The sequence below is a fragment of the Rutidosis leptorrhynchoides genome, chromosome 10 (assembly GCF_046630445.1).
Source record: "Rutidosis leptorrhynchoides isolate AG116_Rl617_1_P2 chromosome 10, CSIRO_AGI_Rlap_v1, whole genome shotgun sequence".
Taxonomy (NCBI): Eukaryota; Viridiplantae; Streptophyta; class Magnoliopsida; order Asterales; family Asteraceae; genus Rutidosis; species Rutidosis leptorrhynchoides.
Window position 1 is genome coordinate 307,510,412 of NC_092342.1, and position 144,179 is coordinate 307,654,590.

A 144,179-nucleotide genomic window follows, 5' to 3' on the forward strand; every position below is an offset into this window, starting at 1 on the left:
GCGAACTCATTCGAAACACCATTTTCACCCCCATTTCTCGAATATCGCGCCACGATTATATTCTATATAAAATTCTAGATCTTATTCATCCGCTCGTCTGAACTGACAATCATTCTGGAGTAATAACATAAGTCAACGAGCTTCGGGCCCGAGTTGTAGCTTTGGAAAATATGGTGCAAAATGTACCAGCTTCAGCACCGACACCAACATCAACAGTACCATTACCACCAACAAAAACATCCGCATCACAAGCCTCGACATCACAACATGTACCTCGAGCATAATCATCAATCTGCAAATCGTTTTACATCATTTATCTTCGTTCGACATGGCAATTATGTAATCTCTAATGTTTTAGAGATTATATATTCTTGTTCTAACCGAAAAATCAAATGAGTTTAATATCATATTGACTCATTAAATTCATAATTACCTCTGAAGAAAATATGTATGTATATATATTTTCATAAAGATTGTAATTGAAAATTCTTTCGTACAAACTGTTAATGATGATAAATATTTTAACGGGTAGGTAATACCCGAGAAATATTTAGATTTCACATTAATAAGTTGCACTGTACATTCTTCGAATCTAATTCAACAGTCATTTACTATCCTAGTTACATCCACAGATATACGTATCCGTTTACCGCAGAATAACCATTTTTATTCAATTTCATATTTGGATTTTGACCTATCAGAATTCAACAAGTGGCATAATGAAGAAATAATGGACACAATAAAAATTGATTAGAAACAGACTAATTAATAATATGAAATTTTATTAAGAATTCACGCTAACAAAATCCTAGCTAACTGTTCCTAGCTAACTGTTCCTAGCTAACTGTTAATTCCGTATTATATTTAATTATCGCAATGTATTTATCGCAGTTTATTTATCGCAATTTATATTCTCGCAATTTTATTTATCGTCATTTAATTTCTGTATTTATTTTACGCACTTTAAATATCGGGACACGTATACAAGGTTTTGACATATCATATCGACGCATATATATATATATATATATATATATATATATATATATATATATATATATATATATATATATATATATATATATATATATATATATATATATATATATATATATATATATTATTTAGAATAACCATAGACAGTCTATATGCAGTAATGATCGAGTTCTCTATACAGGGTTGAGGTTGATTCTACAATAATATATATACTTTGAGTTGTGATCGAGTCTGAGACATGTACACGGGTCACGATACATATTAATTCGAATATTATATATATATAATTATATATGAATTATTGTATTGCTAACTGTGGACTATCAACATTGGACAATTAAAATGAATTAAAATATTGATTATAACATATGAAACTAAACAATTCTTCAAGTTGCCACTTGAATTCGTCTTAAACATCATTTGTATCTTCACGATTACATTCTGCGTTCAAACCTTTCATGATTCTTGAAAACACCTCAATTGAGAGGATGAACCAACCGCACTTCATTTACGGGAGAAAAGATTGATGCATATAGTTATGCACCTGAAAACACTCGGAATCTGAGTAAACGTTTAACACGTAGCTGTGCTAATTCCTTTAGCGTTATTACTACCAAAAATAACTTTGCATCTGCTGTTCGAGATAGCCAGTTTTGTCACAGCTCCAGCAAGACAACTTCAACTTTTCGTACCAAACAACCTTATTATAATGTTGATATATACGCGTTCTCTTTTATCGTTACCAGGGAACCTTCCATATTCCACCATATTACCATCAGCGTTTAATCATCTAAAAACACAATTTTTCTGAAACCACCTCGGATTAATAACCGATGATTCAGATATCATAGCATTAAGTGCAGAGGAAACAGAAAAATAGTAGATGGTCTAAACGACCAAAAGTTTAATGATAAAGAAAGGAGTGTTAGGAACGCTCGATAGAAAATTGGGTATTGAAAAACAGATTGAGCTACCCATGAAGGAGACCAAGGACAAATACTAGGACCAAACCCTATATTCAAAGGATTCAGGTAATTCTGGATCCGTTGAAATCTTTAGAGAATATCTTGCTCCGAAGTCATGTTAAAATCTTGCGGAAAATCTTTCTCCATCAACCATCGAACTTAGAAATTCCAAAATATCATCATCAATATCTTCGATATTTCTGAGGATATTTTCATAAATATTCTCGTCCGAAATTATATACCTCCTCGTGCTTCCTGTGTATCATTATATTGGAAACATTCAATAGAAAATTTAGTACCGAAAAGCAGATTATGCGAAACTATGAAGAAAGTCGTGGATAAATCACAAAGAATAAGTTTGACTTCAAAGAATCCAAATGATTCAATGTCTACTAAAGTCTTTAGTGAATATCTTGCTCCTTACTCTAAACCCTTGCAGATAATAGTTTCTATCATCCTATGATCTTAAATATTCAAAGATATTATCGTATCTTTCATTATAAATATCCTCGATATTTTTGAATATATTTTCATAACTAATCTTATCTGAAATCATTTATCTCTTTGAGATATCAGTGTTACATTATATGAGAAACTATTAGTTTCTATATTCTGCGAATCTTCGAATTTAAAAATATGAATGTTTTTGAAATAGTGTTGGGAACTGATGCATGAGATAGTATAATATAATGACACTTGATCAACGTGATTATATTACAGTAAGTCATGCTGAGTTTCTAAATGGAACGTGATGATTCACAGATTATAACGTCATCATGTGCCATGTTACATAACTCTTTCATTCTGCTTAACTTCTGAACATATCAAGAAAATATATTCTTGATAGTTCTATTCTCAGTGATTCAGGTAATTTGACAAAACAAATCGTGCTACTACCTTTCCTTTCTACCTGGTATATTATGATAATTCGAAACTCCATACCTATGAATTCTGGACCGTTACTTGCGAAAGGTAAACCAAAGCATGAAGCTCCGGAATAGAAAGGGGGTATATATCGCAGCAAATAAGAGAGCGCATTAACTGTGGATGACAATAATTATAGGAGACAGAAGCAGGGACATTGAAATATAAGGGAAGATATAAAACCCAATAACAACACAGAAGTTATAAACCGTGGATATTAATACGATTAGCAATATAAAGACACTGTATAATTAAGAATAGTATCCCTTCAAGGTAATAGTAGAAGTAAACAGATTTTCTGGTAGAAGATTGAAAAGAAGGATGACAGATACATAGATAGGAAAATATCAAGAATCAGAACTGGATGGAGCATTTCTCCAATATTTTAGAAGTAGGAATAGAGGAAGAAAGTATAGGAATGGTGAAAGTAATGGAACGGAAGAAGTTCATTTATAGTGAAAAATACCAAATAAAGAAATCAAGGCAGATTTCCGCATTAATTATAGAGATCTTAATTTCCTTATTCGCCAAAGAATAAAATCTTTTAGATTTCGAAGATTTTCTTTAAATCCCTTGAATTCCAGAATTCAACCTTGACTCTGTTAAAAGTTAGGATGAATCTTTACTTTCCTATTTCACTCTTTGGTGATAGCTTCATTCGTACTCTTCGAATAACCGAATTATTTTTATCCATATTACTCAATAATGATAAAACTCAATTTATCAACTCATATTCGTCATGAAAACATTTTTATTGTTATCCATGACCACCTCACTCAAATTTCGGGACGAAATTTCTTTAACGGGTAGGTACTGTGATGACCCGGGAATTTCCGACCAAATTTAAACTTAATCTTTATATGTTTCCGACACGATAAGCAAAAATCTGTAATGTTGAGTCTCACAAGTTTTGAAATCTATATTCATGTAATCAATTACCCTTCGACTATGTCCAATGATTCACGAACGATTGTGTGTAAATAAATATATAAATATATATATAAATGTAAACATAAGAGTATATATATAATATTTGAGTACTCAAATACACATTAATCTATTAGAATTAAAAAGGTAAAATAAGAAATAAAATAGTTAAGTTATCATTAAAATAAATATATATAAATATATATATGATTTATATTAATAAGTATTTGTATATATATATAAAATATATAAATACTAAATAATCAATATATGTTGTTATATATATATTAGATGTTATTAAATATTACATACTTAATAATACGTAATATCAACATATTAAACTTACTTACAAGTTAAAATATATTATTAAAGTTTTATTAAAATAAATATTAATATCAATATCAGTATTAATAACATTATTATATATAATATATAGATATGAAATTGATACATTGAATTTGTCATAATATTATTATTACTAATATTATTGTTATTATTATTAATATCATTATTATTAATTAAATTTATTACAAATATAATATTATTAGTAGTATTAATAAATTTATAATTATCATTATCAAAGATTAAGAATTTGATATATACAGATATATAAGCGATATATAAATACAAATATATATATATATAAAAAAATATATAAACAAAACTATATACAGATATTGATATTTATATAAATACAGTGTTATACATATATATTTACATATACAGCTCAAATACGTATTCTGTTTTGAATCACAATCAAACTGTGACTTAATTTGTTTCCTGACTGCAAGTTGATTCCAAACAACTGATAGCAAACAAAATTCGTTAGGGAATCAAATCAAGAGCGTACGAATTATGTTCCATTCAGTATCTGCTTTCCACTATTTCCTCTTTTTCTTTATTTCCTGATTTATATTCCTGTCTGACTTCTTATTACACATCCATATAGCTCGTACGAATCTGCTAGCCATCCACATCGAAACTTTATTCAAATTTTGTTTTGGTCTCCAGTTTGTTAGAAGTCTCAATCAATTACTTGCCAGCTTTTCCTAATATTATGTGATTATTGGTCGACAAATGCAAGAGGTTAAAACCTGTTAAAAATAAGAATACTATGTTTGTTTGATATCAACCAATAATTACACTAATCTATTATACATATATACATATACGTATCCTTCATAAAGCCAAAAGAAAGGGGAGAGTTATAGAGTTACATTCACATCACCTTTTACTCCATTGCCATAACCAAGAAGAACCTGTTGCTATTAAGATTACTAATAATCACCTAAAACCATCATGTCCCTCTTTGTTGATCAAGCAAAAACGAAGAAACGAAACCTCATTAATCTCCCTATAATCCTTAGCTATCACCACCTCTAACCCACACCATGAAATACCATTGAACATCTCAAACTCTATCGCCATTCTTCTATTACATGAAATCAAAAACCATCACCCACGTCCACTTATCACCCTTCATCACCACGACCGTAAACTATAACCACCATTACCATCTTCAACTTCTAGATCACCACAACCAAACATCATCATCTTTTAATTAAGTCGCCATCTTCCACCTTCCCTCTCTCTCCAAAACCCTGGTATGATCAAACCCACGAATACCGTCACCACTTGATATTATGATGCTATTATGTTGCTGCTACTGCTTGATCTTAACTGCTACACAATGAAACCCAGTAACCATCACCATCATTTTTTTTTATTTTTCTAAATCTATATTACCCGCTATTGCTATTTTTTTTCTTTTCCCTTCCTGCTGTGAACGGCTGTTCGGACAGCATTACAGCTGCTGCACTTGTACAAATTAAAAGTCGCTGATGGATGTTAATGATCATTAAAGGTAACGTTGAATAATGAAGTGGATACATAAAATGATGAATTTTTTTATACAAGATGGCAATTAGAGAAGATGACTAAAGTTGATAAAGGAATGAAAAGTTGAGGTTATTTATTTCTAATGCGTATTTTCTTTCCCTTATGGCAGACAAACTTCTAAGCATATAGCCCACTAGATTTAATAAAGTGATTTGATGATGGTAATAACATGTTATTTATTGAGGATGCCGTTAATTAGGGTGTTATGATAATGATGCATTATGATAATGATATTGGGTAGAGATAATGCATGATGATTAGCTGTAAAGAAAAGAAGACTTATAGGATGTTTAATTATACAAAGGATTATAAATATTGCTGGTAACCGTCTATTATAATTAGGATTGGGGAAAAGGACATGGTGATGATGTCAATGAAAAGGGATAGAATAGATATTGATGAATCGGGATGATACGGGTTATATACGAATAGAATTTGATTTAAATCAGAAAAAGCAATCACAGATGGATGGTGCAGGGTGTTGGGTGTGACCAAGAGGTCGCAAGTTCAATCCCAGCTTGCTGTGAGATATTTTTTTTGTATTTAACTCAACAAGTTGGGCCTATGAATTAGACTTGGTTAAAACGTTGGGTTATTGTAGTTGGGCCGAAAGATTGGGCCAGGTTATAAGATGAAATGGGTTATAAATAATCAAGTTGGGTTTAAACTAAGAAATCAAGGATAGTCAAACGGTTAGGGTTGCTTGTGGATGAGCAAGAGGTCTCGGGTTCGATACCTGTCAGTGACAAGTATTTTTTTAAAGTACTTCATGAGGTAGCTCTATTTTTTTTTCTAAAGATTATTATTATTATTATTATTGTTATTATTATGATTGTTAAAATTATTATTATTGTCATTTATCAAGTATTATTATTATTACAAGTATAGCAACTAAAATTGGTATTAATATTGTTATAACTAATAACATTATCATTATAAAGTATTATTATTATTATTATTATTATTATTATTATTATTATTATTATATTATTATTATTATTATTATTATTATTATTATTATTATTATTATTATTATTATTATCATTATTATTATTATTATTATTATTATTATTATTATTATTATTATTATTATTATTATTATTATTATTATTATTATTATCATCGTTAGTATTATTATTATTACTATCATTATTATTATTATTTTTAACATTATTATTATTATTATTATTATTATTATTATTATTATTATTATCATTAATTATTATTACTAAAATTACTAATAGTGTTATTATTTTTATTACAACAAAAATTATTTATAATTATTACATATATCACAAGTATGTCAAATTTATTATCTTTAATATAAAAATAACATATATATAACGTTAGAAATAACAAATGTATTACTAAAATAAATAAGAAATATATAATACCTATATATAATTGTTCGATTACAATTAAGTATATTAATAAATATACAAATGATACAGGTTCGTGAATCTGAGGCCAACCCTGCGTTGTTCAATGACGTCATATGTATTTTTACTACAAAATACAGTATGAGTGAGTTTTCATTACTCCCTTTTTAAATGCTTTCGCAATATATATTTTTGGGACTGAGAATGCATGCGCTGCTTTTATACATGTTTTACGAAATGGACACAAGTGATCGAAACTACATTCTATGGTTGGATTATCTAATCGAATATGCCCTTTTTATATAGTCTGGTAATCTAAGAATTAGGGAACAGAAACCCTAATTGACACGAACTCTAAAGATAGATCTATCGGGCCCAACAAGCCCCATCCAAAGTACCGGATGCTTTAGTACTTCGAAATTTATATCATGTCCGAAGGAGGATCCCGGAATGATGGGGATATTCTTATATGCAAATTGTGAATGTCGGTTACCAGGTGTTCAATCCATATGAATGATATTTTTGTCTCTATGCATGGGACGTATGTTTATGAGAAATGGAAATATGAAATCTTGTGGTCTATTGAAATTATGAAATGATTATTTCTGTTAAACTAATGAAATCACCAACCTTTTGGTTGACACTTGAAAGCATGTTTATTCTCAGGTATGAAAGAAATCTTCCGCTGTGCATTTGCTCATTTTAGAGATATTACTTGGAGTCATTCATGACATATTTCAAAAGATGTTGCATTCGAGTCGTTGAGTTCATCAAGATTATTATTAAGTCATTCATAATTAGATATATTACAAAATGGTATGCATGTCATCAACTTTCGATGTAATGAAATATTGTCTTTTCAAAAACGAATGCAATGTTTGTAAAATGTATCATATAGAGGTCAAGTACCTCGTGATGTAATCAACTGTTGTGAATCGTTTATAATCGATATGGACTTCGTCCGGATGGATTAGGACGGGTCTTCACAATATATCCCTAGAAACTTGGCAAAACGAACCAAAACCGAAGAAGAAGAAACAAGCGAGTCGGAATAAGATAGTTGTATTCGTGTGGTGCAATATATGTAATATAGTGTGCTTATGCTTTATGATATATGTAAAAATTGCTTGTATTAATAAGTATTTTTTATTTTATGAATCTAACTCTTGTCTATTTTACAGTATAAAAACACAAAATGGATAGACAACCCAATATTTTAAGAGACCTACCCGGAGACATGATTGATGAAATCTTGTCTAGAGTCGGTCAGAATTCTTCGGCACAACTATTTAAGGCGAGATCAGTTTGTAAGACATTCGAAGAACGTTCCAAGAATGCCTTGGTTTATAAAAGGCTTTCGTTCGAAAGATGGGGGATATCACATTGGGAAATCCATAAGTTACGATGTGTTTACTTTGACGCATATATTACGGGGAACCCAAATGCTATTTTACGCAATGGGTTAAGAAATTATTTTGACTCAATATATCCAAATATTGGACTTCGTGATTTAGAAAAAGCGGCTAACATGCAACATAAAGAAGCATGTTATGCTTACGGATTAGTAATGTTCGCTTCTCACCAAAGTGAGAACAAGAACATCGGGCTACAACTATTAAACAAAACGTTCCCACAAGTGACGGAGTCAGTAATTGGGGTAAGAAATGAGGTTTTTAGATTGTTACGGGACTGTTGGACATTACGTAACCCTCGTCCCTTTGACGACGTTACAACACGCTGTCTTATCAACGGCCATAACGGTTATGTTCCACAAGACCAAGGATGGGAAGTAATCCTAGTAAAACCAGAATGCATGACTTGTTTCTGGACGTATGAATTACGTGTCTTTATTGCCTTTGCTAAACGACTTGTGTACTAGCTAGAATTATCTTCACAACCATCTTGTATCAAATTTATTGTGTGCTATATTTTATGCTATATGTAAAATAAGCGGTATTGTAAGTTTGTAAAATATTGTGTAAAAGTTTGAACGCGAAATATTATTATAATCAGTTTTTCATATAGAATTGTAGTAGTTGAATTGTATATTAGCTACTAAGTATGAACTTAACAGGTAGGTACTACCCGAATTTAAACTTATAAAACGCTAATATGAAGAAAAAGCTTTTATAAATGAGTTCATATTATGCTACGAAATACTATTAACTACTCTTAATATTCTGTATGATTAACTTGTTCCATTTGACTATTTTGAAGAAAATGGCACCGACTACTCGACACACCGTGAATATGAATGAAGAGGAATTCCGTACTTTTCTAGCTTCAAACATAGCCGCAGTACAGGCTGCGCTACATACCAACAATAACCTTAGATCTAGTAGTACAGGAAATCGTGTAGGATGCACCTACAAAGAATTCACTGCCTGCAAACCTTTGGAATTTGATGGAACCGAAGGACCGATCGGATTGAAACGGTGGACCGAGAAGGCCGAATCGGTGTTTGTCATAAGTAAGTGTACTGAAGAGGACAAAGTGAAGTACGCTACGCATACCTTCACAGGATCTGCGTTAACATGGTGGAATACCTATCTAGAGCAAGTGGGACAAGACGATGCGTACGCACTACCGTGGTCAGCATTCAAGCACTTGATGAACGAGAAGTACCGTCCCAGAATCGAGGTCAATAAGCTCAAGACAGAACTTAGAGGGTTACGAACCCAAGGATTTGATATTACCACGTACGAAAGACGATTTACAGAATTGTGCCTATTGTGTCCGGGAGCATTCGAAGATGAGGAAGAGAAGATCGACGCGTTTGTGAAAGGATTACCGGAAAGAATCCAAGAAGTTATGAGTTCATACGAGCCCGCCTCCATACAACAGGCATGTAGAATGGCTCACAAACTAGTGAACCAGATTGAAGAAAGAATTAAAGAACAGACTGCTGAAGAGGTCAATGTGAAGCAAGTCAAAAGAAAGTGGGAGGAAAACGGTGATAAGAATCACCAATACAACAACAACAGCAATTACAACAATAATCGCAACAATTATCCCAACAATCGTAACATCAATCGCAACTACAACAAACGGCCCAAAAACAACAACAACAACAACAACAACAACAACAACAACTACAACAATCATCCCAACAACAATAATAACCGCAACAACAACAACAATCAGAAGCAGCTATGCCAAAGGTGTGAAAAGTATCACTCGGGGTTCTACACCAAATTTTGCAACAAGTGTAAAAGAAATGGTCATAGAGCGGCGAATTGTGAGGTCTACGGACCAGGGGTTAATAGAACGAAAGGAACAAATGGTGTCGGAACGAGTAATGGCGGAGCAAGTAGTGTCGGAGCAAGTTATGCCAATGTAGTTTGTTATAAATGTGGAAAACCGGGCCACATTATTAGAAATTGCCCGAACCAGGAGAACACGAATGGACAAGGCTGCGGAAGAGTTTTCAATATTAATGCGGCAGAGGCACAGGAAGACCCAGAGCTTGTTACGGGTACGTTTCTTATTGACAATAAATCTGCTTACGTTTTATTTGATTCGGGTGCAGATAGAAGCTATATGATTAGAGATTTTTGTGCTAAATTAAGTTGTCCATTGACGCCTTTGGATAGTAAATTTTTTACTCGAATTAGCAAATGGTAAATTAATTTCAGCAGATAATATATGTCGGAATCGAGAAATTAAACTGGTTAGCGAAACATTTAAGATTGATTTGATACCAGTAGAGTTAGGGAGTTTTGATGTGATAATCGGTATGGACTGGTTGAAAGAAGTGAAAGCAGAGATCGTTTGTTACAAAAATGCAATTCGCATTATACGAGAAAAAGGAAAACCCTTAATGGTGTACGGAGAAAAGGGCAACACGAAGCTACATCTTATTAGTAATTTGAAGGCACAAAAACTAATAAGAAAAGGTTGGTATGCTGTTCTAGCACACGTTGAGAAAGTACAAACTGAAGAAAAGAGCATCAATGATGTTCCCATTGCAAAAGAATTTCCCGATGTATTTCCGAAAGAATTACCGGGATTACCCCCACATCGATCTGTTGAATTTCAAATAGATCTTGTACCAGGAGCTGCACCAATAGCTCGTGCTCCTTACAGACTCGCACCCAGCGAGATGAAAGAACTGCAAAGCCAATTACAAGAACTTTTAGAGCGTGGTTTCATTCGACCAAGCACATCACCGTGGGGAGCTCCTGTTTTGTTTGTCAAGAAGAAAGATGGTACATTCAGGTTGTGTATCGACTACCAAGAGTTGAACAAACTTACCATCAAGAACTGCTACCCACTAGCGAGAATCGACGACTTATTTGATCAACTACAAGGCTCGTCTGTTTATTCAAAGATTGACTTACGTTCCGGGTATCATCAAATGCGGGTGAAACAAGATGATATTCCAAAGACTGCTTTCAGAACACGTTACGGTCATTACGAGTTTATGGTCATGCCATTTGGTTTAACTAATGCACCAGCTGTGTTCATGGACCTTATGAACTGAGTGTGTGGACCATACCTTGACAAGTTTGTCATTGTTTTCATTGATGACATACTTATTTACTCAAAGAATGACCAAGAACACGGTGAACATTTGAGAAAGGTGTTAGAAGTATTGAGGAAGGAAGAATTGTACGCTAAGTTTTCAAAGTGTGCATTTTGGTTGGAAGAAGTTCAATTCCTCGGTCACATAGTGAACAAAGAAGGTATTAAGGTGGATCCGGCAAAGATAGAAACTGTTGAAAAGTGGGAAACCCCGAAAACTCCGAAACACATACACCAGTTTTTAGGACTAGCTGGTTACTATAGAAGGTTCATCCAAGACTTTTCCAGAATAGCAAAACCCTTGACTGCATTAACGTATAAAGGGAAAAAATTTGAATGGAATGATGAACAAGAGAAAGCGTTCCAGTTATTAAAGAAAAAGCTAACTACGGCACCTATATTGTCATTACCTGAAGGGAATGATGATTTTGTGATTTATTGTGACGCATCAAAGCAAGGTCTCGGTTGTGTATTAATGCAACGAACGAAGGTGATTGCTTATGCGTCTAGACAATTGAAGATTCACGAACAAAATTATACGACGCATGATTTGGAATTAGGTGCGGTTGTTTTTGCATTAAAGACTTGGAGGCACTACTTATATGGCGTCAAAAGTATTATATATACAGACCACAAAAGTCTTCAACACATATTTAATCAGAAACAACTGAATATGAGGCAGCGTAGGTGGATTGAATTATTGAATGATTACGACTTTGAGATTCGTTACCACCCGGGGAAGGCAAGTGTGGTAGCCGATGCCTTGAGCAGGAAGGACAGAGAACCCATTCGAGTAAAATCTATGAATATAATGATTCATAATAACCTTACTACTCAAATAAAGGAGGCGCAACAAGGAGTTTTAAAAGAGGGAAATTTAAAGGATGAAATACCCAAGGGATCGGAGAAGCATCTTAATATTCGGGAAGACAGAACCCGGTATAGGGCTGAAAGGATTTGGGTACCAAAATTTGGAGATATGAGAGAAATGGTACTTAGAGAAGCTCATAAAACCAGATACTCAATACATCCTGGAACGGGGAAGATGTACAAGGATCTTAAGAAACATTTTTGGTGGCCGGGTATGAAAGCCGATGTTGCTAAATATGTAGGAGAATGTTTGACGTGTTCTAAGGTCAAAGATGAGCATCAGAAACCATCAGGTCTACTTCAACAACCCGAAATCCCGGAATGGAAATGGGAAAACATTACCATGGATTTCATCACTAAATTGCCAAGGACTGCAAGTGGTTTTGATACTATTTGGGTAATAGTTGATCGTCTCACCAAATCAGCACACTTCCTGCCAATAAGAGAAGATGACAAGATGGAGAAGTTAGCACGACTGTATTTGAAGGAAGTCATCTCCAGACATGGAATACCAATCTCTATTATCTCTGATAGGGATGGCAGATTTATTTCAAGATTCTGGCAGACATTACAGCAAGCATTAGGAACTCGTCTAGACATGAGTACTGCCTATCATCCACAAACTGATGGGCAGAGCGAAAGGACGATACAAACGCTTGAAGACATGCTACGAGCATGTGTTATTGATTTCGGAAACAGTTGGGATCGACATCTACCGTTAGCAGAATTTTCCTACAACAACAGCTACCATTCAAGCATTGAGATGGCGCCGTTTGAAGCACTTTATGGTAGAAAGTGCAGGTCTCCGATTTGTTGGAGTGAAGTGGGGGTAGACAGATTACGGGTCCGGAGATTATACAAGAAACTACCGAGAAGATCATCCAAATTCAACAACGGTTGAAAACCGCCCAAAGTCGACAAAAGAGCTACGCTGACATTGAAAGAAAAGATATAGAATTTGAAATTGGAGAGATGGTCATGCTTAAAGTTGCACCTTGGAAAGGCGTTGTTCGATTTGGTAAACGAGGGAAATGAAATCCAAGGTATATTGGACCATTCAAGATTATTGATCGTGTCGGACCAGTAGCTTACCGACTTGAGTTACCTCAACAACTCGCGGCTGTACATAACACTTTCCACGTCTCAAATTTGAAGAAATGTTTTGCTAAAGAAGATCTCACTATTCCGCTAGATGAAATCCAAATCAACGAAAAACTCCAATTCATCGAAGAACCCGTCGAAATAATGGATCGTGAGGTTAAAAGACTTAAGCAAAACAAGATACCAATTGTTAAGGTTCGATGGAATGCTCGTAAAGGACCCGAGTTCACCTGAGAGCATGAAGATCAGATGAAGAAGAAATACCCGCATCTATTTCCAGAAGATTCGTCAACACCTTCAACAGCTTAAAATTTCGGGACGAAATTTATTTAACGGGTAGGTACTGTAGTGACCCGAACTTTTCCATGTTTATATATATTAATTGAGATTGATATTTACATGATTAAATGTTTTCAACATGTTAAGCAATCAAACTTGTTAAGGCTTGATTAATTGAAATATGTTTCATATAGACAATTGACCACCCAAGTTGACCGGCGATTCACGAACGTTAAAACTTGTAAAAACGACATGACGATATATATATGGATATATATATAGTTAACATGATACTATGATAAATAAACATATCATTAAGTATATTAACAATGAACTACATATGTAAAAACAAGACTACTAACTTAATGATTTTTAAACGAGACATATATGTAACGATTATCGTTGTAAAGACATTTAATGTATATATATCATATTAAGAGATATTCATACATGATAATATCATGATAATATAATAATTTAAAATCTCATTTGATATTATAAACATTGGATTAACAACATTTAACAAGATCGTTAACCTAAAGGTTTCAAAACAACACTTACATGTAACGACTAACGATGACTTAACGACTCAGTTAAAATGTATATACATGTAGTGTTTTAATATGTATTTATACACTTTTGAAAAACTTCAATACACTTATCAAAATACTTCTACTTAACAAAAATGCTTACAATTACATCCTCGTTCAGTTTCATCAACAATTCTACTCGTATGCACCCGTATTCGTACTCGTACAATACACTTTCATTCTTCAATTTTCTTCATCTAATTGATCTCTCTCAAGTTCTATCTTCAAGTTCTAAGTGTTCTTCATATATTCTACAAGTTCTAGTTACATAAAATCAAGAATACTTTCAAGTTTGCTAGCTCACTTCCAATCTTGTAAGGTGATCATCCAACCTCAAGAAATCTTTGTTTATTACAGTAGGTTATCATTCTAATACAAGGTAATAATCATATTCAAACTTTGGTTCAATTTCTATAACTATAACAATCTTATTTCAAGTGATAATCTTACTTGAACTTGTTTTCGTGTCATGATTCTGCTTCAAGAACTTCGAGCCATCCAAGGATCCGTTGAAGCTAGATCCATTTTTCTCTTTTCCAGTAGGTTTATCCAAGGAACTTAAGGTAGTAATGATGTTCATAACATCATTCGATTCATACATATAAAGCTATCTTATTCGAAGGTTTAAACTTGTAATCACTAGAACATAGTTTAGTTAATTCTAAACTTGTTCGCAAACAAAAGTTAATCCTTCTAACTTGACTTTTAAAATCAACTAAACACATGTTCTATATCTATATGATATGCTAACTTAATGATTTAAAACCTGGAAACACGAAAAACACCGTAAAACCGGATTTACGCCGTCGTAGTAACACCGCGGGCTGTTTTGGGTTAGTTAATTAAAAACTATGATAAACTTTGATTTAAAAGTTGTTATTCTGAGAAAATGATTGTTATTATGAATATGAAACTCTATCCAAAAATTATGGTTAAACTCAAAGTGGAAGTATGTTTTCTAAAATGGTCATCTAGACGTCGTTCTTTCGACTGAAATGACTACCTTTACAAAAATGACTTGTAACTTATTTTTCCGACTATAAACCTATACTTTTTCTGTTTAGATTCAGAAAATAGAGTTCAATATGAAACCATAGCAATTTGATTCACTCAAAACAGATTTAAAATGAAGAAGTTATGGGTAAAACAAGATTGGATAATTTTTCTCATTTTAACTACGTGAAAATTGGTAACAAATCTATTCCAACCATAACTTAATCAACTTGTATTGTATATTATGTAATCTTGAGATACCATAGACACGTATACAATGTTTTGACCTATCATGTCGACACATCTATATATATTTCGGAACAACCATAGACACTCTATATGTGAATGTTGGAGTTAGCTATACAGGGTTGAGGTTGATTCCAAAATATATATAGTTTGAGTTGTGATCAATACTGAGATACGTATACACTGGGTCGTGGATTGATTCAAGATAATATTTATCGATTTATTTCTGTACATCTAACTGTGGACAACTAGTTGTAGGTTACTAACGAGGACAGCTGACTTAATAAACTTAAAACATCAAAATATATTAAAAGTGTTGTAAATATATTTTGAACATACTTTGATATATATGTATATATTGTGATAGGTTCGTGAATCAACCAGTGGCCAAGTCTTACTTCCCGACGAAGTAAAAATCTGTGAAAGTGAGTTATAGTCCCACTTTTAAAATCTAATATTTTTGGGATGAGAATACATGCAGGTTTTAATAAATGATTTACAAAATAGACACAAGTACGTGAAACTAAATTCTATGGTTGAATTATCGAAATCGAATATGCCCCTTTTTATTAAGTCTGGTAATCTAAGAATTAGGGAACAGATACCCTAATTGACGCGAATCCTAAAGAGAGATCTATTGGGCCTAATAAACCCCATCCAAAGTACCGGATGCTTTAGTACTTCGAAATTTATATCATATCCGAAGGGTGTCCCAGAATGATGGGGATATTCTTATATATGCATCTTGTTAATGTCGGTTACCAGGTGTTCACCATATGAATGATTTTTATCTCTATGTATGGGATGTGTATTGAAATATGAATCCTGTGGTCTATTATTATGATTTGATATATATAGGTTAAACCTATAACTCACCAACATTTTTGTTGACGTTTTAAGCATGTTTATTCTCAGGAGATTATTAAGAGCTTCCGCTGTCGCATACTTAAATAAGGACGAGATTTGGAGTCCATGCTTGTATGATATTGTGTAAAAACTGCATTCAAGAAACTTATTTTGTTGTAACATATTTGTATTGTAAACCATTATGTAATGGTCGTGTGTAAACAGGATATTTTAGATTATCATTATTTGATAATCTAAGTAAAGCTTTTTAAACCTTTATTGATGAAATAAAGGTTATGGTTTGTTTTAAAATGAATGCAGTCTTTGAAAAACGTCTCATATAGAGGTCAAAACCTCGCAACGAAATCAATTAATATGGAACGTTTTTAATCAATAAGAACGGGACATTTCACCTGTGAGATAGTATTCTTAGTTATATGATCTATCCCATTCATAAGATAGTCGGTTTAATTGGTTTTCCATGGCTACATAGGCGTAACCTCGAGCATTCAGTGTTTTTTCTTCTAAACATATGAACGGTTCGTCTCTGCATAAAGTAACAAATTCGGTGTTTGAATAGGTTTGATTATTTGAACATTTACCTCCATGTGACCATTTTCCGCGTTTGTGACATCTTTCTAGGTGTCTTGCTCTTCTTTTCGCTGCGGATTTTGATTTTCCTTTACCAAATTGTAACTTATTATCTTCGCATCTGGATTCTTTTCTTACTCCGTCCAATCTTTCTCTGATTACTGATACTATTTCACTCGGAAGTGTGTCATTATTACGTTTAGTGATCAAAGCGTGTAGCATTAGACCATGGTTTAGTTCACAGGAAGTCTTCATTTCGTAAAAACCTAAAAAAAAATAAAAATTCAGAATGGGGGGAGAAGACTAGTTCTTTAGGGTCTGCTAGGGAAAGACCATTTGGGTTCCATTTTCGAGAACTACACGAAAACAGACAATCTAACTCTAACAGAAATACATATTATCCTTTAAAGACTTGATTCTCCCCACACTTAGTTAGCTGTGGTATCGAAATTGTGATTAACTTCATTGTCAACTTCCATTGGACTATCTATGTACTGATTAACTCTGTGACCATTAACCATAAATTCAATCCCATTTGAATTTATTAATTCTATCGTTCCGTATGGGAAAACTCTTTTGACTATGAATGGTCCAGACCATCTTGATTTCAATTTTCCAGGAAATAGCTTGAATCGTGAATTGAAAAGAAGAACTCTGTCTCCTTCTTTAAATTCTTTTAAACTTCTGATTCTTTTATCATGCCATTTCTTCGTTCTTTCCTTATAGAGTAACGAATTTTCGTATGTTTCATGTCTTAATTCTTCTAATTCGTTTAGTTGACTTAATCGTAGACGTCCGGCTTCATGTAAATCAAGATTACATGTCTTCAAAGCCCAAAATGCTTTGTGTTCAATTTCTACTGGAAGATGACATGCTTTTCCATAAATAAGTTTAAAAGGTGTGGTTCCAATTGGAGTTTTGTAGGCTGTTCTAAAAGCCCAGAGTGCATCCTCCAATTTAATGGACCATTCCTTCAGATTTGATCTTACGGTTTTTTCTAGAATACGTTTTAAAACTCGGTTGGTATTTTCAACTTGTCCACTTGTTTGTGGATGATATGCGGTGGAGATTTTATGAGTTACTCCATATCTTTTGAGAACTTTCTCAAGTTGATTATTACAGAAATGAGTACCCCGATCACTTATTAAAGCTTTTGGTGTTCCAAACCTTGCAAAAAGACGTTTTAAAAAGTTGACTATAACTCGTGCATCGTTAGTTGGGAGAGCTTGTGCTTCCGCCCATTTAGATACATAATCAATGGCTACGAGAATATAGAGATTATTATGAGATTTTAGAAATGGACCCATGAAGTCAATACCCCAAATGTCAAATACTTCACATACTTGAATGACATTTTGTGGCATTTCATCACGTTGACTTATTTTTCTGGTCCTTTGACAACAATCACAGGATTTGCAAAGAAGGTGAGCGTCTTTGTAAATTGTAGGCCAATAGAATCCAGCATCATAAACTTTTCTTGCTGTTAGTTGAGGCCCATAATGCCCTCCTGTTTGTCCTGTGTGACAATGGTTTAAAATTTTACTAGCTTCATCTCCGAATACACATCGGCGTATTATTCCATCGGGACAACTTTTAAACAGATGTGGATCTTTCCAGAAATAGTGTTTTATATCACTGAAGAATTTCTTTCGTTTTTGGTACGATAATCCTTTTTCAAGGAATCCACATACTAAGTAGTTTTCATAGTCTGCAAACCAAGGAATTTCATTATAATCTATCTTCAATAGATATTCATCAGGAAAGTTGTCTTGTATGGCCGATTCATTTAGAACTTCTAATTCGGGATTTTCAAGACGAGAAAGATGATCAGCGGCGAGATTTTTTGCTCCTCTTTTATCTCGGATTTCAATATCGAATTCTTGTAAGAGTAAGATCCAACGGATTAATCTTGGTTTGGCATCTTGTTTCGAAAATAGGTATCTAAGAGCAGAATGGTCGGTATAGACCACCGTTTTTGCTAGAACGAGATATGAACGAAATTTGTCAAAAGCAAAGACAATAGCAAGGAGTTCTTTTTCAGTAGTTGTATAATTTGTTTGTGCTCCTTGTAATATCTTACTAGCATAATATATAGGTTGAAATCGTTTTTCAATCCTTTGTCCTAAAACGGCTCCCATTGCAAAATCACTTGCATCGCACATTAGTTCAAACGGTAGATTCCAATTTGGTGTTATCATGATCGGCGCATTAGTGAGTTTCTCTTTAAGAATATTAAAAGATTTGATACATTCATCTGGAGCATCCTTTTCTAGGAGTTTATTCATAGGAGTGGCAATTTTAGAAAAATCTTTTATGAAACGTCGGTAAAAACCGGCATGCCCTAGAAAACTCCTAACTCCTCTAACATTGGTGGGATGTGGAAGTTTAGCAATTACATCTACTTTAGCTCTATCCACTTCAATTCCTTCTTTTAAAATTTTATGTCCAAGAACGATGCCTTCTTTAACCATGAAATGGCATTTCTCCCAATTAAGTACTAGATTTGATTGTTCGCATCTAATAAGCATTTGTTCCAGATTAACTAGACATGATTCAAATGTATCACCGAAGACTGAAAAGTCATCCATGAAAACTTCCATGCATTCTTCTATCATGTCGTGAAAAATCGCCATCATGCACCTTTGAAAGGTTGCAGGGGCGTTGCAAAGTCCAAATGACATGCGTTTGTAAGCAAAAGTACCATAAGGGCACGTGAATGTGGTTTTCTCTTGATCTCCGGGTGCTATTGGAATTTGAAAGTATCCGGAAAATCCATCAAGAAAACAATAATAACTATTTCCGGCTAATCTTTCCAACATTTGATCAATGAAAGGTAAGGGAAAGTGATCTTTTCTGGTGGCATCATTTAATTTTCTATAATCAATACAAACACGCCATCCTGTTACAGTCCTAGTAGGAATAAGCTCATTTTTTTCATTTGTAATGACAGTCATGCCACCCTTCTTAGGCACGCATTGAACTGGGCTTACCCATGGACTATCAGAGATTGGATAAATTAAACCTGCATCTAGCAGTTTAATAATTTCTTTTTTAACTACATCTTGCATATTCGGATTTAGTCTTCGTTGGCGTTGCACATACCTTTTATGACCTTCTTCCATAAGGATTTTATGTGTGTGCAATACGAAGGACTTATTCCTTTAATATCATGAATCTTCCATGCAATGGCTGGTTTATGAGCTTTCAACACAGAAATGAGTTGAGATTTCTCATTTTTAGTAAGAGAAGACGATATTATTACAGGTAATTCAGATTTACCATGTAAATAAGCGTATTCCAAATGGTTTGGAAGTGGCTTTAACTCTAATGTCGGTGGTTCTTCTATCGATGATTTATATCGATATCTGTCTTCTTCTTTTAGCATTTGAATTTCTTCTGTTGTTGGTTCATATCCATTAGCTATTAGTGTAGCTAATATTTCAGCTTCATCAATTGGTTCAGTACTTTCTCCTAAAGAACATTCTCCTGTTCCTTGTAATTCTGGAAATTCTTCTAATAATTCTGCATGTGAATCTATAGTTTGAATATAATAACATGTATCATCTGCAGATTGCAGTTGTTGCATTGCTCTATCAACTGAAAAGGTAACACTCTCGTCCTCTATACTTAGGGTCAATTTCTTACCGAACACGTCTATCATTGCTTTAGCAGTGTTTAAGAATGGTCTTCCTAATATGAGAGGAACTTGAGAATCTTCTTCCATGTCCAAAACAACAAAATCTACTGGAAATACTAAAGTACCAACTTTAACTAGCATGTTCTCCATTATCCCTCTAGGATATTTTATTGATCGATCGGCTAGTTGTATGCTTATTCTTGTTGGTTTCAATTCTCCAAGGTCTAGTTTAGCGTATAGTGAATACGGCATTAAATTTATACTAGCACCTAAGTCTGCCAATGCTTCTATTGAACTAAGACTACCCAGAAAACATGGAATTGTGAAACTTCCTGGATCAGATAATTTTTCTGGTATCTTATTCAACAGCACTGCTGAACAATTAGCGTTCATAGTAACACCGAGAGTTCTTCCATTTTCTTTCTATTCGTGATCAGATCTTTCAAGAATTTAGCATATCTAGGCATTCCTGAAATCACATCAATGAAAGGAAGATTTACATTTATCTGTTTAAACATATCCAAGAATTTGGATTGCTCGGCTTCAAGTCTTTCTTTTTTCATTTTACTCGGGTAAGGAATTGGTGGTTGGTATGGTTTAACATAAGGTTTAGCCTTAACTGTGTTATCTTCATTAACCTTTTCAACTACCGGTTCTTTTTCCTTATCTTGTTCAGATTGTGGTTCTTGTGGAGTAGGAATAGCTTCATCAGAAGTTACAGGTATTTCAGGTGGTTTAAGTGTTGTACCACTTCTTGTGGTAATGGCTTTAGCTGTTTCATTCCGGGGGTTAGCATTTGTATCACTAGGTAAACTTCCCGGTTTTCTTTCACCTATTAACCTTGCTAGGTTACTTACTTCTTGTTTCAAGTTTTGAATAGAAGCTTGTTGATTTCTAAATGCTTGAGCATTTTGTTCATTAGTTTGTTTTTGAGATGTGAAAAACTGCATTTGAGTTTCAACTAGCTTCGTCATCATATCTTCTAAATTCGGCTTTTTATCATCGGTTTGTGGTGGTTTGTTTTAAAAATTAGGTCTTTGCTGATTGTAAGTATTATTGGATACTTGTTGATCACTAGGACCTTGTTGGTTTTTGTATGGAATATTTCGGTTATAATTCTGATTTTGATTGTAAATTGGTCTTGGCGGTTGATAATTATTCTGATAATTATTTCCAGGCCTTTGGTTTATGTATGAAATATTCTCTCTTTGTTCCATTGTTAATTCAATACTAAGACAATCTTTTGTCAAATGTGGTCCTCCACACTGCTCATAACTAATTCGTATTGAGTGAATATCTTTAGTCATCTTTTCCATTCGTCTCTCGACAGCATCTATCTTTGCGGAAATGAAATCTAAGTCATGGCTAGAATCGGCTCTAGCTGCTTTAGATGATCTAACGATATCTTTTTCTTGGTGCCACTCATGTGAGTGGGAAGCAGTGTTATCAATAATTTTATAAGCATCAGTTTCGATTTTCTTCATAATAGAACCACCAGCTGCTATATCGATGTCTTTCCTTGTAGTGATGTCGCATCCTTGGTAGAATATTTGTACTATTTGACAGGTGTCTAAACCATGTTGCGGACATCCTCTTAATAATTTTCCAAATCTTGTCCACGCCTCATATAGAGTTTCATTCGGTTTCTGTGTGAACGTAACAATTTCTCCTTGAAGTCTTACGGCTTTAGATGCCGGAAAGAATTGTTTAAGAAAATTTTCAACTAAAACATCCCATGTATCGATCGCCCCTTCAGGTAACGATTCCAACCAATCTTTGGCTTCTCCCTTTAAAGTCCAGGGAAATAACATGAGATATCTGTTCATCTTCCACTTCTCGGATTTTAAATAGTGTGCAGATCCTATTTAAGGTACGAAGATGTTCATTTGGATCTTCCTTCGGTGCACCACTAAATTGGCATTGATTAGTCACCATATGTAGAATTTGTCCTTTGATTTCATAATCTGGCGCATTAATGTCTGGATGAGTAATTGCATGACCTTGGCCAGTGCGTTTAGCTCTCATTCGGTCTTCCATACTTAAAGGTTCCAGATTTTCCATGATTGAATTTGTTGAATCCGAATCACTAGAGGATTCTGATTTAATGGTTCGTTCCTCAACAATCTCTGTTTGAATGATTGGTGGTTCCGGAGGAAAATTTAATGGTTCAGGATCTATGAATTGTCCCTGAATATTCTCCGGATTCTCAATTGTGAGGTCGGGTTCAAAAAATGGATTATCGAAAATTTGAATTGGAGTACTTGGTCGACTGGATGATGATTCTAAAGGAAAATCAACGGCGATAATATTTGCTAGATGTCTTGATCTAGTTACAGGTGGTGAACGTACAAAAGGTGGTGAACGTCTTGCTCGGTGCATTCACTGAATATCCTATTAGTTTTTAAAAGGAAAGAAAAAATTATATAAGTTATCCAATTAATAGACTTTTCTGATTTTGCCCACGTTTCGAATAGCCAAAAGATGCAGCAGAGGGGCAGGATTCGTTTGGTCTCAATATAATTGAGGACTGTTTGGCTCTAATAACCCGGTCCACGTACAAATCCAACTATTACTACTAACCAGAAAATTTTGATGTCTATCAATTTAACCACTTAAAATAAATTTTCGTAATTTTAAGAAGTATAGATAAGAAGTAGAAAAAATTCTAAGTCCTAAAAACTAGAATGACGAGAAATAAGAAAGAAAAAGAGCGCGTCGAAAAAGATCGAAAAAGAAAAAAAAATTGAAAAAGGCGTCGAAAAATAAGAAAGTGACTTATAAAACTTAAAAATACCTGACTAACCCAACCTTATTACTATCACTAACTTAAAATTATAATCGCAAATTGAGATTACTAATTGGAATGATATTTGATACATAGGTAAAAGGTGTCTAAAAATATTAAAGCTTACAAGTAAAACTATATCCCAAATGGAAATGACTTAAAAAGGTACTAAAACTTAAAAAAGACGTCGCAAAATTCTAAAGCACCTAAATCTTAGTCTAAAGAAAAAGCACTTAAGGAATTTTACAGCAAAGCCTAAAAATCTAGAAGTAAAAATAACTATGGCAAAAACTATGTTTAAAACTAAATATGAACGGAAACTACAAAAGTTACGCTAAAAACAAATAAAAAGGGACAAAATATAAAAATATACTAAAAGTTGTAAAAATTACAATTTTTATAAAAATATTATTTTTATATTATTTATTTTATAAAACTATTAATTTTAAATTTTAATTAAACTAATTTAACTAAAAATACAAAATAATAAATAAACTAAACTAAATTAATTAAAATAATTAAACCTAATTAGGGTTAAATTTAAATAATAAAAATAAAAACCCGTAATTAATGCCTGATTAGGGTTCTGTGTACCCGTGTCAGGTTTCCTCGGCGAGTCGCGGTTCCACCTGGCAAAAATCTCCGCGAGTCGCGGGGTTAGAGATTCCAGATGGCAGGCTGTTTCAAATTCGACGCGTTTTTACGTAATTAAATTATTTTTTTTTAATTATATTTTTCTGTTTTTAATTTAATTAAAATATTTATATAAATTTAATAAAACTTATATTTTAAAAACTAGAATAGAAATAAAAATATGTTTCAATTTTATAAATAAAAATCTTAAAACTAGATTTATATATAATTTTTTTTTTCGGTTTTTGATTTTATGTTTTAAATAAAAACAAAATATTTAAATAAAACTTATATTTTTATAAAATAAAAATAAAGAAACTTTATAAAACTTAAATATTTAACAAACTCTTAAAAATATTTATATTTTTGTTTTCTTTTTATATTTTCGAATATTTAAAACGTATTTTTACAAAAGCGTATTTTTTTATAAAAGTAAACTAAAAAAAATCTTTTTTTTATATATTTATTAGCGTTGCGCTTCCGGCTTTTAAGCTAGATTGTCCCCGGCAGCGGCGCCAAAAATACTTGATGTCAAAGCTAAGGTGTATAAAATACTATTAAATTTTACAAGGAGATACTATTAAATAAGATACAATTTTACACAAGATATTTATTTATTTAGAGAATGGATATAGTTAAACCTTGCTACAACACTTATAGGCAGTGTACCTAATCGTACAGTAGTGTAGTTTTTAGTAAGTCCGGTTCGTTCCACAGGGAAAATCTTTAAACAAAGCTTAACGCTATATTAGTTTAAATTTATAAAAATACAAATATATATAAGTAATATTATTATTATAAAGGGGGGGTTTTTACCGTTTAATGACCGGTTTGTCGATTTTAAAACTTTAGTCGTAGTTAAAACCAAATGTAAAATATTAAATAAATAAAAGACTTAATTTAAAGCGTAAAGTAAATAACGATAATGAAATTGCGAATAAATAAAAGTGCGATAAAATAAACTTGCGATAATTAAAAAGTACGATAACTAAAATTGCAATTAAATACAATAACAATAAATAAAAGTGCGATAATTAGAAGTGCAATTAAATATAAAATAAAGGAAATTAAATATGAAATAAAAGAATTATGCTTATTTAAACTTCCGTAATCATGATGTTTGACGTGTTGATTTTAGTTTTATGCCCATGGGTTAATTGTCCTTTGTCCTGGATTATTTAATATGTCCGTCTGGTTTTTGTCCATAACAGTCCATCAGTCATAAATATAAAGTGCGAGTGTCCTCGTCAAATTATCCTTATACCCGAAGTCAAATATTCCAACTAATTGGGGACTTAAACTGTAACAAGATTTTAATACTTTGTTTAATAATTACACCAGGATGTCGACTGAGTGTAACCCAAGGTTTTAATACTTTGTTAACAATTATGCCAAGTGTCCTTGTACATAATTTCACCCCTGTTTTTAATAATTCTAGTGGCTATTAATCCATTCCCGTGTCCGGTTAAATGAACGATTATTCGTACATATAAATACCCCGCCCATCGTGTCCGATTGAGTGTATATGGTTATTTATAGGGACGTCCAATTGTAAATCTTTATATTAAAATTAACAAACTATCATTTAGTTAAACAAATATAAAGCCCATTAATAGCCCATAGTCTAATTTCCACAAGTGTCGTTCTTTTGTCCAAACCCCAATTATGGTACAAAGCCCAATTACCCAATTTTAATATTTTTAGCCCAACATCATGATTACTTCGGATTAAATAAGCATACTAATAACTTAGCTACGAGATATTAATGTAAAAAGGTTGAACATAACTTACAATGATTAAAAATAGCGTAGCGTTACACGGACAGAATTTCGACTTACACCCTTACAACATTCGCTAACACACCCTTATTATTAGAATTAAAATTAAAATTAAAATTAAAATATAAATATAAATATATACTACGTATATAGATAGAGAGATTGATTATATGATATTTTGATCGATCAAACTGCGTTTGCTTTTATAGGCAGTTTCATTTTTTGGGGCTCCGCGAGTCGCGGCCCTCTCATTCCTCAAACTCCGTGAGTCGCGGAGATATCAAATCCAGCTCACAAAGCCTTGGCTCCTAGCTTGCCGACGGATTTAAATATAAATATAATATATAAATAATTATAAGAATTATATAAATATTATATTATATTTATGTGCATAGTTGACTTGTAATTTTTAGTCCGTTGCATCGAGCGTTGAGAGTTGACTCATGTCCCGGTTCCAGATTTTCGAACGTCCTTGCGTACAATTTAATATCTTGTACTTTGCGATTTGAATCTTGTACTCTTGTAATTTCGAGACGTTTCTTATCAATAATTGGAACCACTTTGATTGTATTATGTACTTTTGAGCTTTTTGGTCGTTTGCGTCTTCAATTCGTCGAATCTGTCTTTTGTCTTCACCTTTTATTATTTAAACGAATATTACTTGTAAATAGAACAATTGCAACTAAAAGCTTGTCTTTCTTGAAGAATAATGCTATGAAATATATGTTCGTTTTTAGCATTATCAATGGTACCCACATATGTTAGGTGACTCACATGGGCTGCTAAGAGCTGATCATTGGAGTGTATATACCAATAGTACATACATCTAAAAGCTGTGTATTGTACGAGTACGAATACGGGTGCATACAAGTAGAATTGTTGATAAAACTGAACGAGGATGTAATTGTAAGCATTTTTGTTAAGTAGAAGTATTTTGATAAGTGTCTTGAAGTCTTTCAAAAGTGTATGAATACATATTAAAACACTACATGTATATACATTTTAACTGAGTCGTTAAGTCATCGTTAGTCGTTACATGTAAATGTTGATTTGAAACCTTTAAGTTAACGATCATGTTAAATGTTGTTAATCCAATGTTTATTATATCTAATGAGATGTTAAATTATTACATTATCATGATATTATGATATATTAATATATCTTAGTATGATATATATACAGTTAAATGTTGTTACAACGATAATCGTTACATATATATGTCTCGTTTCGAAATCATTAAGTTAGTAGTCTTGTTTTTACATATGTAGTTCATTGTTAATATACTTAATGACATGTTTACTTATCATTTATCATGATTAAACATAGTGTATCAATATCTTAATATGATTCATATGTATTTAGTAAGACGTTGTTATAACGATAATCGTTATATATATCGTTTCGAGTTTCTTAATTCAATAAACTCAATTTTATGTATATAACTCATTATTAAAATACCTAATGAGATACTTACTTATCATAATATCATGTTAACTATATATATAATCATATATATGACATCATATAGTTTTTACAAGTTTTAACGTTCGTGAATCACCGGTCAACTTGGGTGGTCAATTGTCTATATGAAACCTATTTCAATTAATCAAGTCTTAACAAGTTTGATTGCTTAACATGTTGGAAACACTTAATCATGTAAATAACAATTTCATTTAATATATATAAACATGAAAAAGTTCGGGTCACTACAGATAGTAGCCCCAACATGATTATCGATGTACCTAAATATAATATTAAATAAAAACAAGTATCATAGTGGTATTTAAACAGGCAAAACAATTCACATGTGAAGGTATTACTTATCCTAAGATCTAAAAGTGGAAAATTCACCTTTAAAAATAGTAAAATGTCATTTTCGGCATCAAAACTGCTTCGAACGGGGAAAAGCCTTAAGGAAGTCTTGCTTGTAGCGCCGTTTTCTACTTATCTTGGGAAAATAGGCCTAATCTGCAATAGAAAAGTTTTTGAAAAATTCTCCACAAAAATTTGCCCGATTTTGTGTGGAATGTAGTGACTTCTAATATGTATTTTGCGGCCATTAATAATCATCAAAACGAAACTACACTCTCTCATATATTCGCATTCAATATGAAATTTAGAAATAAAAACCAAAATAAGGTTATGAATCTATAGAAATAAAAAAGCGGCTAAAAATACTCGAACAATAAAACCAAGACGTTATAAAAGCAGTAAGGTTTTGTGGCTAGTGGTGAGATAGTAGCCCCAACATTATTCTCGATGTACCTAAATACAATATTGTATAAAAACAAGTATCATAGTGGTATTTATACAGGCACAACAATTAACATGTGAAGGTATTACTTATCGTAAGGTCTAAAAGTGAAACATTCACCTCTAAAAATAGTAAAAAATGTCATTTTTGGCATCTAAACTGTTTTGAAAGGGGAATGCCTTAAGTAAGTCTTGCTAGTAGCGCCGTTTTCTAGTTATCTTGCGAAAATAGGCCTAATCTACTATTGAAATTTTTTTGAAAAATTCTTCACAAAATTATGTCCGATATTGTGGGGAATGTAATGACTTCAAATATGTGTTTTGCGGCCATTAATTATCATAAAAATGAAACTACACTCTCATATATTCTCCTTCAATATGAAATTTAGAAACAAAAATAAAAATTAGTTAATCAATCTAGAGAAATAAAAAATCGGCTAAAAAAATACTCGAAAAATAAAATCAAGACGTTATAAAAACTACAAGTTTTTTTTGAAAAATTCTTCACAAAATTTTGCCCGATTTTGTGTGGAATGTAGTGACTTCAAATATATGTTTTGCGGCCATTAATTATCATTAAAACGAAACTACACTATCATATATTCGCATTCAATATGAAATTTAGAAACAAAAACAAAAATAAGGTTATGAATCTAGAAAAATAAAAAAGCGGCTAAAAATACTCAAACAATAAAATCAAGACGTTATAAAAGCTGGAAGGTTTTGTGGCTAGTGGTGAGATAGTAGCCCCAACATGATTCTCGATGTACCTATATACAATATCGTATAAAAACAAGTAACATAGTGGTATTTATACAAGCACAACAATTCACATGTGAAGGTATTACTTATCCTAAGGTCTAAAAGTGCAAAATTCACCTTTAATAATAGTAAAAAAATGTTATTTTTGGCATCTAAACTGCTTGGAAAGGGGGAAAGCCTTAAGGAAGTCTTGCTAGTAGCACCGTTTTCTAGTTATCTTGCGAAAATGGGCCTAATCTACAATTAAAAATTTTTCGGAAAATTCTCTACAAAATTTTGCCCGATATTGTGGGGAATGTAGTGACTTCAAATATGTGTTTTGCGGCCATTAATTATCATCAAAACGTAACTACATTATCATATATTCTCATTCAATAAGATATTTAGAAACAAACACAAAAATCTAGTTTATCAATCTAGAGAAATAAAAAAGCGGCTAAAAAAATACTCGAACAATAAAACCAAGACGTTATAAAAACAACATGGATTTTTTTGAAAAATTCACCACAAAATTTTTCCCGATTTTTTAACGTATGTAGTGACTTCAAATATGTGTTTTGCTGCCATTAATTATCATCAAAACGAACCTATACTCTCTAATATATTCGCATTCCATATGAAATTTAGAAACAAAAACAAAAATAAGGTTATGAATCTAGAGAAATAAAAAAGAGGCTAAAAATATACGAAAAATAAAACTAAAACGTTATAAAATCAGCAAGGTTTTGTGGTTAATGGTGAGATAGTAGCCCCAACATGATTCTCTATGTACCAAAATACAATATTAAATAAAAACAAGTATCATAGTGGTATTTAAAAAGACACAACAATGAACATGTGAAGGTATTACTTATCCTAACGTCCAAAAGTGCAAAATTCACCTTTAAAAATAGTAAAATGTCATTTTCGGCATGTAAACTGCTTCGAAAGGGGGAAAGCCTTAAGGAAGTCTTTCTCGTAGCGCCGTTTTCTAGTTATCTTGCGAAAATTGGCCTAATCTGCAATTGAAAATTTTTCAGAAAATCCTTCACAAAATTTTGCTCGATTTTGTGGAGAATGTAGTGAAATTAAATATGTGTTTTGCGGCCATTAATTATCATCAAAACCAAACTACACCCTCATTTATTCTCATTCAATATGAAATTTTGAAACAAAAACAAAAACAAGGTTATGAATCTAGAGAAATAAAAAAGCGGCAAAAAATACTCGAACAATAAAACCAAGACGTTATAAAAGCAGCAAGGTTTTGTGGCTAGTGGTTAGATAGTAGGCCCAACATGATTCTCGATGTACCTAAATACAATATTAAATAAAAACAAGTATTATAGTGGTATTTAAACATGCACAACAATTCACATGTGAAGGTATTACTTATCCTAAGATCTAAAAGTGCAAAATTCACCTTTAAAAATAGTAAAATTTCATTTTCGGCATCTAAACTGCTTTGAACGGGGGAAAGCCTTATGGAAGTCTTGCTCGTAGTGCTGTTTTCTAGTTATATTGCGAAAATGGGCCTAATCTGTAATAGAAAATTTTTCGGAAAATTCTCCACAAAATTTTGCTCGATTTTGTGTGGAATGTAGTGACTTAAAATATGCATTTTGCGGCCATTAAGTATCATTAAAACGAAACTACACTCTCATATATTAGCATTCAATATGAAATTTAGAAACAAAAACAAAAATAAGGTTATTAATCTAGAGAAATAAAAAAGCGGCTAAAAATACTCGAACAATAAACCAAGACGTTATAAAAGCATCAAGATTTTGTGGCTAGTGGTGAGATAGTAGCCCCAACATGATTATCTATGTACCTAAATACAAAATTAAATAATAACAAGTATCATAGTGGTATTAAACAGGCACAACAATTCACATGTGAATGTATTACTTATCCTAAGCTATAAAAGTGTAAAATTCACCTTCAAAAATAGTAAAATGTTATTTTCGGCATCTAAACTGCTTCGAACGGGGGGAAAGCCTTTAGGAAGACTTTCTTGTAGCGTCGTATCTAGTTATCTTGCGAAAATGGGCCTAATCTGCAATTAAAAATTTTTCGGAAATTCTCCACAAAATTTTGCTCGATTTTGTGGGGAATGTAGTGAATTCAAATATGTATTTTAAGGCCATTAATTATCATCAAAATGAAACTACACTCTCATTTATTCGCATTCAATATGAAATTTGGAAACAAAAACAAAAATAAGGTTATGAATCTTGAGAAATAAAAAAGCGGCTAAAAATACTCGAACAATAAACCAAGACGTTATAAAAGCAGTAAGGTTTTGTGGCTAGTGGTGTGATAGTAGCCCCAACATGATTATCGATGTACCTAAATATAAAATTAAATAATAACAAGTATCATAGTGGTATTTATACATGCACAACAATTCACATGTGAAGGTATTATTTATCATAAGGTCTAAAAGTTCAAAATTCACCTTTAAAAATAGTAAATATGTAATTTTTAGCATCGAAACTGCTTCGGAAGGGGGAAGCCTTAAGGAAGTCTTGGTAGTAGTGCCGTTTTCAAGATATATTGCGAAAATGGGCCTAATCGGCAATTGAAAAAATTTCAAAAAATTCTCCACAAAATTTTGCTCAATTTTGTGGGGAATGTAGTGAATTCAAATATGTGTCATTAATTATCATCAAAATGAAACTAAACTCTCATTTATTCGCATTCAATATGAAATTTGTAACAAAAACAAAAATAAGGTTACGAATCTAGAGAAATAAAAAAGCGGCTAAAAATACTCGAACAATAAAACCAAGATGTTATAAAAGCAGCAAGGTTTTGTGGCTAGTGGTGAGATAGTAGCCCGAACATTATTCTCGATGTACCTAAATACAATATTAACTAAATACAAGTATCATAGTGGTATTTAAACAGACACAACAATTCGCATGTGAAGGTATTATTTATCCAAAGATCTAAAAGTGCAAAATTCACCTTTAAAAATAGTAAAATATCATTTTCGGCATCTAAACTGCTTTGAACGGTGAAAAGCCTTAAGTAAGTCTTGCTCGTAGTGCCATTTTCTAGTTATCTTGCGAAAATGGGTCTAATCTGTAACAGAAATTTTTTCGGAAAATTCTCCACAAAATTTTGCCCGATTTTGTGGGGAATGTGGTGACTTCAAATATATGTTTTGCGGCCATTAATTATCAACAAAACGAAACTACACTCTCATATATTCGCATTCAATATGAAATTTAGAAACAAAAATAAAAATAAGGTTATGAATCTAGAGAAATAAAAAAGTGGCTAAAAATACTCGAACAATAAATTAAGACGTTATAAAAGCAGCAAGGTTTTGTGGCTAGTGGTGAGATAGTAGCACCAACATGATTCTCGATGCACCTAAATACAATATTGTATAGAAACAAGTATCATAGTGGTATTTATACATGCACAACAATTCACATGTGAAGGTATTACATATCCTAAGGTCTAAAAGTGCAAAATTCACCTTTAAAAATACTAAAAATGTGATTTTTTGAATCTAAACTGCTTCGAAAGGAAGAAAGCCTTAAGGAAGTCTTGCTAGTAGCGCCGTTTTCTAGTTATCTTGCGAAAATTGGCCTAATCTGCAATTGAAAATTTTTCGAAAAATCTTCCACAAAATTTTGCTCGATTTTGTGGAGAATGTAGTGAAATCAAATATGTGTTTTGTAGCCATTAATTATCATCAAAATGAAACTACACTCTCATTTATTCTCATTCAATATGAAATTTAGGAACAAACACAAAAATAAGGTTATGAATCTAGAGAAATAAATAAGCGACAAAAAATACACGAACAATAAAACCAAGACGTTATAAAAGCAGCAAGGTTTTGTGGCTAGTGGTGAGATAGTAGCCCCAATATGATTCTCAATGTACCTAAATACAACATTAAATAAAAACAAGTATCATAGCGGTATTTAAACATGTACAACAATTCACATGTGAAGGTATTACTTATCCTAAGATCTAAAAGTGCAAAATTCACCTTTAAAAATAGTAAAATATCATTTTTGGTAACTAAACTGCTTTGAACGGGGGAAAGCCTTAAGGAAGTCTTGCTCGTAGTGCTGTTTTCTAGCTATATTGCGAAAATGGGCCTAATCTGTAATAGAAATGTAAGACCCAAATATTTGTTGTAAATAATGTATTTATGGTGTACGATGCGTGTATGAAGTGTACGTGTTGCTTGCTCGAACGTCGAAGGAAACTGGACGTTGTTTGAAGTGACAAGGTGTGTACGTATCTTTTCAACCCTAAATAAATTTTGTGTTGATGTTTCAAAGCCTTACCAATGGAAAGAAAATCTTATTACGTTTCTAACGATATTTGATTCATCGAAAATGGAGCTACGATCAAAAAGTTATGGCCAAAACAAGTTACTGAAAACTGACCTGAAGGTTGGAGCGGCGCTCCACCTTATGGAGTGGCGTTCCGATTGCGTCTGATGCAATTTTCAGCATTTTTAAAGGTTTTAAATGAGGGGTACTTTGGTCTTTTCACTTGAGGTCGGTTTGGGGTCATCAAAACTGATCCATTGATCATTGTGGATCACATTTCACTCATCAACACTCTCATCTTCAAACCCTAGAGAGAGAGGAGAGATTTAGTGAGAGAGAGCTCCAATTGGAGAAGAAGAAGAGTGTTTCGGGTTAAACCTCAAGTATTAAAGTTGGTCATCTCGTCAACGGCATCATTTTGGCGGTATTGGTAAGTTCAAACTCCGAATTTCATTTGTTAGATTTGATATTCAAGTTAGGGTTTGAGTTTGATTTGTTGTGAAACCCTCTTAGATGATGAAATGGGTTTATGGAAACTTTCTATTTTGATATTTGACGGGTTTTGGGGTGGTTGATGATTTAATCATGTTTATGTCTTGTAATTAAGTATAATCACTATGATTAGTGATTATGGAAGTGTTGAAACTCTTTTGGGTGTGTTGGTTGACTAATTTTGACTAGAGTCAAAATTAGGGTTTGGTGATGATTATGACCCAATTGTCGATTTAATAAGGTTTATAAACTTAAAATGGATTAAGTTAAAGTATAAAACCGAGTTAAATATGTTTTGGTGTCAAAACTTGCTAATGGCGCGATGTTGACTCCTTTTGGGTCAATATTAGGGTTTAAGTGTCATTTTGGACAAGATAGGTGTTTAACACCTATGATTGGGTTTAATTGGTGTATTAGGACCATTCTCACTTGTGTTAGTGATTATTGGTTAATTTTGGGCGCGGTTTGTACTTGAAAGTACATTTATGTCAAAATTGCACTAGTTGTCAATTTGGGCTGATTTGTAAATCCACCATAATTGTGTTACTTGTTATGTGATTAATGGAATAGGTACATTCCATTGGCGTGTTGCGGATTATTGGTTGCATTCATCGAGGCGTTTAAGGTGAGTGTAAATTTACTATGCACATATGTATGTGTAAGATGGGTGCGTGTGTGTAGGGTGACCCTTGTTCGTGTTTACTCTATGTTCATGTGGGAGAATGGACCTTGTGCTTCGGGTCCATGTGATACGCTTATGCGTTGTGGGTTTTTACCCTTGGTATTGTGTATTGGCTAGCGTTTTGGATAACCCTTTTGTTGATGGGTTGCTAGCATTTGTTGTTGAGGAAATGAATCTCGGTTAGTGCGGATTCATGATGACGCGGGTTGTTTCAGTCATATTGGTGATGAGGTGGTGAATTTCGGGTTGTGCGAATTCACTAAGGCTCGGGTAGTTCGGCCAACCTCGGTTGTAGAAGTGGTGAAGGAAGTGAATCTCGGGTAGTGCGAATTCACTAAGGCTCGGGTAGTTCGGCCAACCTTCATGTGGTTTGGGTTAAGGGGTTAACCTTATCGTTATTGTTTGATTATATTTGTTATATACGCGTATATACTTATTGTTGTGTTGTAGTTAATTTTGTGACGTTAGCTTGGCGATTACGTCACGTGTAGCTACTTTGTGTATTGTGCCCCTTGTAGTTTGTTTACCATGCGGAGACGGTATGTGCTATTTTGATGCTTGGTGATGCGTACCCATTTTATGCATATGTATGTGTATAGTATCTTTACATTCACTAAGCGTTAGCTTACCCTCTCGTTGTTTACATTTTTATAGATTGCATGGAGACGATGGATCGAGTAAGCGTGGGGACTAGTGGACTTGCGTAGTTTGCTTTAGAGGATGTGCTTTTGGATCGATTAGGATTGGGTAGCGTATCCCCAATCACCATGCTCGGTCTTTATTTTGTATTAAAGTCATATGGTCGAAGTTTGCATTTTGTACAAAAAGGGTAATTTGGGCATATGTACGGTTGTACGTGTTGTGGATATGGAACGTAGTTCCAAGTGGGGGAGTTTACTCCCGCACGAGGAGACCTTAGGGTGAGAATTCGGATAATGCTTATGGTAGATCCGAAATTTGTGTTGGGACCTAGTGTTGGTCGATTTGTGGTAGAGTACAATTTCGGTGAATTGTACTTCTGATTTTAGATTTGAAATTATCACCGAGGTGATAATGTGGAAATCTCGTTGAGAGATAATAGACGTGTTTGGCGAGCAAGGTGAAGTCCCTCGGTTAGGGGATGTGCGTGGTGGATTCTCTTTTAGAGAATTATTATTTCGTACCTATGTTTGATATAGGTGGTTCTTGCTCGATTGTGTGAATGGTTAGTGGTATCCGTTAGGATTCACTATGGCATAGCAGAGCGCGATGTTACGCTACTCGTTGTTCGAGGCCAAAAGGGCGTTGATTGGTGAAGCATGACCTTCGGGGTCCGCTGACTTCATCATGGGATTTTGATTGGTGAAGCATGACCTTCGGGGTCCGCCGACTTCATCATGGGAGTAGTGTCATATTGGTGAAGCATGACTTTCGGGGTCCGCTGACTTCATCATGGGTGAAGCATCGACGTGTTAATATGTCACCCGGGGAATTAGTGTACGCGATGTTAAGTATACTAATGGATATTTGTGATGGGAGTAGTGTTATATCGGCATTGTATAACATTATCGGGAAATGCGAGTACCGGTGGGAAACGCGAGTACCATTCCTTGTGTGTGGTTTGAGACATGAATATCGGGTTGTTCGTATTCACAATGTTTCGGGTTGTACGACTGTCCCTGTTGTTGGGACTCATAGTTTGAGGTAGTGAATATCGGTAGTTCGGATTCACTAAGGCTCGGGTTGTACGACCATCCTCGGTTATACTATGGGGTGGAGGTAGTGAATATCGATTTGCACGTATTCACGGTGACTCGGGTTGTGCGGTCATTTTGTTGTGGGAATATGGATTGGGTTGGTGAATTTCGGGTTGTTGCGAATTCACTAAGGTTCGGGTTGTTTCGACCATCCTCCATATGTGTTTAGGCTCGGGTTATTTCGGCCATGTTGGATGCGTGATCCATTGGTTGTTTTATACACCGATGGTGGGGTCGTAAAGACCGGGTTGTGTGATCTATCGGTTGTTTTATACACCGATGGTGGGGTCGTAAGGACAATGTTGTGTGATTAGTTATACGATAGCCGTGTTTCGCTCACATGTTGTTACGGGTGTTACAATAGTCGATTTTGTACACCTTGGGTTTAGCGTTGCCATAGTCGTTTCGGGCGCTATTGGTTTTAGTCGTTGTTATGACGTTACGGCAGTTGCGTATTGGTCGTGTTACGCACTACAAGGGATGTTTAGTGGTAAGTGTAATCCGTAAGGATTCATGTGGTTCGATCTTCAACGTTCGGATTGTTGACTTTAGGTTGAGACTTGGTCGCTTTTAGCGTTGTCCTAGGTAAAGGTACGATAAGGAATTGATATCTCGGTACGAGATTGGTTGAGTTTTTCCTTGGTTGAGCTTTTAGCGTTGTCCTTGGTCGCTTTTAGCGTTGTCCTTGGTTGACGTTAGCTTGGCGATTACGTCACGTGTAGCTACTTTGTGTATTGTGCCCCTTGTAGTTTGTTTACCATGCGGAGACGGTATGTGCTATTTTGATGTTTGGTGATGCGTACCCATTTTATGCATATGTATATGTATAGTATCTTTACATTCACTAAGCGTTAGCTTAACCTCTCGTTGTTTACATTTTTATAGATTGCATGGAGACGATGGATCGGGTAAGCGTGGGGACTAGTGGACTTGCGTAGTTTGCTTTAGAGGATGTGCTTTTGGATCGATTAGGATTGGGTAGCGTATCCCCAATCACCATGCTCGGTCTTTATTTTGTATTAAAGTCATATGGTCGAAGTTTGCATTTTGTACAAAAAGGGTAATTTGGGCATATGTGGGCCAGGTGTCGTATAACTTATTTTATTATTGAAACGAGTTAGTTTTAACTATTATTAAATGTTGTGAAAACCGTTTCGTCTAAAAGTGTCGGGAAGCGGGAGATCTTTTTGCGGGAAAACGACATTTGGGACAGCAGGGTTTGGAGCGGCGCTCCCCTATATGGAGCGGCGCTCCATTTGCCTGAAAAGCTGATCCTTGTAAAAAAAATAAAAAAATTTAAGCGTGTATTGGTTGGATAACGGGTTGGGTTGTTACAAGAAAATTTTTTGAAAAATTCTCCACAAAATTTTGCTCGATTTTCTGGGGAATGAAGTAACTTAAAATATGTATTTTGCGGCCATTAATGTAACGACCCGACTTCGTTATACCAAAAATACGCCATAAATTTTTTTTTCTGGACCTTCACAACAGGACGGCGTCCAGATTCCTGGACGGCGTCCAGTACGGAAGGCCTGGACGGCGTCCAGCCTTTTTGGACGGCATCCAATTGAACTAAAGGGGACTGATCAGTTTTCTTTACACTTGAATGAAAAACCCGCTTCCCGACACTTTCTAACGAAACAAATTATCGCAACATATCAACATAAGTAAAACGAATAGATTTCCAACATCGAAACGAGTTTTACAAAACGGGGCCCACAACGGCCGTTTTACGAGTTTCGTACAAATCATGAGTTTCGACCACATTAGTTTAATTTCTAAACGACACTATGAGCATGGTGTTTGGGGGTTAAACTACCCAAGTCTTGGTCAAACTCCAAAACTATCAAATCCCAAAAGCGTCCCCTAAACAACAAACGGGATCTCTAATCCAATCGAATGCACTTACCCTTGTCAACGCCGGAGCCTATAAAAAGATAAACAACGAGAGGGTAAGCAAAACGCTTAGTGAATGTAATAATTATACACATACATATATAATATACCTACTTGCAATCACTTACTCACATACCGCATACATGCTAGCAACACAATTAGCTTATAATCTCAAGTATAAAGCTAGTAACCTCCAATACCGCAAGCTAGCAACAACAAGGCATATATATGTATGTAACCCGAATAATATAGTATGCTACACTACAACACAATAACCATGGTTAACCAATCGAACGAGGGAACGGTATTTAAAAGACTGTCGGAATTCATAACAACCATTAGTGCACTTAACACGTCGTACACTAACCCCACGGGTGGCATCTTAACACGTCGATACTTCACCCTGGGTGGCGTCTTAACACGTCGACACTTCACCCCGAGTGGTGTCTTAACACTTCGACACTTTACTCTTCATTTTACTTGAGGTGGCATCTTAACACGTCGATACTTCACCTCGAGTGGCGCCTTAACACATCGGCACTTCACCCTTCAACTTTCTTGGAGTGGCATCTTAGCACATCGATACTTCACTCCGGGTGGTGTCTTAACACATCGACACTTCACCACGGGTGGCGTCTTAACACATCGAAACTTTACCCGTCATATTACTTTGAGTGGTGTCTTAGCACATCGACACTTCACTCGTCACGTGAAATGTGGTGTCTTAGCACATCGACATTTCACATCTCACGCTACAACAAATAAATACATTATATATCTACGCATATAATTATTCCACTCACCTCAAAGTCTTTTGTGATGGATAACCGAGCTTGCAAACTTTAATGTAACGTACCTATTACATCATGCACATAATCAATCACAAGATCAAGTTGGTCAACCAACTCACTCACCATTCTAGTGTCATTTTGACCCATGGTGCAATACCGACCCATTTGCACACTTAACCCTAATATTGGGTCAACTTCGCCAAAAACCCTAACTCTAGCCATTTATGGTCTTAATACGCATATAATCACAATGTTATCGCATTTTCACCCTAACAAGACAACTTAGGTCATCAAAGACCCGTTTTACCCATTCGAGGTTTTCCACACTCATTCGGGTCACCACATACCCAAATAACACCCACTTACATAACATTTAGGTGTGCTAGTAGTTAACTAACCAATTTAAGACTCATAAACACATTTAGCATTTCAAAACCCTAGGTTAGTCATCCTTTGAGTCTTCATGACCCAAACTTACCCAAAAATCCCCAAATCACTAACAAATGGGTTTTATACACATCACTAACTCGAACCCTAACCCTTAAACAATTAATAGTAAGGAATTCAAGGTTAAGACTTACCACTACAATCAAAATGTAGCTAGTGAGGAGATGAACAACTTTAATGATCGAGCTCTAACCCGAAACAAGCTTCTTCTACTTTAATTTGAGATTTCTCACACTTGAATCACTCTCTCTCTCTCTAGAATTTAAGTGGAAGAGGTTTGGTGGTTGTAAATGGAGTAAATGAGGCTCCACAAACTGATCTAGGGCCTTAAAGTCGTCCACATTGTGAAATTACCAAGTTACCCCTTTTAAATATCCAAAAACACAAAAGCTGGCTCGCCAGTTCAACTGGACGGTGTCCAGAATACTGGAGGGCGTCCAGCCCTTCACAATGGGACGACATCCCACTCTTTTGGACGGCGTCCAAAGCCACTGCAAAAACAGGATCTTACAACTCTCCCCCACTTGAACCGGATTGCGACATCGCAATCCATGCCACATGACAAGCAGGAAGATACACAAGAACAAACTCTTCGGGCTCCCAAGTAAACTCGGAACCTATACTACGACGCCATTGAACTTTAAAAGTTCTCACCTCTTTATTTCTCAATCTTTTCACTTTTTCGTCAAGTATAGCAACTGGCTCCTCAATATACTCTAACTTGTTATTTAGCTCAATTTCGTCTAATGACACCCACGAAGAATCATCCGCAAGATACTTACAGAGATGGGAAACATGAAATGTATTATGGATCTCCGCAAGTTCTTCGGGTAATTCCAAACGATATGCAACTTCGCCAACACGAGCTAAAACTTTAAATGGGCCAATAAACCGAGGAGCTAACTTTCCCCATTTTCGAAACCGAATAATACCTTTCCATGGCGAAACCTTAAGCATCACCATGTCACCCTCTTGGAATTCGATCATTCGCCTACGTTTGTCGGCATACGACTTTTGTCTATCTTGAGCCTTTTTCAAATGAGCCCGAATCATATCAATCTTGTAATTCGTCTCTAAAACCAAATCGGTACTCCCGATTTCTCTTTGACCAACTTCACCCCAACAAATCGGAGTTCGGCACCTCCGCCCATAAAACATCTCATATGGTGGCATCCCGATACTAGTATGGTAACTATTATTGTACGAGAATTCCACCAAAGGCAAGTGCTCATCCCAACTACCACCGAAATCAATAATGCACGCCCGTAACATATCCTCCGAAGTTTGATTCGTACGTTCGGTTTGACCGTTCGTTAGAGGATGATACGCCGTGCTCAATTTCAATTGTGTGCCCATATCTTCATAAAACTTTTCCCAAAACCGAGATGCGAAATGAGTATCTTGATCCAAAATAATAGATATAGGAACCCCGTGTCTTGCTATCACCTCCTTGATAAACAACTTAGCCAAAGTTTCCGACGATATCGCTTCCCGAATGGAAAGAAACAAAGCACTTTTCGTCAATCGGTCAACTATCACCCAAATCGTATCAAATTGGGTTCTCGCCGTCTTAGGTAACTTTGTAATGAAATCCATGGTAATATGCTCCCATTTCCATTTCGGGATTTCTAAAGGTTGCAACTTACCATACGGCTTTTGGTGCTCGGCCTTAACTTGCAAACATGTAACACATTGTTCAATATATTTTACAACATCACGTTTCATATCCGGCCACCAATAATCCTTCCTCAAATCAAGATACATCTTCATTGCGCCCGAATGAATGGAATACCTTGACTTATGTGCTTCATCAAGTAGCACTCGTCGATGATCACCCATTTTAGGCACCCATACTCTTCTTTGAAAAGATAACAAACCATGCAGACCTAAGGTAATAAACTCCATTTGTCCCGAGATTCGTTCCTCATGCTTATTATTAACAAAAGCTTCAATTTGAGTCTCGCCAAGATTTACAAGAAAGTCGTTAGTAATAATCATGTGTAACGATCCTACTCGTATAGCCGGATGTTGACTCTTTCGACTTAACGCATCCGCGACCACATTCGCCTTACCCAGATGATAAAGTATTTCACAATCATAGTCTTTCACCACATCCATCCATCTACGTTGACGATAATTCAAATCTCTTTGATCAAAGAGGTGTTTCAAACTCTTGTGATCCGAATAAATCGTACACTTGACACCATACAAGTAATTGCGCCAAATTTTCAACGCATGAACAACTGCCGCCAACTCAAGATCATGAGTCGGATATCTCGTTTCTTGTTCCTTTAATTGTCGGGAGGCATACGCGATGACTTTACCTCTTTGCATTAGAACACACCCGAGTCCATTTAAAGACGCGTCACAATAAACCGTCATGTCTTCTACCCCTTCTGGCAACACTAACACCGGAGCTTGACATAACTTCTCTTTTAACAATTGAAAAGCAATTTTTTGCTCGTTCTCCCAATTAAATCTCGCGTTCTTTCTTGTTAACTTCATAAATGGAGAAGTAATCTTAGAAAAGTCTTGGATAAATCGACGATAATAACCGGCCAATTCGAGAAAACTTCGAATTTCCATAGGCGTAGTCAGTCGTCCCCAACTCTTTACCGTCTCAATCTTCCCCGGATCTACTTGAATACCATTTTCGTTCACAATATGGCCAAGGAATTGAACTTCCCTTAGCCAAAATTCACATTTGGAGAATTTAGCATACAACTTCTCCTTTTGCAACGTCTTTAACACACACCGCAAATGTAGTTCATGTTCCTTCATACTCTTCGAATAGACAAGTATGTCGTCAATGAACACAATTACCAACTTGTCCAATATAGGTTAGCACACTCGGTTCATAAGATCCATGAATGCTGCCAGTGCATTCGTAAGACCAAAAGGCATTAGCACAAACTCAAAATGCCCATAACGGGTTCGAAAAGCCGTTTTCTCGATATCTTCCTCACGGACCCGCATTTGGTGATAGCCGGACCGTAGGTCGATTTTGGAGAAATACGTTGCACCTTGGAGTTGGTCAAATAAATCGTCAATCCTAGGCAAAGGATAACGATTCTTGATCGTCAGTTTGTTCAACTCCCGATAATCGATGCACATCCTCATACTACCATCCTTCTTCTTCACGAATAAAACCGGAGCGCCCCATGGTGAAGCACTCGGTCGAATAAAACCCTTTTCAAGTAACTTTTGGGTTTGATTTAACAACTCTTGCATTTCCATCGGCGCTAAGCGATAAGGAGTCTTAGCAATGGGGGTAGCCCCCGGAACCAACTCAATGCAAAATTCAACTTGTCTTTCCCCTGGAACACCCGGTAACTCATCCTAGAAAAACGTATTCAAATTCATTAACCACCAAAATTTCACGAATGGGTGGTGGCTCATCACAAGTATCAATAACAAGGGCAAGAAAAGCAATGCCACCACTAACAAGGAAACGACGTGCTCGTGCAAAAGTGCATATCGGCACAAGTCTCCTTCGCTTATCACCGTGAATAATTAACTCTCCCCCACTTGGTGTCTTCACACGAATAGATTTTTCATGGCATGCAATATCGACTCTATTATGATCGAGCCAATCTATACCAACAACTATATCAAAATCACCCAAAGTCATCGGGATGAGATCGATTTTAAAGTTTTCGGCACCAAACACAACATTACAATTTTTACACACATCCACCACTAGCACCGTCTTGCCATCCGCTATTTCAACTTCTACCGGACGACTTAAATTAGCTAACAGTTTATTAAGTTTCGACAAAAAATTTGGTGACACAAACGACAAGTTAGCACCACTATCAAAAAGTATCCTTGCCGAATTAGAATTAACCATGAAAGTACCTGAGACAACTTCGTTAGATTGCTTGGCTTCCTCATTGGTCATTAAATAATTGCGACCCCTAACCGTACCCACCGCCTTCTCCAACCTCTTAACATTATCATTGCGCAAGTCGGGACATTTCGGCCTCTTGTGCCCTTCTTTACCACAATTAAAACAAGTGATTTTATTTGCGGAGGATAGATTCGGACATTCACGAGCCATGTGACCCTTTTGACCACAATTGTAGCACGAATAAGAAAAATCCCCGGAAGCACCCTTCTTCCCACTACTAATATTACCGGAACCCTTCTTGTTCTTTTTGTTTGAAAAGTTCGAATGGCTCGAACCCTCATTCTTTCTCTTGCCAAAAGTAAAGCCACTCTTCCTTAACACGAGCGCCTCAAAGCCTTTGGCCATATCAAAAAACTCATCAAAAGTCTTTACCACCGTCACGCTAATCTTCTCTTGATAGTTGTCATTTAAAATTCGATAGAAGTCTTCCTTCAACATTTTATCATTGCCGACGCACTCCGGGCAAAATTGGGTCTTGGACAAAAACACGGATTTGAGAGTGTTCAAATCCATTGCCCCTTGCCTCATGGAACGTAACTCGTCCTTAAGCCTAGTAAGATCGGACGAAGTTCGGTATTCTTTGAAAAATTCGGATTTGAATTCATCCCACGTGAATTCCATGCATTGCTCTTCACCATAAACTTGGAGCTTTGCGTCCCACCACAACTTAGCATCGCCCCTCAACATACCACACCCGTACCTTGTCTTCTTATTGGGAGGACATTCACACGTACGGAAGGCCCCCTCCATATCAGAGATCCAACGGGCACTCTTTAGAGGGTCTCGTTCACCTTCAAAGGTGGGAGGTTGAGAATCCTTGAAGTTCTTATAGAGAAAGTCCCGTCTTCCCACATTATCTTCGTGAAGCACGACCTTAACTTGCTCCTTTACTACATTGACTAGTTGCTCGTCAATCGTATCTAGAAACATTTTTCTTAACATCCTCGAGGAACTCCGCCTTTTGACGTTTAAAGATGGCCTCAACTTTGGCCGTTAACTCAACGTCCTCACTTGTACTTCCGTCATTGGTGTCGTGTCCATTTCTCATCTTCATTCTATAAAACGGAAAAGATTAAACAACAAAACGGAAGGACTTAACACATATGTATATACATATACACCACACTACCCCATCTTGCTTAACATTCGTCGTACATCGCTTGTTTGACACGATTTGAACCCGTAACAATGGTAGCTAATCATTGTTACGCGAGCACGTCGCATTAACTTGCTAGTACAACGCCTATCTCGCTTGATGATTGCTAACACAACACAAAACAATTAGCACAAGGTTAGTTCACATAAACCTAAACACTAATCAACACCCGGTCCGACCCGTCTCCTACAAGTCCCGCATAAAAATGCATACACATATAAATCTAAGTCTAGGCACCTATCTCAAGTCGCCTAAATCCCTTAGACCATGCTCTGATACCATTTGTGACGACCCGACTTCGTTATACCAAAAATACGCCATAAAAAAATTTTCTGGACCTGCACAACTGGACGGCGTCCAGATTCCTGGATGGCGTCCAGTACTGAAGGCATGGACGGCATCCAGCCTTTTTGGACAGCGTCCAATTGAACTAACAGGGACTGATCAGTTTTCTTTACAATTGAACGAAAAACCCGCTTCCCGACACTTTCCAACAAAACAAATTATCGCAACATATCAAAATAAGTAAAACTAATAGATTTCCAACATCGAAATGAGTTTTACAAAACGGGGCCCACAACGGCCGTTTTACGAGTTTCATACAAATCATGAGTTTCGACCACATTAGTTAAATTTCCAAACGACACTATGAGCATGGTGTTTGGGGGTTAAACTACCCAAGTCTCGGTCAAACTTCAAAAGCTATCAAATCCCAAAAGTGTCCCCTAAACAACAAACGGGATCTCTAATCCAATCAAATGCCCTTACCCTTGTCAACGCCGGAGTCTATACAAAGATAAACAACGAGAGGGTAAGCAAAACGCTTAGTGAATGCAATAATTATACACATACATATATAATATACCTACTTGCAATCACTTACTCACATACCGCATACATGCTAGCAACACAGTTAGCTTATAATCTCAAGTATAAAGTTAGTAACCTCCAATACCGCAAGCTAGCAACAACAAGGCATATATATGTATGTAACCCGAATAATATAGTATGTTACACTACAACACAATAACCATGGTTAACCAATCGAACCAGGGTGGCGTCTTAACATGTCGACACTTCACCCCGAGTGGTGTCTTAACACTTCGAACCTTCACTCTTCATTTTACTTGAGGTGGCATCTTAACACGTCGATACTTCACCTCGAGTGGCGCCTTAACACATCGGCACTTCACCCTTCAACTTTCTTGGAGTGGCATCTTAGCACATCGATACTTCACTCCGGGTGGTGTCTTAACACATCGACACTCTACCCCGGGTGGCGTCTTAACACATCGACACTTCACCCGTCATATTACTTTGAGTGGTGTCTTAGCACTTCGACACTTCACTCATCACGTGAAATGTGGTGTCTTAGCACATCGACACTTCACATCTCACGCTAAAACAAATAAATACATTATATACCTATGCATATAATTATTCTACTCACCTCAAAGTCTTTTGTGATGGATAACCGAGCTTGAAAACTTCAATGTAATGTACCTATTACATCATGCACATAATCAATCACAAGATCAAGTTGGTCAACCAACTCACTCACCATTCTAGTGTCATTTTGACCCATGGTGCAATACCAACCCATTTGCACACTTAACCCTAATATTGGGTCAACTTCGCCAAAAACCCTAAGTCTAGCCGTTTATGGTCTTAATACACATATAATCACAATGTTATCGCATTTTCACCCTAACAAGACAAATTGGGTCATCAAAGACCCGTTTTACCCATTCAAGGTTTTTCACACTCATTCGGGTCACCACATACCCAAATAACACCCACTTACATAACATTTAGGTGTGCTAGTAGTTAACTAACCAATTTAAGACTCATAAACACATTTAGCATTTCAAAACCCTAGGTAAGTCATCCTTTGAGTCTTCATGACCCAAACTTACCCAAAAATCCCCAAATCACTAACAAATGGGTTTTATACACATCACTAACCCGAACCCTAACCCTTAAACAATTAATAGTAAGGAAATCAAGGTTAAGACTTACCACTACAATCAAAATGTAGCTAGTGAGGAGATGAACAACTTTAATGCTCGAGCTCTAACCCGAAACAAGCTTCTTCTACTTCGATTTGAGCTTTCTCACACTTGAATCACTCTCTCTCTCTCTTTCTCTAGAATTTAAGTGGAAGAGGTTTGGTGGTTGTAAATGGAGTAAATGAGGCTCCACAAACTGATCTAGGGCCTTAAAGTCGTCCACATTGTGAAATTACCAAGTTACCCCTTTTAAATATCCAAAAACACAAAAGCTGGCTCGCCAGTTCAACTGGACGGCGTCCAGAATACTGGACGGCATCCAGCCCTTTACAATGGGACAGCGTCCAAAGCCACTTCAAAAACAGGATCTTACAATTAAGTATCATCAAAACGAAACTACACTCTCAAATATTCGCATTCAATATGAAATTTAGAAACAAAAACAAAAATAAGGTTATTAATCTAGAGAAATAAAAAAGCGGCTAAAAATAATCGAACAATAAACCAAGACGTTATAAAAGCAGCAAGATTTTGTGACTAGTGGTGAGATAGTAGCCCCAACATGATTATCGATGTACCTAAATACAAAATTAAATAATAACAAGTATCATAGTGGTATTTAAACAGACACAACAATTCACATGGGAAGGTATTACTTATCCTAAGCTATAAAAGTGTAAAATTCACCTTCAAAAATAGTAAAATGTTATTTTCGGCATCTAAACTGCTTCGAACGGGGAAAGCCTTTAGGAAGCCTTGCTCGTAGCGTCATATCTAGTTATCTTGCGAAAATGGGTCTAATCTGCAATTTAAAATTTTTCAGAAATTCTCCACAAAATTTTGCTCGATTTTGTGGGGAATGTAGTGAATTCAAATATGTGTTTTGCGGCCATTAAATATCATCAAAACGAAACAACACTCTCATTTATTCGCATTCAATATGAAATTTAGAAACAAAAATAAAAATAAGGTTATGAATCTAGAGAAATAAAAAAGCGGCTAAAAATACACGAACAATAAACCAAGACGTTATAAAAGTAGCAAGGTTTTGTGGCTAGTGGTGAGATAGCAGCCCCAACATGATTATCGATGTACCTAAATACAAAATTAAATAATAACAAGTATCATAGTGGTATTTATACATGCACAACAATTCACATGTGAAGGTATTACTTATCCTAATATTTAAAAATGCAAAATTCACCTTCAAAAATAGTAAAAATATAATTTTTTGGCATCTAAACTGCTTCGAAAGGGGGAAAGCCTAAAGGAAGTCTTGGTAGTTGTGCCGTTTTCTAGTTATCTTGCGAAAATGAGCCTAATCTACAATTGAAAATTTTTCAAAAAATTCTCCACAAAATTTTGCTCGATTTTGTGGGGGAATGTAGTGAATTCAAATATGTGTCTTGCGGCCATTAATTATCATCAAAACGAAACTATACTCTTATTTATTTGCATTCAATATGAAATTTAGAAACAAAAACAAAAATAAGGTTACGAATATAGAGAAATAAAAAAGCGGCTAAAAATACTCGACCAATAAAACCAAGATGTTATAAAAGCAACAAGGTTTTGTGGCTAGTGGTGAGATAGTAGCACCAACATGATTCTCGATGTACCTAAATACAATATTGTATAGAAACAAGTATCATAGTGTTATTTATACAGGTACAACAATTCACATGTGAAGGTATTACTTATCCTAAGGTCTAAAAGTGCAAAATGCATCTTTAAAAATAGTAAAAATGTCATTTTTGGCATCTAAACTGCTTCGAAAGGGGGAAAGCCTTAATGAAGTGTTGCTAGTAGCGCCGTTTTCTAGCTATCTTGCGAAAATGGGCCTAATCTGCAATTGAAGATTTTTTGGAAAATTCTCCACAAAATTTTGCCCGATATTGTGGGGAATGTAGTGACTTCAAATATGTATTTTGCGGCGATTAATTATCATCAAAACACAACTACACTCTCATATATTTTCATTCAATATGAAATTTAGAAACAAAAATAAAAATTAGTTTATCAATCTAGAGAAATAAAAAAGCGGCTAGAAAAATACTCGAACAATAAAATCAATTCGTTATAAAAACAACAAAGTTTTGTGTCTAGTGGTGAGATAGTAGCCCTAACATGATTTTTGATGTACTTAAATACAATATTATATAAAAACGAGTATCATAGTGGTATTTAAACAGGCACAACAATTCACGTGTGAAGGTATTACTTATCCTAAGATCTAAAAGTGCAAAATTCACCTTTAAAAATAGTAAAATGTCATTTTCGGCATCTAAACTGCTTCGAACGGGGGAAAACCTTAAGGAAGCCTTGATCGTAGCGCCGTTTTCTAGTTATTTGCGAAAATGGGCCTAATCTGCAAAAGAATTTTTTTTGGAAAATTCTCCACAAAATTTTGCCCCATTTTTTGGGGAATGTAGTAACTTCAAATTTGTATTTTGTGGCCGTTAATTATCATCAAAACGAAACTACACTTTCTCATATATTCGCATTCAATATGAAATTTAGAAACAAAAACAAAAATAAGGTTATGAATTTAGAGAAATAAAAAAGAGGCTAAAAATACTCGAACAATAAAACTAAAACGTTATAAAATCAGCAAGGTTTTGTGGCTAGTGATGAGATAGTAGCCCCAACATGACTCTCTATGTACCTAAATACAATATACAATATTAAATAAAAACAAGTATCATAGTGGTATTTAAACAGACACAACAATGAACATGTGAAGGTATTACTTATCCTAAGGTCTAAAAGTATAAAATTCACCTTTAAAAATAGTAAAATATCATTTTCGGCATCTAAACTGCTTCGAACTGGGGAAAGCCTTAAGGAAGTCTTTCTCGTAGCGCCGTTTTCTAGTTATCTTGCAAAAATGGGCCTAATCTGCAATTTAAAATTTTTCGAAAAATTATCCATAAAATTTTGCTCGATTTTGTGGGAAATGTAGTGAATTCAAATATGATTTTTGCGACCAATAATTAACATTAAAACGAAACTACACTCTCATTTATTCGCATTCAATTTGAAATTTAGAAACAAAAACCAAAATAGGTTATGAATCAAGAGAATTAAAAGGCGGCTAAAAATATTCGAACAATAAAACCATGACGTTATAAAATCAGCAAGGTTTTGTGGCTAGTGGTGAGATAGTAGCCCCAACATGATTTTCAATGTACCTAAATACAATATTAAATTAAAACAAGCATCATAGTGATATTTAAACTGGCACAACAATTCACATGTGAATGTATTACTTATCATAAGATCTAAAAATGCAAAATTCACCTTCAAAAATAGTAAAATATCATTTTCGGCAACTAAACTGCTTTGAACGGGGGAAAGCCTTAAGGAAGTTTTGCTGGTAGCACAGTTTTCTAGTTATCTTGCGAAAATGAGCCTAATCTGTAATGGAAAATTTTTCAAAAAATTTTTTACAAAATTTTGCCCGATTTTATGGGGAATGTAGTGACTTCAAATATGTGTTTTGCGACCATTAATTATCAGCAAAATGAAACTACACTCTCGTATATTCGCATTTAATATGAAATTTAGAAACAAAAACAAAAATAAGGTTATGAATCTAGAGAAATAAAAAGCGGCTAAAACTACTCGAACAATTAAACTAAGACGTTATAGAAGCAACAAGGTTTTGTGGCTAGTGGTGAGATAGTAGCCCCAACATGATTATCGATGTACCTAAATACAATATTTAATAAAAAGAAGTATCATAGTAGTATTTAAACAGGCATAACAATTCACATGTGAAAGTATTATTCATCCTAAGATATAAAAGTGTAAAATTCACCTTTAAAAATAGTAAAATGTTATTTTCGGCATCTAAACTGCTTTGAACAGGGAAAAGCCTTAAGAAAGCCTTGCTCGTAGCGCCGTTTTTAGTTATCTTGTGAAAATGGGCTTAATCTGCAATAGAAAATTTTTCAAAAAATTCTCCACAAAATTTTGCCCGATTTTTTGGGGAATGTAGTGACTTTAAATATGTGTTTTGCGGCCATTAATTATCATCAAAATAAAACTACACTCTCTCATATATTCACATTCAATATGAAGTTTAGAAACAAAAATAAAAATAAAGTTATGAATCTAGAGAAATAAAAAAAGGCTAAACGTACTCGAACAATAAAACAAAAATGTTATAAAATCAGCAAGGTTTTGTGGCTAGTGGTGAGATAGTAGCCCCAACATGATTCTCTATGTACCTAAATACAATATTAAATAAAAACAAGTATCATAGTGGTATTTAAACAGGCACAACAATTCACATGTTAATGTATTACTTATCTTAAGATATAAAAGTGTAAAATTCACCTTTAAAATTAGTAAAATGTAATTTTCGGCATCTAAACTGCTTCGAACGGAGGAAAGCCTTAAGGAAGTCTTGCTCGTAGCGCCGTTTTCTAGTTATTTTGCGAAATTGGCCTAATCTGCAATAGAAAATTTTTCGGAAAATTCTCCACAAAATTTTGCCCAATTTTGTGGGGAATGTAGTGACCTCAAATATGTGTTTTGCGGCCATTAATTTTCATCAAAATGAAACTACACACTCATATATTCGCATTCAATATGAAATTTAGAAACAAAAACAAGAATAAGGTTATGAATCTAGAGAAATAAAAAAGCGGCTAAATATACTCGAACAATAAAACCAAGATGTTATAAAAGCAGCAAGGTTTTGTGGCTAGTGGTGAGATAATAGCCTCAACATGATTCTTGATGTACCTAAGTACAATATTAAATAAAAACAAGTATCATAGTAGTATTTATACATGCACAACAATTCACATGTGAAGGTATTACTTATTCTAAGTTCTAAAAGTGCAAAATTCACCTTTAAAAATAGTAAAACAAAATGCCATTTTTGGCCTCTAAACTGCTTCGAAAGGGGGAAAGTCTTAAGGAAGTTTTGCTAGTAGCACCGTTTTTAGTTATCTTGCGAAAATGGGCCAAATCTGCAATTGAAAATTTTTCAAAAAATTCTCCACAAAAAATGGCCCGATATTGTGGGGAATGTAGTGATTTCAAATATGTGTTTTGCGGTCATTAATTATTATCAAAACAAAACTACACTCTCATATATTCTCATTCCATATGAAATTTAGAAACAAAAACAAAAATTAGTTTATCAATCTAGAGAAATAAAAAAGCGGTTAAAAAAAATACTCGAACAATAAAACCAAGACGTTATAAAAGCAGCAAGGTTTTGTGGCTAGTTGTGAGATAGTAGCCCCAACATGATTCTCGATGTATTTAATGATAATGTTAAATAAAAACAAGTATCAAAGTGGTATTTAAACAGCCACAACAATTCACATGTGAAGGTATTACTTATCCTAAGATCTAAAAGTGCAAAATTCACCTTTAAAAATAGTAAAATGTCATTTTCGGCATCTAAACTACTTCGACCGGGGGAAAGCCTTAAGGAAGCCTTGCTCGTAGCGCCGTTTTCAGGTTATCTTGCGAAAATAGGCCTAATCTGCAATAGAAATTTTTTTGGAAAAATCTCCACAAAATTTTGCCCCATTTTTTAGGGAATGTAGTGACTTCAAATATGTGTATGAAACAAAAAGAAAAATAAGGTATTGAATCAAAAGAAATAAATAAGCGGCTAAAAATACTCGAACAATAAAACCAAGATGTTATAAAAGCAGCAAGGTTTTGTGGCTAGTGGTGAGATAGTAGCCCCAACATGATTCTCGATGTACCTAAATACAATATTAAAAAAACAAGTATCATAGTGGTATTTAAACAGGCATAACAATTCACATGTGAATGTATTACTTATCCTAAGATCTAAAAGTGTAAAATTCACCTTTAAAAATAGTAACATATCATTTTCGGCATTTAAACTGCTTTGAACGGGAAAAATCCTTAAGGAAGTCTTGCTTGTAGCAGCATTTTCTAGTTATCTTGCGAAAATGAGCCTAATCTGTAATAGAAAATATTTCAGAAAATTCTTCACAAAATTTTGCCCGATTTTGTGTGGAATGTATCTTTTTTATTTCTCTAGATTCATAACCTTATTTTTGTTTTCTAAATTTCATATTGAATGCGAATATATGAGAGAGTGTATTTTCGTTTTGATGATAATTAAAGACCTCAAAACACATATTTGAAGTCACAACATTTCCCAAAAAATCGGACAAAATTTTGTGGAGAATTTTCCGAAATATTTTCTATTGTAGATTAGGCCCATTTTCGCAAGATAACTAGAAAACGGTGCTAGGAGCAAGGCTTTCTTAAGGATTTCCCCCGTTCGAAGCAGTTTAGATGCCGAAAATGACATTTTACTATTTTTAATGGTGAATTTTGAACTTTTATATCTTAGGATAAGTAATATTTTCACATGTGAATTGTTGTGCATGTTTAAATACCACTATGATACTTGTTTTTATTTAATATTGTATTTAGGTACATCGATAATCATGTTGGGGCTACTATCTCACCAGCAGCCACAAAACCTTGCTGCTTTTATAACGACTTGGTTTTATTGTTCGAGTATTTTTAACCGCTTTTTTATTTCTCTAGATTCATAACCATATTTTTGTTTTTGTTTCTAAATTTCATATTGAATGCGAATATATGAGAGTGTAGTTTCGTTTTGATGATAATTAATGGCCGCAAAACACATAAGATGCTGATACATCAGAGTTCCTTACAGACTCATCAGAATCAGAAGATGAGCTTGATGATGGGAAGAAGACAAATTACTTTGCATTTATGGCTATGACTTCTTCATCAAATAACGCTCAACAAATATCTTCTGATCCATCTACTGTTATTGAATGTGTTAAATGCGTTGAATATAAGTTAATAATAGATAATTTAACAAAGGCATATGCGGAGATGAAAGAAAAATGGCACGCAGACCATGTGACCACTAAGGTTGAAAATGAGTTGAAAGAGCAGATCAAAGTTTATAAAAAACAACTTCACGATCTTAAATATTATAACTTTGACATTAATCAAGCTTTAATTAAACGTGTTGACACAATTAATGAACTAAAGAAAGAAAATGAATGCGTTAAAGCTGATTTAGAAGCAATTTCAATTAAAATGAAGTGTTGGGCAAGTGCGTCACAATGGAATGCATTAATGGTGGAACTTAATGACACCAAGGGCAAGGGTATTGGATATAGTTCTGCGCCTCCTCCTTTTCAGAATACATTTGTTAATGCAAACGTAGTTGACGGTCGACCAGAAGATTGTATCCCTCCTAGTTATGAAGATTATGTTGAAAAGAATAAAAAATGTAGTTCAACTAAGAATACAAGTTCTAATGATACTGCTGAAGGTGCTCTAGATCATGTGGAAGATAGGAAAACTGGATTAGAAGATAACTCTAAGACAAGTAGAGTTAGAACACCGAAAGGTCCTGTTAAAATTTTAAGAAATCCTAGATTTGTTAACAGACCGGTTCCTCCTGTTACACCTAAGCCTATTCCAAGAAATAAAACAAATGATTCTCCCGTGTTTGTAAGAACACAAGATCCGTCATCTTCAAACTCTAATAATGTATATGAATTTAGAGGACATAGGGAGTTTCGTCAATGTTTTAATTGTGCTATTTTTGGACATATTGCTGCTAATTGTCCTAGAAGATATAGATCACCCAGACAGAAGATTGACCTCACATATGATGATCACAGATCATCTTATGCTCATAAAACAGGTTCACCTGTTAATGATGAAGTTCGTGTTAAAAATCATATGACAAATGTTTTCTATGGAGAGTATAAGAGAAAGAACTTCAATAGGTCAATTTCTCTTGTGAAGATTAAGGTTTCTAAACAGGATACTGAGGCAAGAGTTGCCAAATCAAGTGATCATAGTAGAGATTTTGAACCAAAGGCACGATCATCTTCGCAAAATGCTAGTCGTCGAAAATACTTTTCACGTACCAGACCACGAGTGAATCGCTCTGAAAATGAGCAAAATGTGAAAACCCAGAAGAGCAATATTGCTACTTCTAAACTGTCTAAGTTTCTGGTTTCTAATGATGAGATTCCACCGGACACAAACGGGAAATGGATGAAATTTTAAGCTATGGGTGTTAATGGACAACCTACTGCCATCCGGGCGTGGGTTCCCATTATCAATTAATAATCTTAATGTGATGTGCAGGGAACCAGGGTACCTGCAAACAACACCTGGATAGTGGATAGTGGCGCTTTGAGACATATGACTGGACATCTATCTCTTCTTTCTGATGTACACCCAATTAATGGAGGTTATGTACCTTTTGCTAGAGATAAAGGAGGTCACATTTCAGCTCAAGGTTTATTGAAGAATGAAAAAGTCAGTTTCGACAAAGTGAACTATTGTCAAGAGCTTGCAAACAATTTGTTATCGGTTTCACAAATCTGTGAAAAATCTTTCAAGGTAGCATTTGATGATGAATTCGGCTACATCTTGAAACCAGAGTTTATGATTCCTCCAAAAATGATTTTGATGAAGGCTCCTAGACAAGCTGATTTATATATGCTAGATATGAATGTTGCTACTTCAACTGCTGAACATCATCAAGCTTTTGTTTCTAAAGTGACTGAACAAGATTCTATTACTTGGCACAAACGCATGGGTCATTTAATTTTTCGGAAAATGAATCATCTTGTCCACAACAATATTGTAGAAGGTGTTGATCTTCGATCTTTTCAGATTCCAGGAACATGTGTTCCGTGTAAGAAGGGTAAGTAGAGCAAGAAAGCTCATAAGCTGGTGAAGTATAATCCAATCTCTGCTCCACTTGAATTGTTATATATGGATCTTTCGGTCCAATTCGTTTTGAAAGCATTGATGGAAGTAAGCATTGTCTGGTTGTAACTGATGATTATTCAAGATTTTCTTGGGTAATGCTTTTGAAAGAGAAGTCCAATACGTTTGAAAACTTGAAAGTGCTAATCAATCGATTAGAGACAGGTTTCAATTTAAAGGTAAGAAAGATTCATTGCGACAATGGTACAGAATTCAAGAATCAGTTTCTTGCAGGTTTCTGTATTGAAAAAGGTATCAATATGCAGTTCAGTTCTGCATACGCTCCTCAGATTAATGGTGTTGCTGAAAGAAAGAATAGAGTATTGATCGAGACAGCTAGAACAATGCTAGCAGATTCATCGTTACCTGTTCATTTTTGGAGTGAAGCTGTTGCAAATGCGTGTTATACTATGAATCGAGATCTGACTGTTAAACGACTGGGTAAAACTTGCTATGAGCTATTGCATGGGAGAAAACCATCTTTGAAGCATCTAGAACTATTTGGTGTACCATGTACCATCTTGAAAAGAAAACCAGGAAGTAAGTTTGATTCAAAAGTGGTTACTGGAGTATTTCTTGGGTATAGTTCTCCTAACAAGCGAGTTTTCAACAATGAGACAAGATGTGTTGAAGAATGGTCTGAAGTTGATGTCCAGAGGAATCATATGAAGAATGATCCGAAAAGTCATCCTTGGATTTATAACTATGATGAGCTGATTGACTCATTCAATCTTGCTCCAGATCAGACGGAGAATGAAGTTGAGTTACAAATGCTGTTTGATTTACAAAATGAACCAGAAGTATCTACACCTACTCCAACTCTAACTCCATTACTCACTATCGATGAACCAGTTCAATATTCAGATCAAGACATTGATCCAGTGTACGACACCTGTGGATCTGATATTTCAAGTGAGAGTTATGATAATCATGAAGACATTGGTGATACTACAAATCTACAACCTGAGATACACGTTCCTGCATAACCAGTTCCCAGAACTACAGTTGCTCATCCTAGAGAGAATATTATTGGAGATCCAAATGCATGTGTTAGAATAAGAAGGCAAGTTCAGTTTGATGGTCAAGTTGATACTCATATGACAGCTGCTGCTGCATACTACGAGTACTCATGTCATATTTCTATAATAGAGCCAAAGACAACAAAGGAATCCTTGAAGCATGTTTATTGGGTCATGGCAATGCAAGAAGAGATTCAGCAATTCAATCGTTTAGATATTTGGAAGCTAGTTACGAAGCCGCATGGTGCTAAAGTAATTGATCTCAAATGGGTTTGGAAGTGCAAGTTTGATGAAGATGGCAATGTTATTCGTAACAAAGCAAGATTAGTTGCTAAGGGTTATCAGCAAGATCCTAAATTCGATTATGATGAAGTTTTTGCCCTTGTTGACAGATTGGAAGCTATTCACATTTTCTTAACTTTTGCTTCATTTATGAAGTTCAAAGTGTTTCAAATGGATGTCAAGAGTGCATTTCTTTATGGCAAGCTAAATGAAAGAGTATATGTCAATCAAAAACCAGGTTTTGAAGATCATCTCCATCCTGACAAAGTTTACCATTTACAAAGAGCCATATATGGTTTACATCAAGCCCCAAGAGCTTGGTATGGACGTTTGTCTAGTTATCTGATCGAAAAAGGTTATCAAATGGGCACGGTAGATTGTACTCTGTTCACAAAGGTTAAAGATGATGATATCATTTTGGTTCAGATCTATGTAGACGACATTATTTTCGGTTCTACTAAGCAGGAACTCGTCGATGTGTTCGAGCAGGTTATGAAGGACGAATTCGAAATGAGCAAATTGGGTCTCTTACACTACTTTCTTGGTTTGCAAGTCGAACAGACTGATAATGGAATTTTTCTTAATCAAGTAAACTATGTAAATGATATACTCGAACGTTTCGGTATGACTCAAGAACGTCCTGTGTCAACCCGGCTAGCTGTGAATCATGGTATTTCGTTAGACTGTGAAGGGGAGCCTATTGATCCTACATACTATCAGGAAAACATAGGATCGCTCATGTATCTCACTGCATCTAGGTCGGATATTATGTTCGCAACATGTCTATGTGCTCGTTATCAAGTTAATCCGAATACAGTTCATCTTACAGCTGCCAAAAGAATTCTTCATTATCTGTTACATTCTCCAAATCTCGACATCTGGTATTCGAACGAAGACAAGTTTGATCTTGTAGCATATAGTGATTCAGACTATGCAGGTTGCAAAATCAACAACAAATCTACATCAGGAGGATGTCAATTTTTAGGTGAAAGGCTGGTGACCTGGAAATGCAAGAAACAAATTGCAGTTGCACTTTCCACGTGTGAAGCTGAATATATCGCCTGCTGCTAGTTGCTGTTCGCAAGTTGTTTGGATTCAACAACAACTTCACGATTACGGACTAAGAATCTCTTTCTGTGACGATCACTCCAAATCTATATGGATGAACACGTCATTCATCGATTTCATTGCAAGGTATTTGACCTCTATATGATACGTTTTGTAAACATTGCATTCTTTTGAAAAGGCACACCATAAATGAATATTTAAATCAAAGGTTTTCGACATCTGATGATTTCTACATATAGACAATCACCGTAAATAATAGTTTACAATAGTACTTCTGTTGACAATGCAGTCAAAATAAGATACATGGTGATGATTTGGTGAATGCAACGTTTCCTTGAAAAATATGCCATGTAAGACTCCATGCATATAGCTTGTCTAACATATAAGCAAACAGTGGAAGACTTCTAAGGAACCTGAGAATAAACATGCTAACAAGTGTCAACACAAAGGTTGGTGAGTTCATAGTTTTAATGTTTTGCATAATCTGTACATCAAGGTGGATCACAAGATTTCAGTTGTTTCATCCAGAAACGTTTATCAAAATATTCTACGAAATTGAGCACCCTGGTAACTAAACTTAACGTATATATAATTTATACCCTTTGTATAATCATCTTAATAATATACGCAAACCAACGTGTACGCTTCTCAAATAGCATACGTCCGTTAAAAGGCTAGCGCTCTAGCTCGGATGGGGATATCAAGCCCTATGGATCCATATACTACTACTCGCGCCCACCAGTTCTTATAACTGGCAGTTACTAGTTACCAAAGCTAAGGGATTTTCGGTTCAAACTCGGTGTAGAATTTAGTATGTACTTGTATCCATTGCGTTTAAAATAAAGTGCATGTATTCTCAGCCCCAAAATATAGATTGCAAAAGCAATTAAAAAGGGAACAAATGAAATTCACCTTAGCAGCATATAAAGTCGTTCAACAAAATGTGACCGAAACTCGGATTACTAAATAACTGTAGATCTCAACCTAGAGAACATATGTTGGTCAATAAATGTCTATCAAGCTAGGTCAGGTCATAGTGTATCACAATCCTAATGCTCGAGATCGACATACAAAAGTTATCAAAAGTCGTTTCAAAAAGTCAATTTTGGACAGTTGTTTAACAAAACGAGATGTACCTTATATAAGGATTCATTTACTCGGTTGGTAATATTCAAAAATCCAATTTATCAATCTCATAAACAAGATGTTTAAATCTTAATTGCAGATTCAAAAGCAATTTCATTTAACGTCAATCATAATTCAGTTGATAATATCTTTTAATCCGTTCATCGACACTATTCGATATCTAAATGAAAAGTTATTGATTTTTTGCCAGCTTTCCAAAAACATGTATATCATATACCTTTTACCAGTAATATATGTATTTAATTAGTGATTCATTATAAACTGTTCAACGAAGAAATTTAGTATATAAGCATGCATAAACATATATACTCGAGCACTAGACATGTATACACTATTAATATATAAAAGATAAGATATGAATGCTCACTTATCAATATTGAGATTCAATATTGCAGGAAAGTACGTAGACGCAACAGAGATGATAAACACTAGGTTGACCTTACGAGCATAACTCTCGAACAATACCCATAACCTCCATAGCTATAACCCATAATTTCCTTAGCTCTATCCCGCTCGAAAACATTTTTCGAAAGTGACACGCTCATGACCTCGTCGTAGTATTTTATGTATAAATAGTAATAATACTCATAACCATAAGATTAATAATAATATTAATCATAATAATAATAATAATAATAATAATAATAATAATAATAATAATAATAATAATAATAATAATATTATTATATATATAGAGAGAGATATCGAGAGATAGATGGATAAAATCATTCACAGAACCATAAATCGATCGAGCTTTTATAATGTGGCCTGGATTTTGATCCCATGCGATCGCATGGAATATGTGAGGGGAACCCATGCGATCGCATGGCCCCTGGTGACAGCTCACATTATCTTGTTTTCTTTCTTGTCGACATATTTTTTTAATTATAAATATAATCTATTTAATTTATATAATTAATTATATATTATATTAAATTCACATGCATAGTTGACTTGAAATTTTTGTTCCGATAAGTCGTACGTTGTTACTCGACTTATGTCCCGGTTCCGGTTTCTCGAATGTCCTTTCGTACGCTGAGAAAACTTGCATTTTACATTTCGTGACTCGTACCTTTGTTAAAATATAGTCTTGAATTATCAATAAACTATATCACTCAAAGTGTATCTTAAACTTTCGAGTGTTTTGGTCATTTACTTCTATAAATCATCGTCTCGTAGTATATACATATACATATATACATTTCATTTTGAAATAGTGTTTTACTGTAGCAAAGTTTTTTTTACTATAGCAAATAGTGATTTTTGAAAACACTGTAGCTTTTTGGGTACTGTAGTAATTCGAAAATACTGTAGCAAATTAGTGTTTTACTGGTTCATCTTAAACGTTTTAGTTAACTTATCTAAATATCAATCGAATCAATAATCAAATGTTACTATCGTTTACTAAATAACTTGAAATCATATATATATATATATATATATATATATATATATATATATATATATATATATATATATATATATATATATATATATATATATATATATATGCACATTAAGTTATATATATATATATTGTTCGTGAATCTTCGAGAACAGTCAAAGAATAATTGATTACATGAATATAGTTCCAAAACTTTGAGATTCAACATTACAGACTTTGCTTATCGTGTCGGAAACATTAAATCATTTAAAGATAAAGTTTAAATTTGGTCAGAAACTTTCGGGTCATCACAGTACCTACCCGTTAAAGAAATTTCGTCCCGAAATTTGAGTGAGGTCGTCATGGCTAACAATAAAATGTTTTCATGACGAATATGAGTTGATAAATAGAATTTTATCTCCGTTCAATAATATGGATAAAACAATCCAATTTCTCGAAGCGTGTGAGAGAAGTTATCGTAAAAGAGTGAAACGAAAGAATAGAGATTCGTCTTAACTTTTGACGTAGTTACGATTGATTTCCGGAATTTAAGGAATAGAAAATCTTCATAATCTAAATAAGATTTGATTCTTCGAAATTTAAGGAAATTAAGATTTCCTTTAAATGCGTAATCTGCCTCGATTGTTATGTTTGATATTTTGCTATAAATTAACCACTTTCGTTTCATTATTTTCACCACTCCTACATCTTCTTCCTTATTTCATACTTCTAAAAGATTGTGAAATGCTTAATCGAGTTCTGATTCTTGATATTTTCTTGGCTATCGTATCCTTCATTCTTCTTTTTCATCTGCCACCAGAGGAAGTTATTTTCTTCTACTATTACCTTAGGGTTATAGTATTTTTCATTCTCCCGTGTCTTTATATTGCTATACGCATTGATATACACGGTTTGTAATATATGTGTTGTTGTCAGGCTTTATATTTTCTCTTATATTTAGGAGCTCCATGCTTTCGTTTTTCCTTCCCGACTTCAAGTCAAGCGAATAATGGTCCAGAATTCGTATCTATACATTTCGGAATGAACATAGTTAATGTTCTAAGAAAGAAATTGTAATGGCACGATCTTAATTTGTCAAATTACCAGAATATCTGGAAAAGACTGAATCATCAAGAAAAGTATTTTCTTGATATATTTAGAGATTACATAGAATGAAAAAGTTATGTAACATGGTTCATGATGAGGGTGTGATCTGTGAACCTTTATCACGTTCCATTAGAAACTCAGCATGACTTACTGTAATATAATCACGTTGATCAAGTGTCATTATATTATACTAACTCATGCTTCAATTCCCAACATTACTTCAAAACATCTATTTTTTGAATTTTTCAGATTTTAGAAACTAAAATAGTTTCTTTTATGATGTAACACAGATAGCGCGAAGAGATGAATGATTTCAGATAAGAATGGTTATAAAAAAATATCTTCAGAAATATGGAGGATATTTATAATGGAAGATACGATGATATCTTAGAATTTCTAATATCAGAGGATGATGTGGAAAATCTGTCTGTGAAGGTTTAGAATAAGAAGTAAGGTTCTTACTAATGGTTTCAGCAGACACTGAATCATTTGGATTCTTTGAAGGCAGGTTCAGTCTTTGTGATTTATCCACAACCTCCTTCATACTTTGCTCAATCCGTTTTTCAGTTCCAAACCTTCTCTTTTTTTTCTCAGCTTTACCACCATACTATTCTTTATCATCAAACTTTTGACTGTTAAGGTCGTTTACAGTTTTGCCTGCTTCATCAGCATTGTTCCAATTTCAGAGAACTAGTTCATAGTTTGGGATGTTTTTCAGAAACTTCACATTCGAAGTATGTAAGTCTAGAAGACAGACATTATATGTATATATAACTGTTGTCGTAGAAAATGCTGCGAGATTCAAAATACTGATTGCTAATTCCCGGTGGTTAGTATGACAATTATTGTTACAAGATGTGGGTGAGTACATGATAGGGTTTCAATGAGTCTAAGGATTTTTTGAAAGGTCAAGGATTAATAAAGTTGTTGGTAAATTTACTGCTAATGTGGTGGAACATGAAAGGTTTCCCGGTAACAAGAACGTATATGTCAAAGTTACAATAAGGCTAAACTGAAAAGTCGAAGTTGACTGGTTGGAAGTGTGATAAAACTGGATACTTTGAAAAGGATTGCAAGATTATTTTCGGTAATAACAATGCTAAATGATCTTTCACAATTTTGAAGTCAAAGTATAGCTTTGAAAGATGTAGAGATCTAAGAATGATGTCACTTGTTAAATCTTGATTTGGATTCCGTTCTGTTAGGATATATAATTGAATTTGTATGTAAACGATTGTATATCGCTGTGAGTATAGTTAATAATTTTTGAATCAAAGTTGAAGAATGTACAGTGTAACATATTAATTGTGAACTTATATACTTTTCGAGTATTACCTACCCGTTAAAGATTTCACAAGTAATATTTTGTACAAAAGAATTTTCATTACAATCTTTATGATAATATATGTATGTATATTTTCTTCAGATGTAATACAAATTTAATGAGTTAATATCATATTAAGCTCATTTGATTTTTGGCTTGAATTAGAAATGAAAAATCTCTAAAACATAGAGATCATATAATCTGCGCGGAATATTTCACTAATGAAATCAATACTTCATTATTTATTCTTATTGATATTCCTTGGTGAAGGATGTTGTTGCTCGTGGAATTATTTTTTTTTTTGTGAACCTTACAAGGCACAGATGATGTTTTCTGGAAAGTTTCAGGTACATCGAAAATGAAAGTGTAAAATCAATCATGTATTTGAATAATACACTTGATTTATTATGAAATGGAATCTATTAAGTCGAAGCAGAGATTATAGTTAACGATTGTTAAGTCATTAACGAAGGATGTATAGCATATTAGTAACATGAACTAACCGAGTAGTACCTACCAGTTAAGATTCAGATGTAATAGCTTAGTACGAAAAGATTTATTTTGATTTCAAAATTCATATATATTAAATATACATAAAATTTCTTCAGGAGAAATGAGTTAATACTTCATCGATTATTGTTGCTGGTATTTCTTGGTAACTACGGTGCGTATGACGTTGATGCTCGTGGAACAGATTGTGAAGTTGAGGTTAGCGATGCGGATGTTGTTGGTGGTGGTAATGGTACTGTTGGTGTTGTTGTAGGTGGTACTGTTGATGCCGGTGATGCTGCTGGTGCTTGTAACCTTTGCACTATATTCTCCAAAGCCACTACCCGAGCGCGAAGCTCGTTGACTTCTTCTATTACACCGGGATGATTGGCGGTTCGGACGAGCAGATGAATAAGATCCAGAATTTGAGATAGTATATTATCGTGACGAGATACTCTGGAAATGAGAGAGAAAATGGTGTCTCGAACAGGTTCGCCGGTAAGTGCTTCAGGTTCTTCGCCAAGAGGGTAATGTGGTGGATGGAAGGGATCGCCTTCTTCTTGTCTCCAATAATTAAGTAGGCTACGAACCCATCCCTAATTCATCCAGAATAGGTGATGGCTGATTGGTTGATCCATTTCGGTTACACTGTCTTCGGAATTCAGGTGAATATCCATATCGAAATAGCTGTCGGAGTTTAAGGAATTTGAACTAGATACGGGATCCATCTTGTATAATTAGAGAGATGATTTTTGATATGAAATACATTATAGAATTTAGATTGGTACTCTTCAATACATAATTTACCTATGTATATATAATACCAAAATTCCATAAACCACGGAACAATTTTTGGAAGATGTCAGGAAAAGTTTACAGTAACAGATACGCTAAGATATGAATTTTGTCTATACACTATCTATGCAATCAATGCAATAAGACACGTTTAGACTTAAGATGATAGACAGGTAATTTCTGACAAGAAATGATAAGCAAAACTTTTGACATGCAGACACAGTCGAAGTCCAGACTTACTAATGTATCCTAACAACTATCAGTTAGACACACTCATGCAAGACCTGGTTCACTAGGACCAACACTCTGATACCAACTGTGACGATCGCTCCAAATCTATATGGACGAACACGTCATTCATCGATTTTATTGCGAGGTATTTGACCTCTATATGATACGTTTTGTAAACATTGCATTTTTTTGAAAAGGCACACCATAAATGAATATTTAAATCAAAGGTTTTCGACATCTGATGATTTCTATATATAGAAAATCACCGTAAATAATAGTTTACAATAGTACTTCCATTGACAATGCAGTCAAAATAAGATACATGGTGATGATTTGGTGAATGCAATGTTTCCTTGAAAAGTATGACATGTAAGACTCCATGCATATAGCTTGTCTAACATATAAGCAAACAGCGGAAGACTTCTAGGGAACCTGAGAATAAACATGCTAACAAGTGTCAACACAAAGGTTGGTGAGTTCATAGTTTTAATGTTTTGCATAATCTGTACATAAAGGTGGATCACAAGATTTCAATTGTTTCATCCAGAAACGTTTATCAAAATATTCTAAGAAATTGAGCACCCTGGTAACTAAACTTAACGTATATATAATTTAGACCCTTTGTATAATCATCTTAATAATACACGCAAAACAACGTGTACGATTCTCAAATAGCATACGTCCGTTAAAAGGCTAGCGCTCTAGCTCGGACGGGGATATCAAGCCCTATGGATCCATATACTACTACTCGCGCCCACCAGTTCTTATAACTGGCAGTTACTAGTTACCAAAGCTAAGGGATTTTCGGTTCAAACTCGGTGTAGAATTTAGTATATACTTGTATCCATTGCGTTTAAAATAAAGTGCATGTATTCTCAGCCCAAAAATATAGATTGCAAAAGCAATTAAAAAGGGAGCAAATGAAACTCACCTTAGCAGCATATAAAGTCGTTCACCAAAATGTGACCGAAACTCGGATTACTAAATAACTGTAGATCTCAACCTAGAGAACATATGTTGGTCAATAAATGTCTATCAAGCTAGCTCAGGTCATAGTATATCACAATCCTAATGCTCGAGATTGACATTCAAAAGTTATCCAAAGTCGTTTCAAAAAGTCAATTTTGGACAGTTGTTTAACAAAACGAGATGTACCTTATATAAGGATTCATTTACTCGGTTAGTAATATTCAAAAATCCAATTTATCAATCTCGTAAACAAGATATTTAAATCTTAATTGCAGATTCAAAATCAATTTCAATTAACGTCAATCATAATTCAGTTGATCATATCTTTTAATCCGTTCATCGACACTATTCGATATCTAAATGAAAAGTTATTGATTTTTCGCCAGCTTTCCAAAAACATGTATATCATATACCTTTTTACCAGTAATATATGTATTTAATTAGTGATTCATTATAAACTGTTTAACGATGAAATTTAGTATACAAGCATGCATAAACATATATACTCGAGCACTAGACATGTATACACTATTAATATATAAAAGATAAGATATGAATGCTCACTTATCAATATTGAGATTCAATATTGCAGGAAAATAAGTAGACGCAACAGAGATGATAAACACTAGGTTGACCTAACGAGCATAACTCTCGAACAATACCCATAACCTCCATAGCTATAACCCATAATTTCCTTAGCTCTATTCCGCTCGAAAACATTTTTTGAAAGTGACACGCTCATGACCTCGTCGTAGTATTTTATGTATAAATAATAATAATACTCATAACCATAATAATAATAATAATAATAATAATAATAATAATAATAATAATAATAATAATAATAATAATAATAATAATAATAATAATAATAATAATAATATTATTATTATTATTATTATTATTATTATTATTATTATTATTATTATATATATAGAGAGAGATATCGAGAGATAGATGGATAAAATCATTCACAGAACCAGAAATCGATCGAGCTTTTATAATGTGGCCAGGATTTTGATCCCATGCGATTGCATGGAATATGTGAGGGGAACCCATGCGATCGCATGGCCCCTGGTGACAGCTCACATTATCTTGTTTTCTTGCTTGTCGACATATTTTTTCAATTATAAATATAATATATTTAATTTATATAATTAATTATATATTATATTAAATTCACATGCATAGTTGACTTGAAATTTTTGTTCCGATAAGTCGTACGTTGTTACTCGACTTATGTTCCGGTTCCGGTTTCTTGAATATCCTTTCGTACGCTGAGAAAACTTGCATTTTACATTTCGTGACTCGTACCTTTGTTAAAATATAGTCTTAAATTATCAATAAATTATATCACTCAAAGTGTATCTTAAACTTTCGAGTATTTTGGTCATTTACTTCTATAAATCATCGTCTTGTAGTATATACATATACATATATACATTTTAATTCTGAAATAGTGTTTTACTGTAGCAAAGTTTTTTACTGTAGCAAATAGTGATTTTTGAAAACACAGTAGCTTTTCGGGTACTGTAGTAATTCGAAAATACTGTAGCAAATTAGTGTTTTACTGGTTCATCTTAAACGTTTTAGTTAACTTATCTAAATATCAATCGAATCAATAATCAAATGTTACTATCGTTTACTTAATAACTTGAAATCATATATATATATATATATATATATATATATATATATATATATATATATATATATATATATATATATATATATATATATATATGCACATTAAGTTATATATATATATATATATTGTTCGTGAATCTTCGAGAACAGTCAAAGAATAATTGATTACATGAATATAGTTCCAAAACTTTGAGACTCAACATTACAGACTTTGCTTATCGTGTCGGAAACATTAAATCATTTAAAGATAAAGTTTAAATTTGGTCAGAAATTTCCGGGTCATCACACTTTCTCTTCTCTTTATATTGATAATACTGCTGCTATTGCAATTACTAAGAATCATGTGCAACATTCTAAGACTAAACACATAGGTGTTAAATATCATTTTCTTAGGGATTGCCATGAGAAAAAGATAATTGAGGTTAAGAGAATAGGTACTAAGGACCAGAGGGCTGACCTTTTCACTAAGGCTTTTGATAAACCTAGGTTCTTGCTACTTTTAGAGATGAATGGCATTTTTGATCGAGACAAAGTAATTTCAGATGTTGTGTGTGAGGGTTAATCAAACTTTTAGACTTTGCATGTAGGATGCATGACATATAGATTTTAGTTTCTTAATATCTGCATTGCATATTTTTGCTTCCTGTTTGCATTTCTCTGCATGATTTCTTTCATGTTTGCATGTTAGTCTGTAGTTATTTTTTGTTTCTTTTGTTAAAATGCTAAAAGACAAAAAGATTTTATATTTTAGTATTTTAGGGGGAGTATATGTTTCAACAGAAAATACCTAAAAAGTGTAAAATGCCTCACCAGAAAACCCTAAAAAGTTGAAAAATCCGAAAAGGAGCTTGTTTTGATTAATATGTGGGAGATGAAGAAATTACTGTACTGAGAATTGATATATTTGATTAGTAAGGACTAATTTGAACGTTTATGTTTATCTGTTGTGTGATGTACTGATAGATGTGACTTATGAATTCTTGGCATTAGACAATCATAATAAAAATAACGATCATCTAAGATTCAGAAGTCATGAACGATCTGTAGCGTTTGAAGGTAGTCACCTAATTATCCCTGAAACTGTATCTAATGATAATTTTTGAGGAACTCAACAGTTGGTTGAGGGTATCCCCTATCATAATTGATAATCACTAGAAAAGTTTGGGGTGAATTTAAGGTTGAGGATTATCTGTTTGGCTGGTGCATACCACGTTGTCACGGGCCTTAGACTTTATAATCGAAACTAAACCCCGAAAATATCAGAGAAAATTAGTTTATGTCGAAGTAAGTGTCCCTTCTCGCTTAAGGTTGAAAAGTATAATTCCTTATTGCGGACCGTTCAAGTATTTAAGGGAGAACACCTTCGAGTGATCTGAGCACACAACAAATAAACATGAGTTCATGCATAACAATGGAAAATCCATTCATGATGGCGTTCAAAATCAATATATGAAAAGACAGTGATATGCTGAAAAAGAAATACCAAAAGAAAATCAATGTCAAAAATAATTGGCGTATCAAGATGGCAAAGTCCTGAAAGTATGAAGAATGCTGATTCATGATGTGCACATAAAGAACTCAGATCATTCTTAGTGTAACGCCACCGTGCAGCTTGAATTGTTTAATCACGACGTTCACACTGAACTATCAAGATTCTTGTCATCTGCAATATACAGTTATACCTATTAAGACTGTAAGTTAGAAAGATACTTACCTAGATATACTCTAAATAACATATATATGAAAGTTTAACTTTCGATTCCGTTTTCCATGTCAACTTGAACATAAAGAAGTTAAGGGCCTTGAGATTTATTTCGTGTGATGACTGGTCATCAGGCAAGTCTGCTTTAACTGTAGACCAATCCCCGCGGTAAATAATGCGCCTATTTGGATAATCCAATATACTCTAAGATCTACCGTACCAACTAGATTGAAGATTGTCAACACATTGGTAGAAGCCAAAGGCTGGCAGGGTTATTCAAAATACCATGAGAACTATCCTGTTCAATTTGAATGAAGTACATGGAAAGAGATAACGGAAAGTTACGCGTAATGAATTGACAACCTAATAAAAATGCACAATCATAAGTGATGAAAGAATCAAGGATTAATGAACTTAGTGTGATCTCAAAAATCACTGCTTTATAGTGTTCAAGTAATTAATGCCAACATGATTGTCGAAGTGTACGGAATGAATATGTTCATGTTTAATGAGGATTGATATCAGTAATTGCATGATAATGGACATAAACTGGACAATTAGGAATGAACAATAGAAGTTGATTCAATATGTCAGTTCTGATCCATTTTTAAATTGTTAATCATCTTGCTCACAAAAAAAATGTGGATTTATATGTTTGTTTATCTGTTTATTAAATAGCTTGCATTGAAAACTGTAAAACAATAAAAAGATTTTGGTTTTGCATGTTATTGCACTTCATGGTAGAATGTCTTTAATTTGCATATTTATAGTTGCATGACATTATATTTCAGAAAATTTATAAAGATTTCTTTCGTTCTTTTGTTTTCTGATTATCTTCTGAATGTATACTGACATCTGGGAGAACCTTGTCGAGATCAAGATATTTTTGGAAACCAAATCCACAAGATATAAGTTTGTAGATCTTGTGATTGTTTGAAGGACTTTAGATGACTTAAGGTATTAGTGAACTTAAGATGACATTACACTGTAGGACTTACTCATGAGAAACAGAATGTTTAGAGTAATAACCTCGTTCTGGTTAGGATTTTTGATCAACCTAAGTGTTAATGATCATTTCTTGATGGTCTAGTGATTTATGACTCAAATTGAAAGTGCTAGTTAGCTCTAAGATTGCCAAACGAGTCAAAATCCTAAGTTTGTGAAAATTTGAAAATTTGAAATTGCTTAAGTGGCTCACTCGCACGTTTGATGTGTGAACCGTACGAGTAACCACACGTGTGAGGTTAACCATACGGATGACCCTATTCTAGAATTGTCTTAAGACATCTGGGTCACACACACGAGTGATTATGAGATGCACGGTTGAATGGTGAACCGTGTGATCAACCGTACGGTTGATCACGAGAGTATAAATAGGAGGTGACGAGCACAGGAGCTCACACTTGTGCACCCATTTCATTTTTTCTCTTAAAAAATCAACCTTCACCAATCGAATTTTCCACCGCAGCGTTTGTTAAGCTTGTTAATCCGACCACATCGCCACCATCTAGGTATATTTTCATCAAGTTTTAGTGTGTTAATTTGTCATTTTAATGTGTCGAAACCCTAAGGTTTTTAACTCGAATTTTGTGCAATTGAAGCTTGTTTTGATGTGTATCTGTTATTGTTTTGAGTTAAACGATACCTAATGTTGCTATTGTGATATAAATCGGCCCTTAAAACGATCAAACATGTAATCTCAGTGATTTAAAAATGCATTTAATATCGGTTTCATCCGGCATGCACGAGTGACATCACTCGTATGCATGAGACATGACTCGTACGAGTCAATACGCGGTTGATGATCAACCGTGTGAACCTTTGAGCTCACTCGTTCGATTTGATTTGGTTGCTCACTCACTTAACTGAGCTGACACGTGTGATTAACCGCATGAGTCACCACATGGTTGACTCACTCACTTATAAATCTTGCCTCAATCGTGTACCTTGTCTAAAACCATATTACTGCTCAAACATGTCAACAGTAGCACGAGTGACTATGTTACTCACACGTCTGATCCACCAGCCGCACGTGTGATAGTATCACTCACACGGTTTATCATGTTAACAAGTTTATGACACTTTGTTGTAAATGCTTTGATGTTTTATGATATGTGGGTTGTATTTCTAACATTTCCGTTGATATTTCAGTTTGTTAAGATATCATCAATGGCTGAACAATAAGTCAATGTTCCAATTGTTAATCCAGAAGGACAGTAGGAGCAACAAGCAAATCCTCAAGTGAATCCTGTTAACCCACCTGCTCAACCAAAAATTATCCTAGAGAAGGGTGAGCTGAACAATCAAGTTGCTCTCTATGATACTACTCTCGAGAGAGGTGATCATTTTAAGGAGATTGTAGAATTCCTTAAGAGATTAAGAATTCATACTGCTATCTCTACCCAATGCACGGCATACTACAACCATCAGAGGGAATTCTGGAGAAATGCTATACTTGATGTATCGAAAGATGAGACTAAGATAGTCAGTACTGTTCAAGGGCATGAGATCATAGTTTTTAAGACTGTGATAAGGAAGATTTTGGGCTTCAATGACGAGAATTGCTCCCACATGATAATCGATCGTGAGAGAATTCATGGATGCTTTTTAAGATGCACCTATTCTGGCTACATTGCTGGTAAGTCTGAACAGATGAAGACACTTTTGCCTCAACAGTTTCAATATCTTGCTCATGTGATCATGCATTGCTTGAATGGACACAAAGCTGGGTTTGATAAGCTGAACGAGAAAGTGCAAAGTATGTTTGTGGCACTTGTTCTAAAAGCTTCATATGATTTCTCGGGATTCATCTTCTATTACTTCAAAGTGAATCTTTTCAGTTCTACTCAGAGATATCTTATTTACGCCCGTTTTCTTCAAATGATTATTAATGATGCTGCACCTGATCTACCGAATCTTGAAGAGGATATTATTCACCTTAAACCAATGAATCCGATAACTTTTCGAAGAATGGAGGAAACAAGAAATGAGGGTTTGAAACCTGATTTTAACAGAAAGCTTGTTTGCCATCTGATTAAGGAGAATTATCGATGTTCGGCTGGTAACGCATGGAGAAACGATGATTCAGACTCTAACTAAGAAGTTACAGATGAGGAAGGTGGAGATGATAATCAGAGAGCTGTCGGTGAAGCTCAAGGAGTAGGTAATGTTAATGATGAAGTTATTGAAGGTGATGATGAAGCGACAGAGGAAGACGTTAGTTTGATTCGAAGGAAGAGAAAAGGGAAGGTATAAGATCCTGATTTCTCAGCAAGGTTGGATGTCGTCCAAAATGATGGGATGCCATCCCATTTTGAAGGGCTGGACGCCGTCCATAAATCTGGACGCCGTCCAGATGACCTGATCTGCCAGCTTTGTGTTTTTAGATATTTTAAAGTGGGTATTTTGGTAATTTCACTTAGGGAACGACTTAAAGGCCCAAGATTAGTTGGTGGAGCCCCATTCACTCCACTTTCAACTAAATTATCTCCTTCCATTAAAATATAGAGAGAGAGTAAGATCCTAGAGTAAGAGAGCTCAAATCAAGGGAGAAGAAGGTTGAATCGGGTCTTGGTGCGAGTTCTAAATTTGTTCATCTCCTCACTAGCTACGTTTTGACTGTGTTGGTAAGTCTTAACCTTGGGTTAGTACAACAACAACAACAACAACAACAACAACAACAACAACAACAATACCCAATCCCATAAGAGTGGGGTATGGGGGAGGTGAGATGTAGACAATCCTTCCTCTATCCTAGAATAAAGAGAAATCATTTCTCCACCCCGAGTTAAACACTCACAAGAGCGGAGAAAGTCCTCCCTCTTTCTATTCGACGGGTAAAGAGATTGCTTTCAAGGGGGACCTCCGGCCATAAAGAATGAAAAAAAAACAATTATATATTTATATATATATATATATATATAAAATAAGAAAATAAAATATAAAATAAAATATAAAATATAAAATAAAATAAAATAAAAATATAAAATAAAATAAAATAAAATAAAATAAAATAAAATAAAATAAAATAAACAGAGACGCCATGAAAATGGTAGAATCAAATTTTCATAGGTTTTACATCGTGCCTGGAGTTCAATTTAGGCTCTAAGCAGCAGTCAAGTCGCCAATAAATCGGCGCTTGCTAAGCATCGCTTAAAAGAACCGTGTATGGAAAACAAAAAAAAATTATATATATATATATATATATATATATATATATATATATATATAAAAGGGAAAAAGAAGACGTACCTTAGACAATAGGGCGAAGCTCAGGACAAAACGAGAGATTTGGGGGTTTTGGGTAAGTTTGGGTCATGAAGACCTAAAAGATGACTAACCTAGGGTTTTGAAATGTTAAAGTGTGTTAATGGGTCTTAAAGGCTTAGTAAATCACTAGCACACTTGTAGTTAATGTTAGTGGGTGTCATTTGGGTTGTGGGTGACCCAAATGGGCGTGTTGACCTCGAAATGGGTCAAATGGGTCATGGGCGACCTAGGTTGTTAAATGCGTATGAGAACACACTAAACTTGTGATTTTAAAGTGTTTAAGACCATATTTGACTAGTGCTAGGGTTTTGTTGGTGTTGACCCAAATGTTGGGGTTAAGGGTGCAAATGGGTCGGAATTGCACCTTGGGTCAAAATGGCACTAGAATGGTGAGTGAGTTGGTTGACCAACTTGAGTCGTGATTAATTATTGTGCTAAATGTAATAGGTACGTTACATTGAAGTTGCAAGCTCGGTTATCTTTCACAAAAGACTTTGAGGTGAGTGGAATAATTATATATGTATGTATATGATTTATATACTTGTGGGGTAAGGGTTTAAAGTTTGTTGTTGACGATACCGTACCCTAGCGTATATTGTGGTTTTGATGAGGGTTTAAAGTTCGTTGTTGACGATACCTCATATGTGGGTTTAAAGTTCGTTGTTGACGATACCACATTAATATAAATGTTTGGAATTTAAGTTCGATGTTGACGATGCCATACGACTATGGTAGTGACGTTGGATGAGGGTTTAAAGTTCGTTGTTGACGATACCTCATATGTGGGTTTAAAGTTCGGTGTTGATGATACCACATTAATATAGGCGAATGGGTTTTAAGTTCGATGTTGACGATACCATTCTTTGGGCTAGCCTTAAGATCTTGAGTACTATGGATGTTGTGAACATCAATGTTATATATTCGTGTTGTAGCATATTATATTGCTGTGTTATTTGCTATTGTTATACTAGCGTTGTTTTCGTGGTTTTAGCGATATACATTTTAAAGGTATGCTAATTATGTAGCTAGTATGTATGCGAATTTGGCGTAAGTGTTTGCAAGTAAGTAAGTTATATATGTATATGTATAATTATTGCATTCACTAAGCGTTAGCTTACCCTCTCATTGTTTACCTTTTTAGGCCCCGGTGTGGACAAAGGCAAAGGTATTCGGTTGGATTAGTGGTCTCCTGCTTATGTTGTTAGGGGATGCTTTTGGGTTAGCTTTTGGAAGTTCGGCCAAGATTTGGGTAGTTTAACCCCAAACCCCATGCTCTAGTGTCGTTTGGAAATTAAACTTGTATTGGTCGAAACTTGTATTTTTGAACGAAATGCGTAAGACGGGTCGATGTGGGCCCGATATTGTAAAACTTGTTTTGATGATGAAAATCTCTTATTTTATTATATTGTGATATGTTGTAAAAAGGTTTTCGTTTAAAAGTGTCGGGAAGCGGGATTTCCGCTCACGTGAGTTGGACCTGGGGTCAGCAGCTGCCAGGAAATCTGGACGCCGTCCAGATATGCTGGACGCCGTCCCGGTCTTAAGTGTTGGACGCCGTCCAAGCTTTTAGACGCCGTCCAGATGGGCTGATCCAGAAAAAAAATTGGTACACGTTTTTGGATTTATGAAGTCGGGTTGTTACAAGTGATATCAGAGCATGGTCTAAGGGATTTAGGCGACTTGAGATAGGTGCCTAGACTTAGACTTTATTGTGTGTGCGCTTTATGCGGGACTTGTAGGACTTTGGGTCAGAACGTGAATTGTTAGTGCTAGAGTTTATGTGAATTAACCTTGCACTAATTGTTTTGTGTTGTTTTAGCAATCATCAAGCGAGATAGGCGTTGTACTAGAAAGTTAATGCGACGTGCTCGCGTAACAATGATTAGCTACCATTGTTACGGGTTCAAATCGTGTCCAACAAGCGATGTACGACGATTGTTGAGCAAGATGGGGTAGTGTGGTGTATACGTATATACATATGTGTTAAGTCCTTTCGTTTCATTGCTTAATTTACTTCGTTTTATAGAATGAAGATGAGAAATGGACACGACACCAATGACGGAAGTACGAGTGAGGACGTTGAACTCACGGCCAAGGTTGAGGCCATCTTTAAAAGGCTAAAAAAGGATTTTCTTGACGATGTTGGAAAGGTTTTCCAAGAGTCGGTTGATGGGCAAGTAACTGAAATGATAAATGAGCGAATGAATGCCGTGATCGAGGAGGCATTACAAGCTAGAAACATTTATCCTCGTGGTGAAGGGGGTGATGGTAACGGTGGGAATGGAAGGCGGGACTTCCATTACAAAAATTTCAAGGATGCTCAGCCCCCGATGTTTAATGGGGTACGAGATCCGTTGAAAAGCACATGTTGGATTTCCGATATTGAGGGAGCTTTCCGTACCGCGGAATATCCTCCCGAGAAGAAGGCGAGGTATGGTTCTAGTATGTTGCGGGAGGAAGCTAAGTTGTGGTGGGATGATAAAATTAACTTATATGGTGAAGAGCAATGCATGAGCTTGACGTGGGAGGAGTTTAAGAAGGAATTTTTCAAAGAATACCGAACTTCTTCCGATCTTGATAGAATCCGGGACGAGTTGCACAATTTGAAACAAGTTCAATGGACTTGGTTACTCTCAAGTCTACCTTCTTGACAAAGACTCGTTTTTGCCCAGAATATGTTGGTGATGATCACAAGCTAATGAAGGATTTTTACCGTACTTTGAATGTTGAGTTCAAGGGTAAGATTAGTCGGGGTATGGCTAAGTCATTTGAAGAGTTATTTGAATTGGCTCGGGGTTTGAGCCGGAGGTTTCAAGGAAAAGTGATTTCTCTTTTTCTAAGAGAAAGTTTGAGGGTTCTAGTCATTCTAACGTTTCTAACAAGAAAAACAAGAAGGTTTCCGAAAGTGCGAATAGTGTGAAGAAGGGTTGTTTTGGGAACTTTGTCCCTACTTGCTACAATTGTGGGGTACGTGGACATATCGTTCGAGATTGTCCGAAGCCAACTTCAACAAACAAGCTCACTTGTTTTAATTGCAACAAAGAAGGACACCGAAAGTCGGAGTGTCCTGATTTACGAAACGATAATGCTAAGGGTCTAGAGAAAGTGGTGGGTACGGCTAGGGGTCGCAACTATTTGATGACGAATGATGAAGCCAAGCAATCCAACGAGGTGGTCTCAGGTACTTTTATGGTTAACTCAAATCCGGCAAGGATCCTATTTGATAGCGGTGCAAATTTGTCGTTTGTGTCTCCAAAATTTGTGCCTAGACTTAATAGACTGTTAGCTAAGTTAAGTCGTCCGGTAGAAGTCGAAATAGCGGACGTCAAGACGGTGCTAGTGGTTGATATGTGTAAAAATTGTGATGTCATTTTTGGTGCCGAAAACTTTAAAATAGATCTTATCCCGATGACTTTGGGTGATTTTGATATCGTTGTTGGTATGGATTGGCTCGATCATAATAAGGCAGATATTGCAAGCCATGAAAAATTTATTCGTGTGAAGACCCCAAGTGGGGGAGAGTTAATTATTCACGGTGATAAGCGTAGAAGACTTGTGCCGATATGCACTTTTGCACGGGCACATCGGTTCCTTGTTAGTGGTGGCATGGCTTTTCTTACCCATGTTGTTGATACTCGTGATGAGCCACCACTCATTTGTGAAATTTCGGTGGTAAATTAGTTTGAAGACATTTTTCCGGATGAGTTACCGGGTGTTTCGGCGAAAAGACAAGTTGAATTTCGCATTGAGTTGGTTCCGAGAGCTACTCCCATTGCTAAAACTCCTAATCGTTTAGCGCCGACGGAAATGCAAGAATTGTTAAATCAAACCCAAGAGCTACTTGAAAAGGGTTTTATCCGACCGAGTGCTTCGCCATGGGGCGCTCCAGTTTTATTTGTGAAAAAGAAGGATGGTAGTATGTGGATGTACATCGATTACCGGGAGTTGAATAAAGTGGCGATCAAGAATCGTTATCCATTGTCTCAGATTGACGATTTGTTTGACCAACTCCAAGGTAATACGTATTTCTCTAAGATTGTCCTACGGTCCGGCTATCACCAAATGCGGGTCCGTGAGGAAGATATTGAGAAAACGGCTTTTCGAACGCGTTATGGGCATTTTGAGTTTGTAGTTATGCCTTTTGGTCTTACGAATGCACCGGCGGCATTCATGGTTCTTATGAACCGAGTGTGCCAACCTATGTTGGACAAGTAGGTAATTGTGTTCATTGACGACATACTTGTTTATTCAAAGAGTATGAAGGAACATGAACATCATTTGCGGGATGTTTTGAAGACGTTACGCAAGGAGAAGTTGTATGCTAAATTCTCCAAATGTGAATTTTGGTTAAGGGAAGTTCAATTCCTTGGTCATATTGTGAACAAGGACGGTATTCAAGTAGATCCGGGGAAGATAGAGACGGTGAAGAGTTGGAGACAACCGTCTACGCCTACGGAAATCCAAAGTTTTCTAGGATTGGCCGGTTATTATCGTCGGTTTATCCAAGACTTTTCTAAAATCGCTTCTTCGTTGACGAAATTGACGAGGTTGAACGCGAGGTTTATTTGGGAGAACGAGCAAGAAATTGCTTTTCAATTGTTAAAAGAGAAGTTGTGTCAAGCTCCGGTGTTAGTGTTGCCGGAAGGAGTGGAAGACATGACGGTGTATTGCGATGCTTCGCTAAATAGGCTCGGGTGTGTTCTAATGCAAAGAGGTAAAGTCATCACTTACGCCTCTCGACAATTAAAGGAACACGAGACGAGATATCCGACTCATGATCTTGAGTTGGCGGCGGTTGTGCATGCGTTGAAAATTTGGCGCCATTACTTGTATGGTGTCAAGAGTACGATTTATTCGGATCATAAGAGTTTGAAACATCTCTTTAATCAACGAGATTTGAATTATTTTCAACGTAGGTGGATGGATGTGGTGAAAGATTATGATTGTGAAATACTTTATCATCCGGGCAAGGCGAATGTGGTCGCGGATGCATTAAGTCGAAAGAGTCATCACCCGGCGTTACGATTGGGATTGTAACGTATGATTATTACTAACGATTTTCTTGAAAGACTTGGTGTGATTCAAATAGAGGCTTACATTCACAATAAGCATGCGGAATGAATAGTGGGGCAATCAGAGTTCATTACTATGGGCTCACGTAGTTTGTTGTCTTTTCAAGGAAGAGTGTGGGTGCCTAAGATGGGTGATTATCGACAAGTGCTACTTGATGAAGCACATAAGTCAAAGTATTCCATTCATCCAGGCGCGATGAAAATGTATCTTGATTTAAGGAAAGAGTATTGGTGGCCTGGCATGAAACGTGTTGTTGTAAAGTATGTTGAGCAATGCGTCACGTGTTTGCAAGTTAAAGCCGAACACCAAAAGCCGTATGGTAAGTTACAACCGTTAGAAATCCCGGAGTAGAAATGGGAGCACATTACCATGGATTTCATCACATAGTTACCTAAAATGGCGAGAACCCAATTTGATTCGATTTGGGTGATAGTTGACCGATTGACGAAAAGTGCTTTGTTTCATCCCATTCGGGAAGCGATATCATCGGAGACCTTGGCTAAATTGTTTATCAAGGAAGTAGTCGATTGACATGGGGTTCCTATATCTATTATTTCGGATCGAGATACCCGTTTTACATCTCGGTTTTGGGAAAAGTTTCATGACGATATGGGTACACAATTAAAATTGAGCACGGCGTATCATCCTCAAACGGACGGTCAAACCGAACGTACGAATCAAACATTAGAGGATATGTTACGGGCGTGTATTATTAATTTCGGAGGTAGTTGGGACGAGCACTTACCTTTGGTGGAATTCTCGTACAATAATAGTTATCATACTAGTATTGGGATGCCACCTTATGAGATGCTTTATGGGCGGAGGTGTTGAACTCCAATTTGTTGGGGTGAAGTGGGTCAAAAGGAAATCGGGAGTACCGATTTGGTTTTAGAGATGAATAGCAAGATTGATATGATTCGGGATCATTTGAAAAAGGCGCAAGATAGACAAAAGTTGTATGCCGACAAACGTAGATGAACGATTGACTTCCAAGAAGGTGACATGGTAATGCTTAAGGTTTCGCCATGGAAAGGTATTATTCGGTTTCGAAAATGGGGAAAGTTAGCTCCTCGGTTTATTGGGCCATTTAAGGTTTTAGATCGTGTTGGCAAGGTTTGGAATTACCCGAAGAACTTGCGGGGATCCATAATACATTTCATGTTTCCCATCTCCGTAAGTGTCTTGCGGATGATTCTTCTTGGGTGCCTTTAGACGAGATTGAGCTAAACAACAAACTAGAGTATGTTGAGGAACCGATTGCTATACTCGATGAGAAAGTGAAGAAGTTGAGAAATAAAGAGGTGAGAACTTTTAAAGTTCAATGGCGTCGAAGTATAGGTTCCGAGTTTACTTGGGAGCCCAAAGAGTTTGTTTTGGTATATCTTCCTGCTTGTCATGCTGCGTGGAATGCGAGGACGCGATCCGGTTCAAGTGGGGGAGAGTTGTAAGATCCTGATTTCTCAGCAAGGTTGGACGCCGTCCAAAATGATGGGACGCCGTCCCGTTTTGAAGGGCTGGATGTCGTCCAGAAATCTGGACGCCGTCCAGATGACCTGATCAGCCAGCTTTGTGTTTTTAGATATTTTAAAGTGGGTATTTTGGTAATTTCACTTGGGGAACGCCTTAAAGGCCCAAGATCAGTTGGTGGAGCCTCATTCACTCCACTTTCAACTACCTTATCTCCTTCCATTAAAATCTAGAGAGAGAGTAAGATTCTAGAGTAAGAGAGCTCAAATTAAGGGAGAAGAAGGTCGAATCGGGTCTTGGTGCGAGTTCTAAAGTTGTTCATCTCCTCACTAGCTACGTTTTGATTGTGTTGGTAAGTCTTAACCTTGATTTCTTTACTTTAATTAGTTTAAGGGTTAGGGTTTGGATTAGTGTTGCACATAAAACCCATTTGATAGTGATTTGGGGGTTTTGAGTATGTTTGGGTCATGAAGACCCAAAAGATGACTAACCTAGGGTTTTGAAATGTTAAAGTGTGTTAATGGGTCTTAAAGGCTTAGTAAATCACTATCACACTTGTAGTTAATGTTAGTGGGTGTCATTTGGGTTGTGGGTGACCCAAATGGGCGTGTTGACCTCGAAATGGGTCAAATGGGTCTTGGGCGACCTAGGTTGTTAAATGCATATGAGAACACACTAAACTTGTGATTTTAAAGTGTTTAAGACCATATTTGACTAGTGCTAGGGTTTTGTTGGTGTTGACCCAAATGTTGGGGTTAAGGGTGCAAATGGGTCGGAATTGCACCTTGGGTCAAAATGGCACTAGAATGGTGAGTGAGTTGGTTGACCAACTTGAGTCGTGATTGATTATTATGCTAAATGTAATAGGTACATTACATTGAAGTTGCAAGCTCGGTTATCTTTCACAAAAGACTTCGAGGTGAGTGGAATAATTATATATGTATGTATATGATTTATTTACTTGTGGGGTAAGGGTTTAAAGTTCGTTGTTGACGATACCGTACCCTAGAGTATATTGTGGTGTTGATGAGGGTTTAAAGTTCGTTGTTGACGATACCTCATATGTGGGTTTAAAGTTTGTTGTTTACGATACCACATTAATATAAATGTATGGAATTTAAGTTCGATGTTGACGATGCCATACGACTATGGTAGTGATGTTGGATGAGGGTTTAAAGTTCGTTGTTGACGATACCTCATATGTGGGTTTAAAGTTCGGTGTTGACGATACCACATTAATATAGGCGAATGGGTTTTAAGTTCGATGTTGACGATACCATTCGTTGGGCTAGCCTTAAGATCTTGAGTACTATGGATGTTGTGAACATCAATGTTATATATTCGTGTTATAGCATATTGTATTGCTATGTTATATGCTATTGTTATACTAGCGTTGTTTTCGTGGTTTTAGCGATATACATTTTAAAGGTATGCTAATTATGTAGCTAGTATGTATGCGAATTTGGCGTAAGTGTTTGCAAGTAAGTAAGTTATATATGTATATGTATAATTATTGCATTCACTAAGCGTTAGCTTACCCTCTCGTTGTTTACCTTTTTAGGCCCCGGCGTGGACAAAGGCAAATGTATTCGGTTAGATTAGTGGTCTCCCGCTTATGTTGTTAGGGGATGCTTTTGGGTTAGCTTTTGGAAGTTCAGCCAAGATTTGGGTAGTTTAACCCCAAACCCCATGCTCTAGTGTCGTTTGGAAATTAAACTTGTATTGGTCGAAACTTGTATTTTTGAACGAAATGCGTAAGACGGGTCGATGTGGGCCCGATGTTGTAAAACTTGTTTTGATGATGGAAACCTCTTATTTTATTATATTGTGATATGTTGTAAAAAGGTTTTCGTTTAAAAGTGTCGGGAAGCGGGATTTCCGCTCACGTGAGTTGGACCCGGGGACAGCAGCTGCCAGGCAATCTGGACGCCGTCCAGATATGCTGGACGCCGTCCTGGTCTTAAGTGCTGGATGCCGTCCAGATGGGCTGATCCAGAAAAAAAAATTGGTACACGTTTTTGGATTTATGAAGTCGGGTTACAGAAGGAAGCGATGACTTCAGAACAACCCAAGAAGAAGGAGAAGAGAACTAAACACAATTATGACTCATCTCAAAGGTCATCTCAGGGAGGTTCGAAACAACAAGCTCAGAGACAACCATCCGGTTTCATGAAGGATGCAAGAGCCACTGTTACCTCACCGAGACCTGCCACCACAACACCTCGGGTCACATCATCCGAATTTAAGACACAGCAAAATCTACTGTTGTCTTTGATCATGAAAATAACCAATCTAGAGAATCAAGCCATTGAGGAGAAGAAGATCAATGAAGCTAAGATTGAGTAGCTGGTGGAGGAAAACAAGAGGTTATCGAATAGATTGGACCGTCAGAAGGGTAGAACGGAGAAGTTGAAGAAGAAGGTGTTGGCGACTAAGAGTGAGAATAAGGAGAAATTGAAGGAGATGAACAATAAGATCGAACAGCTTACCTCTGGTAATACAAAGTTGATTAAGGAAAGAGGAGAAGAATATTCCTCTGATTTGGGTGGTGATTGTAGTGACCCGAACTTTTCCATGTTTATATATATTAATTGAGATTGATATTTACATGACTAAATGTTTCTAACGTGTTAAGTAATCAAACTTGTTAAGACTTGATTAAATGAAATAAGTTTCATATAGACAATTGATCACCCAAGTTGACCGGCGATTCACGAACGTTACAAATTTGTAAAAACTACATGTTGTGGTATATATAGACATATATATAGACATATATATATATATATATATATATATATATATATATATATATATATATATATATATATATATATATATATATATATATATATATATATATATATATATATATATATATATGGTTGACATGAGATTATGATGAGTAATTATCTCACTAAGTATATTAACAATGTGTGATATACATAAGAAATGAGATTACTAAGTTAAGAAACTCGAAATGATATATATAACGATTATCGTTATGATAACGTCTACTAAATACATATGTATCATATTAAGATATTGATACACTATATTTAACATGATAAAATGATATTTAAATATATCACTAAGTGTGTTAACAATGAACTACATATGTAAAAACAAGACTACTAACTCAAGAATTACAAAACGAGACTTATATGTAACGATTATCGTTGTAACGATATTTTAATGTATATATCATATTAAGAGATATTCATACATCATAATATCATGATAACATAATAATTTAACATCTCATTTGATATAATAAATATTGGGTTAACAACATTAATTTAGATCGTTAACTTAAAGGTTTCAAAACAACACTTACATGTAACGACTAACGAAGACTTAACGACTCCATTAGAATGTATATACATGTTGTGTTTTGATATGTATTCTTACACTTTTGAAAGACTTAAATACACATATCAAAGTACTTCTACTTAACAAAAATGCTTACAATTACATCCTCGTTCAGTTTCATCAACAATTCTACTCGTATGCACCCGTATTCGTACTCGTACAATACGCAGCTTTTAGATGTATGTACTATTGGTATATACACTCCAATGATCAGCTCTTAGCAGCCAATTTGATTCATCTAACACATGTAGGAACCATCATTTGGCAACTAGCCTGAAATATCTCATAAAATTACAAAAATAATAGTAATCATTCATGACTTATTCACATGAAAACAAAATTACATATCCTTTATATCTAATCCATATACCAACGACTAAAAATACCTACAAAAACTTTCATTCTTCAATTTTCTTCATCTAATTGATCTCTCTCAAGTTCCATCTTCAAGTTCTAAGTGTTCTTCATAAATTCCATAAGTATAGTTTCATAAAAATCAAGAATACTTCCAAGTTTGCAAGTCTACTTCAAAGCTTTCTAATCCATTCCAAGTAATCATCTAAGATCAAGGAACCTTTGTTATTTACAGTAGGTTATCTTTATAATTCAAGGTAATATTCATATTCAAACTTTGATTCAATTTCTACAACTATAACAATCTTATTTCGAGTGAAAATCTTACTTGAACTGTTTTCGTGTCATGATTCTGCTTCAAGAACTTTCAAGCCATCCAAGGATCCTTTGAAGCTAGATCTATATTTCTCATTTCTAGTAGTTTTATCCAGAAAACTTGAGGTAGTAATGATGTTCATAACATCATTCGTTTCATACATATAAAGCTATCTTATTCGAAGGTTTAAACTTGTAATCACTATAACATAGTTTAGTTAATTCTAAACTTGTTCGCAAACAAAAGTTAATCCTTCTAACTTGAATTTTAAAATCAACTAAACACATGTTCTATATCTATATGATATGCTAACTTAATGATTTAAAACCTGGAAACACGATGAACACCATAAAATCGGATATACGCCGTCGTAGTGAAACCGGGGGCTGTTTTGGTTTGGATAATTAAAAATTATGATAAACTTTGATTTAAAAATTGTTCTTCTCGGAAAATGATTTTTCATATGAATATGAAACTATATCCAAAAATCTTGGTTAAACTCAAAGTGAAAGTATGTTTTTCAAAATGGTCATCAAGAAGTCGTTCTTTCGACGGAAATGACTACCTCTTTAGTAATTGATATGTAACTTAAATTTTCGACTATAAACCTATATTATTTCTGTTTGGATTCTTAAATTAGAGTTCAATATGAAACCATAGCAATTTGATTCACTCAAAACGGATTTAAAATGAAGAAGTTATGGGTAAAACAAGATTGGATATTTTTGATCTTTTTAGCTACGGGAAATGTTTAACAAATCTATACAAATCATATCCTAGCTAACTTATATTGTATTATACATGTATTCTAATATATTATGTAATCTTGGGATACCATAAACACGTATGCAAATGTTTTGACATATCATATTGACCCATGTATATATATTATTTGGAACAACCATAGACACTCTATATGCAGTAATGTTGGAGTTAGCTATACAGGGTTGAGGTTGATTCTAAAAATATATATACTCTGAGTTGTGATCTAGCCTGAGACGTGTATACACTGGGTCGTGGATTGATTCAAGATAATATATATCAATTTATTTCTGTACATCTAACTGTGGACAACTAGTTGTAGGTTATTAACGAGGACAGCCTACTTAATACACTCAAATCTTTAAAACATAAGAAAAATGGTTGTAATTATATTTTGATCATACTTTGATATATATGTAAATATTTGTATAGGTTCGTGAATCGATCCGTGGCCAAGTCTTATTTCTGATGAAGGAAATATTTGTGAAAGTGAGTTATAGTCCCACTTTTAAAATCTAATATTTTTTGGGATGAGAATACATGCAGGTTTTATAAATGATTTACAAAATAGACACAAGTTATGGTTGAATTATCGAAATCGAATATGCCCCTTTTTATTAAGTCTGGTAATCTAAGAATTAGGGAACAGACCCCCTAATTGACGCGAATCCTAAAGATAGATCTATTGGGCCTAACAAACCCCATCCAAAGTACCGGATGCTTTAGTACTTCGAAATTTATATTATATCCGAAGGGTGTCCCGGAATGATGGGGATATTCTTATATATGCATCTTGTTAATGTCGGTTACCAGGTGTTCACCATATGAATGATTTTTATCTCTATGTATGGGATGTGTATTGAAATATGAAATCTTGTGGTCTATTGTTACGATTTGATATATATAGGTTAAACCTATAACTCACCAACATTTTTGTTGACGTTTAAAGCATGTTTATTCTCAGGTGAATAATAAGAGCTTCCGCTGTTGCCTACTAAAATAAGGACAAGATTTGGAGTCCATGTTTGTATGATATTGTGTAAAAACTACATTCAAGAAATATATGTCGATGTAATATATTTCTATTGTAAACCATTATGTAATGGTCATGTGTAAACAGTATATTTTAGATTATTATTATTTGATAATCTACGTAATGCTTTTAAAACCTTTATTGATAAAATAAAGGTTATGGTTGTTTTAAAAATGAATGCAGTCTTTTAAAAAACGTCTCATATAGAGGTCAAAACCTCGCAACAAAATCAATTAATATGGAACGTTTATAATCAATATGAATGGGACATTTCAGTTGGTATCCGAGCGTTGGTCTTAGAGAACCAGAAAATTTGCATTAGTGTTTCTTATCGAGTTTGTTAGGATACATTACTAAGTCTGGACTTCGACCGTGTTTTCTTTAAAAATGATTGCTTAACATTTTTGTTGGAAACTATATATTATTAACATATAAATATTATGTGGTATATTAATCTCTTAACATGTTTGATATTGTGTGATAGATGTCTACCTCTAGCACAAATCCCATTGACTCATCTAATAATAATGAAGAGTCGAATATATATTGGCAGGATTCACAAGTTCCCGAAGAACCAGAAGAAGAGGAAACAGAACCGGAAGAAGAGGAACCGGAAGAAGAGGAACCGGAAAAAGAAGAGGTTTCGGAGGGGGGAATAGTAGGAACCACAGAAAACCAGTCAAATAAAAGAAAATCCTCAACCAATGGACCGAAGTTAATAATGGTCAATGGTGTTTCCGCTAAGGAAGCAAAATATTGGGAAAATTACCAATTTTCCGATAAATCGGATCCTGATGAGGATTCCGATGATGTTATAGAAATTACCCCGACCCAATTTAATGAGGCAAAAGAAAATAATAAGGGAAAAGGCATCAAAATAGAGAAATCTGATTCCGACCCCGATGAACTTTATATGTACCGTCAACACTCGTATTTTCAATATTGTGACAATAACCCGGGAACCTCTAAACCACCAGGTTTTTCTAAACCAATGTGGAAAACGACGGCTCGTATTAGAGGAACATCATATATTCCCAGAAAATTAGGAAAAAGAACCAAGTCCGAAGAAGAAGAAACCAGTGATTCAGATTAGAGGGGTGTGAGCATGTTGTGTAATAAATGTATTGTAGTGTGCTTGTACTTTTATGTTCTATGTAAAAATTGCTTGTATTGTTTGTTATTACGAATCTAATCCTTGTCTATTTTACAGTATAAAAACAAAATGGACGTTAAGGGTAGACAACCGAATATTTTAGAAGACCTACCAGAGGATATGATTGAGGAAATCTTGTCTAGAGTCGGTCAGAATTCATCAGCACATTTAGTTATGGCGAAATTAACTTGTCAAACATTTGAAAAACTTTCCAGAAATGCCTTAGTTTATAAAAGGCTTTCCTTTGATAGGTGGGGTATATCACATTGGAGAGACTTTAAGTTACGCCGTGTTTTCTTTAAAGCGTTAAATGCGGGGAACCCAAATGCAATTTTACGCTACGAGTTAAGAACCTATTTTGACTCAACATATCCCAACATAGGATTTCGTGAATTAGAAAGAGCTTCTAACATGAAAAATAAAGAACTTACGGGTTAGTGATGTTCGCTTCTTACCAAAGTGAGAAAAAGAACATCGGATTGCATCTTTTAAATAAAACTTTTCCACAAGTGACGGATTCAGTAGTTGGGGTGAGAAATAAGGTTTTTAGATTATTACGGGGCTGTTGGACATTACGAAACTCTCGTCCTTTTGACGACATTACAACATGCTGCCTAGCCAATGGTCATAACGGTTATTTTCCACAAGACCAAGGATGGAAAGTCGTCTTAGTAAAACCACAATGCATGACTTGTTTCTGGACTTATGAAATACGTGTCTTTATTTCCTTTGCTGAACAACTTGCGTATTAACTAGATTTATCTTCAAAACTGTCCTGTATCATAGTGTACTATATTTCATGTTATATGTAATATAGCGAAGTTGTAAGTTTGAAGAATATTTGTATGTGATATATTATTATAATCAGTTTTTCATATGGAATTGTAGTAGTTGAATTGTATATTAGCTACTAAGTATGAACTTAACGGGTAGGTAGTACCCGAATTTAAACTTATAAAACGCTAATATGAAGAAAACGCTTTTATAAATGAGTTCATATTATGCTACGAGATACTATTGACTACTCTCGATATTCTGTATGATTAACTTGTTTCATTTGACTATTTTGAAGGAAATGGCACCGACTACTCGACACACCTTGAATATGAGCGAAGAGGAATTTCGTGCCTTTCTTGCTTCAAACATAGCCGCAGTACAGGCCGCGCTACATACCAACAATAACTCTGAATCTAGCAATACAGCTAACGGAGCAAGAAATCGTGTAGGATGCTCCTACAAGGAATTCACTGCCTGCAAACCTTCAGAATTTGATGGGACCGAAGGACCAATCGGATTGAAACGGTAGACCGAGAAAGTTGAATCGGTGTTTGCCATAAGTAAGTGTGCTGAAGGAGACAAAGTGAAGTACGCTACGCATACCTTCACAGGTATTGCGTTAACATGGTGGAATACCTATCTAGAGCAAGTGGGACAAGATGCTGCTTACGCGCTACCGTGGTCAGCATTCAAGCACTTGATGAACGAGAAGTACCGTCCCAGAACTGAGGTCAATAAGCTCAAGTCAGAACTTAGAGGGTTACGAACACAGGGATTCGATATTACTTTGTACGAAAGAAGATTCACAGAATTGTGCCTATTGTGTCTGAGAGCGTTCGAATATGAGGAAGAGAAGATCGACGCGTTTGTGAAAGGGTTACTAGAGAGAATCCCAGAGGATATAAGTTCACACGAGCCTGCCTCCATACAAAACGCATGTAGAATGGCTCACAAACTAGTGAACCAGAATGAGGTAAGAATTAAAGAACAGGCGGCCGAAGAGGCAAATGTGAAGCTAGTCAAAAGAAAGTGGGAGAAAAACGGTGATAAGAGTCATCAATACAACAACAACAACTATCCCAAAAATCGCAACATCAATCGCAACTACAACGAACGGCACAACAACAACAACAACAACAACAACAACAACAACAACAACAACAACAACAACAACAACTACTACAACAATCATCCCAATAACAATAACAACCGCAACAACAACAACAACAATCAGAAGCAGCTATGCCAAAGGTGTGAAAAGTATCACTCGGGGTTCTGCACCAAATTTTGCAACAAGTGTAAAAGAAATGGTCATAGCGTGGCAAAGTGTGAGGTCTACGGACCAGGGGTTAACAGAACGAAAGGAACAAATGGTGTCGGAACGAATAATGGCGGAGCAAGTAGTGTCGGAGCAAGTTATGCCAATGTAGTTTGTTATAAATGTGGAAAACCGAGCCACATTATTAGAAATTTCCCGAACCAGGAGAACACGAATGGACAAGGCCACGGAAGAGTTTTCAATATTAATGCGGCAGAGGCACAGGAAGACCCGGAGCTGGTTACGGGTACGTTTCTTATTGACAATAAATCTGCTTACGTTTTATTTGATTCGGGTGCGGATAGAAGCTATATGAGTAGAGATTTTTGTGCTAAATTAAGTTGTCCATTGATGCCGTTGGATAGTAAATTTTTACTCGAATTAGCAAACGGTAAATTAATTTCGGCAGATTATATATGCCGAAATCAAGAAATTAAACTAGGTAGAGAAATATTTAAGATTGATTTGATACCAGTAGAGTTAGGGAGTTTTGATGTAATAGTTGGCATGGGCTGGCTGAAGGAGATGAAAGCAGAGATCGTATGTTACAAAAATGCAATTCGCATTGTACGAGAAGAAGGAGAACCCTTAATGGTGTACGGAGAAAAGGGCAACACGAAGCTACATCTTATTAGTAATTTGAAGGCACAAAAACTAATAAGAAAAGGTTGCTATGCTGTTCTAGCACACGTCAAGAAAGTACAAAATGAAGAAAAGAGCATCAATGATGTTCCCGTCGCAAAAGAATTTCCCGATGTATTTCCGAAAGAATTACCGGGACTACCTCCACATCGATCTGTTGAATTTCAAATAGATCTTGTACCAGGAGCTGCACCAATAGCTCGTGCTCCTTACAGACTCGCACCCAGCGAGATGAAAGAACTGCAAAGCCAACTACAAGAACTATTAGAACGTGGTTTCATTCGACCAAACACATCACCATGGGGAGCTCCTGTTTTGTTTGTCAAGAAGAAGGATGGTACATTTAGGTTGTGTATTGACTACAGAGAGTTGAATAAACTTACCATCAAAAACCGTTATCCACTGCCGAGAATTGACGACTTATTTGATCAACTACAAGGCTCTTCAGTTTATTCAAAAATCGATTTACGTTCTGGATATCATCAAATGCGAGTAAAGGAGGATGATATTCCAAAAACTTCTTTTAGGACGCGTTATGGTCATTACGAGTTTATGGTTATGCCGTTTGGATTGACTAACGCACCAGCTGTGTTCATGGACCTTATGAACCGAGTGTGTGGGCCATATCTTGACAAGTTTTTCATTGTTTTCATCGATGACATACTTATTTACTCAAAGAATGATCAAGAGCATGAAGATCATTTGAGAAAAGTGCTAGAAGTATTGGGGAAAGAAAAACTGTACGCTAAGTTTTCAAAGTGTGCATTTTGGTTGGAAGAAGTTCAATTCCTCGGTCACATAGTGAACAAAGAAGGTATCCATGTGGACCCGGCAAAGATTGAAACCGTTGAAAAGTGGGAAACCTCAAAAACTCCGAAGCATATACGTCAATTTTTAGGATTGGCTGGTTACTACAGAAGATTCATCCAAGATTTCTCTAAAATAGCAATACCCTTGACTGCATTAACGCATAAAGGGAAGAAATTTAAATGGAAGGATGAACAAGAGAAGGCGTTTCAGTTATTGAAGAAAAAGCTAACTACGGCACCTATATTGTCATTGCCTGAAGGGAATGATGATTTTGTGATTTATTGTGATGCATCAAAGCAAGGTCTCGGTTGTGTATTAATGCAATGAATGAAGGTGATTGCTTATGCGTCTAGACAATTGAAGATTCACGAGCAAAATTATACGACTCACGATTTGGAATTGGGTGCTGTTGTTTTTGCATTAAAGACTTGGAGGCATTATTTATATGGGGTTAAAAGTATTATATATACCGACCACAAAAGTCTCCAACATATATTTAATCAGAAGCAACTGAATATGAAACAACGCAGGTGGATTAAACTGTTGAATGATTATGATTTTGAGATTCGATATCTCCCGGGGAAGGCGAATGTGGTAGCTGACGCTTTGAGTAGAAAGGACAGAGAACCTATACGGGTAAAAGCTATGAATATAATTATTCGTACTAACCTTACTACTCAAATAAAGGAGGTGTAACAGGGGGTTGTAAAAGAAGGAAAGTTGAAGAATGAGATACCCAAAGGATCAGAGAAACATCTTAATATTCGGGAAGACGAAACTCGATATAGGGCTGATAGAATTTGGGTACCAAGGTTTGGAGATGTGAGAGAAATGGTACTTAAGGAAGCACATAAAACCAGATATTCAATACATCCCGGAGCGAGGAAGATGTATAAAGATCTCATGAAACACTTTTGGTGGCCGGTTATGAAAGCCGATATTGCTAAATATGTAGGAGAATGTTTGACGTGTTCTAAGGTCAAAGCTGAACATCAAAAACCATCAGGTCTACTACAACAACCTGAAATCCCGGAATGGAAATGGGAAAACATTACCATAGATTTCATTACTAAATTGCCAAGGACTGCAAGTGGTTATGATACTATTTGGGTAATAGTTGATCGTCTCACCAAGTTAGCACACTTCCTGCCAATGAGAGAAGATGACAAAATGGAGAAGTTGGCGTGATTGTATTTGAAGGAGGTTGTCTCCAGACATGGAATACCCATCTCTATTATCTCTGATAGGGATGGTAGATTTGTTTCAAGGTTCTGGCAGACGTTGCAACAAGCATTGGGGACTCATCTAGACATGAGTACTGCCTATCATCCACAAACTGATGGGCAGAGTGAAAGGATGATACAAACGCTTGAAGACATGCTACGAGTATGTGTTATTGATTTCGGAAACAGTTGGGATCGACACCTACCGTTAGCAGAATTTTCCTACAACAACAATTATCATTCTAGTATTGAGATGGTACCGTTTGAGGCACTTTATGGTAGAAAGTGCAGGTCTCCGATTTGTTGGAATGAAGTGGGGGATAGACAGATTACAGGTCCGGAGATAATACAAGAAACTATCGAGAAAATCATCCAAATTCAACAACGATTGAAAACCGCTCAGAGTCGACAAAAGAGCTACGCGGACAGTAAAAGAAAAGATATAGAGTTTGAAATTGGAGAAATGGTCATGCTTAAGGTTTCACCTTGGAAAGGCGTTGTTCGATTTGGTAAACGGGGGAAACTAAATCCAAGGTACATTGGACCATTCAAGATTATAGATCGTGTCGGACCAGTAGCTTACCAACTGGAGCTACCTCAACAACTCACGGCTGTACATAACACTTTCCACGTCTCGAATTTGAAGAAATGTTTTGCTAAAGAAGATCTCACTATTCCATTGGACGAAATCCAAATCAATGAAAAACTTCAATTCATTGAAGAACCCGTCGAAATAATGGATCGTGAGGTTAAGAGACTTAAGCAAAAAAAGATACCGATTGTTAAGGTTCGATGGAATGCTCGTAGAGGACCCGAGTTCACCTGGGAGCGTGAAGATTAGATGAAGAAGAAATACCCGTATCTATTTCCAGAAGATTCGTCAACACCTTCAACAGCTTAAAATTTCGGGACAAAATTTATTTAACGGGTAGGTACTGTAGTGACCCGAACTTTTCCATGTTTATATATATTAATTGAGATTGATATTTACATGACTAAATGTTTCCAACGTGTTAAGCAATCAAACTTTTTAAGAATTGATTAAATGAAATAAGTTTCATATAGACAATTGATCACCCAAGTTGACCGGCGATTCACGAACGTTACAAATTTGTAAAAACTACATGTTGTGGTATATATAGACATATATATATGGTTGATATGAGATTATGATGAGTAAGTATCTCATTAAGTATATTAACAATGTGTGATATACATAAGAAATGGGATTACTAAGTTAAGAAACTCGAAATGATATATATAACGATTATCGTTATGATAACGTCTACTAAATACATATGTATCATATTAAGATATTGATACACTATATTTAACATGATAAAATGATATTTAAATATATCATTAAGTGTGTTAACAATGAACTACATATGTAAAAACAAGACTACTAACTCAAGAATTACGAAACGAGACTTATATGTAATGATATTTTAATGTATATATCATATTAAGAGATATTCATACATCATAATATCATGATAACATAATAATTTAACATCTCATTTGATATAATAAACATTGGGTTAACAACATTAATTGAGATCGTTAACTTAAAGGTTTCAATACAACACTTACATGTAACGACTAACGAAGACTTAACGACTCCATTAGAATGTATATACATGTTGTGTTTTCATATGTATTCTTACACTTTTGAAAGACTTCAAAACACATATCAAAGTACTTCTAATTAATAAAAATTCTTGCAATTACATCCTCGTTCAGTTTCATCAACAATTCTACTCGTATGCACCCATATTCGTACTCGTACAATACACAGCTTTTAGATGTATGTACTATTAGTATATACACTCCAATGATCAGATATTAGCAGCCCATGTGAGTCACCTAACACATGTGAGAACTATCATTTGGCAACTAGCATGAAATATCTCATAAAATTACAAAAATATTAATAATCATTCATGACTTATTTACATGAAAACAAAATTACGTATCCTTTATATCTAATACATATACCAACGACCAAAAAAACCTACAAACACTTTCATTCTTCAATTTTCTTCATCTAATTGATCTCTCTCAAGTTCCATCTTCAAGTTCTAAGTGTTCTTCATAAATTCCATAAGTATAGTTTCATAAAAATCAAGAATACTTCCAAGTTTGCAAGTCTACTTCCAAGCTTTCTAATCCATTCTAAGTAATCATATTAGATCAAGGAACCTTTGTTATTTATAGTAGGTTATCTTTCTAATTCAAGGTAATATTCATATTCAAACTTTGATTCAATTTCTACAACTATATCAATCTTATTTCGAGTGAAAATCTTACTTGAACTGTTTTCGTGTCATGATTCTGCTTCAAGAACTTTCAAGCCATCCAAGGATCCTTTGAAGCTAGATCCATTTTTCTAATTTCCAGTAGTTTTATCCAGAAAACTTGAGGTAGTAATGATGTTCATAACATCATTTGATTCATACATATAAAGCTATCTTATTCGAAGGTTTAAACTTGTAATCACTAGAACATAGTTTAGTTAATTCTAAACTTGTTCGCAAACAAAAGTTAATCCATCTAACTTGACTTTTAAAATCAACTAAACACATCTTCTATATCTATATGATATGCTAACTTAATGATTTAAAACCTGGAAACACGATGAACACCATAAAATCGGATATACGCCGTCGTAGTGAAACCGGGGGCTGTTTTGGTTTGGATAATTAAAAACTATGATAAACTTTGATTTAAAAGTTTTTCTTCTGGGAAAATGATTTTTCATATGAACATGAAACTATATCCAAAAATCTTGGTTAAACTCAAAGTGAAAGTATGTTTTTCAAAATGGTCATCAAGATGTCGTTCTTTCGACGGAAATGACTACCTCTTTAGTAATTGACATGTAACTTAAATTTCTGACTATAAACCTATACTTTTTTTGTTTGGATTCTTAAATTATAGTTCAATATGAAACCATAGCAATTTGATTCACTCAAAACGGATTTAAAATGAAGAAGTTATGGGTAAAACAAGATTGGATATTTTTGATCTTTTTAGCTACGGGAAATGTTTAACAAATCTATACAAATCATATCCTAGCTAACTTATATTGTATTATACATGTATTCTAATATATTATGTAATTTTGGGATACCATAGACACGTATGCAAATGTTTTGACATATCATATCGACCCATGTATTTATATTATTTGGAACAACCATAGACACTCTATATGCAGTAATGTTGGAGTTAGCTATACATGGTTGAGGTTGATTCCAAATATATATATACTTTGAGTTGTGATCTAGCCTGAGACATGTATACACTGGGTCGTGGATTGATTCAAGATAATATATATCGATTTATTTCTGTACATCTAACTGTGGACAACTAGTTGTAGGTTATTAACGAGGACAGCTGACTTAATACACTCAAATCTTTAAAACATAATAAAAATGGTTGTAATTATATTTTGATCATACTTTGATATATATGTACATATTTGTATAGGTTCGTGAATCGATCCGTGGCCAAGTCTTATTTTCGAGGAAGGAAATATTTGTGAAAGTGAGTTATAGTCCCACTTTTAAAATCTAATATTTTTGGGATGAGAATACATGCAGGTTTTATAAATGATTTACAAAATAGACACAAGTACGTGAAACTACATTCTATGGTTGAATTATCGAAATCGAATATGCCCATTTTTATTAAGTCTGGTAATCTAAGAATTAGGGAACAGACCCCTAATTGACGCGAATCCTAAAGATAGATCTATTGGGCCTAACAAACCCCATCCAAAGTACCGAATGCTTTAGTACTTCGAAATTTATATTATATCCGAAGGGTGTCCCGGAATGATGGGGATATTCTTATATATGCATCTTGTTAATGTCGGTTACCAGGTGTTCACCATATGAATGATTTTTATCTCTATGTATGGGATGTGTATTGAAATATGAAATCTTGTGGTCTATTGTTACGATTTGATATATATAGGTTAAACCTATAACTCACCAACATTTTTGTTGATGTTTAAAGCATGTTTATTCTCAGGTGAATACTAAGAGCTTCCGCTGTTGCATACTAAAATAAGGACAAGTTTTGGAGTCCATGTTTGTATGATATTGTGTAAAAACTGCATTCAAGAAACATATGTCGATGTAATATATTTCTATTGTAAACCATTATGTAATGGTCATGTGTAAACAGTATATTTTAGATTATCATTATTTGATAATCTACGTATTGCTTTTAAAACCTTTATTGATAAAATAAAGGTTATGGTTGTTTTAAAAATGAATGCAGTCTTTGAAAAACGTCTCATATAGAGGTCAAAACCTCGCAACGAAATCAATTAATATGGAACGTTTATAATCAATATGAATGAGACATTTCAGTGATGATGAGAAAGACGATGAAGAAGATTCTGGAACTGGAGGACCCTCTTTTGAGATTCCAAAAGGGGGACGTTCTACCAAGTGATTTTTCGATGGAACAACTTGCTGCTTTGGCATACGATAGTGAAAATGATACAGAGGATGCAGATATAGTTGAAGCTGAGAACAAGGCTCCACAAGAAGAGTCATTTGCCAGTATCCCTCCCGAATCAATCCAAAATATCAAATTAAGTGATTTCGATAATTTGTTTGCGGATGAGAAGAGTGAAGATTCTGTTGGTAAGGATAATGTGAAAGAGGATACGATTGTTGAATCTGAAGATGAATTGGTGACAGAATCTGATGAAGAAGAAGAAGAAGAAGTTGAGATTGTTCTGTCTTCGCTTGAGCCATACTCAAATCCGTCACTCTACACTTTAAGTGACTTTTTCAATTTGAGTAGTGAGGTGAAAACAAAGAGATTAAATGATTTAGAAGAAGCAAGGAAGGTATACAAGGAGCAAATCAAGGAAGTTGATGAGTTAATGGAAAGGAATAAGAAAATCCGACATGAGAAACTTCTCATTGAGAAAGAAAGAAAAGAGACTGAGCTGAAGAAGAAGAAACTCTGAGCCGACCAAGCTAAAGCCGAGGCATGGAATGAGATCAATAAGTGGTTCGAACGTAATAAGGTTAAAGTGAACAGAAATGTTGAAGAAGACGAGATCCGTCAGAGTTGGTGGAAACAGAACGTTGTTAACCCTGATCAGTTGAATAAGCCAGAACTCGAGCCGAAGTTTGTTAGTTTCTATGAAAGGGGAAAGAGAACCAAGAAGTATTCCAAAGGTAAAAAATTTAGCTGGGGTTACTTCAAGGAGATCAATTGTTTTGCAATCAAGAGGGAAGGAGGAATCGATTATATGGCAAGACAGAGTCACTTCAAAACTCTACCTTACTTAAAGATCATGCAACTTGCTAAGCTGAAGATGTTGAACGCTGAAGATAGTGACCTTTCCAGGTGGTTTCATAGAAAACTCAGATATGAGTATAAGACAGGGAAATGGGATATCTTTAAGTCAACAGCCGCCAGGTTTTCCATGCACCTGACAAAGAGAAATTCTAAAGGTGGACATGTACGCGTTGTTAAGTTCCGTCCAGCCAAGTACATGAAGCAATCACCCTTGATGCCCTTACCCAAGGATATATGCAAAAACTTCAGATGGTGGTTCTATGACGAATTGTCGGAGGAAGCAGTGATTTTGACTGCAATTGAGAAAGAAGATGGAAGCATACAGTTTGACAATGTGAGGACTTTATATCCTACGTGGCTGAGGAACTTTTCGAGATTTGATGTGGAGAACCTTCACCGCCATCACATTTCGTTTAGAGATGATCGAAAGGAGGAAGCTATGAGATATCAATGTGTGATCGATGTCTACTATGCATACCTCAATAGAGAAAGTGATGCTCAAAGCTCAAACCAAGTTCAAGCTAGCTGATCTATGTCAGATACTGTATTGCTAGTTTGTATTTTCTTTTTGATGATGTATTTATGCGAGAGAGAGAGAGAGAATCTGGGTATGTATTTGATGTTAAACTGATGTTACTGTTGGACTTATTTGTATTTCATGAACGTTTACTTTATTGTAATCGATGTTCTAGGTCCTAGGGGGAGTTGTTGATGTATTTTCTGTAAGTCCCTAGACATCTAGCTTACGTTTGTGATTAGTACTTCAGTTTATGGGCTACCATGATCGCTCATTATTATCCTATATGTGTTTATATGTGGCTACAGGTACTTCAGGAAATCAAAAAGGATAATTGACTATATTAGACTCTGTCACACGTACGAGTGAAGTCTCACTCGTACGGCTGACAAGCTCATATGTACGGTTGAGCTGAGCTGAGTCACAAATCTAATCTGAGTATACATACACGAGTGAGTGATCACCCGTATGGCTGAGAGATCACTCGTACGAGTGACAGCTGACTCACGCGGTTGACTCAACAGCAGGGGTATTTAAGTGTTATGTTCTTCATTTTAGGTTAAGCCTCTCATTACACACATCATTCAGATCTGGTAGCTTTATCCGATTCTCTCTCAACCTAAATCACTCCAGAGGTTAATAATAGCTCTAGGCATTAAACTAATCACATAATCCCTGTTGTGGTTTGACTAATTTAATCCCAAAAAGCTTCACATATTCACTAGAATGGTTTGATTCACTAATTCCGCCTTTGTGTGAATTAAACTTGTTGATTTCGATGTTCCTAGTCATGTTTCATCACTTATCTCAATAGCATATGTATTAAATTCATGATCTATCATAAACTATTTAATGACAAAATTTAATATACAAGCATGCATAATCATATCTACTCGAGCACTAGTCAGGGATACGCTATTAATATATAAAAGATAAGATATGAGTGCTCACGTATCAATATTGAGATTCAATATTGCAGGAAAGTACGCAGACGCAACGGAAATGATAAACATTATATTGACCTCACGAGCATACCCACGAACTATACTCATAACCTCCATATCTATAATCCATAATTTCCTTAGCTCTATCCCTCTCGAAAAACCCATTTTGAAAACATGCGAGCAGAACCTCGTCGTAGTATTTTATGTGTAATACTAATAATAATAACCTTAATACTACTAATTAAGATTTATAATAATAATAATAATAATATTATTAATTATAATAATAATAATAATAATAATAATAATAATAATAATAATAATAATAATAATAATAATAATAATAATAATAATAATTATATATAGAGAGAGTAAGAAGATAGCGAGAGGCAGGAATGAAAAAAAAATGAACCAGAAACAAAGAATTCGTTCGCTTTTAAAGAGATGTGGCCTCACCTAACTTGCCATGCGATCGCATGGTATGGGTACCTTGGGGCCATGCGATCACATGGGTTCCCTTGGCCAGCCTTCTTCGCCCAATAATATTTACCGACACTCATTTAAATAATAAATATAATTAATTAATTAATAATCTATATAATTAATTATATATTATATAATATTTACGTGCATAGTTAACTTGTAAAATCATTTCCACTGAGACGTACGTTGGAAAATGATTTATGACTCGGTTCCGGTTTTTCAAACGAAGTTTCGTACGCTTTAAAATCTTGTAATTTACAATTCGTTACTCGTACCTTTGACAAAATATAGCTTTAAATCATCAGTAAACTATATTACACGAAGTGTAACTTATACATTTGAGTGTTTTGGTCATTTGCTTCCGTAAATTAACTTCTCATTACTTATCAAAGTATATTTAATTCAAAACGTTTTATATCTAAGTTAATATTATATTTTGTAAAATATATACATATATATATATATCATTATTTAAAATATAAACTTGTACACATTATATATATAATTGATATATTTATCTAATAATATAATATTTAGTTTTTCAAAACTAATTATATTTCAAAGTTCGTTTTATATAATTTAAACTTGTTTTAATAATAGAAATTATTATATCAAATAATGTTTTTAATAACATGAAAACTAATTAATTAATTTACCAAGGGACACGAGTCAATCACTGTAAAGCATGCTTTTGAAAATTAAACGGGAATCTCTACAACTTTTGACTAATTCTCGTTAATTGTCACTTTATTCCAATCATGTAAATTATTACACTAATTATTCTGAATCCCATTAAAAAGGAAAGATTTCTTAAATCATAGTGGTCCTTATGACGGAGACTTATAATATCACCATACATCTGATAAATCAATCATTTGATATTATCTTTTAATTCCATCGGCAAATACGATCATGTAAAGTATTATACCTAATACTTTGTTTACGTTTTCAAGTTATAATATATATACATATATAATCATATCCATTTATATATTGGTTCGTAAATCGTCGGAGTTTGGTCGAGGTTAAATGATTACATGAACACAGTTCAAAATGTTTGAAATTTAACTTAACAAAACTTTTTTTATCGTGTCGGAATATTATAAAGATAAAGTTTAAATTTGGTCAGAAATTTTCGGGTTGTCACAAGATAGTAGCCCCAACATGATTCTCGATGTACCTAAATACAATATTAAATAAAAACAAGTATCATAGTGGTATTTAAATAGACAGAACAATCCATATGTGAAGGTATTACTTATCCTAAGATTTGCAAGTGCAAAATTCACATTTAAAAATAGTAAAATGTCATTTTCGGCATCTAAACTGCTTCGAACGGGGGAAAGTCTTAAGGAAGTCTTGCTCGTAGCGCCTTTTTCTAGTTATCTTGCGAAAATGAGCCTAATCTGCAGTTGAAAATTTTTTGAAAAATTTTTCACAAACTTTTGCCCGATTTTGTGGGGAATGAAGTGACTTCAAATATGTATTTTGCAGTATTAATTATCATCAAAATGTAACTACACTCTCATATATTTGCATTCAATATGAAATTTAGAAACAAAAATAAAAATAAGGTTATGAATGTAGAGAAATAAAAAAGCGGCTAAAAATACTCGAACAATAAAACCAAGACGTTATAAAAGCAGCAAGGTTTTGTGGTTAGTGGTGAGATAGTAGCCCAACATGATTCTCGATGTACCTAAATACAATATTAAATAAAAACAAGTATCATAGTGGTATTAACACGCACAACAATTCACATGTGAAGATATTACTTATCCTAAGGTCTTAAAGTGCAAAATTCACCTTTAAAAATAGTAAAATGTCATTTTCGGCATCTAAACTGCATCGAACGGGGGAAAGCCTTAAGGAAGTCTTGCTCGTAGAGCCGTTTGCTAGTTTTCTTGCAAAAATGGGCCTAATCTGCAATTGAAATTTTTTTTGTAAATTCTCCACAAAGTTTTGCCCGATTTTGTGGGGAATATAGTCACTTCAAATATGTGTTTTGCGGCCATTAATTATCATCAATACGAAACTACACTCTCATATATTCGCATTCAATATGAAATTTAGAAACAAAAACAAAAATAAGGTTATGAATCTAGAGAAATATAAAATCGGCTAAAAATACTCGAATAATAAAACCAAGACGTTACAAAATCAGCAAGGTTTTTTAGCTAGTGGTGAGATAGTAGCCCCAACATGATTTTTGATGTACCTAAATTTAATATTAAATAAAAACAAGTATCATAGTGGTATTTAAACAGGCACAACAATTCAGATGCGAAGATATTACTTATTCTAAGATCTAAAAGTGCAAAAATCACCTTTCAAAATAGTAAAATGTCATTTTTGGCGTCTAAACTGCTTCGAACGGGGGAAATCCTTAAGGAATTATTTCTCGTAGACTCGTTTTTTAATTATCTTGCAAAAATTGGCTAAATTGCAATTGAAAATATTTCCAAAAATTCTCCACAAAATTTCGCTCGAATTTGTGTGGAATCTAGTGACTTCAAATATGTGTTTTGCGGCCATTAATTATCATCAAAACGAACTACACTCTCATATATTCACATTCAAAATGAAATTTAGAAACAAAAATAAAAATAAGGTTATGAATCTAGAGAAATAAAAAAGCAGTTAAAAATACTCAAACAATAAAACAAAGACGTTACAAAAGCAGGAAACTTTTGTGGCTAGTGGTGAAATTGTAGCCCCAACATGATTCTCGATATACCTAAATACAATATAATTAAAAACAAGTATCATGGTGGTATTAAAACATGCACAACAATTCGCATGTGAAGGTATTACTTATCCTAAGGTCTAAAAGTGCAAAAATCACCTTTAAAATAGTAAAATGTCATTTTCAGCTTCTAAACTGCTTCGAACGGGGGAAAATTTTAAGGAAGTTTTGCTCGTGGCGCCGTTTTCTAGTTATCTTGCGAAAATGGGATCATCTACAATTGAAAATTTTTTGGAAAATTCTTCACAAAATTTTGCCCTATTTTGTGGGGAATGAAGTGACTTCAAATATGTGTTTGCGGCCATTAATTATCATCAAAAAGAAACTACACTCTCATATATTCGCATTCAATATGAAATTTAGAAACAAAAACAAAAATAAGTTTATGAATTTAGAGAAATAAAAAAGCGAAAAAACATAATCGAACGATAAAACCAAGACGTTATAAAAGCAGCAAGGGTTTGTGGCTAGTGGTTAGATAGTAGCCCCAACATTATTCTCGATGTACCTAAATACAATATTAAATAAAAACAAGTATCATAGTGGTATTTAAACAGGCAGAACAATTCATATGTGAAGATATTACTTATCCTAAGATATAAAAGTGCAAAATTCACCTTTAAAAATAGTAAAATGTCATTTTCGGCATCTAAACTGCTTCGAACGGGGGAAAGCCTTAAGGAATTTTTGCTCGTAGCGCCATTTTTTAGTTATCTTACGAAAATGGACCTAATCTGCAATTAAAAATTTATCGAAAAATTCTCCACAAAATTTTGCCCGATTTTATGGGGAATGTAGTGATTTTAAATATGTGTTTTGCTGCCATTAATTATCATCAAAACAAATCTACACTCTCATATATTCTCATTCAATATGAAATTTAGAAACAAAAATATAAATAAGGTTATCAATCTAGAGAAATAAAAAAGCGGTTAATAAAACTCGAACAATAAAACCAAGACTTTATAAAAGCAGCAGAGTTTTGTGGCTAGTGGTGAGATATTAGCCTTTAACAACCCGACTTTTTTCGTTACTATCGTTACTTGTTCGTTAAGTATTTAACGGTGATTACTTAGACTTTATGTGTTTATTTGAATTAAATGCATATTTGATCCTAGTGGATTACTTGAATTAATATGTTATATTAATTTATAAACTTATTTCGGATAGCGAAATAACTAGAAAACGTTACGATTAAGTTAATCACCTAGGGTTTCACATGTAATCCGAATTTTCTGAGTTTCATGCTTTGTGTTTTAGTTTATATAAAGTATACTACTGTATTCTTTGTGAAAATTTATGCAATTTAGACTTAAGTTTTGCGTGAAAAGGTTATGTAATGCTCTCGTTATGTCAAAACGAAGATTTGATTTTTAAAGTGAGCTGAATCATTTTTCAAAGTTACATAAAAATTTCCAGAATCAACTAGGAATTGATTGAGACTTTGATATTCTAGAATATGTTAGTCTAAGTGTTCCTTGACATGTTTCATTTGTATGAAAACTTACGATAATGTGATTTTCAATGAGATATATGCTCGTCTAAGTGATGTGTCCGGTTGATGATTAAAAACTGATGAGTCTGTAAAGATTTGAAAAGCTGTACAAATTGACTAAAGCAATGTTTCTTATTATTTTATCACCAAAACTTTGAGAGGTTTTGAGAATACTCCAATTGGCCGTTCATCAAAATCTATTTTTTATATTTTATGAAAAATGTTTAAAAACTGACGCGCGGGCAGAAATTTCTGTAATGAGCTATGATTAGACCCTTTCTGATATTGGACTTTTATTTATCGTATGAGGCTTTGGCTGGACTTTTTGAAATTGATTTTAAGTGTAGTTATGATCTGGAGTTTTTCATGATTTAATGATGTATGTGCTATGAGCTATAGTTGGATCTTTCTACAACGTACGAATTTCGAAGGCATGCTTTAAGGTGCAAAAGTGCAATATGCTTAATTATGGCTTGTAAAGTGATACTTGACCTAGGTTTAACTTATTGATCATGTTTGTATTAACTATTGAGATGTTTGACTTTAGTTGACCACTTTGACCAAGTTGACTTTAGGGTTGAATTTGGTTGACTTTTGTTGACTTCCTTGGATTAGTTGACTTTTACTTGTTCGATGAGTCAGTCTGAGCACTAGGACTTTTCGTACACTATGGGTTGACATAGTTTGACCTATATGTGTATACTTAAGATGACTTATATGGTTAGATTGCGTTGTTCGGTCGAGATTGTTCGACTACAGTACGGTTTGCTAAGATATTCAAGTGCTTTTGCTAAGGTGAGTCTACAGTCCCTTTTTCAGCAACATTTTGGGATGAGATACTTGCTACTTTTTGAAAATATTTTTAAACTATTTTTACAACTATATTACATATCAGGCACGAGTAACTTACCAAGAATATACATATGAGTTCAGATAAAAAATCCCTTAGCTTGATTATATTAGTTACTTTGTAAGCTCGACTTATAAGGACGGTACCGTTAGGTTTGACAAACCTCGCCTAAAACATAGCAGGCGTCTATTCTGTTGTTACTCGTACACTTGATCGGTGTAGCGCAATGATATGGTAAACTTAAGACGTGGGCTCGGCTCACGCAAAGGTTAAAGCTTTATAATCAAGTGCTCATGATAAGTGTATATTATTACGAAGCTTTTCAGAAATCTCGTGGCCTAACTTACGATGAATGTTACTTAAAGAGGATGTTTACAAACTTAAAACTTGACATGGTAATGTCTACAAACAGATGAAACAAAAAAGAACTTTTTGATGTCACTCACAGTTGAAACTTGACATCTTACAAACAGTTTATTACTTAGCATTTTCTATACGCAAACATTTGAGAGTAAACCTTAGCGGTTTATTTAGATAAACGATTTTCAGAAATGATTTTCGACAAACGATTTATGGAAACTGTTTTATGAAACATACGAAAACTATTTACTCAAACCTGTAGATTCACTCAACTTTATGTTGATCCGTTTTGCATGTTTTATCTCAGGTATTAGTTGCTTCCGCTGTAGAACATTGCTGTTATGTAGAAGTCAAGCCAAGAAATGGGACCAGAGTTAATACGCCGTTAGTGGATTCTGACGGGGTATTACATTTTGTATCAGAGCTTTGGCTATAGAGAACTAGGATACATTAGTGTGCTAACCGTAGGGCGCATTAGTGGGTCTAGTCTATAGCCGTGTACTTAGAATGACTGTTATACGCCATGCCTGCACTGTTTGCTCTACTATGCTACCCATAGGGCTACATAGTAGATATTACATGCATATACGCATCTATACCCATAATGATATGGACTTGGACTAGATGTATGATATCACGAATCACATACGTACACACAACGCGACAGTTAAGAGAATTAAGTTGACTACGCTATCTTGAACTTATGGAGTGATGTCGAATGGATATGTGAGATAGCGTAATGTAATGACCGGGATTACATTACGGTAACTCATATAGAAGTTCTGACATCACAAAATAAGGAATTGGGAGCGAGTCAAGTAGGTTACTAGGATAAACATCGTTTAGAACTTGAACCGTATAATCTCCAATATGTGTAGAAATTTACACTGTGCGAATTAATTGCTATTATAACCTATAAGAAATGTGCAATCACGTCACAATTTATCACTAATTGACACTGTCCATCACCACCAAACACTACTTGACACTACGAAGACACTGCTAGAACATACTCATCATCTCATACCACTACTTATCGTTGCTTACTACTACACAACGTCGCCTCTCACTGCTAGACACGACTGATCACTACTTTCTCACTGCTTGTCATTACCAGTTACTACTTGATGCCACCCATTGCTACTTACCATACTAAATACTACTCAACATTACTAGCACCTCCACGATTTACTAGTAGCTACTATGCATCACGACTCATTTCGGATTTATCTTTAGAGGATTAATCCCTTGTAACAGCCTGCTAAATCCGTAGTATATATTGTCTACTTAACGTCCGACTTTCCTATCATTCAGCCACCTGCGGCTTCACGATTTTGCTTTCCAATACGAGTCTATCGAAAGATGTATTCACACCTTCCATCATAAAGGGTATTTCGTTCTTCTCCCCCACCGATGTGGGCAAGTCTGATAACTCACCCTGCTTTTAACATCAACTTCAATAAAGTTTGTCACGAATTCGTTCCTACTTAACAATCATAACATTTATATACTCTCAACACCGGTGCCGATAGAAGCTTAGTCGCTAAAGAATTCCCTCACAACATTTAGAATCTAGTATCTGCCTTAGACAACGTAAACTCTATGGAACTAACAACTGGGAAGAAAAAGCATAAAGATTGATTTCATTTTAGTTTAAGGAGGTCCTGCTTTAAGAAGTTTGATCGTACACTCCCATCGTAAATGTCTCTCACCCGAAACTCACCCCAAACTTAAATCAACGATTGCTCCTAAACCTTTGCAAATTAGAAGCTAAGACCCATACTGTTAAGCTCATAACAACCTTCCATACCAAACAGTACTTTTTTTGACGATTGGCGAGCCATTACAATAGAAAACTACATGAGTGATACTTAGAGTTAAATTATTATACTTGGACTACCATATCTCTTTATTTAACATTGTGGTTCGAATGGATTGGTTATCTGACGACACAACCAAGGCTGTTGCGACCAGAAGGCCATTCGAATTTCTTTTACCCAAGACGAATCAATGATGGTGTACGGAGAGAAGATCAGTACACCGTTGTGTTACATTAATTGCTCGAAGGTCTATAAGTACATGAGATAAGGATGTCTCGTAATTCTGGCACATGTGAGCAAAGTTGAGTCAGTAGTTAAGAGACTCGAAGATGTCCCAACCGTTAGAAATTTTCCTTAAGGTCCTTCCGAGAGAATTACCATGTCTTTCACCACATAGAGACATAAAATTTTAGATTAACTTAATGCCGGGAGCGATGCCTATAGCACGTGCACCGTATAGACTTACACCCCCAGAATTGCAAGATTTGTCTAGTCAACTACAAGAGCTTTTAGACAAAGGATTAATTTGATCGAGTTTTTCACCATGGAGAGCACATGTGCTCTTTGTTAGGAAGAATGATGGATCTATGAAACCTTGTATCAAGAATAGATACCTGCCACCGAGAATCAATGATCTGTTAGATCAGTTGCAAGGATCTGGATGTTACTCTAAGATGATCTGAGGTCAGGTTACCATCAGATGAGAGTAAAAGAGATAGATATACCGAAGACAACGTTTAGAACACGCTACAGACATCATGAATTTACCGTAATGCCATTTGGATTGACGAACACACCGGCTGTGTTCATGGATCTCATAAACCGTGTGTGTAAGCCATATCTAGACAAGTTTGTTATTGTGTTTATCGATGATATTCTGGTATATTCCAAGTATGAGAAGGAACATGAGCAATATCTTCGTTTGCTACTAGAAATGCTCAGGAAGGAGCGGCTGTATGCGAAGTTTTCGAAGTGTGACTTATGGCTGTGAAGATAGAAACAGTCAAGAAATGGGAGACTCCCAAGTCGCCAACTCATGTTCGGAAATTCTTAGGTCTTGCCGGTTATTATAGAAGATTCATTAAGGGATTTTCTACTATTGCCCGACCGTTAACAGCATTGACTCACAAGGGTAAGAATTATGAATGGACAGAGTTGCATGAAGCTGCATTTCAGCTGTTAAAAGAGAATTTAACGACTGAACCGATTTTGTCTTTACCCGAAGGAACCGAGGATTTTGTAGTTTACTGTGACGCTTCACGACAGGGTTTTGGTTGCGTGTTGATGCAACGTAAGAAAGTGATTGCTTATGGATCATGACAATTGAAGATACATGAGTTGAATTACACGACTTACGATTTAGAATTTGGTGCTGTAGTCTTCGGGTTGAAGATGTAGAGACACTATTTATATGGTACTAAGTTTACTATTTTCACGGACCACAAGAGTTTGCAGCATATTTTCGATCAGAAACAGCTTAATATGAGACAGAGACGTTGGATTGAGCTATTGAACGACTACGACTGCTACATTAGCTATCAACCTAGTAAGGCTAATGTAGTGGCAGATGCTTTGAGTAGGAAGGAGAGAGTTAAGCCTATTAGAGTTAGAGCATTGAACTTGACTATTCGAAGGAACCTTACTTCACAGATACATGACGCACAGTTAGAGGCGTTGAAAGAAGAGAATGTTGCTACCAAATCGCTTCGAGGAATCGATAAGAAGTTCATTACTCAAGATGATGGAACCCGATATTTTATCGACGGAGTTTGGGTACTGAAGTTTGGCGGATTAAGGGAACTAGTGTTAGGAGAGGCACACAAGACAAGGTATTCTATTCACCCTGGATCCAACAAGATGTACCAAGATCTTAAGGCACTTTATTGATGGCCTAACATGAAAGATGACATTGCTACCTATGTTGGTAAGTGCTTGATTTGCGCTAAGGTCAAAGCTGGGCATCAGAAACCGTCAGGACTGCGGACATAGCCAGAGATTCCCCAATGGAAGTGTGACGATCGCTCCAAATCCATATGGACGAACACGTCATTCATTGATTTCATTGCGAGGTATTTGACCTCTATATGATACGTTTTGTAAACATTGCATTCTTTTGAAAAGGCACACCATAAATGAATATTTAAATCAAAGGTATTCGACATCTGATGATTTATACATATAGACAATCACCGTATATAATAGTTTACAATAGCACTTCCGTTGACAATGCAGTCAAAATAAGGTACATGATGATGAATTGGTGAATGCAACGTTTTCTTGAAAAATATGCCATATAAGACTCCATGCACATAGCTTGTCTATCATATAAGCAAACAGCGGAAGACTTCTAGGGAACCTGAGAATAAACATGCTAACAAGTGTCAACACAAAGGTTGGTGAGTTCATAGTTTGTATGTTTCGCATAATCTGTATATAAAGATGGATCACAAGATTTCAGTTGTTTCATCCAGAAATGTTTATCAAAATATTATTCGAAATTGAGCACCCTGGTAACTAAACTTAACGTATATATAATTTGTACCCTTTCTATAATCATCTTAATAATACACGCAAACCAACGTGTACGGTTCTCAAATAGCATACGTCCGTAAAAAGGCTAGTGCTCTAGCTCGGACGGGGATATCAAGCCCTATGGATCCATATACTACTACTCGCCCCCACCAGTTCTTATAACCGGCAGTTACTAGTTACCAAAGCTAAGGGATTTTCGGTTCAAACTCAGTGTAGAATTTAGTATGTACTTGTATCCATTGTGTTTAAAATAAATTGCATGTATTCTCAGCCCAAAAATATATATTGCAAAAGCAATTAAAAAGGGATCAATGAAACTCACCTTAGCAGCACATAAAGTTGTTCATCGTAATGTGACCGAAACTCGGTATATCAAATAATCGTAGATCTCGACCTAGAGAAGATATGTTGGTCAATAAATGTGTATCAAGCTAGGTCAGGTCATAGTGTATCACAATCCTAATGCTCAAAATTGACATACAAAAGTTATTCAAAGTTGTTTCAAAAAGTGAATTTTGACAATAGTTCAACAAACGAGACGTACCTTATATAAGGATTCATTTACTCGGTTGGTAATATTCAAAAATCCATTTTATCAATCTCGTAAACAAGTTGTTTATGTATTAATTGCAGATTCAAAAAGCAATTCCAATTAATGTCAATTATAATTCAGTTGACCATATCTTTGATTCGTTCCTCGAAACTATTCGATATCTAAATGAAAAGTTATTGATTTTTCGCCAGCTTTCTGAAAACATGTATATCATATACCTTTTACCCGTAATATATGTATTTAATTCTTGATTTATTATAAACTGTTTAATGACTAAATTTAGCATACAAGCATGTATAAATATATACACTCGAGCACTAGTATGTATACACTATTAATTTATAAAATATAAAATATAAATTCTTACGTATTAATATTGAGATTAAATATTGTAGAAAAGTACGTAGACGTAACGGAGATGATAAACACTAAGTTTGATTCACAATTATACCCCCGAATATTACCCATAACCTCCTTGGCAATAACCCATAATTTCCTTAACTTTAATTCACTCGAAAATCATTTTTGAAATCGTTTGAACATGACCTCGTCGTAGTATTTTATGTATAATACTAATAAAAATAATATTAATACTACTGATAATAATAAGATTAATATTAATATTAATATTAATCTTTAATAATAATAATTATAATAATTATAATAATAATATTAATAATAATAATAATAATAATAATAATAATAATAATAATAATAATAATAATAATAATAATAATAATAATAATAATAATAATAATAATATAAATAATATAAATATTACGGAGTATATATCTATATATGTGTAAGTGTGTGTGATGTTCGAGCAAAACAATTGAATTTATAGTACCTTTTCTGAAAAAGCACCCCATGCGATCGCATGGGATTTGTGCTTCAAGGCCATGCGATCGCATGGCCCTCTGATCCAGCTCACAAACTTTTAACTTTTTGTTTGTCAACATAATTTTATATAATATATATAATATATTTAATTTATATAATTAATTATATATTATATTAAATTCACATGCATAGTTGACTTGTAATTTTTGTTCTGATAAGTCGTACGTCATCACTCGACTTATGTCCCGGTTTCAGTTTTTCAAATGTCATTTCGTACGCTGAGAAAACTTGTATTTTACATTTCGTGTCACGTACCTTTGTCAAAATATAGCCTTAAATTATCCCTAAACTATACCACTCAAAGTATATCTTAAACTTTCGAGTATTTTGATCATTTACTTCTATAAATCATCGTCTCGCTATTTGTTAATATATATATAATAACAATTAGTTTTTATGACCAAGTTAATATTATATTTTATCGTATTGTTAAATATATATTTTCGATATTAATAAACACGTTTTAAAATACATATCGCAAGTTATTCATATATCTAATTCCAACAGTTGATATTCCTTATTATTGTATGTGTCCAAATTACGTTATTTAAACAAACACTTTACCATTTATTTCGCATACCGTTAAGAATGAATGATTTCCCAAATCAACGTGGACCTTACAACAGAGACCCGTAATAATATCATAATCCTTAAGGGACTCAATAATTATCTTTTAATTCAATCATTTGGCATAATCTTTTGACTCTGTATGTTAATATATCAATCAGATAATCAAACCAATAAGTTTAATGCACAGTATCATATACTCAACACTTTGTTACGTTTTCAAGTTATGGTATATATATGTATCTATTTACATATAATTGTTCGCGAATCATTGAGAACAATCGAAAGGTAATTGAATAGTTCAAAAATTTTGAGATTCAACTTTACAGACTTTGCTTATCGTGTCGAAAATGTTAAAGATTAAGTTTAAATTTGGTCAAAAATTTCTGGGTCATCACAGTACCTATCTGTTAAAGAAATTTCGTCCCGAAATTTGAGTGAGGTCGTCATGGCTGACAATAAAAATGTTTTCATGACGAATATGAGTTGGTAAATATAATTTTATCACCATTGAATAATACGGATAAAACAATCCAATTACTAGAAGCGTATGAGAGAAGTTATCGTAATAGAGTGAAATGGAGAATAGAGATTCGTCTTATCTCTTGATGTAGTAATGATTGACTTTCAGAATTTAAGGAATAGAAAATTTTCATAATTTAAATAAGATTTGATTCTTTGGAATTTAAGGAAATTAGGATTTTCTTTGATTAAATGCGTAATCTGCCTCGATTGCTATGTCTGATATTTTGCTATAAATTAACCTCTTTCGTTTCATTTATTTTCATCACTCCTATAATCTTCTTTCTTATTTCATACTTACAAAAGATTTGTGAAAATGCTTCATCCAGTTCTGATTCTTGATATTTTCTTGGCTATCATATCATTCATTCTTTTTTTTCATCTACCACCAGAGGAGGTTATTTTCTTCTACTATTACCTTGGTTTATATTTTTTTTCATTCTCCCGTGTCTTTATATTGCTATACGCATTGATATACACGGTTTGTAATTTCGGGGTTGTTTTCGGGCTTTATATTTTCCATTATATTTCGGAGCTTCATGCTTTCGTTTTCTCTTCTCGACTTTAAGTCAAGCGAATAATGGTCCAAAATTCGTAGGTATGGATTTTGAAATGAACATAATTAATGTTCTAAGAAAGAAACGGTAATGGCACAATCTGACTTGTCAAATTACCAGAATACCTCGAAAAAGACCGAATCATCAAGAAAAATATTTTCTTGATATGTTTAGAGGTTTTATAGAATGAAAGAGTTATGTAACATGGTTCATGATGAGGGTATGATCTGTGAAATTTTATCATGTTCCATTAGAAACTCAGCATGACTTACTGTAATATAATCACATTAATCAAGTGTCATTATATTATACTAACTCATGCTTCAATTCCCAACACTACTTCAAAAACATCCATTTTTTGAAATTTTCAGAAATTAGAAACTAAAATAGTTTCTTTTATGATGTAACACAGATAGCATGAAGAGATAAATGATTTCAGATAAGAATAGTTATGAAAATATCTTCAGAAATATGGAGGATATTTATAATGGAAGATACGATGATATCTTAGAATTTCTAATATCAGAGGATGATGCGGAAAATCTGTCTGTGAAGGTTTAGAATAAGAAGTAAGATTCTTACTAATGGTTTCAGCAGACACTGAATCATTTGGATTCTTTGAAGTTAGATTTCGTCCTTGTGATTTGTCTACAGCTTCCTTCATACTTTGCTCAACTCGTTTTCCAGTTTCAAACCTTCTCTTTTTCTGTGCTTTTCCAACACACTACTCTTTATCATCAAACTTTCGACTGTTAAAGTCGTTTATAGTTTTTGCTGCTTCATCAGCATTTTTCCAAAATTCGTAAAACTAGTTTCGTAGTTTGGGGTGTTTTTCAGAAACTTCACATTCGAAGTATGTAAGTCTAGAATATAGATGTTATATATATATATATATATATATATATATATATATATATATATATATATATATATATATATATATATATATATATATATATATATATATATATATATATATATATATATATATATAACTGTTGTCGTAGAAAATGCTACGAGATTCAAAATACTGATTGCTAATTTCCGGTGGTTGGTATGGAAATTATTGTTACAAGATGTGGATGAGTACATGATAGGGTTTCAATGAGTATAAGAATTTTTTGAAAGGTCAAGGATTAATGTGATGACCCGGAAATTTTTGACCAAATTTAAACTTAATCTTTAACGTTTCCAACACGATAAGCAAAGTCTGTAAAGTTGAATCTCAAAATTTTTGAACTATTCAATGACCTTTCGATTGTTCTCAATGATTCGCGAACAATTATAGGTAAATAGATACATATATATACCATAACTTGAAAACGTAACAAAGTGTTGAGTATATGATACTGTGCATTAAACTTATTGGTTTGATTATCTGATTGATATATTTAGATACAGAGTTAAAAGATTATGCCAAACGATTGAATTAAAAGATAATTACTGAGTCCCTTAAGGATTATGATATTATTACGGGTCTCTGTTGTAAGGTCCACGTTGATTTGGGAAATCATTCATTCTTAACGGTATTCGGAATAAATGGTAAAGTGTTTGTTTAAATAACGTAATTTGGACACATACAATAATAAGGAATATCAACTGTTGGAATTAGATATATGAATAACTTGTGATATGTATTTTAAAACGTGTTTATTAATATCGAAAATATATATTTAACAATACGATAAAATATAATATTAACTTGGTCATAAAAACGAATTGTTATTATATATATATTAACAAATAGCGAGATGATGATTTATAGAAGTAAATGATCAAAATACTCAAAAGTTTAAGATATACTTTGAGTGGTATAGTTTAGGGATAATTTAAGGCTATATTTTGACAAAGGTACGTGACACGAAATGTAAAATACAAGTTTTCTCAGTGTACGAAAGGACATTTGAAAAATCAGAACCGGGACATAACTCGGGTGATGACGTACGACTTATCGGAACAAAAATTACAAGTCAACTATGCATGTGAATTTAATATAATATATAATTAATTATATAAATTAAATATATTATATAAAATTATGTCGACAAACAAAAAGTTAAAAGTTTGTGAGCTGGATTAGAGGGCCATGCGATCGCATGGCCTTGAAGCACAAATCCCATGCGATCGCATGGGGTGCTTTTTCAGAAAAGGTTCTATAAATTGCACGATTTCAGTTCTCACACTCTTAATATTACTTCTAAGTATTTATTTATATTATTATTATTATTATTATTATTATTATTATTATTATTATTATTATTATTACTATTATTATTATTATTATTATTATTATTATTATTATTATTATTAAGATTAATATTTTTATTAATCTTATTATTATTAGTATTATTAATTAGTATTATACATAAAATACTACGACGAGGTTATGAGCGTGTCACCTTCAAAATGGGTTTTCGAGCGGGATAGAGCTAAGGAAATTATGGGTAATGTTCGGGGGTATATTTATGAATCAATCCTAGTGTTTATCATCTCCGTTACATCTACGTACTTTTCTACAATATTGAATCTCAATATTAATACGTAAGCATTTATATTTTATATTTTATAAATTAATAGTGTATACATACTAGTGCTCGAGTGTATATATTTATACATGTTTGTATGCTAAATTTCGTCGTTAAACAGTTTATAATAAATCACGAATTAAATACATATATTACGGGTAAAAGGTATATGATATACATGTTTTCGAAAAGCTGGCGAAAAATCAATAACTTTTCATTTAGATATCGAATAGTTTCGAGGAACGAATCAAAAGATATGGTCAACTAATTATAATTGACATTAATTGGAATTGCTTTTTGAATCTGCAATTAATACTTAAACAACTTGTTTACGAGATTGATAAAATAGATTTTTGAATATTATCAACCGAGTAAATGAATCCTTATATAAGGTATATCTCGTTTGTTGAACTATTGTCAAAATTGACTTTTTGAAACAACTTGAATAACTTTTGTATGTCAATTTCGAGCATTAGGATTGTGATACACTATGACCTGACCTAGCTTGATAGACATTTATTGACCAATATATGTTCTCTAGGTTGAGATCTACGATTATTTGATATACCGAGTTTCGGTCACATTACGATGAACAACTTTATGTACTGCTAAGGTGAGTTTCATTGATCCCTTTTTAATTGCTTTTGCAATCTATTTTTTTGGGCTGAGAATACATGACTTTATTTTTAAACGCAATGGATACAAGTACATACTAAATTCTACACCGAGTTTGAACCGAAAATCCCTTATATTTGGTAACTAGTAACTGCCGGTTATAAGAACTGGTGGGCGCGAGTAGTAGTATATGGATCCATAGGGCTTGATATCCCCGTCCGAGCTAGAGCACTAGCCTTTTAACGGACGTATGCTATTTGAGAAGCGTACACGTTGGTTTGCGTCTATTATTAAGATGATTATACAAAGGGTACAAATTATATATACGTTAAGTTTAGTTACCAGGGTGCTCAATTTCGTAGAATATTTTGATAAACGTTTCTGGATGAAACAACTGAAATCTTGTGATCCATCTTTATATACAGATTATGCAAAACATACAAACTATGAACTCACCAACCTTTGTGTTGACACTTGTTAGCATGTTTATTCTCAAGTTCCCTAGAAGTCTTCATCTGTTTGCTTATATGATAGACAAGCTATGTGCATGGAGTCTTATATGGCATATTTTTCAAGAAAATGTTGCATTCACCAATTCATCATCATGTACCTTATTTTGACTGCATTGTCAATGGAAGTACTATTGTAAACTATTATATACGGTGATTGTCTATATGTAGAAATCATCAGATATCGAAAACCTTTGATTTAAATATTCATTTATGGTGTGCCTTTTCAAAAGAATGCAATGTTTACAAAACGTATCATATAGAGGTCAAATACCTAGCAATGAAATCAATGAATGACATGTTCGTCCATATAGATTTGGTGCGATCGTCACAGTTGGTATCAGAGCGTTGGTCCTAGTGAACCAGGTCTTGCATGAGTGTGTCTAACTGATAGTTGTTAGATTGCATTAGTAAGTCTGGACTTCGACCGTGTCTGCATGTTAAAAGTTTTGCTTATCATTTCTTGTCGAAAATTACCTACTTATCATTCATAGTCTAGACACGTTTTACTGCATTGATTGCATGAATAGTGTATAGACAAAATTCATATCTTAGCGTATCTGTTACTGTAAACTTTTCCTGATATCTTCCGAAATTTCTCCGTGATTTATTGAATTTGGTATTATATATACATATGTAAATTATGTATTAAAGAATACCAAACTAAATTCTATAATCTAATTCATATCAAAAATCATCTCCCTAATTATACAAGATGGATCTCGTATCTAGTTCAAACTCTGACAGCTATTCCGATATGGATATTCATCTGAATTCCGAAGACAGTGTAACTGGAATGGATCAACCAATTAGCCATCATCTATTCTGGATGAATTGGGGATGGGTTCGTAGCTTACTTAATTATTGGAGACAAGAAGAAGGCGATCCCTTCCATCCACCACATTGCCCTCTTGGCGAAGAACCCGAAGCACTTACCGGCGAACCTGTTCGAGACACCATTTTCTCTCTCATTTCCAGAGTATCTCGTCATGACCATATACTATCTCAAATTCTGGATCTTATTCATCCACTCGTCCGAACTGCCAATCATCCCGGTGTAGTAGAAGAAGTCAACGAGCTTCGTGCTCGGGTAGTGGCTTTGGAGAATATGGTGCAAAGGTTACAAACACCAGCAGCATCACCGGCATCAACAGTACCACCGACAACAACACCAACAGTACCATTACCGCCACCAACAACATCCGCATCGCAAACCTCAACTTCACAATCTGTTCCACGAGCATCAACGTCATACGCACCGTAGTTACCAAGAAATACCAGCAACAATAACCGATGAAGTATTAACTCATTTCTCCTGAAGAAATTTTATGTATATTTAATATATATAAATTTTAAAACCATCATAAATCTTTTCGTACTAAGCTATTATGCATGAATTGAAAAAGGGTAAATACTACTCGGTTAAATTCATATTATTAATGTGCTATGATGTACATCCTTCGATAACAACTTAACCTTGTTAACTACAATCTCTGTTTCAACGCAATGAATTCCATTTCCTAATAAACCAAGTGTATTATTCAATTACATAATTGATTCTACATTTTCATTTTCGATGTACTCGAAACTTTCCAGAAAACATCATCTGTGCCTTGTAAGGTTCACAAAAATTCCCCGAGCATCAACATCCTTCACCAAGGAATAAGAATAAATAATGAAGTATTGATTTCATTAGTGAGATACTCCACGAAGATTATGTAATCTCTAATGTTTTAGAGATCATTTATTTCTAAGTCAAGGCGAAAATCAAATGAGCTTAATATGATATTAACTCATTAAATCTGTATTACATCTGAAGAAAATATACATACATATATTTTCATAAAGAAGGTAATAAAAATTCTTTTGAACAAAATATTATTTGTGAAATCTTTAACGGGTAGGTAATACTTAGGAAATATATAAGTTCACAATTAATATGTTACACTGTACATTCTTCAACTTTGATTAAAAAAAATATTAACAATGCTCACAATGATATACAATCGTTTTCATAAAAATTCAATTACATATTCTGATATTGACGGATCAGAATCCAAGTCATAACTCTGAACCGGTGAAATCATTCTTAGATCTCTACATCTTTCAAAGCTATACTTTGACTTCAAAACTGTGAAAGATCCTTTAGTATTGTTTTTACCAAAAATAACCTTGCAGTTCCTTTTCAAAGTATCCAGTATTATCAACCATTCAACCAGTCAACGACAACCTTTCATACTTGAAACTTTGGTATATACGTTTTTGTTACCGGGGAACCTTTTATGTTCCACCACATTAGCAGTAAATTTACCAACAACTTCATTTATCCTTGACCTTTCGAAAAACCCATATACTCATTGAAACCCTATCATGTACTCATCCACATCTTGTAACAATAATTGTCATACCAACTACCGAGAATTAGCAATCAGTATTTCGAATTTCGCAGCAATTCTACGCCAACAGATATATATATACATATAATGTCTATCTTCTAGACTTACATACTTCGAATGTGAAGTTTCTGAAAAACATCCCAAACTATGAACTAGCCCTCCGAATTTTGGAAAAATGCTGATGAAGCAGCAAAAACTGTAAACGACCTTAACAGTCAAAAGTTTGATGATAAATAATAGTATGGTGGTAAAGCTGAGAAAAAGAGAAGGTTTGGAACTGGAAAACGGATTGAGCAGACTATGAAGGAGGCTGTGGACAAATCACAAAGATGAAATCTACCTTCAAAGAATACAAATGATTCAGTGTCTGCAGAAATCCTTAGCAAATACCTTGCTCCTTACTCTAAACCTTTACGGACAATATTTTTCATCATCATCTTATCTTAAATATTCTAAGATATCATCGTATCTTCCATTATAAATATCCTCCATATTTCTGAAGATATTTTTATAATTATTCTTATCTGAAATCATTCATCTCTTCGTGCTATCTGTGTTACATTATAAAAGAAACTATTTTAGTTTCTAAAATCTGAAAAATTTGAAAAATGGATGTTTGAAGTAGTGTTGGGAACTGAAGCATGAATTAGTATAATATAATGACACTTGATCAATGTGATTATATTACAGTAAGTCATGCTGAGTTTCTAATGGAACGTGATAAAGGTTCACAGATCATACCCTCATCATGAACCATGTTACATAACTCTTTCATTCTATTTAACCTCTAAACATATTAAGAAAATATTTTTCTTGATGATTCGGTCTTTTTCGAGGTATTCTGGTAATTTGACAAGTCAGATTGTGCTATTACCGTTTCTTTCTTAGAACATTAATTATGTTCATTTCAAAATCCATACCTACGAATTTTGGACCATTATTTGCTTGACTTAAAGTCGGGAAGAGAAAACGAAAGCATGAAGCTCCGAAATATAATGGAAAATATAAAGCCCGAAAACAACCCCAAAATTACAAACCATGTATATCAATGCGTATAGCAATATAAAGATACGGGAGAATGAAAAACTATATAACCCCAAGGTAATAGTAGAAGAAAATAACCTCCTCTGGTGGCAGATGAAAAAGAAGAATGAATGATATGATAGCCAAGAAAATGTCAAGAATTAGAACTAGATGAAGCATTTTCACAAATCTTTTGTAAGTATGAAATAAGAAAGAAGATTATAGGAGTGGTGAAAATAAATGAAACGGAAGAGGTTAATTTATAGCAAAATATCAGACATAGAAATCGAGGCAGATTACGCATTTAATCAAAGGAAATCCTAATTTCCTTAAATTCCGAAGAATCAAATCTTATTTAAATTATGAAGATTTTCTATTCCTTAAATTCCGGTTATCAATCGTTACTACATCAAGAGATAAGATGAATCTCTATTCTCTATTTCACTCTATTACGATAACTTCTCTCATACGCTTCGAGTAATCGGATTGTTTTATCCGTATTATTCAATGGTGATAAAATTCTATTTACCAACTCATATTCGTCATGAAAACATTTTTATTGTCAGCCATGACGACCTCACTCAAATTTCGGGACGAAATTTCTTTAACGGGTAGGTACTGTGATGACCCGGAAATTTTTGACCAAATTTAAACTTAATCTTTAACGTTTCTGACACGATAAGCAAAGTCTGTAAAGTTGAATCTCAAAATTTTTGAACTATTCAATTACCTTTCGATTGTTCTCAACGATTCGTGAACAATTATAGGTAAATAGATACATATATATACCTTAACTTGAAAACGTAACAAAGTGTTGAGTATATGATACTGTGCATTAATCTTATTGGTTTGATTATCTGATTGATATATTTAGATACAGAGTTAAAAGATTATGCCAAACGATTGAATTAAAAGATAATTATTGAGTCCCTTAAGGATTATGATATTATTACGGGTCTCCGTTGTAAGGTCCACGTTGATTTGGGAAATCATTCATTCTTAACGGTATTCGGAATAAATGGTAAAGTGTTTGTTTAAATAACGTAATTTGGACACATACAATAATAAGGAATATCAACTGTTGGAATTAGATATATGAATAACTTGTGATATGTATTTTAAAACGTGTTTATTAATATCGAAAATATATATTTAACAATACGATAAAATATAATATTAACTTGGTCATAAAAACGAATTGTTATTATATATATATATATATTAACAAATAGCGAGACGATGATTTATAGAAGTAAATGATCAAAATACTCGAAAGTTTAAGATATACTTTGAGTGGTATAGTTTAGGGATAATTTAAGGCTATATTTTGACAAAGGTACGTGACACGAAATGTAAAATACAAGTTTTCTCAGCGTACGAAAGGACATTTGAAAAACCGGAACCGGGACATAAGTCGAGTGATGACGTACGACTTTTTGGAACAAAAATTACAAGTCAACTATGCATGTGAATTTAATATAATATATAATTAATTATATAAATTAAATATATTATATATATTATATAAAATTATGTCGACAAACAAAAAGTTAAAAGTTTGTGAGCTGGATCAGAGGGCCATGCGATCGCATGGCCTTGAAGCACAAATCCCATGCGATCGCATGGGGTGCTTTTTCAGAAAAGGTTCTATAGATTGCACGATTTCAGTTCTCACACTCTTAATATTACTCCTAAGTATTTATTTATATTATTATTATTATTATTATTATTATTATTATTATTATTATTATTATTATTATTATTATTATTATTATTATTATTACTATTACTATTATTATTATTATTATTATTATTATTATTATTATTATTATTATTATTATTATTATTATTATTATTATTATTATTATTATTATTAAGATTAATATTATTATTAATCTTATTATTATTAGTATTATTAATTAGTATTATACATAAAATACTACGACGAGGTTATGAGCGTGTCACCTTCAAAATGGGTTTTCGAGCGGGATAGAGCTAAGGAAATTATGGGTAATGTTCGGGGGTATATTTATGAATCAAACCTAGTGTTTATCATCTCCGTTACGTCTACGTACTTTTCTACAATATTGAATCTCAATATTAATACGTAAGCATTTATATTTTATATATTAAATTAATAGTGTATACATACTAGTGCTCGAGTGTATATATTTATACATGCTTGTATGCTAAATTTCGTCGTTAAACAGTTTATAATAAATCACGAATTAAATACATATATTACGGGTAAAAGGTATATGATATACATGTTTTCGGAAAGCTGGCGAAAAATCAATAACTTTTCATTTAGATATCGAATAGTTTCGAGGAACGAATCAAAAGATATGGTCAACTGAATTATAATTGACATTAATTGGAATTGCTTTTTGAATCTGCAATTAATACTTAAACAACTTGTTTACGAGATTGATAAAATAGATTTTTGAATATTATCAACCGAGTAAATGAATCCTTATATAATGTATATCTAGTTTGTTGAACTATTGTCAAAATTGACTTTCTGAAACAACTTGAATAACTTTTGTATGTCAATTTCGAGCATTAGGATTGTGATACACTATGACCTAACCTAGCTTGATAGACATTTATTGACCAATATATGTTCTCTAGGTTGAGATCTACGATTATTTGATATACCGAGTTTCGGTCACATTACGATGAACAACTTTATGTACTGCTAAGGTGAGTTTCATTGATCCCTTTTTAATTGCTTTTGCAATCTATATTTTTGGGCTGAGAATACATGCACTTTATTTTTAAACGCAGTGGATACAAGTACATACTAAATTCTACACTGAGTTTGAACAGAAAATCCCTTAGCTTTGGTAACTAGTAACTGTCGGTTATAAGAACTGGTGGGCGCGAGTAGTAGTATATGGATCCATAGGGCTTGATATTCCCGTCCGAGCTAGAGCACTAGCCTTTTAACGGACGTATGCTATTTGAGAAGCGTACACGTTGGTTTGCGTGTATTATTAAGATGATTATACAAAGGGTACAAATTATATATACGTTAAGTTTAGTTACCAGGGTGCTCAATTTCGTAGAATATTTTGATAAACGTTTTCCTGGATGAAACAACTGAAATCTTGTGATCCATCTTTATATACAGATTATGCGAAACATACAAACTATGAACTCACCAACCTTTGTGTTGACACTTGTTATCATGTTTATTCTCAGGTTCCCTAGAAGTCTTCCGCTGTTTGCTTATATGATAGACAAGCTATGTGCATGGAGTCTTATATGGCATATTTTTCAAGAAAATGTTGCATTCACCAATTCATCATCATGTACCTTATTTTGACTGCATTGTCAACAGAAGTACTATTGTAAACTATTATATACGGTGATTGTCTATATGTAGAAATCATTAGATGTCGAAAACTTTTGATTTAAATATTCATTTATGGTGTTCCTTTTCAAAAGAATGCAATGTTTACAAAACGTATCATATAGAGGTCAAATACCTCGCAATGAAATCAATGAATGACGTGTTCGTCCATATGGATTTGGTGCGATCGTCACAATTAATAAAGTTGTTTGGTAAATTTACTGCTAATGTGGCGGAACATGAAAGGTTCTCCAGTAACAAAACGTATATATCAAGGTTACAATAAGGCTTAATCTGAAAAGTTGAAGTTGACTGGTTGGAAGTGTGATAAAACTGGATACTTTGAAAAGAAATTGCAAGATTATTTTCGGTAATAACAATGCTAAAGGATCTTTCACCGTTTTGAAGTCAAAGTATAGCTTTAAAAGATGTAGAGATCTAAGAATGATGTCACTTGTTAAATCTTGACTTGGATTCTGCTCTGTCAATATCAGAATATGTAATTGAATTTGCATGGAAACGATTGTATATCGCTGTGAGCATAGTTAATAATTTTTGAATCAAAATTGAAGAATGTACAGTGTAACATATTAATTGCGAACTTATATATTTCCCGGGTATTACCTACCCGTTAAAGATTTCACAATTAATACTTTGTACAAAAGAATTTTTATTACCGTCTTTATGAAAATATATGTATGTATATTTTCTTCAGATGTAACACTAATTTAATGAGTTAATATCATATTAAGCTCATTTAATTTTCAGCTTGACTTAGAAATGGTTAATCTCTAAAACATTAAAGATTACATAATCTTTGCGGAGTATTTCGCTAATGTAATCGATACTTCATTATTTATTCTTATTGATATTCCTCGGTGAAGGATGTTGGTGCTCGTGGAATTTTTGTGAAGCTTACAAGGCACAGATGATGTTTTCTGAAAAGTTTCGAGTATATTGAAATTGAAAATGTAAAATCAATTATGTAATTGATTAATACACTTGGTTTATTATGAAATGGAATTCATGGAGTTGAAACGGAGATTGTAGTTAACAATGGTTAAGTTGTTAAGGAAGGATGTACATCATTGCATATTAGTAATATGAACTAACCGAGTAGTACCTACCAGTTAAGATTCACACGTAATAGCTTAGTACGGAAATATTTATTTTGATTTCAAAATTCATATATATTAAATATACATAAAATTTCTTCAGGAGAAATCAGTTAATACTTCATCGGTTATTGTTGCTGGTATTTCTTGGTAACTACGGTGCGTATGACATTGATGCTCGTGGAACAGATTGTGAAGTTGAGGTTTGCGATGCGGAAGTTGTTGGTGGTGGTAATGGTACTGTTGGTGTTGTTGTCGGTGGTACTGTTGATGCCAGTGATGCTGCTGGTGTTTGTAACCTTTGCACCATATTCTCCAAAGCCACTACCCGAGCACGAAGCTCGTTGACTTCTTCTACTACACCGAGATGATTGGCAGTTCGGACGAGCGGATGAATAAGATCCAGAATTTGAGATAGTATATTATCGTGACGAGATACTCTGGAAATGAGAGAGAAAATGGTGTCTCGAACAGGTTCGCCGGTAAGTGCTTCAGGTTCTTCGCCAAGAGGGCAATGTGGTGGATGAAAGGGATCGCCTTATTCTTGTCTCCAATAATTAAGTAGGCTACGAACCCATCCCCAATTCATCCAGAATAGATGATGGCTAATTGGTTGATCCATTCCGGTTACACTGTCTTTGGATATCAGGTGAATATCCATATCGGAATAGCTGTCAGAGTTTGAACTAGATACGGGATCCATCTTGTATAAATAGGGAGATGATTTTTTATATGAATTAGATTATAGAATTTATTTTGGTATTCTTCAATACATAATTTACATATGTATATATAATACCAAATTTCATAAATCACAGAGAAATTTTCGGAAGATATCAGGAAAAGTTTACAGTAATAGATACGCTAAGATATGAATTTTTGTCTATACACTATTTATGCAATGAATGCAGGAAAACGTGTCTAGACTTAAGAATGATAAGCATGTAATTTCCGACAAGAAATGATAAGCAAAACTTTTAACATGCAGACACGGTCGAAGTCCAGACTTACTAATGCATCTTAACAACTATCAGTTAGACACATTAATACAAGACCTAGTTCGCTAGGACCAATGCTCTGATACCAACTGTGACGATCGCTCCAAATCCATATGGATGAACACGTCATTCATTGATTTCATTGCGAGGTATTTGACCTCTATATGATACGTTTTGTAAACATTGCATTCTTTTGAAAAGGCACACCATAAATGAATATTTAAATCAAAGGTTTTTGACATCTGATGATTTCTACATATAGACAATCACCGTATATAATAGTTTACAATAGTACTTCCGTTGACAATGCAGTCAAAATAAGGTACATGATGATGAATTAGTGAATGCAACGTTTTCTTGATAAATATGCCATATAAGTCTCCATGCACATAGCTTGTGTATCATATAAGCAAACAGCAGAAGACTTCTAGGGAACCTGAGAATAAACATGCTAACAAGTGTCAACACAAAGGTTGGTGAGTTCATAGTTTGTATGTTTCGCATAATCTGTATATAAAGATGGATCACAAGATTTCAGTTGTTTCATCCAGAAACGTTTATCAAAATATTCTACGAAATTGAGCACCCTGGTAACTAAACTTAACGTATATATAATTTGTACCCTTTGTATAATCATCTTAATAATACACACAAACCAACGTGTACGCTTCTCAAATAGCATACGTCTGTAAAAAGGCTAGTGCTCTAGCTCGGACGGGGATATCAAGCCCTGTGGATCCATATACTACTACTCGCGCCCACCAGTTCTTATAACCGGCAGTTACTAGTTACCAAAGCTAAGGGATTTTCGGTTCAAACTCAGTGTAGAATTTAGTATGTACTTGTATCCATTGTGATTAAAATAAATTGCATGTATTCTCAGCCCAAAAATATATATTGCAAAAGCAATTAAAAAGGGATCAATGAAACTCACCTTAGCAGCACATAAAGTTGTTCATCGTAATGTGACCGAAACTCGGTATATTAAATAATCGTAGATCTCAACCTAGAGAACATATGTTGGTCAATAAATGTCTATCAAGCTAGGTCAGGTCATAGTGTATCACAATCCTAATGCTCGAAATTGACATACAAAAGTTATTCAAAGTTGTTTCAAAAAGTCAATTTTGACAATAGTTCAACAAACGAGACGTACCTTATATAAGGATTCATTTACTCGTTGGTAATATTCAAAAATCCATTTTATCAATCTCGTAAACAAGTTGTTTAAGTATTAATTGCAGATTCAAAAAGCAATTCCAAGTAATGTCAATTATAATTCAGTTGACCATATCTTTTGATTCGTTCCTCGAAACTATTCGAAATCTAAATGAAAAGTTATTGATTTTTCGCCAGCTTTCCGAAAACATGTATATCATATACCTTTTACCCGTAATATATGTATTTAATTCGTGATTTATTATAAACTATTTAATGACGAAATTTAGCATACAAGCATGTATAAATATATACACTCGAGCACTAGTATGTATACACTATTAATTTATAAAATATAAATGCTTACGTATTAATATTGAGATTCAATATTGTAGAAAAGTACGTAGACGTAACGGAGATAATAAACACTAAGTTTGATTCACAATTATATCCCCGAACATTACCCATAACCTCCTTGGCAATAACCCATAATTTCTTTAGCTTTAATTCACTCGAAAATCATTTTTGAAATCGTTTGAACATGACCTCGTCGTAGTATTTTATGTATAATACTAATAAAAATAATATTAATACTACTGATAATAATAAGATTAATATTAATATTAATCTTTAATAATAATAATAATAATAATAATATAAATATTACGGAGTATATATCTATATCTGTGTAAGTGTGTGTGTTGTTCGAGCAAAACAATTGAATTTATAGTACCTTTTCTGAAAAAGCACCCCATGCGATCGCATGGGATTTGTGCTTCAAGGCCATGCGATCGCATGGCCCTCTGATCCAGCTCACAAACTTTTAACTTTTTGTTTGTCGACATAATTTTATATAATATATATAATATATTTAATTTATATAATTAATTATATATTATATTAAATTCACATACATAGTTGACTTGTAATTTTTGTTCCGATAAGTCGTACGTCATCACTCGACTTATGTCCCGGTTCTGGGTTTTCAAATGTCCTTTCGTACGCTGAGAAAACTTGTATTTTACATTTCGTGTCACGTACCTTTGTCAAAATATAGCCTTAAATTATCCCTAAACTATACCACTCAAAGTATATCTTAAACTTTCGAGTATTTTGATCATTTACTTCTATAAATCATCGTCTAGCTATTTGTTAATATATATATAATAACAATTCGTTTTTATGACCAAATTAATATTATATTTTATCGTATTGTTAAATATATATTTTCGATATTAATAAACACGTTTTAAAATACATATCGCAAGTTATTCATATATCTAATTATAACAGTTGATATTCCTTATTATTGTATGTGTCCAAATTACGTTATTTAAACAAACACTTTACCATTTATTCCGAATACCGTTAAGAATGAATGATTTCCCAAATCAACGTGGACCTTACAACAGAGACCCGTAATAATATCATAATCCTTAAGGGACTCAATAATTATCTTTTAATTCAATCGTTTGGCATAATCTTTTAATTCTGTATCTAAATATATCAATCAGATAATCAAACCAATAAGTTTAATGCACAGTATCATATACTCAACACTTTGTTACGTTTTCATGTTATGGTATATATATGTATTTATTTACCTATAATTGTTCGCGAATCGTTGAGAACAATCGAAAGGTAATTGAATAGTTCAAAAATTTTGAGATTCAACTTTACAGGCTTTGCTTATCGTGTCGGAAACGTTAAAGATTAAGTTTAAATGTAGTCAAAAATTTCCAGGTCATCACAGGAAGTGGGAAAATACTAGTATGGATTTTATCACTAAGTTACCCAAGACTGTGGGAGGTTATGATACGATTTGAGTCATCATTGATCGTCTCACAAAGTCTGCTCATTTTCTACCGATTAGGGAAATGGATAAGATGGAGAAATTGGCACAGGTTTACCTAAAGGAAGTGGTTTCTCGACATGGAGTGCCGCTATCCATTATTTCTGACAGAGATAGTAGATTTACATCTAGATTTTGGCAAGCTATGCAAGATGCCTTGGGAACTCGTTTAGACATGAGTACAGCATACCATCCACAGACTGATGGTCAAAGTGAGAGAACCATTCAGACATTAGAAAACATGTTAAGCGCGTGTGTTATTGACTTTGGAATTGGATGGGATAGACATCCACCGTTAGTAGAGTTTTCTTATAACAATATTTATCACACAAGTATAAAGGCAGCGCCTTTTGAAGCACTGTATAGCAGAAAATGCAGATCACCCGTATGTTGGACTGAGTTAGGAGATAGTCAACTGACTGGTCCTTAGATCATACACGAAACAATCGAGAAGATTGCACAGATACAAGAGAAAATGAAAACGGCGCGAAGTCATCAAAAGAGTTACACCGGCGTTACAAGGCGAGATTTAGAATTTTAGGTTGGAGATAAGGCTACGCTCAAGATATCACCCTGGAAGGTTGTAGTGTGTTTTGATAAGCGAGGCAATCTAAGTCAGAGGTATATTGGATCGTTTGAGATTATCGAAGGAATTGGACCGGTAGCGTACATACTAGAGTTACTGCAAGAACTCGGCGAAATTCATGACACTTTCCATGTTTCTAACTTGAAGAAATGCTTATCAGAAGAAAGTTTGGTAATTCCTTTAGAAGGGATACAAGTTGATCCCAAGCTTCATTTTGTTGAAGAACCTATTGAGATTATGGACCGTGAGGTCAAACAACTAAAGCAAAGAAGAATTCCGATCGTCAAAGTTAGATGGAACGCCCGTAGAGGACCAGAATTCACGAGGGAGCATGAAGGGCAGATGAGGCTAAAGTATCTGCAACTGTTTCCTGAGGAGACGAATACGGCAGACGTGCACTAAAATTTCGGGACAAAATTTTTCATAACAGGTGGGTAATGTAACAACCCGACTTTTTCCGTTATTATCGTTATTTGTCCGTTAAGTATTTAATGGTGATTACTTATACTTTATGTGTTTATTTGAATTAAATGCATATTTGATCCTAGTAGATTACTTGAATTAATATGTTATATTAATTTATAAACTTATTTCGGATAGCGAAATAACTAGAAAACGTTACGATTAGTTAATCGCCTAGAAAGTTTTTCAGTTTACAGAACTCAGTAAAACGACAAAATAATTATTTTTAATAATTATTGACTTTACGAAGAACTTATTTAATTTATTATTAATTTAGTAAATTAAACCCGGTGAATACGCTTCAACGACTAGTTGACATTCCGGAGACCCGGTACGGTTAACGGCACTCGAAACGGACCACACGCGTATAAGCTTTTAGACAAGACGAGCCCAGGAACACCCCTAGTGGGCCATTCGGCCAAACCTACCTCACTCCACCCATCTATTGGACAAGTTTGGCCTTTTAACTAAGTACCCACTTGATTTAGGCCCTAACTATATAAGGAAACAATATAACACTGCATTTTAAGATCCCTAAACCTAATTTTATCATGCTATTCTTCCCCTACCTCAAATCCACGACCAAGAACAGCCCCATAACCCCCATACATGTCGACATCTTCATCCTCATCAATCACCATCAAAAATTACTTGTTTGCTTGAACCTTCATACCGAAAGTGCTTCCTTTGATCGTCTTCTACACGCTAGTACTAATTGATTTTTGTTTCAAGGTATAAACACTAAACCTAATCTTATTAGATCTAATTTTTGTTCAATTACATGGTGTACAAGAGTCTAGTGCTCAATTGATTGCGTTTAGAGTTGTCGTTAATCGTTAATTTGCTCGATTATTGTCTTTGTTATGAAAACTGAATTGGATTGTTATGAATCTGATTATGTGAGTTTATGTACTAATCATATAATGTATCTAGATATATTTATCTCGAAAAATTAATAAATTTGGACTTTAGATTTGCATGATTTCGTTACCGGATGCTTAAGTTATGATTAATCGAAGTTTCGTTAGGGTTTCACATGCAATCCGAATTTTATGAGTTTCATGTTTTATGTTTTACTTTATATAAAGTGTACTTCTGTATTCTTTGTGAAAATTTATGCAATTTAGACTTAATATTTGCGTCAAAAGGTTATGTAATGCTCTCGTTATGTCAAAACGAAGATTTGATTTTTAAAGTGAGCTGAATCGTTTTTCAAAGTTACATAAAAATTGCTAGAATGAACTAGGAATTGATTGAGACTTTGATATTCTGGAATATGTTACTTTAAGTGTTTCTTGACATGTTACATTTGTATGTAAACTTGCGAGAACGTGATTTGCCATGAGATATATGCTTGTCTATGTGATGTGTCCGGTTGATGATTAAAAACTGATGAGTCTGTAAAGATTTGCAAAACTGTACAAATTGGCTTAAGAAATGTTTCTGATTATTGTATCACTAAAGTTTTGAGATGTTTTGAGATGACTTCAATTGGCCGTTCATCAAAATCTATTTTTTATATTTTATGAAAAATGTTTAAAAACTGACACGCGGGCAGAAATTTCTGTAATGAGCTATGATTAGACCCTTTCTGATATTGGAATTTTATTTATCGTATGAGGCTTTGGCTGCACTTTTTGGAATTTATTTTAAGTGTAGTTATGATCTGGAGTTGTTCATGATTTAATGATGTATGTGCTATGAGCTATAGTTGGATCTTTCTACGACGTACGAATTTCGAAGGCATGCTTTAAGGTGCAAAAGTGCAATATGCTTAATTATGGCTTGTAAATTGATACTTGACCTAGGTTTGACTTATTGATCATGTTTATATGACCTACTGAGATGTTTGACTTTAGTTGACCACTTTGACTGAGTTGACTTTATGGTTGACTTGGTTGACTTTTGTTGATTTCTTTGGATTAGTTGACTTTTACTTGTTCGATGAGTCAGTCTGAGCACTAGGACTTTGCGTACACTATGTGTTGACATGGTTTGACCTATATGTATATACTTAAGATGACTTATATGGTTAGGTTGGGTTGTTCGGTCGAGATTGTTCGACTAAGTACGGTTTGCTAAGATATTCAAGTGCTTTTGCTAAGGTGAGTCTACAGTCCCTTTTTCAGCAACATTTTGGGATTAGATACATGCTACTTTTTGAAAATATGTTTAAACTGTTTTTACAACTATATTACATATTAGGCACGAGTAACTTACCAAGAATATACATATGAGTTCAGATCAAAAATCCCTTAGCTTGATTATATTAGTTACTTTGTAAGCTCGACTTATAGGGACGGTACCGTTAGGTTTGACAAACCTCGCCTAAAACATAGCAGACGTCTATTATGTTGTTACTCGTACACTTGATCGGTATAGCACAATGATAGGGTAAACTGAAGACGTGGGCTCGGCTCACGCAAAGGTTAAAGCTTTATAATCAAGTGCTCATGATAAGTGTATATTATTACGAAGTTTTCAGAAATCTCGTGACCTAACTTACGATGAATGTTACTTAAAGAGGATGTTTACAAACTTAAAACTAGACATGGTAATGTCTACAAACAGATGAAACAAAAAAGAACTTTTTGATGTCACTCACAGTTGAAACTTGACATCTTACAAACAGTTTATTACTTAGCATTTGCTATACGCAAACATTTGAGATTAAACCTTAGCGGTTTATTTAGATAAACGATTTTGAGAAATGATTTTCGACAAACAATTTATGGAAACTGTTTTATCAAACATACGAGAACTATTTACTCAAACCTGTAGATTCACTCAACTTTATGTTGATCCGTTTTACATGTTTTATCTCAGGTATTAGTTGCTTCCGCTGTAGAACATTGATGTTATGTAGAAGTCAAGCCAAGCATTGGGACCAGAGTTAATACGCCGTTAGTGGATTCTGACGGGGTATTACATAGCCCCAACATGATTTTTGATGTACCTAAATTTAATATTAAATAAAAACAAGTATCATAGTGGTATTTAAACAGACACAACAATGAACATGTGAAGGTATTACTTATCTTAAGGTCAAGAGTCTAAAATTCACCTTTAAAAATAGTAAAATGTCATTTTCGGCATCTAAACTGCTTCGAACGAGGGGAAAGCCTTAAGTAATTCTTGCTCGTAGCACCGTTTTCTAGTTATCTTGCGAAAATGGGCCTAATCTGCAATTGAAAATTTTTCAAAAAATTCTCCACAAAATTTTGCCCGATTTTGTGGGGAATGTAGTGACTTCAAATATGTGTTTTGTGGCCATTAATTATCATCAAAACGAAACTACACTTTCATATATTCGCATTCAATATGAAATTTAGAATTAAAAACAAAAATAAGGTTATGAATCTAGAGAAATAAAAAAGCGGCTAAAATTACTCGAACAATAAAACCAAGACGTTATAAAAGCAGCAAGGTTTTGTGGCTAGTAGTGAGATAGTAGCCCCAATATGATTCTCGATGTAACTAAATACAATATTAAATAAAAACAAGTATCATAGTAGTATTTAAATGCCTTTCAAAAAAAAAAAGTATTTAAACATGCACAACAATTCACATTGAAGGTATTATTTATCCTAAGATCTAAAAGTGCAAGATTCACCTTTAAAAATAGTGAAATGTCATTTTTAGCATCTAAACTGCTTTGAACGGGGGAAAGCCTTAAGAAATTCTTGCTCGTAGCTCCGTTTTCTAGTTATCTTGCAAAAATGAGCTTAATCTGCAATTAAAAATTTTTCAGAAAATTCTCCAAAAAAATTTCGCCCAATTTTATGTGGAATGTATTGACTTTAAATAAATGTTTTGTGGCCATTAATTATCATCAAAACGAAACTACACTGTCATATATTTGCATTCAATATGAAATTTAGAAACAAAAACAAAGATATGGTTATAAATCTATAGAAATAAAAAAGCGGCTAAAAATACTCGAACAATAAAAGCATGACGTTATAAAAGCAGCAAGTTTTTGTGGCTAGTGGTGAGATAGTAGCCCCAACATGATTCTCGATGCATCTAAATATAATATTAAATAAAAACAAGTATCATAGTGGTATTTAAATAGAGACAATAATGAACATGTGAATGTATTACTTATCCTAAGGTCTAAAAGTGAAAACTTCACCTTTAAAAATAGTAAAATATCATTTTCGGCATCTAAACTGCTTCGAAAGAGGGAAAGCCTTAAGGAATTCTTGCTCGTAGCACCGTTTTCTAGTTATCTTACAAAAATGGGCCTAATCTGCAATTGAAATTTTTTCAAAACATTATCTACAAAATTTTGCCCGATTTTGTGGGGAATGTAGTGACTTCAAATATATGTTTTGCGACTATTAATTATCATCAAAACGAAACTACACTCTCATATATTCGCATTCATTAGAAAATTTAGAAACAAAAACGAAAATAAGGTCATGAATCTAGAGAAATTTAAAAGCGGCTAAAAATACTCGAACAAAAAAACCAGGACGTAATAAAAGTAACAAGGTTTTGTGGCTAGTGGTGAGATAGTAGCCCCAACATAATTCTCGATGTACCTAAATACAATATTAAATAAAAAAAAGTAACATAGTGGTATTTAAACAGGCACAACAATTCACATGTGAAGGTATTACTTATCCTAAAATCTAAAAGTGCAAAATTCACCTTTAAAATTAGTAAAATGTCATTTTTGGCAACTAAACTACTTCAAACGGGGGAAATCCTTAAGGAATTCTTGCTCGTAGCTCCATTTTCTAGTTATCTTGCAAAAATAGGCTTAATCTGCAATTAAAAATTTTTAGAAAATTCTCCACAAAATTTTGACCGATTTTCTGTGGAACGTAGTGACTTTAAATATTTGTTTTTCGGCCATTAATTATCATCAAAATGAAACTACAATCTCATATATCCGCATTCAATATGAAATATATCAACAAAAACAAAAATAAGGTTATGAATCTAGAGAAATAAAAAAGAGGCTAAGAATACTCGAACAATAAAACCAAAACGTTATAAAAGCTGCAAAGTTTTGTGGCTAGTGGTGAGATAGTAGCCCCAACATGATTCTCGATGTACCTAAATACAATATTAAATGAAAACAAGTATCATAGTGATATTTAAACAGGCACAATAATGAACATGTGAATGTATTACTTATCCTAAGGTCTAAAAGTGTAAAATTTACCTTTAAAAATAGTAAAATGTCATTTTCGGCATCTAAACTACTTCGAAAGGGGTAAAGCCTTAAGGAAGTCTTGCTCGTAGCGTCGTTTTCTGGTTATCTTGCAAAAATGGGCCTAATCTACAATTGAAGATTTTTCGAAAATACAAACTTTTGCCCGAATTTGTGAGGAATGTAGTGACTTCAAATATCTGTTTTGCGGCTATTAATTATCGTCAAAATGAAAGTACACTCTCTTATATTCGCATTCAATATAAAATTTAGAAATAAAAACAAAAATAAGGTTATCAATCTAGAGAAATAAAAAATGCGGCTAAAAATACTCGAACAATAAAACCAAGATGTTATAAAAGCAGCAAGGTTTTGTGGCTAGTGGTGAGATAATAGCCCCAACATGATTCTCGATATACCTAATACAATATTAAATAAAAACAAGTATCATAGTGGTATTTAAACAGGCACAACAATGAACATGTGAAGATATTATTTATCCGAAGGTCTAAAAGTGCAAAATTCACCTTTAAAAATAGTAAAATGTCGTTTTCGGCATCTAAACTGCTTCGAATGGGTGAAAGCCTTAAGGAAGTCTTGCTCGTAGCGCCGTTTTCTAGTTATTTTGTGAAATTGGCCTAATTTGCAATTGGAAATTTTTCGAAAAATTCTCCACAAAATTTTGACCAAATTTATGGGGAATGTAGTGACTTCAGATATGTGTTTTGCGGCAATTAATTATCATCAAAACAAACTACACTCTTATATATTCGCATTCAATATGAAATTTAGAAATAAAAACAAAATTAAGATTATGAATATAGAGAAATAAAAAAGCGGCTAAAAATACTAGAATAATAAAACCAAGACGTTATAAAAGTAGAAAGGTTTTGTGGCTAGTAGCGAGATAGTAGCCCCTATATAATTCTCGATGTACCTAAAAACAATATTAAATAAAAACAAGTATCATAGTGGTATTTAAACAGGCACAACAATTCACATTGAAGGTATTACTTATCCTAAGATCTAAAAGTGCAAGATTCACCTCTAAATATAGTAAAATGTCATTTTCATCATCTAAACTGCTTCGAACGGGGGAAAGCTTAAGTAATTCTTACTCGTAGCTCCGTTTTCTAGTTATCTTCCAAAAATGAGCTTAATCTGCAATTAAAATGTTTTTGGAAAATTCTCCAAAAATATTTTCCCGATTTTATGTGGAATGTAGTGACTTTTAATAAGTGTTTTGCGACCATTAATTATCATCAAAACGAAACTACACTCTCATATATTTGCATTCAATATGAAATTTAGAAACAAAAACAAAAATAAGGTTATAAATCTAGAGAAATAAAAAAGCGGCTAAAAATACACAAACAATAATACCAAGACGTTATAAAAGCAACAAGATTTTGTGGCTAGTGGTGAGATAGTAGCCCCAACATGAATCTCGATGCACCTAAATATAATATTAAATAAAAACAAGTATCATAGTGGTATTTAAACAGGGACAATAATGAACATGTGAATATATTACTTATCATAAGATCTAAAAGTGCAAACTTCACCTTTAAAAATAGTAAAATTTCATTTTCGGCATCTAAACTGCTTCGAAAGAGGGAAAGCCTTAAGGAATTCTTGCTCGTAGCGTCATTTTCTAGTTATCTTACAAAAATGGGCCTAATCTGCAATTGAAAATTTTTCGAAAAATTCTCCACAAAATTTTGCCCGATTTTGTGGGGAATGTAGTGACTTCAAATATATTTTTGCGCCCATTAATTATCATCAAAACGAAACTACACTCTCATATATTCGCATTCAATAGAAAATTTAGAAACAGATACGAAAATAAGGTCATGAATCTAGAGAAATTTAAAAGCGGCTAAAAATACTCGAACAATAAAACCAGGACGTTATAAAAGCAGCAAGGTTTTGTGGCTAATGGTGAGATAGTAGCCTCAACATGATTCTCGATGTACCTAAATACAATATTAAATAAAAACAAGTATCATAGTGGTATTTAAACAGGCACAACAATTCACATTAGAAGGTATTACTTATCCTAAGATCTAAAAGTGCAAAATTCACCTTTAAAAATAGTAAAATGTCATTTTCGGCAACTAAACTGCTTCGAACGGGGAAAATCCTTAAGAAATTCTTGATCGTAGGTCCGTTTTATAGTTATCTTGCGAAAATGGGCTTAATCTGCAATTAAAAATTTTTGGAAAATTCTCCACAAATTTTTGTCCGATATTCTGTAGAACGTAGTGACTTTAAATATTTGTTGTACGACCATTAATTATCATCAAAATGAAACTACAATCTTATATATTCGCATTCAATATGAAATATATAAAAAAAACAAAAATAAGGTTATGAATCTAGAGAAATAAAAAAGCAGCTAAAAATACTCGAACAATAAAACCAAGACGTTATAAAAGCAGCAAAGTTTTGTGGCTAGCGGTGAGATAGTAGCCCCAACGTGATTCTCGATGTACCTAAATACAATATTAAATGAAAACAAGTATCATAGTGGTATTTAAACCGGAACAATAATGAACATGTGAAGGTATTACTTATCCTAAGGTCTAAAAGTGTAAAATTCACCTTTAAAAATAGTAAAATATCATTTTCGGCATCTAAACTACTTCGAAAGGGGGAAAGCCTTAAGGAAGTCTTGCACGTAGAGCCGTTTTCTAGTTATCTTGCAAAAATTGGCCTAATCTGCAATTGAAGATTTTTCAGAAAATTCTATACAAAATTTTACCCGATTTTGTGAGGAATGTAGTGACTTCAAATATGTGTTTTGCAGCCATTAATTATTATCAAAGCGAAACTACACTCTCATATATTCGTATTCAAAAGAAAAATTAGAAACAAAAACGAAAATAAGAATATGAATCTAGAGAAACAAAAAAGCGGCTAAAAATACTCGAACAATAAAACCAAAACGTTATAAAAGCAGCAAGAATTTATGGCTAGTGGTGAGATAGTAGCCCCAACATGATTCTCGATGTACCTAAATATAATATTAAATAAAAACAAGTATCATAGTGGTATTTAAACATGCACAACAATTCACATTAGAAGATATTACTTATCCAAAGATCTAAAAGTGCAAAATTCACCTTTAAAAATAGTAAAATTTCATTTTCGGCATCTAAAATGCTTTGAAAGAGGGAAAGCCTTAAGTAATTCTTGCTTGTAGCGCCGTTTTCTAGTTATCTTACAAAAATGGGCCTAATCTGCAAATTGAAAATATTTGAAAAAAAATTTCACAAAATTTTGCTCGATTTTGTGAGGATTGTAGTGACTTCAAATATATGTTTTGCGGTCATTAATTATTATCAAAACGAAACTACACTCTCATATATTCGTATTCAATTGAAAATTTAGAAACAGAAACGAAAATAAGGTTATGAATCTAGAGAAATTTAAAAGCGGCTAAAAATACTCGAACAATAAAACCAGGACGTTATAAAAGCAGCAAAGTTTTGTGGCTAGTGGTGAGATAGTAACCCTAACATGATTCTCGAAGTACCTAAATACAATATTAAATAAAAACAAGTATCATAGTGGTATTTAAACAGGCACACCAATTCACATTAGAAGGTATTACTTATCCTAAGATCTAAAAGTCCAAAATTCACCTTTAAAAATAGTAAAATGTCATTTTCGGCAACTAAACTGCTTCGAACGGGGAAAATCCTTAAGCAATTCTTACTCGTAGCTCCGTTTTATAGTTATCTTGCGAAAATGGGCTTAATCTGCAATTAAAAAGTTTTGGAAAATTCTCCACAAAATTTTGTCCGATTTTCTGTGAAACGTAGTGACTTTAAATATTTGTTTTACGGCCATTAATTATCATCAAAATGAAACTACAATCTCATATATCCGCATTCAATATGAAATATATAAACAAAAATAAAAATAAGATTGTGAATCTAAAGAAATAAAAAAGCGGCTAAAAATACTTGAACAATAAAACCAAGATGTTATAAAAGTAGCAAAGTTTTGAGGCTTGTGATGAGATAGTATCCCCAACATGATTCTCGATGTACCTAAATACAATATTAAATAAAAAGAAGTATCATAGTGATATTTAAACCGGCACAATAATGAACATGTGAAGGTATTACTTATCCTAAGGTCTAAAAGTGTAAAATTCATCTTTAAAAATAGTAAAATGTCATTTTCGGCATCTAAACTACTTCGAAAGGGGGAAAGCCTTAAGGAAGTCTTGCTCGTAGCGCCGTTTTCTAGTTATCTTGCAAAAATTGGCCTAATCTGCAATTGAATATTTTTCGAAAAATACTATACAAACTTTAACCCGATTTTGTGAGGAATGTAGTGACTTCAAATATGTGTTTTGCGGCCATTAATTATCATTAAAACGAAACTACACTCTCATATATTTGCATTCAATAGAAAAATTAGAAACAAAAATAAGGTTATGAATCTAGAGAAAAAAAAGCGGCTAAAAATACTCGAACAATAAAACCAAGACGATATAAAAGCAGCAATGTTTTATGGCTAGTGGTGACATAGTAGTCCCAACATTATTCTCGATATACCTAAATATAATATTAAATAAAAACAAGTATCATAATGGTATTTAAATAGGCACAACAATTCACATGTGAAGATATTACTTATCCTAAGATCTAAAAGTGCAAAATTCACCTTTAAAAATTGTAAAATTTCATTTTCGGCATCTAAACTGCTTCAAAAGAGGGAAAGCCTTAAGTAATTCTTGCTCGTAGCACCGTTTTCCAGTTATCTTACAAAAATAGGCCTAATCTGCAAATTGAAAATTTTTCAAAAAATTTTCACAACATTTTGCCCGATTTTGTGGGGAATGTAGTGACTTCAAATATATGTTTTGCGGCCATTAATTATCATCGAATCGAAACTACACTCTCATATATTCGCATTCAATAGAAAAATTTAGAAAAAGAAACGAAAATAAAGTTATGAATCTAGAGAAATTTAAAAGCGGCTAAAAATACTCGAACAATAAAACAAGGACGTTATAAAAGCAGCAAGATTTTGTGGCTAGTGGTGAGATAATAGTCCCAACATGATTCTCGATGTACCTAAATAAAATATTAAATAAAAACAAGTATCATAGTGGTATTTAAACAGGCACAACAATTCACATTAGAAGGTATTACTTATCTTAAGATCTAAAAGTGCAAAATTCACCTTTAAAAATAGTAAAATGTCATTTTTGGCAACTAAACTGCTTCGAACGGGGGAAATTCTTAAGGGATTCTTGCTCGTAGCTCCGTTTTATAGTTATCTTGCAAAAATGGGCTTAATCTGCAATTAAAAATTTTTGGAAAATTCTCCACCAAATTTTGTCCATTTTTTGTGGAACGTAGTGACTTTAAATATTTGTTTTACGGCCATTAATTATCATCAAAACCAAACTACGATCTCATATATTCGCATTCAATATGAAATATATAAACAAAAATAAAAATAAGGTTATGAATTTAGAGAAATAAAAAAGCGGCTAAAAATACTCAAACAATAAAACCAAGACGTTATAAAAGCAGTAAAGTTTTGTGGCTAGTGGTGAGTTAGTAGCCCCAACATGATTCTCGATTTACCTAAATACAATATTAAATGAAAACAAGTATCATAGTGGTATTTAAACCGGCACAATAATGAACATGTGAAGGTATTACTTATCCTAAGGTCTAAAAGTGTAAAATTCACCTTTTAAAAATAGTAAAATATCATTTTCGGCATCTAAACTACTTCGAAAGAGGGAAAGCCCTAAGGAAGTCTTGCTCGTAGCACCATTTTCTAGTTATCTTGCAAAAATTGGCCTAATCTGCAATTGAAGATTTTTCAGAAAATTCTATACAAAATTTTACCCGATTTTGTGAGGAATGTAGTGACTTCAAATATGTGTTTTGCGGCTATTAATTATCATCAAAACGAAACTACACTCTCATATATTCGCATTCAATAGAAAAATTAGAAACAAAAACGAAAATAAGGTTATGAATCTAGAGAAACAAAAAAGCGGCTAAAAATACTCGAACAATAAAACCGTATGAAATCATCTTAATGAAAAATGTCGAGTTACTTAACTTGTCGATATCCAACATCTAAGTTATTTACACTCCACGTTCTTACTTTCATATTAAATAAAATGAAAGTTAACATAGTTATCTTATCAAGGTCACGAGGAAAATATTATAAAATATGAATTGGAAATTAAACAGAAATTTGCACTAACCCTTGTCTAGTTCCTGTTAATTAACACATTTGTTCTTACTTATAAATTACTTTACCATTTTCCGAATGTTGTCAAAAAGAATAGATTTCTTAAATCACAGTGGACCTCATAACATAGACCCGTAATCATATCACAATGTATCTGATAATTCAATCATTTGATATTATCTTTTAATTCCGTCGATAAATATATTAAACATATATTGAAACAAATACATTTATGTAAAGTATTATACATCTAATACTTTGTTAACGTTTTCAATTAATATAACTATATTATATATACATATCTATATACACATAAATGTTAGTGAATCTTCGAGCACAGTCAAAGGGTAATTGATTATATGAACACAGTTCAAAGTTTTTGAGATTTCAACATTACAAACTTTACTTATCGTGTCGGAAACATTAAATCATATAAAGATTAAGTTTAAATTTGGTCTAAAATTTCCGGGTCTTCACGCTAGTAGTGAGATAGTAGCCCCAATATGATTCTCGATGTACCTAAATACAATATTAAATAAAAACAAGTATCATAGTGGTATTTAAACAGACACAACAATTCACATGTGAAGGTGTTACTTATTTTAAGATTTAAAAGTGCAAAATTCACCCTTAAAAATAGTAAAATGTCATTTTTGGCATCTAAACTGCTTCTAACAGGGGAAAGCCTAAAGGAATTCTTGCTCGTAGCTCCGTTTTCTAGTTATCTTCCGAAAATGGGCTTAATCTGCAATTAAATTTTTTTTAGAAAACTCTCCAGAAAGTTGTACCCGATTTTGTGTGGAACGTAGTGACTTTAAATATTGTTTTGCGACCATTAATTATCATTAAAATAAAACTACACTCTCATATATTCGCATTCATTATGAAATTTAGAAACAAAAACAAAAATAAGGTTATGAATCTAGAGAAATAAAAAATTGGATAAAAATACTCGAACAATAAAACCAAGACGTTATAAAAGCAGCAAGGTTTTGTGACTAGTGTTGAGATAGTAGCCCCAACATGATTCTCGATGTACCTAAATATAATATTAAATGAAAACAAGTATCATAGTTTTATTTAAACAAGCACAATAATGAACATGTGAAGGTATTCCTTATCCTAAGGCCTAAAAATGTAAATTTCACCTTTAAAAATAGTAAAATGTCATTTTTGGCATCTAAACTGCTTCGAAAGGGGGGAAAGCCTTAAGAAAGTTTTGCTCGTAGTGCCGTTTTCTAGTTATCTTGCAAAAATGGGCCTAATCTACAATTGAAAATTTTTCAGAAAATTCTTCACATAATTTTGCGCGATTTTGTGGAGAATGTAGTGACTTCGAATATGTGTTTTGCTGCCATTAATTATCATCAAAACGATACACTCTCATATATTCGTATTCAATAGAAAATTTAGAAATAAAAACAAAAATAAGGTTATGAATGTATAGAAATAAAACAGCGGTTAAAAATACTCGAACAATAAAACCAAGACGTTATAAAAGCAGCAAGGTTTTGTGCCTAGTGGTAAGATAGTAGCCCCATCATGATTCTCGATGTACCTAAATACAATATTAAATAAAGATAAGTATCATAGTGGTATTTAAAAAGGCACACAACAATTCACATGTGAAGGTATTACTTATCGTAAGATCTAAAAGTGCAAAATTCACTTTTAAAAATAGTTCAATGTCATTTTCGGCATCTAAACTGCTTCAAACGGGGGAAAACCTTTAGAAAGTCTTCCTCGTAGCGCCGTTTTCTAGTTATCTTGAATAAATGGGTCTAATCAGCAATTGAAAATTTTTCCAAAAATTCTATACAAAATTTACCCGATTTTGTGAGGAATGTAGTGACTTCAAATATGTGTTTTGCGACCATTAATTATCATCAAAATGAAACTACACTCTCATATATTCGCATTCAATAGAAAAATTAGAAACAAAAACGAAAATAAGGTTATGAATCTAGAGAAACAAAAAAGCAGCTAAAAATACTCGAACAATAAAACCAAGACGTTTTAAAAGCAGCAAGGTTTTATGGCTTGTGGTGAGATAGTAGCCCCAACATGATTCTGAATGTACCTAAATATAAAATTAAATAAAAACAATGTTCATAGTGGTATTTAAACAGGCACAACAATTCACATGTGAAGATATTACTTATCCTAATATCTAAAAGTGCAAAATTCACCTTTAAAAATAGTAAAATTTCATTTTCGGCATCTAAACTGCTTCGAAAGAAGGAAAGCCTTAAGTAATTCTTGCTCGTAGTGTCGTTTTCTAGTTATCTTGCGAAAATGGGCTTAATCTGTAATCGAAAATTTTTCGGAAAATTCTCCACAAAATTTTTCCCGAATTTGTGGGGAATGTAGTCACTTCAAATATGTGTTTTGCGGCCATTAATTATCATCAAAACAAAACTACACTCTCATATATTCGCATTTAATATGAAATTTAAAAACAAAAACAAACATAAGATTATGAATCTAGAGAAATAAAAAAGCGGCTAAAAATATTCGAACAATAAAACCAAGACGTTATAAAAGCAGCAAGGTTTTGTGGCTAGTGGTGAGATAGTATCCCCAACATGATTCTCGATGTACCTAAATACAATATTAAATAAAAATAAGTATCATAGTCGTATTTAAACAGGCACAACAATTCACATGTGAAGGTATTACTTATCCTAAGGTCTAAAAGTGAAAAATTCACCTTTAAAAATAGTAAAATGTCATTTTCGGCATCTAAACTACTTCGAACGGGGGAAAGCCTTAAGGAAGATTTGCTCGTAGCGCCCCGTTTTCTAGTTATCTTGTGAAAATGGACTTAATCTGTAATTGAAAAATTTTCAGAAAATTCTTCACAAAATTTTGCCTGAATTTGTGGGGAATGTAGTAATTTAAAATATGTGTTTTGCGGCCATTAATTATCATCAAAACAAAACTACACTCTCATATATTCGTATTTAATATGAAATTTAGAAATAAGAACAAAAATAAGGTTATGAATCTAGAGAAATAAAAAAACGGCTAAATATATTCGAACAATAAAACCAAGACGTTATAAAAGCAGTAAGGTTTTGTGACTAGTGGTGAGATAGTAGCCTAACATGATTCTCGATGTACCTAAATACAATATTAAATAAAAACAAGTATCATAATCGTATTTAAACAGGCACAACAATTTACATGTGAAGGTATAACTTATCCTAAGTTCTAAAAGTGCAAAATTCCCCTTTAAAAATAGTAAAATGTCATTTTCGGCATCTAAACTGCTTTGAACGGTGGAAAGCCTTAAGGAAGTCTTGCTCGTAGCGCCGTTTTCAAGTTATCTTGCGAAAATGGATCTAATCTGTAATTGAAAATTTTTCGAAAAAATCTCCACAAAATTTTTCCCGAATTTGTGTGGAATGTAGTCACTTCAAATATGTATCTTGCGGCTATTAATTATCATTAAAATGAAACTACACTCTCATATATTCGCATTCTATATGAAATATAGAAACAAAAACAGCAATAAGGTTATCAATTTATAGAAATAAAAAAGCGGCTAAAAATACTCGAACAATAAAACCAAGACGTTATAAAAGCAGCAAGGTTTTGTAGCTAGTGTTCAGATAGTAGCCCCAACATGATTCTCGATGTACCTAAATACAATATTAAATGATAACAAGTATCATAGTGGTATTTAAACAGAAACAACAATGAACATGTGAAGGTATTCCTTATCCTAACGTCTAAAAATGTAAAATTCACCTTTAAAAATAGTAAAATGTCATTTTCGGCATCTAAACTGCTTCGAAAGGTGGAAAGCCTTAATGAAGTCTTGCTCGTAGCGCTGTTTTCTAGTTATCTTGCTAAAATTGGCCTAATCTGCAATTGAAAATTTTTCGTAAAATTCTCCACAAAATTTTGCCCGACTTAGTGTGGAATGTAGTGACTTCGAATATGTGTTTTGCAGCCATTAATTATCATCAAAACGATACACTCTCATATATTAGCATTCAATATAAAATTTAGAAACAAAAACAAAAATAAGGTTATGAATCGAGAGAAATAAAACAGCGGCTAAAAATACTCAAACAATAATTCCAAGACGTTATAAAAGCAGTAAGATTTTGTGGCTAGTGGTGAGATAGTAGCCCCAACATGATTCTCGATGTATTTAAATAAAAAATTAAATAAAAACAAGTATCATAGTGGTATTTAAAAAGGAACAATAATTCACATGTTAAGGTATTACTTATCGTAAGATCTAAAAGTGCAAACTTCACTTTTAAAAATAGATAAATGTCATTTTCGGTATCTAAACTGCTTCGAACGGGGGAAAGCCTTAAGGAAGTCTTGCTCGTAGCGACGATTTTTACTTATCTTGTGAAAATAGGCCTAATATGCAATTAAAAATTTTTCGAAAAATTCTCCACAAAATTTTACCCGAGTTTGTAGGGAATGTAGTCACTTCAAATATGTGTTTTGCGCCCATTAATTACCATCAAAATGAAACTACACTCTCATATATTCGCATTGTATATGAAATTTAGAAACAAAAAAAAAATAAGGTTATCAATCTAGAGAAATAAAAAAGCGGCTAAAAATACTCGAACAATAAACCAAGACGTTATAAAAGCTGCAATGTTTTGGGCCTAGTGGTGAGATAGTAGCCCCAACATGATTCTTGATGTACCTGAATACAATATTAAATAAAAAGAAGTATCATAGTGGTATTTAAAAAGGCACAACAATTCACATGTGAATGTATTTATTATCCTAAGGTCTAAAAGTGCAAAATTCACCTTTAAAAATAGTAAAATGTCATTTTCGGCAACTAAACTGCTTCAAACGGGGAAAAGCCTTAAGGAATTCTTTCTTGTAGCGCCGTTTTCTAGTTATCTTGCGAAAATGAGCTTAATCTACAATTAAAATTTTTTCGAAAAATTCTCCACAAAATTTTGCCCGATTTTGTGTGGAACGTAGTGACTTTAAATATTTGTTTTGCGACCATTAATTATCATCAAGACGAAACTAAACTCTCATATATTCGCATTCAATATGAAATTTAGAAAGAAAAAAAAAATAAGGTTATGAATCTAGAGAAATAATAAAGCGTTTAA